Source organism: Medicago sativa, chromosome 1, assembly GCF_051527215.1.
Source record: "Medicago sativa cultivar Bolivia chromosome 1, Bolivia_mono, whole genome shotgun sequence".
Lineage (NCBI taxonomy): Eukaryota > Viridiplantae > Streptophyta > Magnoliopsida > Fabales > Fabaceae > Medicago > Medicago sativa.
The window spans coordinates 50,680,730-50,824,908 of NC_140749.1; the positions used below are offsets into that span (position 1 = coordinate 50,680,730).

General features: G+C 36.7%; 3 protein-coding genes, 1 long non-coding RNA gene and 1 pseudogene across 4 annotated transcripts; 3 read left to right on the plus strand and 2 right to left on the minus strand.

Moving 5' to 3' along the window:
* The first annotated feature begins 9,580 nt into the window (after positions 1–9,580).
* Positions 9,581–13,030, plus strand: LOC146955145 (ras-related protein RABA4d). The gene is made up of 2 exons (XM_085720296.1): positions 9,581–10,165; positions 12,189–13,030. The coding sequence occupies exons 1-2, from the start codon at positions 9,939–9,941 to the stop codon at positions 12,631–12,633; spliced, it is 672 nt and encodes a 223-aa protein (XP_085576422.1). The 5' UTR covers positions 9,581–9,938; the 3' UTR covers positions 12,634–13,030.
* Positions 13,031–14,102: 1,072 nt separating this feature from the next.
* Positions 14,103–15,431, minus strand: LOC146955146 (cell division cycle 20.1, cofactor of APC complex pseudogene; annotated as a pseudogene).
* Positions 15,432–35,317: 19,886 nt separating this feature from the next.
* Positions 35,318–57,146, minus strand: LOC146955147 (uncharacterized). The gene is made up of 3 exons (XM_085747831.1): positions 56,577–57,146; positions 56,098–56,476; positions 35,318–35,637 (listed from the first exon to the last, which is right to left on the minus strand). Exons 1-3 carry the CDS (start codon positions 57,144–57,146, stop codon positions 35,318–35,320), a joined length of 1,269 nt encoding a protein of 422 aa, XP_085603957.1.
* A 24,472-nt stretch (positions 57,147–81,618) lies between these two features.
* Positions 81,619–86,219, plus strand: LOC146955148 (uncharacterized). The gene is made up of 2 exons (XR_015008018.1): positions 81,619–81,721; positions 85,897–86,219. It is a non-coding gene; the product is annotated as an uncharacterized LOC146955148 (long non-coding RNA).
* A 27,128-nt stretch (positions 86,220–113,347) lies between these two features.
* On the plus strand, positions 113,348–121,569 carry LOC146955149 (cytochrome P450 93A3-like). Its single transcript, XM_085720313.1, has 3 exons — positions 113,348–114,305; positions 115,482–115,576; positions 120,692–121,569. The coding sequence occupies exons 1-3, from the start codon at positions 113,400–113,402 to the stop codon at positions 121,236–121,238; spliced, it is 1,548 nt and encodes a 515-aa protein (XP_085576439.1). The 5' UTR covers positions 113,348–113,399; the 3' UTR covers positions 121,239–121,569.
* The last annotated feature ends 22,610 nt before the right edge of the window (positions 121,570–144,179 follow it).

A 144,179-nucleotide genomic window follows, 5' to 3' on the forward strand; every position in this document is an offset into this window, starting at 1 on the left:
GATGAGTGATTTGAAGAGTTTCAGTTGACAAAACTGGCCTAAGTAATAGAATCGTCTAGTAACAGTATAATAAGTGCAGTTTGGTTCGGTTCGTTCGGTCTGGTTCTTAAGTTATAAACCGAACCGGTCGGTTTTAATTTTTATGGCCTGAACACATCCAAAAAAAATCGGTTTTTTGGGATCGGTTGGCGTTTTTGTTTTGGATCGGTTCGGTTCTGAAAACCCCTAATTCTTTGTACCGAATTGGATTTAGGTCTCTTCATGAAAAATGTAGATATGAATGTTAGATTTATTTTTGTTTTAGTTTGGCTCATTTTAGACTTCTACAACTTGATTTATGATCAAATTACTGTACCTGAGTCATGTTGTGTTTTTCCTGGAACTTCAGCACAACCCATTCAATGGACCTTAAAACATCCTAGAAAATAATAGCGAGTTTAAGAAGGTGTTAATGTGAGAGGTAAGAGTAAGGGTCATAAACTATATAACTAAATGAGGGAGTGGGTTTACGTTAAATAGAAGTGATTACCCCACGATAATAACAAGCTTAAATATGAACTGAAGATAGTAGCCTGTGAGAAGGTTGCCTGGCAATAGAAAGTGAGAGATAATATGGAAGACATTATGAGTAATATTAATAGAGAGGTAAACACTTAAATTAGAATGGAGAATGGGGTATACTATTAGGATGAAAGATGTAGTAATGGAGAGAACGAATGACGATAGTAGATTCTAAAATGCAGTAATGAATAATGAAGGAATGTGATGTGTACATATGCTCGCATAAGATGTTGATTAATGATGAGAAGTTACTGTCGTACGATGAAGATCTATGTTGAGATCATAATTTTTCAATGGTGATGATGAATGATGTAATAAATGATGTTTATGAATGACGAGTAATAAAAATGACTTATCTTATTTAGGGTGACGAGTAAATGATGAAGTGGGTTATGTTGTGAGTAGGAGTTAAAGCATTGGGTAAGGTTCGGGATGATAATAACAGTGAGAAAAGATATCAAGTTAATTATGTTTAATAAGACGAGAATTTAACAGAGCAAATAGTGTGGGTACGTGGTGAGTCTAAAAACACACGATTTAGTAAAAGGGGTGTAAAACGATGATAATAGAGGATATGAAGTAGGTGCTTTTCCGAGCAATTTAGAATGTTAATCATAATCTCCTTAAATCAGTAATGAGTTTAGGAATGCCGTTAAGGGAAAGAGTAAAAAATCCAAGGTAGTTAAAGAACTTAAGATGAATGTTAGACAATAACGTATAAGGTGTAAAAAAATGAATAAAGAATATAGAAGTCTAATTTAGATGATCCTAAACGATGAGAGGGTCGTTAAGACGAAATGTAAGGGAAGATAAGGAGTTGTATATTAAGCAATGAAAGATAGTAGGAATGATGATAACGATGAATAAAACAGGGATCGATTAGAAGAGAGCAAGACACATAGGAAATAGGATAAGAAGTAATAGTTATAATGGTTGACGATAATAATAACGACCGGTATCGAGAGAATAAAACCTCGAATTATAATGAAGTCTTAGTGAGGAAAGTTGCTGAAGTCAAATTTAATGATAATGTGAGATAATAACTTTAGATTAGAACGAAGTTAAGATTAGGGGAATGGACGATGCATAAGTGACGACACACGTGAGAACAAATTAATAAGATATTAGATCGTTTTATTGAGGAGAATAAGTATGAAAGAGTTAATGACAATGGTGAGGAAGAACCTAGTTATGTAGGGAGGGGAAGTTGTATGTAATGATAATGAATAAGAAAACATCTTGAGACTAGGAATAAGGAATAGGATATGATATCAAGGATAAAGTTTATTGAGAGCCTAGAATAGAGGAGAGAATAGAGCATGCTCATAAAATGAATAATAAAATAAAATAGAGGGATGTTGATGTAGAAATGAGTCACCCGTAAGGGTTGGATCAATGAAGAGATAAGAGTGATATAAACGGTTGATAAAGAGTAATGACGAGGAATCCACAATGTGACGAAGAGTGATGATGATTGATATTATATATATATATATATATGTATATGTAAATAAATATGATGAGAAATGATAATGTTTATAATTTAGTGATGATGAGGATGGCGATAACTAAATCATTATGATGATGAGAGTGATGATGTTTATCTATGATGATGATGATGAGAGTGATATATGATGATGAGTATGATGATGATTTGTGTGCTTGCATTAGAGTCGTGCATTTTAGTGGTGTTTTGCATTAATATGTGAATTATTTGAATATGTGTATACTTGTGTTACTTTTTGAATTTATTTCTATGCATTCATATAGAGTCTAAGACTGATGGAGAATTCCAGTAACATACCTCTGACAAACTATGATGAGAAAAGTCCAGTAACATAACTCTAGCAAAATGATGAGTAGGAGTGGTACGACATTCATATAGGTCGTTAGGAGAGTCCATATGCATATATATGATGATGTTGTATTAGGTGTTTGAATGTGAAGATGATGTGCTGCTGTGATATGTGAAATGAAGTGATTATACATAGCAACTGCTGAGAGTGATGAGATGGTGGAGACTATTCTTTTGATATTTATTTAATGTGCATGTTTTTCCCTATTATTATGTTATGGCAGGATTTCTCACCCCTTTATTTAGTTGTGTTGTTTTCTGTATGGTGGTTGTACCATGAGTACATATACTCAGGTTGAAGAGGAGTAGTTTGTTGAAGCAAAAATCTTTTTGATGAATGTTTTAATGATAACAAACCTCGTGGAATAAATAATAAGTTTTATGAATGGTGTTCTACTGATGATTGCACTTGAGTTTTTGTGATAAGAACAGGAATCACATAAGTGGATAAGCTAGAAGCCACCCACATCAATAAGTGCATTATATCTACTCAACAATGAAAGAATGAGTATATCATCAGTTGAAACAACAATATCATATCTGCATGAAGATTCATAGCTCAAGAATCATGATGGAAGAACTTGAATCATGATGGAAGAACTTACATCACAAGCTACACAAGAATGTGCTTAAATTTATGTGACAAAACTCACATTGAGTTTTGTGCTATATGATTTGAAGATCCTCCATGGGTAAACAAGATAAAAGGAAATATGCATACAAGTTAGGAAGATTCTCAGAACCTCCTCAAAGTATCACACTTCCAAAGCTTCTAAGGATAAGAAGTTCAAAGTTCAAAATATTCATATGAATAGAGTTCAGAATGTTCATATGAATGGAGTTCATAATGATCATGAACATAAACCAGAATATTTCCAAAAATCATAAAGGATTATTTCATGGATAAACAAGAATATTTAAAGTCATCGGTTACAAGCGATATTGAACTAGATGCAAAGAAATATTTTGTTGGACTTCAAAGAAAGAATCATATTGTTTGTCAAAACAAATGATCTCTCCTTTATATGCTTCAAGAAGTTTTTGAAGGGAATAAAGAAACAACCTTCATAAGGTTCAAAGTGTTGAAGAACACTAGTATGTTTATGAACATCAGAAAGTTCAGCACAAAGTACAACCGTAAAAAAGGAAGGAACCCAGAAGAAACACTCTGAAGTTCATATGTATGAACCCAGAAGGAGTTCAGAAGGTTGTTTAGAAGGTTGCTCAGAAGGTTCATTAGAGCAAACTCATAAATCAATATCCACACCAAGAACATGCAAGAACAGATGTGACATGAACATATCTTATGCCTACAATGATTTTAACTTTGGATCAAGAAATCATTAAAGGCATCTATGGTGATTAAAGGACTTGGATAGTTCTTGATATTTGTGTGTTCATGAGTGATTAACTAAGACACAAACAAATTATAAATCAAACCAAGAATCAAGTTATCAAAGAACATGAAAACTTATGAACTCAGTCAGAGTTCAGAAGGTTAGTCAGAGTTCAGAAAGTTAAAAGAGTTCAGAAGGTTGGACAGAGTTCAGAAGGTTGTTCATGATGAACATCAAGAACCAAGCCCAGATATTCATGAACAAAATAAAGAACATGCAAGGTCTACGTGACTTAAATAAAAGCCCAGTAAAGTACAATGACTAATATCAATCAAGGAATAAAGGCATTTAATTGATTAAAGTCAAAGAGGGCATCTTCAATGTTCATTCAAGACTATGAACGTTTGAAGTACAAAACATTAGGAATATTCCATCAAGAATATCAACCTAGATGTTTTCCAAGCTGCACTTCATAAATGTTTCACTATTAGGATTTGATTACATCAAATGAAAGTCTTACAAATCATTCTAAGTGAAACAAAAAGGAACATTCTGAAGTCCCCTGAGTTCAAAAAGTTCGATCCTGCTCCATGCTTTTTCTGACATGAACAGTATAGTTGTTGGAAAGAAAAAGGCAAAGACAAAAGCAAGATCAAATCTTTTTCAACAAGATTTCGACACATAAGGGAGTTGGTACTGTACAAAGCAAACCAAATCCCCTAAAGCATGGAATGAAAGTGACAGCTCCACTTTATGAGATCCTGCACTTGTTCCAAGGCAGATTGCAAAGAAAATCTGACCAAGGAACATTCTGAAGTCGTACAAAGCAAATCTTCAAGTACAACCCAGAAATTCATGTGACATTCATCTGCAAAAAGCCCAGATGCACATCTGACCGTCAATTCACATGAACCTAGATGAAGATCATCAAGAACACAACAATATTCTGGAAAATTCTCAAGAACACAACAACATTCTGAAGTATTCTCAAGAACACAACAACATTCTGAAGTATATCAGTTTTGCCCAGAATTCAAGTGTAAGTTGGTGGGTCCCAGGACACGTGGCACAAGACTAGTGGACACTCTCCAACGGCTACAAAGGTTCAAGAAACTCTATAAATAGAGATCAAGACCTCAGCATAATATGCACCATTGCAAAGCAACAAGAAAAACAACATGAACATTGTTGTGAAGCTTTAGCAAAAAATTGATCATCACAAAGATTCCAAGAAGTCTTTTTAAGTGTAAATCAATTCTCTTTCTCTTATCTTTTCAAAGATAAGTTCTTTTTCTTCTTCTGTTTGTTTCACAAACATTCAAACTCCAAACATCTTGTAAAGTCTCATCTAGCTTTAGGGGTACTAAAATGTTAGTTTGAGCTGAAGGTGTAAAAGTCTAAGTGGGTAACTTAGCAAGAAGAAAAGAAAGTCTCATCTAGCTTTAGGGGTACTAAAGTGTTAGTTTGAGCTGAAGGTGTAAAAGTCTAAGTGGGTAACTTAGCAAGAAGAAAAGAAAGTCTCATCTAGCTTTAGGGGTACTAAAGTGTTAGTTTGAGCAGAAGGTGTAAAAGTCTAAGTGGGTAACTTAGCAAGAAGATGCAAGCCTGCTGAGGCTTAGAGAATACAGGGTTGCAACTGTTCATGTGAACAAAGATTGTAAGGTGCAGGATTTGAGAGGTTATCTCAAGCATCATAGTGGAAACTCTCACAAGATTGTGAGGAGTGGACTAACCCACATTGGGGGAACCACTATAAATCTCTGTGTGTTGATTCTCTCTTCCCTACACTCTTTATTTACAGTATACACAACACACACAAACACATTTATTTATTTAAACTGTTTTTGCACTAACACTTCAGAACGTTCTGAAGTCAGTCTCCTAACTTAACCATTCCAAGTTCACAACTTGAGAATTAATTTTAAGTTACAGGTTTAATTTTTTAAAAGGGTCACAATTCAAACCCACCCTTCCTTGTGACTATTATATCCACTTCATAGTTGTGGGACGTTTTAGAAGGCGGAGATGAGGGGATGTCATCCGTTTAGTTTTGTTATCCAGTAGTTGGATATTCATGTAGTCGCTACGAGCTCTGATATTGTAACACTAGGGTTAGGGTTAACAATTTAATTTTTAATTACATTTTGAGCTAAATCATGAAAACTTTGTTATTTTCTATTTACGATTGTTGAACGACAAGTATGAATTTATTAAGGTAATTAGTGAATGATTTTCTTCTTCTTCAATCGATTTATTTTAAAAGAAAACATTTCATCGTTAATTTGTGATATAATGTCGAGTCTTGTAACATCCTTACTATTAAATATATTCCTATTATTTAATATTTATCGTCGGGAAAATAGGGTGTTACATCCGATGCCAAAACGACTTGGTTGTGGTTCTCCATATCCGGCATGTTAGAGGTGAGGACAAATGACGAAAACGACATGGTGGTGGTGTGTTAGTTCTCCAAATTTAGTGAGATGAGAGAGTTGTGGACGTAGAGGAGAAAAAAGATACTCCCTCCGTCCCGGAATATCTGAGCTAGTTTGGTTTTTCACACAGATTAAGAGAAATGTATAAATAAAGGGGAAAGTGGAATATATTGAATTGGGAATGATGAAAGTAGTATTAATTAGAGTTATATTGTATTGGGAATGATGAAAGTTGTATTGAAAATTGAAATGACTCAGTTATTTTGGGACACTTTTTTTTAGTAAATGGGTCAGATATTCCGGGACGGAGGGAGTAATTGATATCAGATAGAGACAATGGGAGGGACGGGGAGGAAGATGACGGAGGGTGGGATAAAGGGTGGATGGTGTGGCCGGTAAGGAGAGAGAAAGTGCGAGATGAGGACATCGGTAAGATGTGAGGCTGAGTACAGGGGCGATGGTGGTGGTGACAGAGGGTTAAGGTTGCTGGTGGGGATAGACAGAAGGGGAAGGTGATGAATGTTGTATTTTTTTTTGGATTATTAAAATAAAAAAAAATAAAAACAAATGTCAAATAAGGGTGTATAGTGGGGTGACGGAAAAAAAATGTGTACATAGTACATTACTGGTTAGTCAAAAATCATAAAGTGTTTGTTATCAGACAAACAAAATAGTGGACCCATCCCATTCCGTGAGAAAACTTTTGCCCCAATCACTTACCTTTCCTTTTATGCTTTAACAAATCAGATGAGTCGTGCTTAAATTCAATAAGACTAAAAATGAAAAGAATGAATCACCGAACAACCTAATACATAAATTAATATTCCTTAAAAAAAAAATTAATAGAACAGTACGACAAAATGCTTACAAATAATATGATCGTGATTTTAGATAAACAATGACGGCGTTATTGGTTGAATAAAAAATTGATTAAAGTTGATTTATCAAATTAAATGAAACACCGCAGCAAAATGATAAATTAAGCAGAAAAAATGACCTTCCTCTTCTAATATTATAAATACTAGCGTCAAAATGAGCACATTTTTCCATTTTATTGCGCTTAATTGTTTGTTTATAAATGCTTTGAAATATAGAATAGCGAAATAAATATTTTACTTATACTATTTCTTTGTTTTTGACTAACTTATATTATTTCTATTACAATGGAAATTGTTTTTATTTTTAAATTAAAAATTTAAATAATATTATGCAAAAGATAAAACTGTAATCTACTTCCTCCGATCCTATTTATAAGAAACATTTGACTTTTTTGATTCATTGCATAAATAATATATTTGGTCTGTATTCTATACCAAATACATTAATTACTCAATGAATCTAAAAAGTTAAATTTTTCTTATAAATAGGACCGGAGGAAGTATACTATATATAAAGAAATAAACTTCTTTTCAGCTCTTTTGGGCTGACTATTTCTCTTTCTAAAAAAGTGTTCAATTTTCAATACAAATAACACATGTAACAGATAGATAAAAATAAATTTAATAGTAAAATAAACGTGTAACAAACACAAATGTTCAGTTCTTTTCTTTATCATTTAAAAAGTGTAACAACAATTATTTCAATTATACCCTTAAACAACAATTTTTTCTATAATAAAGATTGTTGTTGGTGTCATTAAAAAATTTGCAAGAGACGATATAACGGCAAAAAATTATCCAGTGAAAGGTTAATTGGAATAAAAATGTTATAATAAAATACAATATTTTGTTATATAAGATGAAAATAAGGTTTTTTTTTTTGTCTTATATTGCCTATTATTGTTATTCTTAATTGTCTTTCTTAGGCCAAATACCACGGTTGGTCATTTTAGTTTGACAGTATTCACAAGTTAGTCATTTAAGTTTCGGAAGTTTTAAATAGATCCTTTTAGTTTAATAGAATTCCCAACTAAGTCCTTTAAGTTTCAAAAGTTTTAAATATGTTATTTTAGTTGATAAAATATTTCAGCGTTACCCCTGCTGTCAGTTAATAATTAACTAATGATGATGTAGCTTTTAAGTTGTTAACTTGGATCAAAACGTTACGTTTAATGGTCACAAATGATCATTCTAGCACTATAAATGTTGTTTAATAGTGCGAGAAAGACATTTGTTGTTGTAAATTGCCTTTTTAACACTATAAATGATCTTTTGTGACCATTAAATGTAGCGTTTTGACACCATGAAGCTTTTAAAAAGGCAGCATTTTGATCAAAGTCAACAACTTAACAACTACATCAGCATCAGTTAAACGGAGACTGACAGCAGGGGTAACAGTGAAATAGTTTATCAACTAAAATTACCTATTTGAAACTTTTGAAATTTAAAGGATTAACTTGGAAATTATGTCAAACTAAAAGGAAATAATTGAAACTTTCGAAACTTGAAAGACTAACTTAAATGACTAACTTGAAAATTCTGTCAAACTAAAATTACAAAAAATTGTATTTGGCCTATTTCTTATTGTCGTGGATTATTCTTATTTTAATAAGATTCAACAAATTTTTACTTAATAATTTAAATAATATTTTTTTTTGGTGGTGACCGAGGTTCGAACCCCGGACTTTGCATATTTTATGCATTGTCATACCGACTGAGTTAAGCTCACATTGACTAATAATTTAAATAATATAATAGGAATGATAAAATAGTAGTTGAAGTAAAAAATAAAATAAAGAAAAAACGAGTATTGGACTTTGTATCTTTCATTCAAAGGAGACTTTTCTCTTAAAAAAACGAACAAACCCAGTTACAAATAACACCAAATAACAAAGAAAAATAGGAAAAAAAACTGAATTACAAATCCGTCGTCATCATCATCATCCCTAAGGGTCTGTTTGTTTCCAAGGAAAGATTGTGGGGAGGACAGAAAGTTGAGGGAAAGAAACATTTTCTGCAGTTTGGAACTCAATAAAATGGCTAAGGAAAGAAAGAATCTTATGGGACCCACCATGGAAATCTTTCCACGCCAGTATGGGCAGAAAGGGTGAGGAACAATCACATTTTGTATGAAAAGTCCAAAGCACCCCTGCTTTTATTACATTAATTTATGTTACTATTCATTTGTTGTTTCTCTCTTTTTATTTTTGCACTTTGCTGTTTCAATTTTTTTCTTCCTATCCTAATTTGTACAATTCAACTTAGCCACATTTTCTTTTTTCACGAAGCATGTAATTTTATATATATATATATATATGTAATTTTATATATATATATATTAAAGGGGTGTATATATGAGGGTATTTATGTCAATTAATAAATATATATCTTTCTTTCCTTCAACTTTCTATTCCACTTTCTTTTATACCAAACAACCAAAACAATCCTCTCACTTTCTATTCTTTTTCTTTCCTCATATAATCTTTCCTTATTCTTTCTTTCCTTTCACTTTCTTTGATCATCCAAACAGACCCTAAAAAAAAACCGTCATCATCATAACATAACATAAGAGAAGCAAATTTACCATAGGTTATATCGAAAATCGAAATTATCATATTTTCTGCAACCAAAAAAAAATACAAAAAGAAAAAAAACCGATCGAGTTTTTCACCATCCCCAACAACGAAACTGCACCTTTGACCCATACAGAAAGAAACGTCGTCGTTTTCATCCCAAACCAAAACCCAAACCTCAACCTCAACACCAAACACAAACCTTTTCATTCTCTTCATGATTAAAATGATGACCTTATCATTAACATAGCAATTATTCTAAATCGTAACGTTGAATTTGTTCAATTTTTAATCATAGGATGTCGAATTTATACGGTGATTATAATCAGAAGATCGATTACGTTTTCAAAGTGGTGTTGATTGGTGATTCTGCCGTTGGAAAAACACAACTTCTTGCTCGTTTTTCGAGGAATCAATTTAACGTCGATTCTAAAGCTACAATTGGTGTTGAGTTTCAAACCAAAACTCTTGTTATTGATAATAAAACTGTTAAGGCTCAAATATGGGACACTGCTGGTCAAGAAAGGTGCAATTTCTTTTTTGTTTTTTATTTTGTTTTAATTTGTGTTTTGTATTTAATTTCATGTCGTTTTGGTTTTGTTATGTTTTTTGTGTTCAATGATAATGATGATTATGGTGGGACCCTCCAAACACATCATAAACACATCATAAATTATTCAAGTATATTGTTTTTTATTTTATTTTTAGAATTAGTGTTGGAATATAGATATCATAGTAATCTACATAGCATCGATACTTTGAATTGAAGGCGTGTCCGATGGTTTATGTGGTTATATTCAATTACTTGTTGAAGTATTACTTGTGTCAAATGGCAAGGGATTTGGGTGTTTAAGCAAGTGGTATGGGGTACCGAGGGTAAAGGGAGGACCCATCTTGTGTGTCCAATGGATTTCTCGTTGGAGATTAGTCACCGCTAAAAAACAGTAGAAACTTCGTATCTATAAAATCAAACTTGTGGACCAAAGAGGTTTTTCGATGGAGATTAGTCACCACTAAACATTGGTGGAAACTTCATACTTATAACTTATAATATGGTAATAAAAAATGTAGTACTGGTGTCTATGCGTAAGGGTTGTGTTTGATGACCGTGTCTATGTAATGTATTATGTTTGATGCCCGTGTCGGTGTCGGCTCCATAGATAGTAATTCAATGAGGTGGTGGAAGAAAAGTTGTGCTGAAAAGTAATTTACAATTTGGGATTGAGTAATGTATCATATGTTTGAGGGTCAAATTTTAATACAATTTGTGGTTTTATTTCCTTTATTAATTGTTGCATGTTGTTGATATAGTTGTGGGTGCTTTGGGTAAAGGGTGGGTGGGTGAATGTTCAATGGTTTCACCTTGTGGGTTTTGGGGAGGGTAGATGTATGAATCTATACCTGCACAAGCCGAGACTGTGTCATGCATGTCCTAAATCTCACAAGGAAGCAATCTTATCATTGAGCCAAGACTCATCTGTTAGGATTGGTATTTGGTATAACATAATTAATAATATCATTGAAAAATGATTCTTCTATCAATGAGTTACAAGGAACGAACACTAGCAGTAAATATAAAACAGAGTGTCCTCTTTTTAGGAAAGAAGTGAAATTGGGAATAGAATCTACGGCTGATTTTTACAGTATTTAGAATACAACATATTAGGAAATAAAACTAACTAAGGAAAGAGATAGTCTACTTGTTTGAACTTTATAGACAGTTTTTCAAGAAATTCAAGAGTCATAGTCTCTCCCTTCTAAGAATTAGTTGGTTTGGTCTCTTCATCCCATAATCATTCAATAACTATCCCATTATCACTTTCCCTTTCCTTTCTCTGTTTATTCCTAAAATTAAGCATTACTGACATAATAAAAACATAACTGCGCATAACTTTTATAATTAATTTCGTCCATTGCCGCTTATATTGTTTTCTAATAAGAGGTCTATCATCATCTTAGCGGGTTCTTGAGGTTTTATTTGGAGGAATGATATTTAGGATGATTTTAATTTGTAAAGATAGTTTCTATCAAAACTGAATTTGAACTTTGAATTGATTTAAATGAAAGAAATATTGTTTGGATTCCGATATGGTGAACAAATCATTTTTAGATATGGAAATACTTTTAGAAGGAAATATTACAATACTAAATTATGATAATATTTTTGTTAATAAATATGCAACTGGATTTTTCTCAACTACAAAAGCAACAAATGCCAAATCAATTCTTCACATTTTCGCCATACATATTGGTTTGCATGTTCTAAACAATTTCTAGTGGTGCAATTGGTTTTAACACAGTCATAGTTGTTTCTGCATTTAAGTTCATCTAAGTAACCTACATCGTTCGGTCAAAAATAAAAAAGTAACCTACATCGTATGTTGCCTTCTTTTCATTTATCTTTGGCTTGCCTTCTTCTGCATTAGCTTAGGTTTCAGATTGACTGATTACAGCTTAAATTGTTGTTTCTTTTCAAATTTTTATTGAATGTTTGAGACTTTTATTTGGTACTCTGGATCTGAATGCTATCTCTTCTCTCATTCTCTCAGGTACAGAGCAGTAACTAGTGCGTATTACCGTGGAGCTGTTGGAGCGATGTTAGTTTACGACATGACTAAGCGTCAATCATTTGATCACATGGCAAGGTGGTTAGAGGAACTGAGGGGTCATGCAGACACAAATATTGTCATAATGCTAATTGGCAACAAGTGTGATTTGGGAACTCTAAAGGCAGTACCTACTGAAGATGCTCAGGAGTTTGCACAAAGAGAGAACCTATTCTTTATGGAGACATCAGCACTAGAGTCCACTAATGTCGAAACCGCCTTTCTGACTATTCTAACAGAAATTTACCGACTTATCAGCAAAAAAACACTTACTGCCAATGATGAGGCAGATCCTGGTGGTGGTTCAGGGCTTCTGAAGGGAACCAGGATCATTGTTCCTAACCAAGATGTGAGTGCTTTTGAAAAGAAGGATGGTTGCTGTGGATAATCCTACTCTTGCTTGTTGTGATCTTCTTGAGAAGCTTATTGCTCACTCTGGCTCTGCCTACATGTGGGTTGGGGTTTTTGGAGAGGGTAGTTCAATCTCATCAGCAAAATGTAGGCTTTATTTTTATTTAAAACTGCTTGTTTGTTGCAAAACATACCATTTCCTTATTTTCTGGCACTTTCTGGTTATAGGATTTAAACTTGTTTATACAAATTCTGGTTCAGTTCAGATAGAGGAATGGAAACAGTGTAACTTACTGGATGTATTTAATTTGTAGCAACTAGTTTAGGAAAAAAACTAATGTTATGTGTGAGAAAGAATCTAAAGTGCAGGTCTTTAAAGTGCATGAGTAAGGTTGCATTACATTTCATTTCAATTAAAATTGAAGTTTCCAAAATATATGTTGAATCAGCCGAAAGATCCCGAGATCTTTTATTGTGATTAAGTGTATGTTTGAATGTGTAGTGAGTTTGGCAAAATGACGGTAGCATCGTGATTCTATCAAGCTTACCATCAAACCAAAGATGCACTAACATGATTCTCAAGTGTACTTTAGAACGGAACAAAAATTGTGGTTTTGTCCCTATGTACATATTCACAGCAAAAAAGCTGTGTAGAATTAATTTTTGGGATTATAAAAAGTTTTTTTTTAATCTTTATTCTCAATTAGTATTGAGGATTTTTTTTCTGAGGGATAGTCTTGAGGACTGAAAGTGCAACCTTCAGATTTGTATTAACCAAAACTATGATATTTTGTTGTTTTAAAATTTGCATAAAATTTGCATATATTTCAAGAGTGCGCATGAAAATCAAAGGATGTTTATTGTATCACATCAAAAAATTTGATCCCAAATACCATTTATCTTAAGTTTTACATAAATTGATTAAGAATTTTGTAATACATTCAATAACTTAAAATATTCATTTAGAATGTACATTATAATTAAGATCCACAAGTGATGAACCCTAGTCACCAGCATCTACTCAATGCCCTTCAAACAAAAGCTACTTACAAGTATTGAGGAGATATCTCTGATGTTGTGATCATAATTATTTGGAATTATAGAGCGAGCTATCTCTAAATATGCTTACAAGTATCAAGGCTACAAGAATAGCATAATACAATGAAGCTGCATCAGCTATGGCTTTTGAACTTAATAAGATTAAGGTTCCTTTTCTTTAGCTGAAAGCAGACATGATGAATACCACTTCTTGATCAAAGAGAGAAATATTTATCTGAGAGAGTGAAATGGGAATATGACTCAAAGGACACTGCCACTTCGGGTTATTCCAACCATTTTCAGACAGCGATCAAACCAGTTCCATCTCCGGTGAAGAAGTGTCCACCAGGACCTATCTTAATCGATCCGACTTCCCGTGTAGCTGAAAAACTTTAAATTGTAAAAGCAGAAAATGTCACAGATAACAAGATGATTGCAAAATTAAGTTTACCCAGAAGTCACAAACAACGAGATGGTTGCAAGTTTACTAAAAAGGTAATTCATAGAGACAAACTGAATTGTATCGGCTGGAGATTAATAGTGCTGTCCGCTGAACCCGATAACAAGTAATTGTCCCAACAAATAAGGGATGTGTCATTGTACATTCAAATGTTTCAAGATACCAAAAATTACTATCTAAAACAATACGAAGATAAAAGCAACAATCAATCGTGTGGCTTGCATAGAACACCAAAGATTCATAATGACAAAAAATGTAACAAAATACCTACAATAATGTCAAATCAGTATTCAATTTCAGCATTAGACAAGAGAAAGTCAACAACAGTATAAAGAACTAGACATTAGACAACTCTATATTGAAGAAAAATACATAAATTTGAACGAAGGGGATGTGTTACTGATCAAAGAGGTAACGACTTCAGCACCAAGGTTCGTGAAATTGAATACATAACAAAAGGTAGAACTAGCAATAAAAATATTGCAAATCGGGATTGCGCAAGTTACACACACGACTTAGGACTTCATCTTCAGCGGATATGATTGAAACTAGTGAAGGGCTTATCATTTTTCTTTGGTGGTGGAGCTGGTGCTGCTGAGGTTCCAAAGAAATTCCAAAATCTCAGACTCCAATCAGCAGATGCAGATGCCACTGTACACCCATCTGGACTCGGTGTCACGTACAGAACTCTCGAGGTGTGACCTTTGTGAATCTCGGCCATATTCGCCATGGAAGGATACTTCCAAAGGGTGAAGTGGTTGTGGGTGAGACCGTGTGAGCTAAGAAGCTCGCGCTCGTATTTGTTCCAAAGCAAAGCGCATACCTCTGATCCTGTGTCAACAGATTTCAAGCGTGCACCCGTGCTGGTGTCCCACAGTTTAATACATTGATCGCCTTGACCTCCACCGGAAGCTAGTAAATTGGACCGAAAAGGACACCAAGCCAGCGCCTTGACAGGAGCAGTGTGTTCTTGGAACTTATGAAGCCAACAACGGGTAGTAGGTGAATTAGAAGAAAGCACAGACCTATTATCCCATATGTGAACGACATTATCATTTCCCCCACTGGCTAATTGTTGCCCATCGAGAGACCACTTGAGGCCACACACCTCTTGTTGGTGTCCGGTGTAAGTATGAACAACATGAGATCGGAGTCTAACATCATTGTTTACTATTTTACCATCCATTCCTCCTGTTGTGAGGATAATGTCATTGTTCCAAGCAAGTGAACCGACTCCTGCTCGGTGTCCAGCCCTCAATGTTTTAAGGTGTGTCATAGTAGATGTATCCCAGAGGTGGACAAGGGAATTGTTGAAACCAACGGCTAGTCTGGTTCCATCGGGGTGTTGGAACAAAATGTGTTTAACAATGAACCTCAAAGAGTTTTGATGATAACAAGGTATTAAAAATTGTAAATTGGACTAGCTAATATTTGTTCAAGTGTACAGGACCACAGTTAAAAAGTTACATCATTAATTGGTTCTGAATGAGCAAATAAAGAGCAAAAGAAAATGAAGCTTAGACGATTCTGAAGGCAATACGCTCCTGAAAGTTGAAAGCGCTCCTGAAGTCAAGCTGCTCCTGAAGATAGTAAAAGCGCTCTTTAAGAAATAGTGCTCCTGAAGAATAGTGCTCCTGAAGACAAGAGGTCCAGAAGCCACATTATCAGAAGCTGCATCATCAGAAGCTGCATCATCAGAAGCTGAAGAAGCTGCACCATCAGAAGCTGCATCATCAGAAGCTGCATCATCAGAAGCTGAAGAAGCTGCACCATCAGAAGCTGCAGAAGCTGCTTCATCAGAAGCTGCATCATCAGAAGCTGCCTCATCAGAAGTCATTTCACCAGAAGCTGAAGATCAACTGGATTTGCAGAAGATTCAAAGATTGAAGAATCTACATTGCAAAAGCTGTCTATTGGACTCGAAAACATAGCAGAAAATTAGTGGAACATTGCAACGGTCATTTCAAAGGTGTTTGGAGGCATGTGCTTGCAATTTGGACGAAAGCGTTGACATTGTACTATTGTACGAACTGTACAACCACCTTCTCCACTACTCTGTTTTGTGTCCACGCTACAAGACAAGAAAACAGCTTCAGAATACGGCTTCTCTTGCAGTTGTGCTTGAGCAGGAAGTCTCTTGATTGTGTTCTTGAGCAAAGGAAGTCTCTAGCTTGTGTGCTTGAGCAAAGGAAGTCTCTTGCTTGTGTGCTTGAGCAATTGTAATCAGATATTACTCATAGTGAAATCTCCTTGGAAGTGCAAGGGGGACTGGACTACTTCCGGATTGTGGAAGGAACCAGTATAATTGCTTTGTGTCATTCTTCTTCTCTCTCTCTGTTTTATTCCGCTGCATTTAGATTCTGACCATCACTTTAGAAGCTGTCTCACTTAGCTTCTGATCAGTGTGTTCAGTTTTTAGGAGAAACGAAGAATTTTTCAAAACACAATTCAACCCCCCTTCTTGTGTTTTTCTCACCTTCAATTGGTATCTAGAGCCTTGGTCTGTTGTGTAACACTTAACCGTGCAACAGTCAAAGATCTGAGAAAAACATGTCTACTCCTCCTCCTACTGGTTCTGGTGATACTATCTATAAAAATGTCTCACATGATTATAGTGATAGTAAGAAATCCAGTGTTGGGAAGATTCCAAAATTCAATGGAGATGCTGAAGAATTTTCTTGGTGGAAGACCAACTTTTACAGTTACATTATGAGCCTAGATGAAGAATTATGGGATATTCTGGAAGATGGTGTTGGTGATTTAGTCCTTGATGAAGAAGGAGCTGCTGTGGATAGAAAGAAACATACTCCAGAACTGTGGAAACTCTACAAGAAGCATCATATTATCAGAGGAGCTCTTGTCACTGCCATACCAAAAGCAGAATACATGAAGATGAGTGACAAGTCCACTGCCAAAGCTATGTTTGCTTCTCTCTGTTCAAACTATGAAGGGAGCAAAAAGGTCAAAGAAGCAAAGGCTCTCCTGCTTGTACATCAGTATGAGTTATTCAAGATGAAGGATGATGAAACTATTGAGGAGATGTACTCAAGGTTTCAAACCTTAGTCTCTGGGCTACAGATTCTGAAGAAGAGCTATGTTGCTTCTGATCATGTAAGCAAGATACTCAGAAGCTTACCTGCCAGATGGAGACCAAAGGTGACTGCCATTGAGGAAGCTAAAGATTTAAACACTTTAAGTGTCGAAGATCTTGTTAGTTCTCTCAAAGTTCATAAGTTAAGTCTTAATGAACATGAGTCTACTAAGAAGAGTAAATCAATAGCTCTTCCATCCAAAGGCAAGTCATCAAAAGCTCTCAAAGTGGTTGAATCTGAAGAGGAAGAACAGTCAAGTTCAGATTCTGAACCAGATGCTGCTGAAATGGCCATGCTCTCAAACAGACTTCAGTATCTAGCCAAGAAGAACAGAAAGTTTCTCGCCAGAAGGGGTAACTCCAGAAGCTCAAGGAAAGAAGATCAGAAGGGATGCTTCAACTATAAGAAGCCGGGACACTTCATTGCTGAATGCCCTGATCTTCAAAGAGAAAAGTCAAAGGACAAGTCAAAGAGGTCTACATTCAAACCAAGCAAATTCAAGAAGCAGATTAAGCAGAGTTTAATGGCAACCTGGGATGATTTGGGTAGTGAATCTGGATCTGATAAAGAGGAAGCTGATGAAGATGCAAAGGTAGCTGTTGGGTTGGTAGCAACAGCAACTTCAGAAGCTGGATCAGATTCAGACTCAGAAGATGAAAACGAGGTATATTCCAAAATTCCCAGAGATGAACTTGTTGAGTCACTTAAAGAACTTCTTACACATTTTGAAGTAAGAACCAATGAGTTGAAGGATTTAAAAGAAAAATATGCTGATTTGGTACAACAGCAAAAATCAACTCTATTGGATCTGAAAGCTTCTGAACAAGGACTTAGGGGCTTTGACTTCATGTGTAAAACATATGAAGATCAGCTCAGGTTCTTATGTCAGAAGCTACAAGAAAAGTGTAATAAAAAACCTTTAAGTAACCATGAAATTGCACTTGAAGATTTTATTATATCTGGCATTGACAGAAGCAGAGTAGCTTCTATGATTTATTGCATTTACAAGAACAATGGCAGAGGAATTAGTTTTCCAGAAGTGAAACTTGAGAAAACCAACCTAAAATCTTGTTGTGAATGCATCAATGAAGGTCTGAAAACCTTCTTTGTACCAGAAGGGGCTAAGTTGGAAACTGTTGTTCAATCAGAACCTGAAGCTTCTAGTTCTAAGGCTAAGATTACTTCAAAGCCAAAGAACTCTAAGTCAAAGGCTATGATCAAATCTGATTCCAAGACTTCAAAGGTTAGGATCCTGAAAAGATCAGAACCTATTCCTCAGAGTCTGGTGAAACCAAAATCTAAGGCTCTGAAATCTAAGTTTCAGAAGAAGACAGTTACTGCTTCTGAAGTACCAAAACCTAAGGTGATGGTTAATCAGAAGCAACCCAACTCACAGCACAAGGTACAAGAAGTGAAAAGTAAAGCCTTAAGTACTAACCTTCCAGGACCCATAGGACAATGGGTACCTAAATCTAAAAATGTCAATGATGCAGGTATGTCTAAGAGCAGTGCCAAAGCAAAGATCATGGTACCTAGACAACGGTTGCTCAAGACACATGACAGGAGACAAGTCCATGTTCCTCAGCCTAACAATGAAAGAGGGAGGAAATGTGAAGTTTGGAGGCAACCAGATAGGCAAGATCATAGGTACAGGAACTATTGGTAATTCCTCTACCTCAATTAATAATGTATGGTTGGTAGATGGTCTTGAACATAACCTTTTGAGCATTAGTCAATTTTGTGATAATGGTTATGATGTGATTTTTGAAAAACCCAACTGTACAGTAATCAACAAGGAAGACAAATCCATTGTGTTCAAGGGAAAGAGAGTTGACAATGTCTATAAAATCAATTTTTCTGAACTGGCTGATCAGAAGGTGATTTGCCTTCTATCAGTGAATGATAAGAAGTGGATGTGGCACAGAAGGTTGGGACATGCTAACTGGAGATTAATTTCTAAGCTTAGTAAGTTACAACTTGTCAAAGGGCTACCAGACATTGACTATCATTCAGATGCACTCTGTGGTGCATGTCAGAGAGGGAAAATTGTGAAATCATCGTTTAAAACCAAAGACATTGTTTCAACCTCCAGACCCTTAGAACTACTCCATATTGATTTATTTGGACCAGTTAGTACTGCATCCTTATATGGAAGTAAATATGGATTAGTCATTGTTGATGATTACAGCAGATGGACTTGGGTGAAATTCATAAAGAGTAAAGATGTTGCTTGTGATGTATTCAGTAGTTTCTGCACTCAAATTCAATCTGAAAAAGAATCAAAGATTTTGAAAGTCAGAAGTGATCATGGTGGAGAATTTGAAAATGAGCCATTTGAAGTTTTTTGTGAAAAACATGGAATCATCCATGAATTCTCTTCTCCTAGAACTCCACAACAAAATGGGGTTGTAGAGAGAAAGAATAGAACGTTACAAGAAATGGCCAGAACCATGATCCATGAAAACAATTTGGCTAAACATTTTTGGGCAGAAGCAGTGAATACAGCATGTTATGTTCAAAACAGGATCTATATTAGACCTATTTTGGAGAAAACAGCATATGAACTCTTTAAAGGAAGAAAACCCAATATCTCCTACTTTCATCAATTTGGATGTACATGTTACATTCTGAACAACAAGCTCTACCTAAAGAAATTTGATGCCAAGGCCCAAAGAGGAATCTTTTTAGGTTACTCTGAAAGGTCAAAGGCATACAGAGTGTATAATTCAGAGACACTCTGTGTTGAAGAATCTATGCACGTTAGATTTGATGACAAAGAGCTTGAAGATAAAACTTCAAAGCAAGATGAAAGTTTTGCAGAGATATAGGTTCCTAAAGTTACTCCAGAACCTGATCAGATAGCTGAATCTGAAGATAGTCCAGAAGCTGAACCTACATCAGAAGCGCAAGATGAAGCTGCTTCTGATGAAGCACAAGATAACTCACATCAAGCAGATCCTCCCAGAAACACATTCAAACACAAGTTTTCACATCCTGAGGAGCTAATCATTGGAAACAAAGATAGTCCAAGAAGAACAAGATCACATTTCAGACAAGTAGAGTCAATGATTGGACTAATCTCAATGATTGAACCTACAACAGTTGATGAAGCACTCTCAGATGATGGATGGATCCTAGCTATGCAAGAAGAGTTGAATCAATTTCAAAGAAATGATGTGTGGGATCTGGTACCCAAACCTCAGCACAAGAACATTATTGGAACAAAATGGGTATTCAGAAACAAGCTGAATGAGCAAGGTGAAGTAACAAGAAACAAAGCCAGGCTTGTTGCACAATGGTATAGTCAACAAGAAGGCATTGATTACACTGAAACATTTGCTCCAGTTGCAAGATTGGAAGCAATCAGGTTACTTCTTTCCTATGCAGTTAATCATGGCATAATATTATATCAGATGGATGTCAAGAGTGCATTTCTAAATGGTGTCATAGAAGAAGAAGTGTATGTCAAGCAATCTCCTGGATTTGAGGATATCAAATATCCTGACCATGTTTTTAAACTGAAGAAATCACTATATGGCTTGAAACAAGCTCCCAGAGCTTGGTATGATAGACTAAGTAATTTCTTAATCAAGAATGATTTTAAAAGAGGACAGGTTGATACAACACTTTTCAGAAGGACCCTTGGGAAAGATATTCTTGTTGTGCAAATATATGTTGATGATATAATATTTGGTTCTACTAATGCATCTCTTTGCAAGGAATTCTCTAAGTTAATGCAGGATGAATTTGAAATGAGCATGATGGGAGAGCTGAAGTTCTTCCTTGGCATTCAAATCAATCAATGTAAAGATGGAGTCTATGTTCATCAATCAAAGTACACAAAGGAGCTTCTGAAGAAGTTCAAACTTGAAGATTGTAAAGTGATGAACACTCCAATGCACCCTACGTGCACCTTAAGCAAAGAAGATGAAGGAGCTAAAGTAGATCAGAAGCTGTATAGAGGTATGATTTGTTCTTTGTTATACCTTACTACATCTAGGCCAGATATTTTATTCAGTGTATGCTTGTGTGCAAGATTCCAATCAGATCCTAGAGAATCTCATATGACTGCTGTCAAGAGAATCTTCAGGTATTTGAAAGGAACAACTAATCTTGGACTCCTTTATAGGAAATCCTTAGATTATAAGCTAATTGGATTCTGTGATGCTGATTATGCTGGTGATAGGATTGAAAGAAAGTCAACCAGTGGCAATTGTCAATTTCTGGGTGATAATCTTATATCCTGGGCTAGCAAAAGACAAACAACTATTGCTATGTCTACAACAGAAGCAGAATACATTTCGGCTGCAAGTTGTTGTACACAACTACTTTGGATGAAACATCAGTTGGAAGACTATCAGATAATTGCTAACAGTATTCCCATTTATTGTGATAATACTGCTGCTATTTGTTTGTCTAAAAATCCAATTTTGCATTCAAGAGCTAAGCACATTGAAATCAAACACCATCAAATGGCATCATCAAATCCAATTTTGCATTCAAGAGCTAATCACACATTTTGCTCTCAAACCTCTTGCGAAGTAAGCGAAAAAACCTTAGAACCCTATATTCTCTAAATCTTCTTCAATCATCATCAAATGGCATCATCAAGTTCGCAACGAGAAGGTTCAGTATCTACTTCACGAATGGTCCCTGAATATGACTACAGAGGAAGAAGCATGAAATTGGAAGAATGGGATTTACAAGTTCAGATAGAGAATCCAGTGGATTTTGATTCTCTGGCTTTTCATAAGTGTTGGATCAGAAGCTACTATGAAGCGCAAGGACTCATGCATTACTTCAAAATGTTGAATGGACCAACTTATGAAGCTCTGGTTAGACACTTCTGGGTAAGAGCAAAATTTAACAACAGAGCGGCATCCCTTGCCGAGGAAAGTCAGATGGTGTTAATGTATCCTGAATTAGAAGGGAAGACAAGAGAAGAAATGGGTCTTGCGCCGTTTGTTGAAGATGAAATCAGATCAAGTATCTGCGGTATTCCAGTAAGAATTACTCAATGGCAGATAGAAGCTGTTCTTAAGGTTGAAGCGTCTGGATACTATTATGGAATTGATCTTTCAGATGCTGCTGAAAAACGCATTTGGAAAAAGCAAGCTAACTTGGTAATATACAATTCTGAGAAGGAGAAGAAATATGCTGAATTGAGCATGGAAACTAAGATGCTTCTGAAGATTCAGAATGAGAACCTGTTTCCATGTGGTGACAGTGTGAAACCAAATTTAGCTCAGAAGGTCCTTCTCCAGCACTTCATCAAAAAGGAAAAAGTGAACGTGCCCAAATATATGTTCAAGTACCTCATAGAGTGTCTGAAACAGAGTCAGCTACTGGATAAACCCTGGGTTCCTTATGGAAGACTCTTATCGGAGATATTCTATCAAGGAGGTGTCTTGGACAGTCTCAGTAGATCTCAAGGTTACACAGATCAGCTACTTGACACTAAGACTGGAAAGTTCATTAATGCTCATACTCTCTTAAATATGAAGCTAATCAGTAAAGTCACCCAACTTCAAACTGATTTAAGTGAATCCCATGTGTTGTCTGATCTTATGAGAGATTTTCCACGCATTTGCAAACGGGATCCTATTGAAGTGCAGATGAGGTACATCAAGGATCACTATGAGACAACCAACAAGATCATCAGGTTGGATGAAGTACCTGAAGAAATGTTTGGTGGTGCAGTGCCTCTAGCAAAAGGCAGAAGGTCTAAAAGAAATATGATTGCAGAAGATTATCTGGAGGTTGAAAAAACTGTTAAGAAGGCAAGAGTTGCTGCTGACAAGCTCAAGATTGGTGGTTCATCAGTACCATCAATTGAAGAAGCTATTGAAGACATGGATTCTAGGTTGATCATGGATGTTGGCATTACTGGTAATCAACCTGTAGTACCAAAGAAGAAGAGGAAGCCAGCAGTAAGGAGGACCAAGGACTTTCCTCATGTGTCTGAGAAGGGTGAAGCTCCTACTAATGTGTTAGAAGCTATTGGAAAAGCTATGGAGATCGCTTCTGAACTTCAAGAGAGGGTAATGACAGAAGCATCACAACTTCTTAAAATTTCTGGCATTGCTGAAGACGATCAAATGAAGTCAGCTGATTGTTCAGAACCTTCTACAACAGGTAATATCTTCACACACTCAGAACCAGTAGTACATGAGATATCCAGTGACTCTTCTTCACCTTCTTCAAAATCCTCATCATCATCTTCAGATTCTGATGATGATATACCCATAGCTCAACTTTTTCGAAAACCAGTAAAACGCCAGTCAACATCAACCAATACCAACACAAAGCCGTCTCAGTCAAGCATTTATGAACCAGTTGGTCATATAATCAATGAGAAGTTGACTGAATTGGCTGTGCAGAGAGATAGAGTCATTAATAATATCTTTCGTCTTAACCCTCAACCTCTTAACATTCAACCCCTCAACATGATTGTACCAAAAAATGTTGAGTCAACCTCAGAGAAAGCCTCTGAAACAACCCCAGAAGCAGCTGCTTCTGATAAAGTTGTTTCAGAAGACCCCCCACAACAAAAACCTTCACCAGAAAAAGCCTTTTCACCCCCTACAACTTCATCACCCCCAACCATTCCTGAACCATCTGTTCCTGAATAAGTCACTCCTCAAAAGACCGTTCCTGAACATATTGTTCCTGAACAACCAGTTACTCAACCCATTCCTGAACCTGAACCTGAAACTGCTGCTCCTGAACACATTGTTCCTGAGCCAACCCCTGCTTCCATAACTCCTTCACCAGTACAAGTTATCAAGATCACCCATTATACTGGTGTATGTGATATGGACACAGACTCTGAGGATGATCAAAATGATCATGCCTCTGATATGGTAGTTGACCCCACTCCTGACCAACCATCAACTAGCCAATCCTTAACTACAAATGACCAATCATCATCATCAAACCTACCCATTATACACTTAGCCCCTCCAAAACCCTCTAAACAACCTTCACCTCCCACCATTTACCTGGATTCTCAAGTACTAAAAGATGTGTGGGAAGATATTGCTTCTGAAGTTCTCAGACTGATAGCAGGAAGAAATGACTTGGGTCATCAAGTTAGCTATCAGAAGCAATGGAGAAGGATAAAAGAAAGGGTCGTCAACCTGATTTCAGCTTTGCATGATTCCTGCATTGAGGCTCAAGAGCAAGCCAAGCAGAAGCTGGAAGATTGGTTGAATGGAATAGAAGAGAATACTGGAGATGTTGAAGTTCTTGGTACTTGGGTGAAGAATCCACCAGTATCAGAGGCAAAGAACCTGATGAATTCATGCCTAAGGAGCTGCATCTGATTATTCCTTCTGAGATCCTGGAGAAGATTGACGCACCTAACCTGGCTCTAGCTCAGGAGAACAAGGTGCTCAAAGAAGAAAATGACAGGCTTGAAACAGAGCTACTAGAGCAGAAGCTGAAGATATCAAAATTGGAAGCTGATATGCAAGAAGCCAAGATCAGAGAAGACAACTACAGAAAAGATATGGACAAGGAGTCTGCTGATGTTCAAGAGCTTCTGAAGAAGATTTTAGAGAAATAAGCCAAACCCATAGTTGCACACTTCTAGCTTATTTTTTTTTTGTCTCTTTAGGCTTTTAATATTCTTTGATCATCTCTGCTTCTGATTTAGTTCTTTTCGCTTCTGATATTATAAGCTTCTGAATTCTTCTTGCTTCTTAAAATCTTTAACTGTTTATACCTTGTGTGTTAGTATTTGCTTTGATAATAATGCTTGCTATGCTTGTTTATTTAATCTTTGAAGATGGTTAATATGCTTTAAAATGATTTGAATTATGGTCTGAACCTTTATCTTATGTTTTTCTCATCTCTTCTTTTTGTTTATGTCTTTTTGCTAATGACAAAAGGGGGAGTATATGTGATAGTATTTAAAGGCTCTGAGCCCCATTAATAATATTTGAAAATTTTGAAAAAATTTCTATCTTTTTATTTTACCTTTAAAAGGGTGTATCAAAAAGGGTGAAGTATCAAATTTCAAATAAAATTAATTGAACCATTCTTCTTATCCATAAGTCAATTCTTTCAATTTTTTTTAGCTCTGATATTATTGTGCGAAAAATGAATTTAATTAACCTGGATAGAACATAGGAGGAGCTTACAAACCTCACCTTAAAGACTATCAGACTCAGGGGGAGTTAGAGCTTACAAACCTCAGACTCTGAGCTTACAAACCTCAGAAACCCCAAATTCAACTCGTTAATTAGATTAACAACAATTGACCAATTTTAAATACTATTGTTTGTCATCATCAAAAAGGGGGAGATTGTTGGAACAAAATGTGTTTAACAATGAACCTCAAAGAGTTTTGATGATAACAAGGTATTAAAAATTGTAAATTGGACTAGCTAATATTTGTTCAAGTGTACAGGACCACAGTTAAAAAGTTACATCATTAATTGGTTCTGAATGAGCAAATAAAGAGCAAAAGAAAATGAAGCTTAGACGATTCTGAAGGCAATACGCTCCTGAAAGTTGAAAGCGTTCCTGAAGTCAAGCTGCTCCTGAAGATAGTAAAAGCGCTCCTGAAGAAATAGTGCTCCTGAAGAATAGTGCTCCTGAAGACAAGAGGTCCAGAAGCCACATTATCAGAAGCTGCATCATCAGAAGCTGAAGAAGCTGCACCATCAGAAGCTGCAGAAGCTGCTTCATCAGAAGCTGCATCATCAGAAGCTGCCTCATCAGAAGTCATTTCACCAGAAGCTGAAGATCAACTGGATTTGCAGAAGATTCAAAGATTGAAGAATCTACATTGCAAAAGCTGTCTATTGGACTCGAAAACATAGCAGAAAATTAGTGGAACATTGCAACGGTCATTTCAAAGGTGTTTGAAGGCATGTGCTTGCAATTTGGACGAAAGCGTTGACATTGTACTATTGTACGAACTGTACAACCACCTTCTCCACTACTCTGTTTTGTGTCCACGCTACAAGACAAGAAAACAGCTTCAGAATACGGCTTCGCCTGCAAAGATGTTCCTTTCGATAAGGAATGGATTTCAAATTTGTTCTTCATAGGACAACAACCAAATCAGGAAAAATATCATTGGTGAAAGATCAAGCTTCAACAACGACTCTTTGGTGTGCTGGCAATTTCACAACGTCTCTTTCACACCTCTTTATAAAGGAGTGAAGACTTAGAGTTTTGGCAATGCAAGAACGCTGAACGAAAGACTCACAACATTTTTACAAGTGCCAAACGTCTGCTGAAATTGTTCTGCATTCACTTAGAATTTCTGTGTCTCAAAGTCATATCTTAGAAATTCTTAAGTCCATTGAGTCTGTATCTGATTTATATTGTGAGCACCTCTGATTGTATATCAAGTGTTCAACCTTAAACAATTTTCTGTGTAATTTTGTTTAGTTAGGAAGTCTCTTGCAGTTGTGCTTGAGCAGGAAGTCTCTTGATTGTGTTCTTGAGCAAAGGAAGTCTCTAGCTTATGTGCTTGAGCAAAGGAAGTCTCTTGCTTGTGTGCTTGAGCAATTGTAATCAGATATTACTCTTAGTGAAATCTCCTTGGAAGTGCAAGGGGGACTGGACTACTTCCGGATTGTGGAAGGAACCAGTATAATTGCTTTGTGTCGTTCTTCTTCTCTCTCTTTGTTTTATTCCGCTGCATTTAGATTCTGATCATCACTTCAGAAGCTGTCTCACTTAGCTTCTGATCAGTGTGTTCAGTTTTTAGGAGAAACGAAGAATTTTTCAAAACACAATTCAACCCCCCTTCTTGTGTTTTTCTCACCTTCACGGGGGCCCAGCTAACGCTCGTGACAGGACCATCCTCTTCGTCCACAGTGAGGAGTCGTGAATGGGAACGAGCTGAAGGATTGTAAAGATAGACAACATGTTCATGTCCAAGAGCGAGGAGATTACTTGTACCCCAATCTAATAAATTGAAGGAGAAATCGTCCAAAATACCAGGGATAATCAGAGTCCTATCACAATTCTGCAAAATCATTCATGTAGTGAGCGTGAGCGAAATCCTTCGAAATTTGAATGATTATGAATACCATGAGACTTTTTTTAAGTGATGAAAAGTCTTGATTGAATACCTCAAGACTTTTTTAAAATGACAAAGAGTCTTGATTGAATACCACAAGACTTTTTTTAAGTTGCAAAAAGTCTTGATTGAATACCACAAGACTTTTTCATAATTAAAAAGTCTTTTAAAATCCCATAAAATCCTAATCCAATACATCCCCGTAAAAGTGAAATAAATAAATAAATAAATAAATAGATAAAATGAAATTAAAGAACTCACTTGAGGAATATTTGGTCGTTTAAAGGGTTTAACAGGAGGTTTGGATCGAGGAGAATTAGGGTTAGGGTTAGGGTTTGAGGAGGAGGAGGGTTTGTTGCGGAATGACAAGATTCTATTTGGGATGTTAGCGGCTTCGAGGTAGAGTTCATCCCAAAATAACATATGTAATGAGCGTAACCAAAATCAATGGCTGATCTATTTGGGATAAATCTATCCAGGCTTTGATTTTTACAAGGATTAGAATCACTGCGGAGGAATCGTTGTCGTTGAAGGTGGTGACTCATCGTATCGTATCGTAACCCACAAACGGATTCGACGGAAATAATAATGAAAGAAAAACACAAAACGATATATGATTGAATCGAATGGATCCGTGTTGTCAGAAAGAAAAGAAAAGAAGATAAATAAATTTGCAGTCAATCAGTCTCAGATTAGAATTCTCAGAATTTAGAACAAGGCTCAGAATCGATCGATGAATATGATAATTTTTAGCGTGAGGTTTTCTTAGTTTGTACGCAGAAAGAGTATTTATATATATGAAAATTGCTTTTCTCACATTAAAAAGTTCATATTGACACAAAAGTAAATGACCAAATTACCCCCGACGGCAGTTATAGTTAACTTCCTCTGACTTTGTTGCACTTAAGTGCAGTTCCAGTTGTAATTTTACGCGTTTCGATCTAAAAATCAAAATAAATCGAATCTTATTTAGAATTCTACGAAACTTTACAAATATATGATTGAATGGAATGGATCCGTGTTGTCAACCTCTAGGACACTTTTTCGGACTCGCACTTGGAAACAAATTGCGATTTTGTATGGTTCGGTCGAAAAATTAAAATAAATCGAGACTTAGTTGAAATAATACGAAACTTTTCACATCATCTATATGTATTTTTATAGAGGTGTCTGTAAAGTTTCGTAGAATTCTGAATAAGTGTCGATTTATTTTGATTTTTTGACCGAAACGCGTAAACTCACAACTGGAATTGCACTTAAGTGCAGCAAAGCCAGATGCAGTTAACTACCTCTGGGGCCAGCGTCACTTAACTGCTGCCGAATATGCCAGAGACAGTTAACTACCGCTGGGGGTAATTTGATCATTTACTTGTGTCAATATGAACTTTTTGATGTCAATTATATATATATATATATATATATATATATATATATATATATATATATATATTCCTGCCGAAACAAAGGAGTGGCCTTCTTTCTAAGGCCCAACATAATAAAAAAATATTGCTCTTTATCACCCCAAAAAAAACCCCCAATCACCAATTTTACAAGCAAAATCTTGATCTCAAATCATTTGACAAGGTTCGCTTTATAATGTTATGTTTCTACACTCAACAAACATGTACTACATTTTTTTTAACCCATTTACATTGTTCAGAAGAAGACAAACAATACGATCAGAACTTGAAAGCGATGTTTATTCATAAGAAGACAAAATCCATCAATGTGACGTGTCCGTCAAAACTTACTTCCATCATAATCTTTCTCCATCATGTTCTACTTCCATCTCCACACTTTGTTAGTACAATCTTGGTTTGAGATGTCTTTTCCTAATTTGAACCTCATTTGCTTGGAGGAGATGGACTCACCATCCTCCATGTGAAAGAGTTCATATTGTTGAATGAGAATATTGATCTTTGATTGCTTGACGTGTCAGTTCTCTCATGAAGAGTTTCCAACGCGTCCCACATTGCCTTAGCGGTTTTACAATTAGAAACCGAATGATACTCATCCACTCCAAAAGAGGAAATAAGTATGTTTTTGGCCTTCAAATCGTATTCAACCTTCTTTTTGTCATCGTCACTCCAATCGGAGTTGAAAAAGATTCCAACTTGCCCAAATTCAAAGGGGAGTTGAAGAATGTAAGACCATTAAAAAGATGCCAACTTGCCTAAATCTCAAAGGGAGTTGAAAATTTAAAAGTGTATATTTGAATCATGAGCAAACAAATGTAGTCCTAAATTACAAATATTAATACATTCATGGACTAGGTTAACGGTGTGTTTACCTTGGTTTTTGGTAAATAACCGCTGGTTTAAAAATAGTTACTTGCAAGATCAACCAGTAAATCTTAAGACATATTGTGTTTGTTGTAACGCCCTCCTTTTATTTAATTATTTTTATTAAGTTAGAATCTATTTATGTGATTTATTTATATATATGAGGTGTCAGTATTTTATTTTGTGGCATTATTCTATTAATTATTAGAATATGAGAATTATTAGTGCAAGTAGAATTGGAGGTTAGAATAGAAAGAAGAATAAGTTATTGGGCCTAAATAGATTTAGGAAGAGTGGTTAGTATTATAAATAAGGAAGTTTAGGTTAGTTAAACCGCTTTTTGGAGAAAGAGGAGAAAGAGGAGAACTCAGAGAGAGAGAACCCTAGGAACGAAGAACGCTGCTTTTGATTTCATAAAAACAATCTAAGGTAAGGGTGAGACTATCTTGCAGTAATAATAAGTCTGTGAATCATTAGATTACAATTAACATGATTTAGGATGAGTTTGTAAGGGGGGAGTCTTTAAGGGATGTATGAACATATGAGTAGTGAATGGATTTTGTTTTTCATTATTTTTATGTGCTAAATCCGTAGTTAACCTCGTGTTTTGGAATATATAAGCAAAAGTGAGTAAAAGCTATAGAATTAGAGTCCTTCGTTTTTGATTAAATTGCTATATTTAAATCTGCATGTTTTCTGTCATGTGAATTGCAATCTGCCATTGTTTCTAATTTCAAAAGTAGCGTGTTTTTTTTTTGAGAAATATGTTTTGATAATATGATTTTCTATATGACTTAATCCTAATTTTGTATATGCTTCGTATATGGATATAGCAAAAGGAATGAATTATTTGATTGTTTCAAATAAGTATTTTTATACACACATACCACATACACACATGTATATATAAACTACTGCTTCTGCCATTTAATTAAGTTACTTTGCGTGGCTAATTCCTAAAGATTATATGTTATTGCATTGTCCTATTGTTAGTCCTCATTCCAATTCAATTAAATTTCTTGCTGCTAGTAGTATTTCAATCCAAATACCTTGCTGTTGCTGTACAAGTCCATTATCATAGAGAATTGCTATTGCTGCACGTTGTTGTTGTTCCTTCTGATTGGATTCAATTTTATTGTTAAAGACGTGTTTTACTTTTCCACCACGGATTAAATTTGAACTAAGAGATTATTAGTTCCAGGCAACTTTACTTTCTTTCCAGAAACTAATTGATTTAATTTGACCAAATAGATAGTCATGATATTATATGTATTTGGCACCTTCACCATCATTGGAAAACCTTTATTTTCTTTGTTTTTATGTCCCTGAGATAGAAACCAAAGCCTTATAGCATAATAATTAGGCGAGAGAAAAAATTTGGGTGACTTCTAGGGAGATACCTATTCGTTCAATTATTGGGTGTGTCGTTATAATTATTTATATGATTTTGATGAAATATTTGATGAGGTATAATTGATAAGTTAGTTAACGAAGTGTAATTTGACGAATTATTTAATGAAGTGTAAATCTGTGAATTATCTGAAGATGTGTTATATATAGATGTGTTATTTGAAGATGTGTGATTTAAAGATGTGCTATATAAAGATGTGCTATTTTAAGATGTGTGCTTTTAAGATGTGATATTTGATATTGTGTAATTGATGAGTTATTTATCGAAGAGTAATTGATGAATTATTTGATTAAGTGTAATTTGTGATTGATTTGATAATGAGAAACTGATGTGTTATTTAATGATGTGCAATTTATGAATTATGCAATGATTGTAAAATTGATGTGATAATTGAAGATGATTATATAGTGATGTTACTAAATGACGATGTGTTATATAAGAGTTGTTATATGCTGCACTTGTTGCTGTTTGCTGTTGTTGACCATTAATGTCATAAAGTTGTAAGTGTCGGTCTAAGTTAAGGGGTTATAAGATGTTCATGAAGTTCTAAGACGTAAGATGTTGAGTCCATGCATACTCATTTAAAGATGAGGGCTCATGCCCTGGAGCTTTTGCTCAACCACGACGATGGAGCTTTTGCTCAACCAGAGACGAGGGCTCATGCCCTAGGAGCTTTTGCTCAATAGCGACGAGGGCTTATGCCCTAGGAGTATATTTATGTTCATAAGCGACGAGGGCTTATGCCCTAGATTGGTACCACATGCATTTGCATTTTCATGATGATTCAAGATGGTTTAAGACGTTAAGAGTTGCATAGTCAAGTCTAGATGCATTGTCAAGTCAAGTTGTTAAGTTGTGATGTTTTAACGAATTACTTTGTGATGCCTTTTAGTATGATGATATGCGACGATGATTGTGACTGCTATATGATGATATATTGCTAAGATGAAATGATGATGTCTATGTATTTGATTATAATTGTTAAATTATAAGATGTTTATATTGTTAAATGTAATTTATGATTTATGAGCTTAATATTATTGTTTGAGAAATCTCACCCTTCTGCTTGAAAATGTTGCTCTTCGTATGGGTAACTTGCAGGTAATCAAGATTAGGCGTGGTCGTGAGTGGACTCCTCACAGTGTGTCTTTAGGTGCTCTGATACGTAACGGGATGAGAGTTTTGACATTGTTTCTATTCCTTACGTATTGTTTTAAGAGATTTATAATGAAATTGTTGGATTTGAACTAATTATTATGTTTAAGACTATTTATGAGACTTTTATGATGAGGCCTTCGTGCCAAAGACTATTTATGATGTTGAAATATTTCCGCTGCGAGATTTAAAAGATTATGTTGTTATATTTTTGAAGGATAAATTATTATTTATTCCATTTACGATTTTTAAGAAATGTGACATTCCGTTTTATGATGAAAAACTCTGATTTTATTTAAGAAATTTTTACGTTGGGAAAACGGGGTGTTACATTTGTTATTTTCCAGGATGTGATGAATGTTCTTGGAGTTGTTATGCATAATTATGAATATACCCGTCGAAATCCAACAAAGGTTGAATCAGTCAAGACTAGCTTCAAAGAATAAGGTAAATTGCTTGAAAGGAATAAGTAAATTGCAAAGGAATCTAAAGAAACAAACGTAAATTGCATTGACTGAATGTAAATTGGTACATAAATTCATACACTGTGACTTGTTACTCGTTTCTCTCCGTATGCGGATAGTTTGAGTGTAAGTTTTTTGTATGATTGAATTGTGACTCGTTTTTCCTATGAAAAACTACTATTTATACTAATTAACTACCTACACAGGAACATTCGAACGTAACTGCTAATAACTACTATAGACATATTTGAATCTCAAATACCTTCGATGGTAACCGCTACATGACTTCTTCGTCTGATACCAACTTCTCTTCGACTCTTGTTTCCCCGTCGAATCACTTCTCTTCGACTCCTGCTTGTTTGTCGAACCAATCACCATAAATATAGCAACTCTCTCTAAGTCCATGAATTTGATCAAAATTAGTAAGTCGAAACTCATAGGATTCTTTTACTCTTAGGCATATCTGCAACATTAACAATTTCAGATTTAGGTACCCATATCTTTATGAGTCCTTTGGGGTTAGTACTGAAAGTTTTACTCTTATTCTTTTGTGCCTTGTGCTGAAAGTTTAGTGGCTTATGTTCACTCAATACCTTAGGTTTGCCACCTATTGGTTTTGGTTCCCAAGAAGCAACAACTATTTTACTCAGGCTTTAAGATACCAGACTCTGAGTTCATCAGACTCTTAGGTATAAGTTCGGTTCTCTTTGATTGAAACAAAAAAAAGAAAATGAGTGAAGGAGGAAAGCTGCCGCCAACCAAAGGTTTTCTTGTCCTCCTCCCTCTGAAACTGTGTTTAGGTTTAGTTTTATAGCATTAGGGTTTTGGCAGAAAAGGAAAAGCCTTAGGGAGAAAGAAAACGTTTTATTGGATATGGAAACAAAGTGTTGACCTTTGTGACTTGTGCCTAAGAAAGTGGCATAGAGAAGATGAAAGTGGCTCTTCTTCATCTATGTCATCGGCTTGTGGTATAATATTTAGAAACTAGGAAGCTGACTTTATGCTTTGTATTTCTGAAAATCTTGGAATGGTTTCTGCTTTCCATGCTGAGCTTGTTGGAGCAATGAGGGCTATAGAAACAACATTTAAAAGAAAGTGGATAAATTCTTAGCTGGAATCAGACTCAATGTTAGTGATTATAACTTTTTCTAATGACTCCTTGGTTCCTTAGCAGTTAAAAAACAAGTGGATCAATTATAAGAGACCTTTGACTGGCATGAATTTCATAGTTTCTCATATTTTCAGGGAAGGAAATCAATCTGTTGATTCCCTTGCACACTTTGGCTTGAATCTGCAAGGATTGTGTTCTTGGGAATCAGTTCCAAATTTCATATATAGTTTTTTGTTCAGAACAAGCTTGGTATGCCAAGCTTTAGATTTGTCAATTTTTAGAGTTTTGGCCTAATCCATCCCCCCTGTGTATGTTTCCTTCTGGTTGATGATATGTTTGGTTTTCAGTCCTTTGCTGCAACCATTTTTGAAAGAAAAATAATAATTATGAGTATGTGTTTAAGGTCACTCTGAATTTATCAAAAACAAACAATTCTTCCATGTATGAATTGTACCTTCCAACGGTACTTTTCAGTGTAAAGATAATTTAGTGACATAACAAAAAAGAACGTTATTTTGTGCAAATGACGTAAAACAACGCGATAACGTAAAAACAACTAAGTGACATACCAAAAAGAAAACAAAATTAATAAATGACATCTTGTCACTTTTTATAATTAATAAAAATATTTAATATTTTCTTATACAAAAAAGGATTTCTTTAAAAAATTACATGTATGAAAGAATTAAGAGGGATTATTTTTGTCATTTTGCTAGTCTTTTGTTTTCTTGAGTCAACAGTTGATCCATTGCAAAAAAGGTAATCGAGTATGGTCGTGCTTCATTTGTTTTTATTTTAATTTTAAAGTAAGCTAGTAACCAAAATATCTTTGAAAATTGCTTTTCTGACATAAGAAACTTCCTAAAAACACAAGTAAAATATCAATTTACCCTCAGAGGTAGTTAACTACCATTGGGAGACACGCCAACAGTTATCTACCACTGAGGCCAGCGGTAGTTAACTACCGCTACAACCAATGGTAGTTAACTGCTGTTGCGTTCTTGGTTCAATTTCCAGCAGATTTCTCCTTCCCTTTTTCCCCACATTTGAACATGTTATACATACTATTTTTGAAAACATTTTTTCAATCATTTTCATCCAATTTCACATTCATCAATTCTAAAACATATACGCAAGAAATAATATAAAAGGTACGAAAATGTTATAGAAATATCAGAAGGTATGAAATGTCATAAGCATACATCACCATCACCATAGTCCAAATGTACATGAAAAACCTAATGCTAATCAACCCTGTTGCCTACGATGCATATGCCCCCTGCGCTGCCTGGCAATTTGATACATAAGGGCAGGGCTACCAGTACTTCCAATCCAGATCATCTCATGCATCAGCTCCACTTTAGTCATCTCGGCACTCATGGCCACAACATTACCAGCTATCTGCACGCCATCCCTGATGATCGTCAGTGTGTCAGGCAGCTCTCTGACATGCTCCTCCTCTATAAGTTGCTCCAGGTTCGCCGACCTGGGAGAAGATCCTTAATCAGGTGGGATAATCCAAGGGTGAGAGAATTTGGCATACTTGCCATGTAGCTAGGCTGACGCTCCCACACTCTCTGACACCTATGTCCTCAATTAGTGTAGAACCACCGATTGGGGTCTATCAACAAAGTAGCCGACATCTCCTTATGCATCTCAGGGACATCTAACGGATGTCTGGGGATGTCCTGTATAAAGCAAACTGCCTTTTAACCCGCTCAGGTAAATGACGGTAAACCCTCTCCTTCTCGCACACAAGCCATCCCGAGTAAGTGACAATAAGCTGAAAAGGGCGCATCTCTCTGTGACCATCATATGTAGACCGCCTCACATCATCCACCTCTAAGCGATCCAGGAGTAGGCGGTAATGGGGCACAGCTGTATGCCATCTGCTAGTAAGCCATCTCCGCGCACATGGTCTATCTAGCTTCCAGCTCTTGTTTTTCTCCCTGAGTACGGACCTGGCAAATGCTCCAAAATCCATCCCTGCAAGAAAAAAATAATACACAAAAATAAATATTCGAATTAAATATTAAATAAATATAACAAAATGATAAATAAATTATAAAAACTTAACAAAAATATTAAAATAAAATCCTAAATAAATGTAGTCGTAGTCGAACTTAAGAAAATAATAATCTAACATGATGATAAAAATTATAAAATAAATTCATAAATAAATGAAGATAAATAGTGAATTATTACCATAAAAAGGGTCACACAACCAGCCATCGTCTTGTTACGCAGACGAACAGAATCACCAAGAAAATCATATAGGTAAGCTAAGGTCATCCCTCCCCATGACCACTTCCTAATCGCATGCAAGTCCACCATACAATCAAGATATACCAAGTCGATGTGTCTGTTCATTTTGTTAGTGAACAACGCACTACCGACAAGATATAAAAGAAAACTCCTCACACGCCAACTCCTCCTCCTATCTCTCTCCAGCATCTCCTCCCTCGTCTGTGGGTGCTCCAGCCGTCTAGCCTCTATCAGGTGGGATTCATAAAGCCGCTTCAGTGCGGTATAACTAATATGAGCACTGTTTTATCTTGGTTTTCGGGTGTCAAACATTGATTACGTTTGAACCTTTTAAACCGGTGATATCTTATTTTTTCTTGGGAAGGGAAAAAGTAAGCAAAACCCTTGAGAATCGAGGTCCGGGAGTTGTTTTCGCTACGGGAAGGTGTTAGGCACCCATAACGACTATAGTAACCTATAGGAACCGTCTTTAATTTCTACGCGCGCGCTTTATTTTTAAATGCTATTTGAAAATGTTATTTACACCTAAAATTTGCTAAGTGAAGAATTGGAGGGAGAAGAATGTTTTTGGATTTTTATTTTAGTTGAATTGAAGGAATTTTGTTCCTTGCCTACGTACCCGTTTAAGGGATCAAATCCACCGTAGTTCTCTTCCAAAAAATGTTTTTGTTTTTGTTGGTTGATTTTAAGTTTGAAAATGGATTTTGGAAGAATAGAAAGAGGCCTCAAGGGCATGAGATTAGGAAATAGTGAGGTTGGATTAGTGAATTGCAAAAGAAGTCAAAGTTTGATTATTTTCATTGAAATTTGATTAAGAAAATGGAAAAGAAAATACAATGGGATGTTGGACCCCAAGGTTTATTTGGGAAAAGCTTTGAGTGAAGTTGTTCACATTTGTTTGGAAAATTGGTTTTTTCCTAAGTATAAGTCCTAGGCATTCATCTAAACATACAATCCTAAACATACATCTAAACATGCATATTCTAGCTATATAGTGATGTGTGTGCGTGTGTTGGTGCTTGTGTCGGTGTACATCATTAGAGTCCATTGTCCTTTACACCATACCCTAGATACATTCTATGGCCTCTTTGCCAAGAAATTAAAATGACATGAAAGTAAAATATTACAAAACCTCTAAGTATTTACATTTTGAACTTGGCATGGAATTGAAACCTAAAATGCAAGAAACTAGATGAAGAAGAAGATGAAGTGGGAATGCTTATGATGAATATGAAACATGAAATGGAAAGGTTAGTAGCATAGAGCAATATTAAAGGAAATAAAGCAAGAGAAACACTAGGACATAAAGGATAGAAAATAAAGGCTAAGGAGTGCAAATATAGCTAAAATTTGTTCATAAAAAATGCAAGAACCAAGTGACCTATAATTCTCACATTCCAATTCCATTTCAAAAGGTTTATAATAAAGTCTTGGAATGGGAATTAAGACCATATGATTTACTTGGCATTTAAAACAAACTTTACCATACTTGCATTATCTATTCACACAAGTAACTTGTAAGCTAAGTAACTAACTAAAATTCACATACAAGTATCAAAACCCTGTTCAAACAGTGGCTAAACGATTATAGGCGCTCATATTATGTATCACAAACATACATCAAGGACAAGAAACAAAGTTGGACCAATTTTCACCACTTTTTAACATAAAATTCAAGAAAATAACACTAAAATTGTCTATATACTTTTTATCAAAATTTCCAGTGGAAAAGTATTAGAAAAACACCAAGAAAATATCAAGAAAGCATGGAAAAATGGTTTGGAATTTTTAACTAAATTTTTAAAGCATGAAGAAGTGCAAATAGCAAGAGACAGTGACAAGAATAGCAAAAAACAAAGAAACACACAGTAAGACTAGGCCCAAACCCAAGCCCAAGAGAGGAACGGATCCTGGATCCTTCAGGAATCACAGAAGGCCGTTGGATTGATCCAACTGGATCAACCCTCAGATCTAACGGCCAGGACGCAAAGCCAGTGGTCCAAGACTGAACCAAACCGGTTCAGTCTGTTTATAAAAAGTCTTGAAGACCGGTTCATTTCATTTTCCCATTCGTTTCTCTCTCTTCTCTCAGATTTCTCTCGTTCTCTCTTCTTCTCACCCTAACCCTAGCGGCGCCGTTCATGGCATTCACACATCGAACATGATTTTGGACTATGAACTATGAATCAACACTCAAATTAAACATAGAATGGACACGAAACACTTCGATCTTGCTACTTTTCTGAAGAAAGTTGTTTGAACCGTTCGATTTTGACTTTTTGGAGAACAAGAGTTCGAAACGTTTCGATCTACAAGTTCTTTGAAGACGAGCGTTCAAAACGTTTCGATCTACATGTTTCTACAGGTTTGATTTTGGATCCTTACGTTTTTAGGGTTTCAACTTTCTTTTCGAATTTTTCTGAATCAAAACCCTAATTCGAACTACTTTCTTCATTAATCATGGATTTGAATCTCAATTGATGAAATAAACGGTGAATTTTGGATGATTCATATTTCCAGGGTTTCGTTCGAACTTCTTCGAATCTTTTTCAAAATCTTTCTTCAATTCACCGTTTATTCTTGATTTCAAACCTTCGATGATGATTTCGAAGCAAAAACGAGAAGGTTTTTATGAATATACCTGGATTTGTTTGGAGATTCGAACGTAAGATCCTTGAGCGAGCTTCGGGACCGAAAATAAATCGGTGTTTTGATCTTTCTCTTCTTCGAACTGTGATCTTGCTTCAATTTCCCCTTTCTTCTCTCTCTGACCTTCGTCTTGTGATCGCCTACGGGCTTGAATTGCAAGAGGAAGAAGGAAAACGTTCGATGATGATGATTTTCGTAGAAAATCTCTGAGAACGAACCAAACTCAAAAGAACTTTGTTGAATTTTTATGCCTCCGTTTTGATTTTTCAAAAGTTCATACTGATTCTGTGTGTTTGATGATGAATGTGGTGGAACTGGTATGAAACTGAGAATTTTTGCGGTGGTTTTGATTCTGTTACGGTGGTTTTGGATTCTGTTACGGTGGTGATGGAATTCTGTTACGGTGGTGATTGGAGAGAGAAATTCTGTTAGAGTTTTCTGATGGTGATGTGTCACTGAGTAATTGGGAAAGTTCTGTGTAATTGGTGATGTGGCCTCAATTTATAGGCCAAGTGTAGTGTTCTGGACCAATAGCCTTGTGACACCTGGAACTGAACTTGAAATAATTCGGCCTTGGACTATTTTTGGACTTGGAGACCTGTTTGCAATTTTGAGAAATAAAAGGACTGACCTGCAAAAAATAAGAACTTAAAAAGAGATGACCTGGACACAAAAAGGACTATCTTGCAATATTTGGGACTTTGGGAACAAAGTGCAATTTTGACCAAAAAGACTTAAACGAAATTTGACCTAATATAAACATAAAAATAATAAAAAAAAAAGGGTCTTAAAATAAGGGAAAATAACATGAAGGACCAAAGTGCAATTTTTAGGAACTTTAGGACTTAGAAAAAAAACTAAAATAAAATTGGAATAAAAGGGTAATTTGACTAAACGTAAAGTGAAACGTTTAAAATTTGACAAAACGGACTAAAACGAACCAATGGCCTAAATGAGGTACTTTAAAGTACCTCTCTGCCGAAATTTCGTGTGAAATGACCAAAATGCCCCTGGGGGCTAAAACGACTAAAAATGACTCAGATGCAATTGGAAAAAAAATGGATTTTTAACAGAAATTGAATCAGAGACTCATACAAGCAAAATTAAAAGACTCAGAGACAATTTTTAGGATTTAAACAGTGACTTGACACTTGAAATGACCAAAATGCCCCTAGGGGCAAAACTGACTCAAAATGACTTCAAATGCAAATTTTGGAATGGATTTTGACATAGAATGAAACAAAGACTTATTCAACCTATTTGAAAGGACTCAAACAAAATTTTGAAAGACTGAGAGAAATTTGACATAGGAAATGACTAAAATACCCTTGCATGTACATTTTGCAAATATCATTGAAATAACATGCAGAGAAAGGTGCAATTGATCAGAGCCAGTTCAAGTGGCTTATAATGCAAGAAAAGAAAAATTGACTAGTATTTTTAGGTCCAAAATTAGGGTATAACAGCTGCCCCTATTAAGTTTCTTTGTCCGGAGAGTCAAGAGACGAAGTCTTAGAGTTGACGGGACGAAGATACTTAAATATTAACATTTGCACTGTTTTTGGACATAAAAATACGCTTTCAGAGTTTCAAAAACATGAATGTTATGTAATGTTTGATTATGAATGCAAGACAAACAACTGGAGTCTATGGAACCTATCATGTCACTGGGGATTCAGGTGGACATTGACAGGGTAGACAAACCAGGGAGTAGAAAATAAGGTGCAAGTTGTTCTTTGGGTCGAACTAGTCACTTGACCAAGAAAGACAAAACAAGAGATAGGTGCAAGCTGTTCTTGGGATTGAACTTGGCGCTTGACCGGAAACATAGACACATAGGCAGATACGAGCTGTTCTTTGGATCGAACTTGACACTTGGTTGAAGATACAAACAGATAGGCAGACACAAACTGTTCTTTTGGATTGAACTGGCTGTTTGGCCGGAAACATAGACAAAAGGATTGATACAAGCTGTTTCTTTGGATCGAACTTGCTTGTTGGATTATCACCACATCATGTGGGAAAGTGCAGACTGTTCCCTTAGAATGAACTTGTCGTTTGACCGATAACAAAGCATAAGCTGGGTACAAACTGTTCTTCAGATTGAACTTGTCGTCTGACTGATAACGAAGCATGAGCTGGGTACAAACTGTTCTTCAAATCGAACTTGCCGTTTGACCGGAGGTATAGGTATATAAGCAGGTACAAGTGGTTCTTTTTTGGATCGAACCTGGCACTTGACCAGTAACAAGATACAAATTGAAAGTCTGGTTTAACAAGATACCAATTGAGGGTAAATTGTCATTGACCTGATTTGCAAATAGACATGACCATTTTTGTTGGCCCAAGAGTAAATTGAGAGTGAATTGACATTGGTTTGAATTGAAGATTGACATTGGAAGAGGGATTGAAAGTTGAGGTTGAACGGAGACATAGACATAGACATTGGATTGGAAAGTTGCAATTGACATTGGAATTGAATTGAAAATTGACATTGACATTGACACTGACATTTGACATCGACATTGGAGATTGTCATTGGAGATTGTCATTGGAGATTGACCTTGAAATTGGAATTGAAATTGGAGATTGACATTGACATTGACATTGGAGATTGTCATTGAAATTGGAATTGGAATTGGAGATTGGAAATTTGGCATTGTCATTGGATACTGACATTGGAATTGGAAATGAGATTGCTTCAAATTTGACAGTTGAAATTGAAATTGAGATTGGAAATTGCTTCGAATTTGACAGGTTGAAATTGAATTGAATTTGGAATTGGAATTGAAGTTGAAATTTGAAATTGAATTTGACAGTTGGAATTTGGATTGAATTTGACAGTTGACAGTTGAAAGTTGGATATGCAACATGTATGTATGGTATAGCAAGATTATTGGATGTATGAGCACATAGAACGTATGATTATGCATGTATGAATGCTTGAAATGCATGATTGGCTGGCAGTTGGACAGAGAAAGTTTCACAGAGATGGACAAGACATTGGAAGATTGGGCACGTAGTGGCTCGTGCTGCAACATATTCACAGGGGAAAACCTCTTTTGGAGAGACCGTCGTTGAGACGTATTGAATCCATGGCTGAGGGCAATAAAATTTGTAGAGGAGGGACCCTTGGAAGGTCCTTGGATACAGGTCGCCGCTGCTAGGCGTGTCAGTGCTGAGTAAACATCGGATGTTTGCATCTGTGGTCAATGCTTTTCAATATTCTTTTCATTTTTCATTTTCAAACCCCACTTTTGCCTGAACCGCCCTTTCGGGTTTTCGATTCACCGGGGAATAGGTTCTTTTCATTGCCCCATTTTTGCCTGAATTGCCTTCATAGGTTGTCAATCAGCGGGGTGCTCATTTTTGCCTAAGCCGCCCTTTCGGGTTTTCAACTTAGCGAGCTTTTTATTTTCATTTTTCATTTTTTCATTTTCATTTTCATTCTGTTTTTCATTCTTGCCATTGACCACAGATCATCCTGGGGAGTAACCTGCTTGTAACATGTATTGAGATAGACATTGATAGACATTTAGTCATGCATGTTTCATTGAAATGTACCCTATTGCTCGGGTTTGCTTTCAAAATAGACAGAAAAAGGTTTTTCAATTTTCAAAGATGTTTGTTTCAGACATTGACGTTATCAAATAGAAAGAAAATGTTTTGTATATAACATTGAAAGTGGAAAGAAAAATAGAGTTTCAAACAATAGAAAGGCTCAAATTGATGTAGAAGAGTAAAAGTCAGCCAAAGGCGTGACTTCACGGATTTACAAAGCTTGGAAGATGGTAATTTTATTGGTTGGTGGTACATTGAACACGATGACCGCTACATTTCATAGAAATTTTGAATTCACAAGTACAGAAGCCTCTGATGAAGACGATCATTGACAGTTGCAGATGCCCCAAGGGGTGATGGTGGTTTGCCAGATATAGTTACTTATCTTTTATTGTCAACCTCATTTTTGCATGAACCGCCCTTTCGGGTTTTCGGCTCATCGAGGCGCTCATTCTTGCCTGAGTTGCGTACAATCTCAGCGAGCTTTTTCATATTCATTTTTTTTGTCCCTAACTTTTGCCTGGATCGCCCTTTCGGGTTTTCGATCCGCCGGGAAGCGCATTTTTGCCTAGGCCGCCCTTTCGGGTTTTCGACCTACCACGCTGTTCTTTTCTTTTTAGACAAAGTATTTCTTGACTATATCGGCATTGACAGGATTTGGGAGTTCAACACCATCCATATGTGTAAGAATCAAAGCACCACCAGAGAAAGCCTTCTTGACAACATAAGGACCTTCATAGTTAGGTGTCCACTTGCCCCTTGGGTCGGGTTGCTGACTTATTCTTCTTTTCAATACAAGTTCGCCTTCCTTGAATTCTCGAGGTCGGACTTTCTTGTCAAAAGCATTCTTCATACGTACTTGATACAACTGTCCATGAGTCATAGCATCCATACGTTTCTCTTCAATCAGATTCAATTGATCGTACCGACTTTGACACCATTCAGCCTCAGTTAACTTTGCTTCCATGATCACTCGAAGGGATGGAATCTCCACTTCCAGAGGGAGAACTGCTTCCATACCATATACCAGAGAGAAAGGGGTTGCCCCGGTTGAACTGCGCACTGTAGTACGGTAACCATGCAAGGCAAAAGGTAACATTTCATGCCAGTCTTTGTAAGTAGTGACCATCTTCTGAACAATCTTCTTGATGTTCTTGTTAGCGGCCTCGACTGCACCATTCATCTGAGGTCTATAAGGGGAAGAGTTGTGATGTTCAATCTTGAATTCTTCACATAAAGCCTGCATCATGCTATTGTTCAGATTGGAACCATTGTCAGTAATAATTTTGTTGGGAACACCATATCGACAGATGATGTTATTCTTGATAAACTTGACAACCACTTGCTTGGTCACATTTGCATAGGAAGCAGCTTCAACCCACTTGGTGAAGTAGTCAATTGCCACCAGAATGAAACGATGTCCATTGGAAGCCTTTGGTTCGATTCTTCCAATCATGTCAATGCCCCACATAGAGAAAGGCCACGGGGAAGAGATAACATTGAGAGCATGTGGAGGCACATGAACCTTGTCAGCATAAACTTGACATTTGTGGCATCTTTTGGCATGTCTGTTGCAGTCACGTTCCATGGTTATCCAGTAATAGCCGGCTCTTAACAGCTTTCTTGACATGGCGTGACCCGAAGCATGGGTCCCAAAAGTACCGTCATGTACATCATGCATTAACTTCTCAGCTTCTTGTTTATCAACACACCTCAACAAGACCATATCGTAGTTCCTCTTGTATAGGATTTCTCCGTCCAGAAGGAATTTGCTAGCCCATCTTCTCAAAGTCTTTTTATCCCTGTTGGAAGCACCAGATGGATATTCGCGATTCTGCAAGAATTGTTTGATGTTGTGATACCAAGGCTTTTTATCATTCACATCTCTATCAGCTTGATCTGGCATGTTTTCAATAGTAAACACATGAGCGGGTCTATCAAGACGCTGCACTTTGATTACAGGCACATCATTCCAGTGATTGACACGAAACATAGAAGACAAAGTAGCGAGAGCATCAGCCATCTGGTTTTCATCCCGAGGGATGTGGTGCAGCTCAACTTTTGTAAAATATGTCAACAGACGTCTTGCATAGTCACGGTAAGGGATCAGCTTCTCATGATGAGTCTCCCATTCACCCTTTATCTGATTAATAACAAGTGCAGAATCTCCATAGATGTCAAGGTGCTTAATTCTCAGATCAAGGGCTTCTTCAATGCCCAAGATGCATGCTTCATATTCAGCTATGTTATTCGTGCATTCAAAGGTTATTCGAGCGGTGAAAGGAATGTGGTGCCCCTGCGGAGTCACAATGATGGCTCCAATTCCTTTACCGTAAGCATTAACAGCACCATCAAACACCAATCCCCACTTGCTATTGGGATCTGGCCCTTCATTGATCAGTGGCTCTTCACAGTCTTTTGCTTTCAGATACATAATCTCTTCATCAGGGAAATCAAACTTAATTGGCTGGTAATCATCAAGAGGTTGGCAAGCAAGATGCTCAGCAAGGACACTTCCTTTGATTGCTTTCTGAGCTTTGTACACAATATCATATTCAGACAATAACATTTGCCAACGCGCAATCTTTCCAGTAACAGCAGGCTTTTCAAAAATGTACTTGATTGGATCCATTCGGGATATCAACCAAGTTGTATGATTCACCATGTAATGACGCAGGCGTTTGGCAGCCCAGGCTAAAGCACAACAAGTCTTTTCAAGCATCGTATACCGAGTCTCACAGTTGGTGAATTTCTTGCTCAGATAGTAGATAGCATGCTCTTTCTTACCAGTCTCGTCTTGCTGACCGAGAACACAACCCACTGAATCATCTAACACTGACAAGTACATAATCAAAGGCCTTCCTTCCACTGGTGGGACAAGGATAGGTGGTTCCAACAGGTATTCTTTAATGCTATCAAAAGCTTCCTGACATTCATCATTCCATACAACAGGCTGATTCTTTCTGAGCAATTTGAAGATGGGACCACAAGTAGTAGTCATGTGAGATATGAATCTTGAAATGTAATTCAGACGCCCGAGGAAACCTCTGACTTGCTTTTCAGTTTGAGGGGCCGGCATCTCTCTGATGGCTCGGACTTTGTCAGGATCAACTTCAATGCCTCTCTGGCTGACAATGAAGCCTAGCAACTTTCCAGATCTTACACCAAATGTGCACTTGTTAGGATTCAACCGCAGCTTGTACTTTCTCAGTCTTTCAAACATCTTTTTCAAATACACAACATGCTGCTCTTCATCACTGGACTTCACAATCATATCATCAACATATACTTCAATCTCTTTGTGAATCATATCATGAAACAGAGTGGTCATACCTCTTTGGTAGGTAGCACCCGCATTTATCAAGCCAAACGGCATCACTTTATAACAGAAGGTTCCCCACGGAGTGATGAAGGACGTCTTTTCTCTATCTTCAGGTGACATTCGTATCTGGTTATAGCCAGAGAAACCATCCATGAAGGAGAATACTTTGGATTGAGCAGTACTGTCAACAAGCACATCAATATGAGGCAATGGGAAGTTATCCTTTGGACTGGCTTTATTCAGATCTCTGTAGTCAACACACATTCGAACTTTCCCATCTTTCTTTGGTACTGGTACGATGTTGGCAATCCACTCAGGGTATTCAGCCGTCATGAGGAAACCCGCATCAATTTGTTTTTGTACTTCAGCCTTGATTTTAAGAGCCATGTCTGGGCGAGACCTTCTCAATTTCTGTTTGACAGGAGGACATTCAGGTCTTGTCGGTATCCGATGTTCCACAATCTTGGGATCTAGTCCCGGCATATCTTCATAGGACCATGCAAAGACATCTGGATAATCATGGAGAAGCTGAATGATTTTCTTTTTCACCTTTGGCTCAAGTGCTGCACCAATCTTGATCTCTCGCTTGTTTTCTTCAGTACCCAGGTTGACGAGTTCAATCTCCTCCTGGTGAGGCTGAATGGCTCTTCTTTCTTGCTCAAGCAGTCGAGTGATCTCATACGGTATCTCTTCATCATTATCATCCTCATCTTCAGCTTCATATACAGGGAATTCAAAATTTAGAGGAACCATAGGGTCACTGTGTTCAACGGGTTTATTATGGTTCAATCTGCATAATATGATTGGGATGATTTTAGAAAAAGTTTTTCATGCAGATTTTTGAAATTAATAAGAAAATAACAAATGTTTTGGTTTTTTCTGGCATTACCATTATTTCCAAGAAAAAAGGCACTAAAAAAGTAAAAACAAAGAGTCGTGAGAAAAACGACAACTTTTATTGACAACGGCAATGCCGAAACAAACACGCCCTTACAAAGATATCACTTTCGCCTTGGGCAGAGCGAAAGGATTGTTATTTTGAAAACAAGAAACATGAGCAACAAAACACATTACATGGAAGCATGCATGACTAAAGGAACATCAATGGCTTCCCAATTTCTCACAGTGCCTCCTGGTATAACAAATGCAGGTACGTGGCTTCCTTCAGCAGCATCTTCAGTAATAGCATTGATGAACCCAGCACTGTAGAAGGTTCCCTTTGAAACAGCAGATGTCGGGGAGAATCCAAGGCCCTCTTTACGCTTGTTTTCCAGAATCTGAATCACTTTGCCACAGCCAGCAGCTTGCCCTGCTTGAACAGCCTTCTGGGCATCTTTCAGTGAAGCCATGCTAGCACCAGCCCTCCGGGGTTCTGCACCCTCCACGATCAAGCCTTGAAACGACGTCCCTTCAGCGGACCCTGCTTCAACACAAGAGAAAGATGACACTTGGCTAACCAGATATGCCTCTTCACCATGCACCGTGACAATCTTACCATTCCTCATGAACTTGAGCTTCTGATGCAACGTAGAAGTTACTGCTCCAGCGTCGTGGATCCACGGTCTTCCGAGGAGACAGCTGTAAGAGGCATTGATATCCATGACTTGGAAGGTTATTTGGAATGTCTCGGGTCCAACGGTAATTGGCAAGTCCACTTCCCCGAGAACATCCTTGCGGGATCCATCAAAAGCTTTAACCAGATAACTGCTACCCCTCAGAGAAATTCCATGATGGCTCAATTGCCTTAGCGTGGATTCGGGCATTACATTCAGAGACGATCCAGTGTCTACCAATACGTTGGATATCAGGTCAGATCCACAATGTACTGAAATATGTAGAGCCAAGTTGTGGCGTTTCCCTGCTTCGGGGAGCTCATCGTCACTGAACCCCAAGTTGTTGCAGGCAGTAATATTACTCACTATCCCATCAAACTGATCCACAGAGACCTCGTGGTCAACATAAGCTTGCTCGAGTATCTTCATTAACACTTTCCTATGAGCCTCAGAGCTCATGAGCAGAGACAGGATGGATATCTTTGAAGGAGTCTGTAGCAGCTGGTCAACAATCTTATAGTCACTTTTCTTGATAAGTCTCAGGATTTCGTCCAGATTGGACTCTTCAATAGATTGGCCTGCTGGGCCGGTGTTCTTGTCAACAGGAGGAGCAACTGGTGGAGTTACCGTGGCAATAGGTGTCACCACCTTCTTTTGAAACAAGGGTGGACGGACTTTTCCACTTCTCAGAGTTGTAACTTCACTAGCAACATTATCAACTGTAGCTGGGGATACGAGAGGCACCTCCACTCCGTTCTCAATCATGGTTGCATTGTATTTGTAGGGAATTGCTTTGGTAGAGGTATAAGATACCGGACCAGGTAACCTGATCACCAAAGGCTCAACATTTCTTGTATGAGATGCAGTTTCAACAGGAGAATCATGGAACACTGGCACAATCACACATACATCACTGACGATCAAGTATTTATCATCCATCAGACTCTGGATATCGTTTTGCACAACACAACAGCCCATAGGATTCCGAAGACATTCTGAACAGGAAGCATGATCATGTTTGAACAGAGAAGCCTGGCACAGCTTGACATGTAATGGCACCAAGGGAGTTACGACATTGCGGACATCTAACATGGGATCCTCTTGAGGAACGGGAACCCTTTCAAAGGCCTCAATCATATTGACGGCAGCATGGTTTGGAAGTGGGTTGTCAAGGACGTGAGGAACGCTATTCTCAAAAGTCAACCGTCCTTTTTCTATCAGATCTTTCACAATATATTTCAGGGCAAAGCAACCTTCGACATCATGGCCTTGAGCACCCTGATGGAACTCACATGTCAGATCCTGTCGGAACCTGGGAGGCAATGGATTAGGCGGAGGCTTGCCTGGTCTGGTGACGCAGTGTCCCTTGGCCAGTAGAGTTGGGAGTAGCTCACCGTACCGCATTGGTATTGTTGGAAAAGAGGGTTTGGGTCGGGGACCCTGTTGTTGCTGCCGTTGCTGTTGAGCAGGAGGCTGTTGTTGTGTTTGCTGAGGGATAGCATTGACGGGCATTGGTGGTTGACCCGGTGGCAGAGGATATTGTTGGTAGAATGGTGGGAAGAAGGGATGTTGAGAGTACTGCATGTAGTGATAGGGCAAAGGTAGTTGCATGGCTGCTGCAGACGGGTTACCAGACACCATCCCTACATCAGATTCTTTCCTCTTGTGGTGACCATTGCCATACTTCTTTGGCGCACTGTTTGAAGATTCACCTTTCTCTAGGACAATAATACCATCTCGGACGGCCTCTTCTAGACGGGTTCCCATTGTAACCATATCAGAGAAGTTGTTAGGAGCAGAGACTATCATTCTCTCCTTATATTCCTTCTTCAGAGTCTTCAGGAATGTCTGCGTTAATTCTTCCTCATCAAGTCGAGGAGAAACACGGGCAGCTGCCCCTCTCCACCTTTGAGCATATTCACGGAAGGTCTCATCTGATTTCTGAGATAGGGCTTTGAGAGAGTCCCTGTTTGGTCTCAAACGGGTATTGAATTCATATTGACTTTCAAAAGCAGCAGCGAGTTCCTCAAAAGTATGGATGTTATCTTTGCTCAGACTAGTGTACCAATCTGCTGCATCATCCGTCAAGCTACTCTGAAAGCAGTGGATCATCAGTGCATCATTGTCGGCATAGTTAGCCATCTTTCGGACATACCGGATAACATGGTTATGTGGGCAAGAAGTCCCATTGTATTTGTCAAATTCTGGCTCTTTGAATTTCTTAGGAACCTCAAATCGGGATACCAAGCACAGATCACGAGCTTTGGCAGGGGCACCATTGTTTCCTCGGCTAGCCTTGACCTCACGGAGTTCTCCAGCCAACTCCCTTAACTGTCTCTTCATAGTTTCCATTGCGGGATCTTGTCCACGTGGAGCGTCAACATCAATCACCTGTTGCACAGTGTGTACAATAGGGTCGGTAACAACGGTAGTCACCTGAGGCATAGCAGTAGACACAGGAATCTGTCCTTGCCCAGCAAAACCAGAGACACCAGCGGCAGTATTAGGAGAGTAGTAAGCTGAGAGGCCATAAGGACGGCAGTTGGGCATAACAAAACGAGCATCAGTAGCCACAGTAGACAGTGGGATAGAGGGAATCACCTCAGCAGTAACTGGAACAGAAGTGGCTGGTTGTTCCTGTGCAGCCATCATAGCGGACATAGCATCATGAGCCTTGGCCAAGTCTTCTTTCATAGCAGCCAATTCGGCACGGAGCTGAGCATTCTCTTCTTCAAAGTTAGCCATTATCCTTCTCTTGTGAAATCTTGTCTGATGAATTCTATCTGGTTGGTAGACTTTGCGAACACGAGCCACTTTTCAGACTGCGGCGAACAAAACCAGGAGGCAATGAGCACGAGAGAAGTTTTTTTGTGGCCAATGAATGCATATGATGCATGAAATGCGTTAATGCATATGCAAAAAAGACTCTTTTTAGGTTATCGAAGGGTTTTAGACAAATTATAAACTCGTAAACATTACTAAACAACAATTAACAAAAACGGGGATCAAACAACTAACATATAGTTTTACAAGACAATTTTAACATAAACAAAAGGAAATAACAACAGGAAATGGAAATCCTCAAGCATAGGAAATGGAAGCGTCGTCCTCAGAGTCGGACTCATAGCTGCAGTATCGTGCGTAGAAGTCACGGGCACCTCTAGCTCTCTTGGAGTCCCTCATAAGCAACCTGTCTTTCTCCTCGATCTCTCTCTTAGCCTTAGCTAACTCTTTCTTCAGTGTCAAGACCTCATGAGTCTGCTGCTCACCTTTTCCATCCAAAGTCATGATCAAGTTCTCAGCCTCATAGTATCTAGCCCTCCACTGATGCTTCTCCCGACTCTCCATAGCTAGATGCTCCTGATACATCTCCTGGGTAGGTGGGAGTAGAGGCAAAGGCATGGTAGGGACAGATGCAGACACATATCTCATAGAGGGGTAAAGCGTACCAGCCTCCTCAGCTCGGTTTATCACCCACTGTGTATAGGCCTCATGAGCGATACCGGACCTCACACCCATATGCTTTACCTCTTTCTTCCGAAGTTTGGTCCAAGCTTGCATGAAATCTTCTCTAATGCCTGTGGGAGCATTGGAGTAGTGAAAGAAGTAATGGAGCTGTAGCAAGATTGATGGGTTTATCCTTCATCGGGAAACCGAATTGTCGCAAAGCAAGCTCCGGGTTATAGTTGATTCCACCCCGGGTACCAAGAAGAGGTACATTAAGAAACTTTCCACCACCAAAGATAATTTCCTTGACCCTAGAAGCGGGAGTGAGCCAAACCACTTCATTAGGAGTGAGAGCCATAATCCTCTGTGAAATAGACCAATTCCTCGGATTGTCGTGGAAAGACTGCGGAAGGTGCGAAATAAACCACCTATAGAGGAGAGGCACACAACAAAGAATGTATCCACGACCTTTGCTGGAACGATCGTGAATAGCATGGTATGTGTCAGCTAGCAAAGTAGGAACCGGATTCTTGGAGTGGAAGATCATAATAGCATTCATGTCCACGAAGCCATCAAGATTTGGAAAGAGAATAAGCCCATAGATGAGAAGTGCAAGAATAGCCTCAAGAGTGTCCTGACAAGTGGTATTGAGGTTGGCTTTCCCAAGAAGATACTCTGAAGTGAACCCTCGGATGCGTGCCTTAGTGACGAGATTCTTGGAGACATCGGTGGTCTTGAGATGGAGATCTTTAGCAATAACCAATGGAGGAGGAGGATCTTCAGGTCCCGAGAAAGGTATCCCCTTAGCAATAGATAGACCTGTCAAGGAAGAATAAGCCTCTAGAGTAGGCACCAACTGAAAGTCTGGGAAAGTGAAGCACCGATACCCTGGATCATAGAATTGCACCAGAGTGTGCACCAGCTTCTCATCCACATTAGTATGGAGAATAGGAAGTAAAGCCCCGTAACGACGTCGGAACCCAGTCGGATCCTCAATCTTGAGTGCCAAATCTCTCAAACTAGCCAAATCCACTTCCTTGAACTTGTAGGACTTAGTCATCTTCATCCCTACAATGTTTACAAATTCAACTTGTCTAAGCCCTTCGATAACGATGCATGACAAAAAGTTTATGCATGTATGCATGTATGCATGAATGCATGATTATGTTCAAGTTCGGAGAAAACATGGTGGGTTTGAAGTTCAAAGTCGAGGAGTCATGGGTGGACACGGTGTCCGGTGAAACTAGGGTTTTAGGACAATAGTAACCGGGTTCTAAAAAGGTTCCCAAGTTGCAACCTCTCCGACGTATCTCATGGTGTCACGAGTCAACACTCGCTCCATGATTATACGTGGAAGGTCTAACTTGAGTGTAGTATCGCGTGACGACTAAAACTCGAGACGACACCCGGTTTAGCCTCCGCACTACATCCTAGAAAATGGCCATGGATGGGTTTGGTTATCTATGGTTCATAGCGTCATAGAACAATTAGAAGCAAAGTGCCTAAACGCGACAACTCGCGCCGACAACATCACCCCCAAAATGCCTCAGCTATGTGGGATTGATCGCATAATCCAAAACACGAGGCAACCCCCGGAATGAATTGTCGATTATATCCCCCCTAAATCCTAAGTTCACTCAGCCCGGGTGCAGGACTTTTGATATTCTCACCCCACACGTTTGCAAGAAATTAAACATTTATTCACATAAGAAAGCAAGTAAAAGAAGCAAGTAAAAATACAAGCGCAAACGTGGAAATAAAAACTAGGCGTAACTCTCGAATCTCCCCAGTGAAGTCGCCAGCTGTTTTATCTTGGTTTTCGGGTGTCAAACATTGATTACGTTTGAACCTTTTAAACCGGTGATATCTTATTTTTTCTTGGGAAGGGAAAAAGTAAGCAAAACCCTTGAGAATCGAGGTCCGGGAGTTGTTTTCGCTACGGGAAGGTGTTAGGCACCCATAACGACTATAGTAACCTATAGGAACCGTCTTTAATTTCTACGCGCGCGCTTTATTTTTAAATGCTATTTGAAAATGTTATTTACACCTAAAATTTGCTAAGTGAAGAATTGGAGGGAGAAGAATGTTTTTGGATTTTTATTTTAGTTGAATTGAAGGAATTTTGTTCCTTGCCTACGTACCCGTTTAAGGGATCAAATCCACCGTAGTTCTCTTCCAAAAAATGTTTTTGTTTTTGTTGGTTGATTTTAAGTTTGAAAATGGATTTTGGAAGAATAGAAAGAGGCCTCAAGGGCATGAGATTAGGAAATAGTGAGGTTGGATTAGTGAATTGCAAAAGAAGTCAAAGTTTGATTATTTTCATTGAAATTTGATTAAGAAAATGGAAAAGAAAATACAATGGGATGTTGGACCCCAAGGTTTATTTGGGAAAAGCTTTGAGTGAAGTTGTTCACATTTGTTTGGAAAATTGGTTTTTTCCTAAGTATAAGTCCTAGGCATTCATCTAAACATACAATCCTAAACATACATCTAAACATGCATATTCTAGCTATATAGTGATGTGTGTGCGTGTGTCGGTGCTTGTGTCGGTGTACATCATTAGAGTCCATTGTCCTTTACACCATACCCTAGATACATTCTATGGCCTCTTTGCCAAGAAATTAAAATGACATGAAAGTAAAATATTACAAAACCTCTAAGTATTTACATTTTGAACTTGGCATGGAATTGAAACCTAAAATGCAAGAAACTAGATGAAGAAGAAGATGAAGTGGGAATGCTTATGATGAATATGAAACATGAAATGGAAAGGTTAGTAGCATAGAGCAATATTAAAGGAAATAAAGCAAGAGAAACACTAGGACATAAAGGATAGAAAATAAAGGCTAAGGAGTGCAAATATAGCTAAAATTTGTTCATAAAAAATGCAAGAACCAAGTGACCTATAATTCTCACATTCCAATTCCATTTCAAAAGGTTTATAATAAAGTCTTGGAATGGGAATTAAGACCATATGATTTACTTGGCATTTAAAACAAACTTTACCATACTTGCATTATCTATTCACACAAGTAACTTGTAAGCTAAGTAACTAACTAAAATTCACATACAAGTATCAAAACCCTGTTCAAACAGTGGCTAAACGATTATAGGCGCTCATATTATGTATCACAAACATACATCAAGGACAAGAAACAAAGTTGGACCAATTTTCACCACTTTTTAACATAAAATTCAAGAAAATAACACTAAAATTGTCTATATACTTTTTATCAAAATTTCCAGTGGAAAAGTATTAGAAAAACACCAAGAAAATATCAAGAAAGCATGGAAAAATGGTTTGGAATTTTTAACTAAATTTTTAAAGCATGAAGAAGTGCAAATAGCAAGAGACAGTGACAAGAATAGCAAAAAACAAAGAAACACGCAGTAAGACTAGGCCCAAACCCAAGCCCAAGAGAGGAACGGATCCTGGATCCTTCAGGAATCACAGAAGGCCGTTGGATTGATCCAACTGGATCAACCCTCAGATCTAACGGCCAGGACGCAAAGCCAGTGGTCCAAGACTGAACCAAACCGGTTCAGTCTGTTTATAAAAAGTCTTGAAGACCGGTTCATTTCATTTTCCCATTCGTTTCTCTCTCTTCTCTCAGATTTCTCTCGTTCTCTCTTCTTCTCACCCTAACCCTAGCGGCGCCGTTCATGGCATTCACACATCGAACATGATTTTGGACTATGAACTATGAATCAACACTCAAATTAAACATAGAATGGACACGAAACACTTCGATCTTGCTACTTTTCTGAAGAAAGTTGTTTGAACCGTTCGATTTTGACTTTTTGGAGAACAAGAGTTCGAAACGTTTCGATCTACAAGTTCTTTGAAGACGAGCGTTCAAAACGTTTCGATCTACATGTTTCTACAGGTTTGATTTTGGATCCTTACGTTTTTAGGGTTTCAACTTTCTTTTCGAATTTTTCTGAATCAAAACCCTAATTCGAACTACTTTCTTCATTAATCATGGATTTGAATCTCAATTGATGAAATAAACGGTGAATTTTGGACGATTCATATTTCCAGGGTTTCGTTCGAACTTCTTCGAATCTTTTTCAAAATCTTTCTTCAATTCACCGTTTATTCTTGATTTCAAACCTTCGATGATGATTTCGAAGCAAAAACGAGAAGGTTTTTATGAATATACCTGGATTTGTTTGGAGATTCGAACGTAAGATCCTTGAGCGAGCTTCGGGACCGAAAATAAATCGGTGTTTTGATCTTTCTCTTCTTCGAACTGTGATCTTGCTTCAATTTCCCCTTTCTTCTCTCTCTGACCTTCGTCTTGTGATCGCCTACGGGCTTGAATTGCAAGAGGAAGAAGGAAAACGTTCGATGATGATGATTTTCGTAGAAAATCTCTGAGAACGAACCAAACTCAAAAGAACTTCGTTGAATTTTTATGCCTCCGTTTTGATTTTTCAAAAGTTCATACTGATTCTGTGTGTTTGATGATGAATGTGGTGGAACTGGTATGAAACTGAGAATTTTTGCGGTGGTTTTGATTCTGTTACGGTGGTTTTGGATTCTGTTACGGTGGTGATGGAATTCTGTTACGGTGGTGATTGGAGAGAGAAATTCTGTTAGAGTTTTCTGATGGTGATGTGTCACTGAGTAATTGGGAAAGTTCTGTGTAATTGGTGATGTGGCCTCAATTTATAGGCCAAGTGTAGTGTTCTGGACCAATAGCCTTGTGACACCTGGAACTGAACTTGAAATAATTCGGCCTTGGACTATTTTTGGACTTGGGGACCTGTTTGCAATTTTGAGAAATAAAGGACTGACCTGCAAAAAATAAGAACTTAAAAAGAGATGACCTGGACACAAAAAGGACTATCTTGCAATATTTGGGACTTTAGGACTAAAGTGCAATTTTGACCAAAAAGACTTAAACGAAATTTGACCTAATATAAACATAAAAATAATAAAAAAAAAAGGGTCTTAAAATAAGGGAAAATAACATGAAGGACCAAAGTGCAATTTTTAGGAACTTTAGGACTTAGAAAAAAAACTAAAATAAAATTGGAATAAAAGGGTAATTTGACTAAACGTAAAGTGAAACGTTTAAAATTTGACAAAACGGACTAAAACGAACCAATGGCCTAAATGAGGTACTTTAAAGTACCTCTCTGCCGAAATTTCGTGTGAAATGACCAAAATGCCCCTGGGGGCTAAAACGACTAAAAATGACTCAGATGCAATTGGAAAAAAAATGGATTTTTAACAGAAATTGAATCAGAGACTCATACAAGCAAAATTAAAAGACTCAGAGACAATTTTTAGGATTTAAACAGTGACTTGACACTTGAAATGACCAAAATGCCCCTAGGGGCAAAACTGACTCAAAATGACTTCAAATGCAAATTTTGGAATGGATTTTGACATAGAATGAAACAAAGACTTATTCAACCTATTTGAAAGGACTCAAACAAAATTTTGAAAGACTGAGAGAAATTTGACATAGGAAATGACTAAAATACCCTTGCATGTACATTTTGCAAATATCATTGAAATAACATGCAGAGAAAGGTGCAATTGATCAGAGCCAGTTCAAGTGGCTTATAATGCAAGAAAAGAAAAATTGACTAGTATTTTTAGGTCCAAAATTAGGGTATAACAAGCACCATACTCACTCTTTGACTCAGCACGAGCAGCAGCATTTGACATGCCCAACAACCTGGTCATCTGTGTAATCCCATGTGCCCGATCCACTACAGCGTCATGGTCCAGCATGCGGCTCTGAATAGGAAAGTGGAGGAGATTAGACACATCGTCCAAAGTGAACGTCATCTCCCCCACATGTAGATGAAAACTAATGGTCTGCGTGTGCCACCTCTTGCATAGAGCACGTATCATGGCATGGGTCACACTCGAATACCCGATGTATATCAGATCATGTAAGCCAGACGCCTCCACAGGATCCCAAAACCACCTCAAACCCTCCTCCGGCTTAGAAATCACTCTCACCTTTCTCCCTGAATTTATACACTTATACTCCTGATCATACCACTTCTGAAAATCAAATTAATTAAGACATTATCATTACAAATTTTAATCACTTTAAAGAATTTAAACACTTACACTAAATTTTTTTAAGAATTTAAACACTTACATCATTATGGTTCACCCAAAGAGGTATCCCCACATGCTTCGCGTAGTCTGACAACAATAGCGTGGTCTCAGGACCTCCAGGAAAGGGAGGCGCTACAATAGGCACGACAGGTGCCACCTCAGCGCGACGACGTTGCCTAGGCTCGGGCTCAGGCTCAGGCGCAGTCGCATGCACATGACCGTCGTCATCCTCTGCGTCAAGATTCTCAGCCTCTGCCATATCCTCGCCCTCTTCCACCTCCTCTGTCCTAAAATAATGAGATGCCTCCTCCTCCTCCAGCTGATAAAACATAGCCTCCTCCCCCATCCGATCATATCCCTCAAATCCCTCCGCATACCCGGCATACTCATGCGCTTGTGTCGGATCAACCACCTGGGAGTAATCCATCTGTGACTGTGAACCCGACCCCTCTTCTCCACCTATCCTTAAGTCCCTAGGTCTCCAGGCCTTTGGAACATACGAGTTTTCAACCTCCAGCTCCTTCCGATGGCTATTTGTCATAGCAAATTTACCTCTGTGCACCCTACCCTCTTTAATACGCCGCTTCCGTGCGTCCTCCTCCCCAGCCATATCTATACAAAAACAAATTAAAAATAACATAAATAAGTGGACAATGTATTTACGCATTTCCTAAAAACTATACACTTTTACGGTGACACAACCTAAGGCATGGAACAATGGATCTAACCCTCACATTATACACAACACCAAAATGCAGGTAACATATCACCAAAACAAACTTATGCATTCATCAAACTTAATATAACATATATACATTCATCATACTTTATGTAAAGTATAACATTATGTAATTCTTCAAACTTGCCAAAAAAATTAAAAATCCAAGCTTAGAATCATTATAACATATATACATTATAAAATTTAACATATTTGCAAAAAAATTACACAAAAAAAGTATGATTATCTCACGTAGGCATTTCATCAAACACCTTAAGTGCATTCTAAATTAGTAGCATAATTAGTGAAATTTCAACTTCTAAACAACTACATTCTACCTATACTTACTCTAATCAACAATTCCAGCAAAAACAATACATTAAAACATCTAAACCATCCTTAATTTGCAATTTTCTAACCTAACCTAAACACTAAAATTTTGCTAAAATTATAAAAACTAACACCCTAAACAACCTACATTACATGTAAATAGGGAGAAAAGAACTTACTAGTGATTTACTTGAAGAAATTAGGTTCAAATTCGTGCAATTGAAGTTTGGAGAAATTTGGAAGAAAGAGTTGAGTAGTGTTGTGTTTCTGGAAAATGGAATATTGATACTTCTGTTCCTGTTTATTCGCAGAACGCAACGGTAGTTAACTACCACTGGCCTCAGCGGTAGTTAACTGCTGCCGGTTAGCAGAACAGTAGTTAACTACCGCTAGGGGCATTTTGGAATTTTTCATGTGTTAATAGGACATTTTTGAAGTCAAAACAACAATTTTCAATATCTTTAAGATCAGTAACATGCCCAACCCTAAGCATTGGTCTGGGGTGTGGCGGCCTCCAGGTCCACAGAGTGCCCAATTTTTTTATAGCGAGTGATGATGACAAGAAATAATATAGGTTTTGAGTCATCAATTATTATCATTTTAACAATAGAATAGGAAATTTATGTTAGTTTTGTTCTAATTTTATTAATGAATTCATTCAAAAAGACATGAACGATCGAAATACTGAAACTTAAATATGATTGTGGTCCTTGAGCGGTCTTTCTCTTTTATTTTTTATTTTTTTGTTTTTTCTCTCCCCAAAATAGAAGAAAGAGATAATTAATGGGAGCTTCTTGATGTTGTTGCTTTGTGCAAAAATAAACATGTGCATAATGTTATTGAAAAACTTGATATGTGAATAGTAGAGATATGGAAAAAAATGGATGGTGGTGGGAGGGCATTACGGTAGAAAACGAGTCTGGTATTAAGTAGAAGTCGTTGTGTGATGAACGACGGTGATGGGTGAACGACAGGGTGGAGTAGAACGGCAATATAGAGAACGAGGTGTGATGTGACAAGTGTGATGATGACGGCGTCACTACAAGAAATTTGCCATATAGCAACGGACACCTTTAGCAACTGTCAACAGAACCGTCGGTATAGATGAGTATTGCCGTTGCTATAGGGTCTCTCGATAAACGCGCCCAACTTTCACCAAAATTTCTTTTCCTCCAAAACAACCCGCTCTTTTTTCACTCTCTCTTATAACTTTTTCACCTTTTTCTTTCTCACAACAAAATAACAAAAATCACCTTCTCTCCAAACCTTAATCGATCCTCAAAACCAAATTCTTCTCCATCCTTGTCCTCATAATCCATCCTTCCTAACCACCGCTTTTCTTCGTTAGCACCGCCGCTTCCGCTCTTCTCTCTGAACCCGTGTTTCCTTTATAAGCACAACCGCTTCTCTGATCCTCTGAACCGGTGTTTCCTCAATCTCCTCCATCTTTCTTTTCTGATTCTCGGAATATGATATACGTCTCCCTCTTTGGCGATTGCAGTGACCTTATTTAAAAATTACAAACATGCCACTTAGTTTTCTTTTCTCAAACGGGATATGATATACGTCTCCCTCTTTGGCGATTGCAGTGACCTCCATCCATTTCCCCGTCAAGCCATGCCGCGACCGTTGCCTTCTCTAACTCTTCATCAAACTCGAAGCCCTCACTAATCTCACTTGTCTTATTCTCTTCTCCCTATATAGTTCTCTGACTCCTCTTCATTTGTCTCCATCTCTCCCACAAACCTAACCGAGTAAGTGTAAATTATTTTTGTTTTTGTTTGGTACTTACACAGCTCCGATATCCTATTGTTTGTTGATGAATTTGGTTTTTTATTTGGTTTTCAATTTCAATTTTCTTATAACCCTAATCAAATCAAAAGGGGAATAATTTCAATTTCTATCTTGCTTCTCAATTATTTCTATCTTGCTTCTCAATTGTAATGTTGATTTATAATAGTTTGAACTACTAACTTGCTTATTCTTACCCTTTAACATTGCCAAGAGCCTCACAAAAATGTCTTACTGATACAAAAGAAAGTGTAATACTATATTTGAATGAAACAATTTCTATCTTGCTTCTTCAATTGTAATTGATTTATAATAGTTTTGAAGTACTTGATTGCTTATTCCTACCATACCATACCAATACAGCCATACCAATACAGAGACATAGTTGATTTTGAAACTGAAATTCACTTCATTATGAGTCTTTTAACAATATATGATTATATCATTTTTGATAAGTGCATGTCTTGGTTCCGAGTCAGTTATTGATGATTTAATACGAATGGTGCTGGGATCCGACGGGGTGCCTAGCTATGAAGATGGAGAGATGACAGTAGTTTTGTGGGACTGTTATGTTGTTTCTGCGGCTGCTAACTGCTCTCTGCAACTTGTGTTTTGTTTCCTGCTCTTTGGATTTTACTGGAGCATGCTGATATTGGATTTTATTTTAAGCTTTGGTTTTAGAGTTTTTTTAGTGTATCAGGTGAGCATAGCAGTTGCTGGTGTTTTAAGTGGGTATGTTGGTGCCTTTGTGTGGCTTTTCGGTTTCCTTATGTACCAGTAGACTTGGTTTGGCTTCTTTATGTATTTGTACTCCTTATGTACCAGTGGACTTGGTTTAGCTTCTTTATGTATTTGTACAATTGGAAACAGTCCTATCCTTGTTCAGGTGGAGTGTATTAATAAATTTACAGTTTATAAAAACAATATATATATTTTAGTATATTTGATAGCGGCCATCCCAATTTTTTTTATCTGGCTCCGCCACTGTTTCTTTGTAGAACATTGAAATTTTGGATCTTAGTTTTCAGGCCCAAAGCTCAGACAAGTCTCTTTGTAGAGTTTCAGAAAGTTCCAATTTTTACGAACCAATTTTTGGTGGGTGAGGTTTGAATTTGATTGATCTACTTCATATTGAATTCAATGGTTTTCAGAAATTTCTAATTTTCAGGCGAGATTGTATGAAATCTAGTGATGGGTCATTTTTTTTTTTTATATTTCTATATAGTAAATGAGTGGTTTCATGTTAACTAAATGTGTCATAGATTGTGTTTCTTGGTTTTTAGAGAATGGAATTTTAATTGCCCTGAATATGGATATTTTTTCTGCTACATTTGCTTGAACCTTGAGATTTGGAGAATTGATTTTGTTCTTCTCTATTGCAGCTTTGAAGGGTTCATACTTGAAAATATGATAAGGTTATTCTAATGTTAAAATCTATCTTATTCATAATGAATTTAAGATAGGCGCAATTTATTTTTTATTTTTTTCATTTTGGTCATGGAACTTATATACAGGAGGAGTTTGTTGAGCCTGCTGATCTTGATGCTAAAGATAAGAGATTAATGTCAATGACTCTTGCAGGTACTACTTGAAATGCTTCAAAATTCCTCGTGAGTTTGAAATTCTTCTCTGCATATTTGTTTTTTACACATACAACAATTATAATACTTTTGACATGATTGTCAAACATTTGCAGCCGTGCATATTATTATGACCTTGTAAAAGGAAATTCAATAGTTGTTGGTATATTAGGTTTACATTTCTTTGATTTTTTTTGCATCTGTTGGATAGTAACTCAGGAACTGTTCTACACATTAGTTATTTGGTAACTGATGAGTTGAATTTTAACCAAAAAAATCTACGTTGTTATTACTTTTTTATTAGTAAAAGTGTCTCTTCACCCCGTAATGCATTTTTTTATGCTGTAGATAATTACTTTATCCCATAGTGATTATCTCTAAACTCCATTCGTTGGATAATGTTTGAAAACTTTGAGTTGTGCTTTTAGCACTCTTAGGTTTCTGAGGTGATTTAAATATGAAGTTTCTTTTGATCTGAAGTCTTGTAAATTCATCTAACTGTTACGGTTATTGATTTGAAATTAGTTTTTTTTTTCCGATTTGAAACAGAGAAATGGCACTTGAAGGCCTTTGTTTGCTTAAAATTGAAAATCAAATTGATGGTTTGAAGTACCCCAAACTTGGTATGATGTTGGATTATATTCTTCGGCGTCGGCCAAAGTTATTGGAGTCCACTGAAATTAGAGACCAGCACCTTCTTTTTCCTTCAAGCACATATGTTGCCATGGTCAAATTTTTAATGAAGTGCTTTGAGTCAGAGTTGGAGAGAAATAAGTCCTTAGAAGGATCGACTAAACTTGTGTCATCAGTCAAGACATTATGTGGTTCCTAGAACACTCTATGTCATTTGAAGGCTCTGTTGAGTTGCATGTTACTTCTTCCAAAGCATTACTTATAATTGGTTCACATATGCCAGAGGTCAGATGTTATAGTTTCTTTATTGCTTTCTTTTTGTGTGGTGTGTTTGGTTTTGTTTCCTGTTGGGGTGTTGTGTTTGTGTTTAGGGGCTGCATTTTGCTCCTTAGCAATTGATATGTCTGAAATTGAAATTATTATTGCAGGTTTGCTACTAGGCTGATAGGGGTTAAGAGAATGCTAAATTTCAAAAGAATAAGAACGGAGAGCACATTTAATCGAGTGTGGTACAAGAGAATTCCATTATACAGCTAATGAAGGTCTTGTCAATCTTATGTTGCAGTTTCGTGTCAATGCTTCTTCATGTTATTTGGCAGATCTTCTATGATCCATCACCATCACTGTTATACCCTAATTTTGGACCTAAAAATACTAACTCAATTCTTCTTATCTTGCATTATAAATCATTTGAACTGTCTCTGATCAATTACATCTTTCTCTGCATTTTATTTCAATGTATTTGCAAAACTCACATAGAAGGGTATTTTAGTCATTTCTTGTATTTAACTCATTTTAACCCTTGAAATTTGTTTGAGTCTTTTAAATTGGTTTGTATAAGTCCTTGCTTCAATCTCATGTCAAAATTCATTTTAAAAATATCAGTTGAGTCATTTTTTAGTCAGTTTAGCCCCTAGGGGCATTTTAGTCATTTCCTATGTTAAAATTTCTTCCAGTCTTTTAAAAATTTGTTTGAGTCCTTTCAAATAGTTTGAATAAGTCTTCATTTCATTCTATGTCAAAACCCATTTCAAAAATTGCATTTGAAGTCATTTTGAGTCAGTTTTGCCCCTAGGGGCATTTTGGTCTTTTCATGTGTCAAAACTCTGTTTAAACTCTTAAATTTGTCTCTGAGTCTTTTAATTTTGTTTGTATAGGTTCTTGCTTTAATTTCCTGTTAAAAAACCATTTTAAAATTACATCTGAGTCATTTTTAGTCGTTTTAGTCCCTAGGGGCATTTTGGTCATTTCACGTAAAAATTATGATTCATTTTAATCTGCTTTGTTGCTTTTAATCGTCTCGCTTTACGTTAATTTTCAATTTACTTTTTTCAATTCAATTTTAGTTTTAATTTTCATTTTTGTCCTCGTACTTTTGTTATTTGCATTTTAATCCTTTTTTAAAGTTTGTTAGAGTCAAAGTTAAGGTTTGTTACAAGTCAAGTGCCACATGTCATTGTTTCATTGGTCCAAGCATTCCCACATCACCTATAAATAAGTCAAAGTCATGGTCAAGGTTCAACACTAATCATTTTTACACAAAAATTTCCCAAAAAATTCCAAAAAACCATTTTTTTTAATTATTTTCTCTCCCATTTTTCTCCTCCACCACAACTAACTTTTTCCACCACCTCTAACCACCCTAACTAACTTCCTCCACCACAATTTTTATCTCTAACAAACTTCCACCACCACCAAACTTCCATAACCACCACACCTCCACCATAATCCACCATTATCAATCCATTTTGTAATCATGTTCAACAACACAAAGCCTTCACACACACTCCTATAAGCAATTCGGTTGCAACCAACAACAAATTCATCAACACCATCGCAAATCAGCACCAAACACAGCAACCGTCAACAAAACGCCACCGAAAATGACGACGTCGCTTCCATCGCCGGCGAGTCCTCACCAAGAAGAGATGCCATGTCAAAATAAGGATGCACTTCAAGCAAGAAATTGAAAATTCACGGAGGTTGGGAATGGAACTTCCTCACGCGACGATAACGGCTCAACCGAACGTGGAACTGGAGTTGCCAAAACCGCTGATACGAAGAACAACAAGGAAGGAGTATCATCTTGTTTTCTTCCTTTAACATCTCCAGATCTTAACTGATCCGAGGAGGTAGCGTTTCTTGTTCCCTTTATTCACCTTTCTTTCAAAAAATTCGTAGTTAAAGTGCTAGATCCATGCCATGTCTTTGATGATCTTTGAAAATTGTTTTGAAAATCGAATAGAGGAGGAGAAGAGAATCATTTTGATGTAAAAAGTTTGGGAAACGGCGGGGTTTTCGAACTCCGGCACGGTGGTGCATCACCGGCCACCGTGCCGGAAAACTCAAACTCAACGGAGAAGAAGGAGGAGTAAGGTGGCGCTGTTTCTTTTAACATGGGGAGAAGTTTCTCACGTTTTTGAAAGAAAGAAAAGGGGAACAAACAAGATGTCTTTTTACCATCAATTTTCCTTTTATATTATAACCCTTTTTCTTAACCCATGTCCATAACCCATGGTTTTGACCCATACCCACCAACCCATGTCCATGATCCATGAAACCTAAGCCCAATGATTGCCTTGTGCCATGCCTGGACACGTTTTGCTACATACACCCCCCATTCCTGTGCCTTTTAATTGTTTTCTTGCTGTTCATACCCCCAAGCATGTGTTTTGTTGCCGAAAAATTCCAAATTAATTCATACGCTTTTCTTCTATCTTTTGTGGTCTTTTATGATATTGGTTGTGTTGAAAATTGATAAAAAAATTAGTGTGGTGTTTTCTTTCTTTAATTGTGAGATTTTATGTTAAAAACTTGTGGTTTTTTGCCTAATTTCGATTCCAATTCTTGGTGGATATTCTTGATTCATGATATATAATTTTTTGCGAAGGTTTTGCTGCTATTTGAATGTGTTTTTGCTGTATGTGTGTGTATTGTGCCTAGTTGCTTGCTTTGCAAGATTTGTTTGTGAATAAATAATGTAAAATATGCTTAAATTCACTATTAAAATGCATGGTCTATCACGTCCCTTTGGTCCCCATTTTACAATCTGAGTTCATGTCTTTAAAATGTGTTAAAAGGTGAGGATCATAAGTCATGTGAACCTTGCATTTTGTAGTAGGATTTTAGCTCTATTTTGCATCATTTTCGCTATGTTTTTGTGGTAATTTCTTTGCATTTGTTATAGTAATTTTTACTTGCTTTTACTTCTTGATGTTGTCATGTGCTACTAACCCTTTTGTTTCATGTTTCTTAAGCATCCTATCCTCCATTTCCACTTTATTTCTTGCACTTTAAAATTTCATGCAAAAATTAGAATGTAAAGATTTAGGAATTCTTGTACAATTTTACTTTCATGCTTTTAATTTCTTGGCAAAGAGGCCATAGAATGTATCTAGGGTATGATGTAAAGGACAATGGACTCTAATAATGTACACCGACACAAGCACCGACACATGCACACACTTCACTTTAGATATGTAGCTAGAATATGCATGTTTAGATGTATGTTTAGGATTGTATGTTTAGATGAATGTTTAGGCTTTTACACTTAAAAAAAATCATCAATTTCCAAAAAAATATGAACAAACATCATTCAAACAATTTTCAAAATAAACCTTGGGATCAAAATCCCATTGTATTTTCCTTTTTCATTTTCTTAATCAAATTTCAATGAAAATAATCATGTTTAGACCATATTTTGCAAATGACTAATTCAACCTCACAATTTCCTAATCTCATGCCCTTGAGGCCTCTTCCTATTCTTCAAACTCCAATTTTCAAACTTAAAATCAACCAACAAAAACAAAAACATTTTTGGAAGAGAACTACGGTGGATTTGATCCCTTAAACGGGTACGTAGGCAAGGAACAAAATTCCTTCAATTCAACTAAAATAAAAATCCAAAAACATTCTTCTCCCTCCAATTCTTCACTTAGAAACTCTTAGGTTTAAATAGCATCTTTCAAAATAGCATTTAAAAATAAAGCGCGCGCGTAGAAATTAAAGACGGTTCCTATAGGATACTATAGTCGTTATGGGTGCCTAACACCTTCCCGTAGCGAAAACAACTCCCGGACCTCGATTCTCAAGGGTTTTGCTTACTTTTTCCCTTCCCAAGAAAAAATAAGATATCACCGGTTAAAAGGTTCAAACGTAATCAATGTTTGACACCCGAAAACCAAGATAAAACAGCTGGCGACTTCACTGGGGAGATTCGAGAGTTACGCCTAGTCTTTATTTCCACGCTTGCGCTCTTTTTACTTGTTTCTTTTACTTGCCTTCCTATGTGAATAAATGTTTAAATTCTTGCAAACGTGTGGGGTGAGAATATCAAAAGTCCTGCACCCGGGCTGAGTGAACTTAGGATTTAGGAGGGATATAATCGACAATTCATTCCGGGGGTTGCCTCGTGCTTTGAATTATGCGATCAATCCCACATAGCTGAGGCATTTTGGGGGTGATGTTGTCGGCGCGTGTTGTCGCGTTTAGGCACTTTACTTCTAATTGTTCTATGACGCTATGAACCGTAGATAACTAAACCGAGTGTTGTCTCGAGTTTTAGTCGTCACGCGATACTACACTCAAGTTAGACCTTCCACGGATAATCATGGAGCGAGTGTTGTCTCGTGACACCATGATATACGTCGGAGAGGTTGCAACTTGGGAACCTTTTTAGAACCCGGTTACTATATCCTAAAGCCCTAGTTTCACCGGACACCGTGTCCACCCATGACTCCTCGACTTTGAACTTCAACCCACCATGTTTTCTCCGAACTTGAACATAATCATGCATTCATGCATACATGCATACATGCATAAACTTTTGTCATGCATTGTTACCGAAGGGCTTAGACAAGTTGAATTTGTAAACATTATAGGAATGAAGAGGACTAATTCCTACAAGTTCAAGGAAGTGGATTTGGCTAGTTTGAGAGATTTGGCACTCAGGATTGAGGATCCGACTGGTTTCCGACGTCGTTACGGGGCTTTACTTACTATTCTCCAGACCAATGTGGACGAGAAGCTTGTGCACACTCTAGTGCAATTCTATGATCGGGACTATCGGTGCTTTACTTTTCCGGACTTTCAGTTGGTGCCTACTCTAGAGGCTTATTCTTCCTTGATGGGTTTATCTATTGCTAAGGGGATACCTTTCTCAGGACCTGAAAATCCTCCTACTCCATTGGTTATTGCTAAAGATCTCTATCTCAAGACCACCGATGTCTCCAAGAATCTTGTTACTAAGGCACGTATCCGAGGGTTCACTTCAGAGTATCTTCTTGGGAAAGCCAACCTCAACACCACTTGTCAGGACACTCTTGAGGCTATTCTTGCACTCCTCATCTATGGGCTTATTCTCTTTCCAAACCTTGATGACTTCGTGGACATGAATGCTATTATGATCTTCCACTCCAAGAATCCGGTTCCTACCTTGCTAGCTGACACATACCATGCTATTCACGATCGTTCCGGCAAGGGTCGTGGATATATTCTTTGTTGTGTGCCTCTCCTCTATAGGTGGTTTATTTCGCACCTTCCGAAGTCTTTCCATGACAATCCGGGGAATTGGTCTATTTCACAGAGGATTATGGCTCTCACTCCTAATGAAGTGGTTTGGCTCACTCCCGCTTCTAGGGTTAAGGAAATTATCTTTTGTGGTGGAAAGTTTCTTAATGTACCTCTTCTTGGTACCCGGGGTGGAATCAACTATAACCCGGAGCTCGCTTTGCGACAATTTGGTTTCCCGATGAAAGATAAACCCATCAATCTTGCTACAGCTCCTTACTTCTTCCACTACTCCAATGCTCCCACGGGTATAAAAGAGGATTTCATGGATGCTTGGTCTAAACTTCGGAAGAAAGAGGTGAAGCATATGGGTGTAAGGTCCGGTATCGCTCATGAGGCCTATACACAATGGGTGATAAACCAAGCTGAGGAGATTGGTATGCCTTACCCCTCTATGAGATATGTGTCTGCAACTGTTCCTACCATGCCTTTGCCTCTACTCCCACCTACCCAGGAGATGTATCAGGAGCATCTAGCTATGGAGAGTCGGGAGAAGCGTCAGTGGAGAGCTAGATACTATGAGGCTGAGAACTTGATCATGACTTTGGATGGAAAGGATGAGCAGCAGACTCATGAGGTCTTGACACTGAAGAAAGAGTTAGCTAAGGCTAGGAGAGAGATTGAGGAGAAAGATAGATTGCTTATGAGAGACTCCAAAAGGGCTAGTAGTGCCCATGACTTCTATGCACGATACTGCGACTATGAGTCTGAGTCTGAGGATGATGCTTCCACTTCTTATGCTTGAGGACTTCCATTTCCTGTTTTATTTCCATTTGCTTATGTTGAAATTGTTTCGTAAAACTATATGTTGGTTGTTTGTTTCCCGTTTATGTTAATTGCTGTTTAGTAATGTTTACAAGTTTATAATTTGTCTAAAACCCTTCGATAACACAAAAAGAGTCTTTTTGCATACGCATTAACACATTTCATGCATCATATGCATTCATTGGCCACAAAAAACTTCCCTCCTGCTCATCGCCTCCTGGTTTTGTCCGCCGCAGTCTGAAAAGTGGCTCGTGTTCGCAAAGTCTACCAACCAGACAGAATTCATCAAACAAGATTTCACAAGAGAAGAATGATGGCTAACTTTGAAGAGGAAAATGCTCAGCTCCGTGCCGAATTGGCTGCTATGAAAGAAGATTTGGCCAAGGCACATGACGCTATGTCTGCTATGATGGTTGCACAGGAACAACCAGCCACTTCTGTTCCAGTTACTGCTGAGGTGATTCCCTCTATCCCACTGTCCACTGTGGCTACTGATGCTCGCTTTGTTATGCCCAACGGCCGTCCTTATGGCCTCTCAGCTTACTACACTCCTAATACTGCTGCTGGTGTCTCTGGTGTTGCTGGTCAAGGACAGATTCCTGTGTCCACTGCTATGCCTCAGGTGACTACTGTTGTTACCGACCCTATTGTACACACTGTGCAACAGGTGATTGATGTTGATACTCCGCGTGGACAAGATCCCGCAATGGAATCTATGAAAAGACAGTTGAGGGAGTTGGCTGGAGAACTCCGTGAGGTCAAGGCTAGCCGAGGAAACAATGGTGCTCCTGCTAAAGCTCGTGATCTATGCCTGGTATCCCGATTTGAGGTTCCTAAGAAATTCAAAGAGCCAGAATTTGACAAATACAATGGAACTTCTTGTCCACACAACCATGTCATCCGGTATGTCCGAAAGATGGCTAATTATGCAGATAATGATGCACTGATGATCCATTGCTTCCAGAGTAGCTTGACAGACGATGCAGCAGATTGGTACACTAGTTTGAGCAAAGATAACATCCATACTTTTGAGGAACTCGCTGCTGCTTTTGAAGGTCAATATGAATTCGACACCCGTCTGAAGCCAAATAGGGACTCTCTTAAAGCCCTATCTCAGAAATCAGATGAAACCTTCCGTGAGTACGCTCAGAGATGGAGAGGGGCAGCTGCCCGTGTTTCTCCTCGACTTGATGAGGAAGAGTTAACACAAACATTCCTGAAGACTCTGAAGAAGGAATATAAGGAGAGAATGATAGTCTCTGCCCCAAACAACTTCTCTGATATGGTTACAATGGGAACTCGTCTAGAGGAGGCTGTCCGAGATGGTATTATTGTCCTTGAGAAAGGTGAATCTTCAAACAATGCGCCAAAGAAGTATGATAATGGTCACCATAAGAGGAAAGAATCTGACGTAGGGATGGTATCTGGTAACCCATCTGCAGCTGCTACACAATTGCCCTTGCCCTATCACTACATGCAGTACTCTCAACATCCTTTCTTTCCACCATTTTACCAGCAATATCCTCTGCCACCGGGTCAACCACCAATGCCCGTCAATGCCATTCCTCAGCAAGCACAACAACAGCCTCCTGCTCAACAGCAACGGCAGCAACAACAGGGTCCCCGACCCAAACCTTCTTTTCCACCAATACCAATGCGGTATGGTGAGCTGCTCCCCACTCTACTGGCCAAGGGACACTGTGTTACTAGACCAGGCAAGCCTCCGCCTAATCCATTGCCTCCCAGGTTCCGACAGGATCTGACATGTGAATTCCATCAGGGTGCTCAAGGCCACGATGTTGAAGGTTGCTTTGCTCTGAAATATATTGTGAAAGACCTGATAGAAAAGGGACGGTTGACTTTTGAGAATAGCGTTCCTCATGTCCTTGACAATCCGCTCCCAAACCATGCTGCTGTTAACATGATTGAGGCCTTTGAAAGGGTTCCCGTTCCTCAAGAGGGTCCCATGTTGGATGTCCGCAATGTCGTTACTCCCTTGGTGCCATTACATGTCAAACTTTGCCAGGCTTCTCTGTTCAAACATGATCATGCTTCCTGTTCAGAATGTCTTCGGGATCCTATGGGCTGTTGTGTTGTGCAAAATGATATCCAGAGTCTGATGGATGACAAATACTTGATCGTCAGTGATGTATGTGTGATTGTGCCAGTGTTCCATGATTCTCCTGTTGAAACTGCATCTCATACAAGAAATGTTGAACCTTTGGTGATCAGGTTACCTGGTCCGGTATCATATACTTCTACAAAAGCAATTCCTTACAAATACAATGCAACCATGGTCGAGAATGGAGTGGAAGTACCTCTGGTATCCCTAGCTGCAGTTGACAATGTTGCCGGTGAAATCACAACTCTGAGAAGCGGAAAAGTTCGTCCACCCTTGTTTCAAAAGAAGGTGGTGACAAGAACACCGGCCCAGCAGGCCAGTCCATTGAAGAGTCCAATCTGGACGAAATCCTGAGGCTTATCAAGAAAAGTGACTATAAGATTGTTGACCAGCTGCTGCAAACCCCGTCAAAGATATCCATCCTGTCTCTGCTCATGAGCTCAGAGGCTCATAGGAAAGTGTTAATGAAGATACTGGAGCAAGCTTACGTTGATCACGAAGTCTCTGTGGAGCAATTCAATGGAATAGTGGGTAATATCACTGCTTGCAACAATTTGGGATTCGGTGATGATGAACTCCCCGAAGTAGGGAAGTATCACAACTTGGCTCTACATATCTCAGTACATTGTGGATCTGATATGATATCCAACGTTTTGGTGGACACTGGATCATCGTTGAATGTAATGCCTGAGTCCACACTAAGGCAATTGAGCCATCACGGAATTTCTCTGAGGGGTAGCAGTTATCTGGTTAAGGCTTTCGATGGATCCCGCAAAGATGTTCTCGGGGAAGTGGACTTGCCAATTACCATTGGTCCTGAGACATTTCAGATTACTTTCCAAGTCATGGATATCAATGCTTCCTACAGTTGCCTCCTCGGAAGACCATGGATTCATGACGCTGGAGCAGTTACTTCCACTTTGCATCAGAAGCTCAAGTTCATGAGGAACGGTAAGGTCGTCACTGTGCATGGTGAAGAAGCATTTCTGGTTAGCCAAGTATCATCTTTCTCTTGTGTTGAAGCAGGGTCCGCTGAGGGGACGTCGTTTCAGGGCTTGACTGTTGAAGGAGCAGAGCTCCGAAGGGCTGGTGCTAGCATGGCTTCATTGAAAGACGCCCAGAAGGCTGTTCAAGCAGGACAAGCTGCTGGCTGGGGCAAGGTAATTCAGATCTTGGAAAACAAGCGTAAAGAGGGCCTTGGATTCTCCCCGACATCTGCTGTTTCAAAGGGAACCTTTTACAGTGCTGGGTTCATCAACGCTATTACTGAAGATGCTGCTGAAGGAAGTCACGTGCCTATATTTGTTATACCAGGAGGCACTGTGAGAAATTGGGAAGCCATTGATGTTCCTTTAGTCATGCATGCTTCCATGTAATGTGTTTTGTTGCTCATGTTTTCTTCGTTTTCAAAATAACAATCCTTTCGCTCTGCCCAAGGCGAAAGTGATATCATTGTAAGGGCTGTTTGTTTCGGCATTGCCGTTTTCAATAAAAGTTGTCGTTTTTTTTCACGACTCTTTGTTTTTTACTTTTTAGTGCCTTTTTCTTGGAAATAATGGTAATGCTAGAAAAAACCAAAACATCTGTATTTTCTTATTAATTTCAAAAATCTGCATAAAAAACATTTTTTAAAATCATCCCAATCATATTATGCAGATCGAACCACAATAAACCCGTTGAACACAATGACCCTATGGTTCATCCAAATTTTGAATTCCCTGTATATGAAGCTGAAGATGAGGATGAAGATGATGAAGAGATACCGTATGAGATCACTCGACTGCTTGAACAAGAAAGAAGAGCCATTCAGCCTCACCAGGAAGAAATTGAGCTTATCAACCTGGGTACTGAAGAAAACAAGAGAGAGATCAAGATCGGTACTGCACTTGAGCCAGAAGTGAAAAGGAAGATTATTCAGCTCCTCCATGATTATCCAGATGTCTTTGCATGGTCCTATGAAGATATGCCGGGTCTAGATCCCAAGATCGTGGAACATCGGATACCGACAAGACCTGAATGTCCTCCTGTCAAGCAGAAATTGAGAAGGTCTCGTCCAGACATGGCTCTTAAGATCAAGGCTGAGGTACAAAAGCAAATTGATGCGGGTTTCCTCATGACAGCTGAATATCCTGAGTGGATTGCCAACATCGTGCCAGTGCCAAAGAAAGATGGGAAAGTTCGAATGTGCGTTGATTACAGTGATTTGAATAAAGCCAGTCCAAAGGATAACTTCCCATTGCCTCATATTGATGTGCTTGTTGACAGTACTGCTCAATCCAAAGTGTTCTCCTTCATGGATGGTTTCTCTGGCTACAACCAGATACGAATGTCCCCTGAAGATAGGGAAAAGACGTCCTTCATCACTCCGTGGGGAACGTTCTGTTATAAAGTGATGCCGTTTGGCTTGATAAATGCTGGTGCTACCTATCAAAGGGGTATGACTACTCTGTTTCATGATATGATTCACAAAGAGATTGAAGTATATGTTGATGATATGATTGTGAAGTCAAGTGATGAAGAGCAGCATGTTGTGTATCTGAAAAAGATGTTTGAAAGATTGAGAAAGTACAAGCTGCGGTTGAATCCTAATAAATGCACATTCGGTGTACGATCTGGAAAGTTGCTTGGCTTCATTGTCAATCAAAGAGGCATTGAAGTTGATCCTGATAAAGTCCGAGCCATCAGAGAGATGCCGGCCCCTCAAACTGAAAAGCAAGTCAGAGGTTTCCTCGGACGTCTGAACTATATTTCAAGATTCATATCTCACATGACTACTACTTGTGGTCCAATTTTCAAATTGCTCAGAAAGAATCAGCCCGTTGTATGGAATGATGAATGTCAGGAAGCTTTTGATAGCATTAAAGAATATCTGTTAGAGTCACCTATCCTGGTCCCACCAGTGGAAGGAAGGCCTTTGATTATGTATCTGTCAGTGTTAGATGACTCAGTGGGTTGTGTTCTCGGTCAACAAGACGAGACTGGTAAGAAAGAGCATGCTATCTACTATCTGAGCAAGAAGTTCACCGACTGTGAGACTCGGTACACAATGCCTGAAAAGACTTGTTGTGCTTTAGCGTAGGCTGCCAAACGCCTGCGTCATTATATGGTGAATCATACAACTTGGTTGATATCCCGAATGGATCCAATCAAATACATCTTTGAAAAGCCTGCTGTTACTGGAAAGATTGCACGTTGGCAAATGTTGTTGTCTGAATATGATATTGTGTACAAAGCTCAGAAAGCAATCAAAGGAAGTGTCCTTGCTGAGCATCTTGCTTGTCAGCCTCTTGATGATTACCAGCCAATTAAGTTTGATTTCCCTGATGAAGAGATTATGTATCTGAAAGCAAAAGACTGTGAAGAACCACTGATCAATGAAGGGCCGGACCCCAATAGCAAATGGGGATTGGTGTTTGATGGTGCTGTTAATGCTTAGGGTAAAGGAATTGGAGCCATCATTGTAACTCCGCAAGGGCACCACATTCCTTTCACCGCTCGAATAACTTTTGAATGCACAAACAACATAGCTGAATATGAAGCATGCATCTTGGGCATTGAAGAAGCTCTTGACCTGAGAATCAAACGCCTTGACATCTATGGAGATTCTGCACTTGTTATTAATCAGATAAAAGGTGAATGGGAGACTCATCATGAGAAGCTGATCCCATACCGTGACTATGCAAGACGTCTGTTGACATATTTTACCAAGGTTGAGCTGCACCATATCCCTCGGGATGAAAATCAAATGGCTGATGCTCTTGCTACTCTGTCTTCCATGTTTCGTGTCAATCACTGGAATGATGTGCCCGTAATCAAAGTGCAGCGGCTTGATAGACCCGCTCATGTGTTTACTATTGAAAATATGCCAGATCAAGCTGATGAGGTTGTGAATAATAAAAAGCCTTGGTATTACAACATCAAGCAATTCTTGCAGAATCGTGAACATCCACCTGGTGCTTCCGACAGGGATAAAAAGACTCTGAGACGATGGGCTAGCAAATTCCTTCTGGACGGAGAAATCCTATACAAGAGGAACTATGACATGGTCTTGTTGAGATGTGTTGACAAACAAGAAGCTGAGAAATTGATGCATGATGTACATGACGGTACCTTTGGGACCCATGCTTCGGGTCACACCATGTCAAGAAAGCTGTTAAGAGCCGGCTATTACTGGATAACTATGGAGCGTGATTGCCACAAACACGCCAAAAGATGTCACAAGTGTCAAATTTATGCTGACAAGATTCATGTGCCTCCACACGCTCTCAATGTTATATCTTCCCCATGGCCTTTCTCTATGTGGGGCATTGACATGATCGGAAGAATTGAACCAAAGGCTTCCAATGGACATCGTTTCATTCTAGTGGCAATTGACTATTTCACCAAGTGGGTTGAAGCTGCTTCCTATGCAAATGTAACCAAGCAAGTGGTTGTCAAGTTTATCAAGAATAACATCATTTGTCGATATGGTGTTCCCAACAAGATCATCACTGACAATGGTTCCAATCTGAACAATAGCATGATGCAAGCTTTATGTGAAGAATTCAAAATTGAACATCACAACTCTTCTCCTTATAGACCTCAGATGAATGGTGCAGTTGAGGCCGCTAACAAGAACATCAAGAAGATTGTTCAGAAGATGGTCACTACTTACAAAGACTGGCATGAAATGCTACCTTTTGCCTTGCATGGTTACCGTACTACAGTGCGCAGTTCAACCGGGGCAACTCCCTTCTCTCTGGTATATGGTATGGAAGCAGTTCTCCCTCTGGAAGTGGAGATTCCATCTCTTCGAGTGATCATGGAAGCAAAATTAACTGAGGCTGAATGGTGTCAAAGTCGGTATGATCAATTGAACCTGATTGAAGAGAAACGTATGGATGCTATGGCTCATGGACAGTTGTATCAAGTGCGAATGAAGAATGCTTTTGACAAGAAAGTCCGACCTCGAGAATTGAAGGAAGGCGAACTTGTATTGAAAAGAAGGATAAGTCAGCAACCCGACCCAAGGGGCAAGTGGACACCTAACTATGAAGGTCCTTATGTTGTCAAGAAGGCTTTCTCTGGTGGTGCTTTGATTCTTACACACATGGATGGTGTTGAGCTTCCAAATCCTGTTAATGCCGATATAGTCAAGAAATACTTTGTCTAGAAAGAAAAGAACAGCGTGGTAGGTCGAAAACCCGAAAGGGCGGCCTAGGCAAAAATGCGCTTCCCGGTGGATCGAAAACCCGAAAGGGCGATCCAGGCAAAAGTTAGGGACAAAAAAATGAATATGAAAAAGCTCGCTGAGATTGTACGCAACTCAGGCAAAAATGAGCGCCTCGATGGGCCGAAAACCCGAAAGGGCGGTTCATGCAAAAATGAGGTTGATAAAAGACAAGTAACTATATCTGGCAAATCACCATCACCCCTTGGGGCATCTGTAACTGTCAATGATCGTCTTCATCAGAAGCTTCCATACTTGTGGATTCAAAATTTCTATGAAATGTAGCGGTCATCGTGTTCAATGTATCACCAACCAATAAAATTACCATTTTCCAAGCTTTGTAAATCCGTGAAGTCATGCCTCTGGCTGACTCTCACTCTTCTACATCAATTTGAGCCTTTCTATTGTTTGAAATTCTATTTTCTTTCTACTTTCAATGCTTTATACAGAATATTTTCTTTCTATTTGATAATGTCAATGTCTGAAACAAACATCTTTGAAAATTGAAAAATCTTTTCCTGTCTATTTTTGAAAGCAAACCTGAGCAATAGGGTACATTTCAATGAAACATGCATGAATAAATGAGTGTCAATGTCTATTTCAATACACGTTACAAGCAGGTTACTCCCCAGGATGATCTATGGTCAATGGCAAGAATGAAAAAACAGAATGAAAATGAAAAAATGAAAAATGAAAATAAAAAGCTCGCTAAGTTGAAAACCCGAAAGGGCGGCTTAGGCAAAAATGAGCACCCCACTGATTGACAACCTGTGAAGGCAAATCAGGCAAAAATGGGGCAATGAAAAGAATATTTACTCCCCGGTGAATCGAAAACCCGAAAGGGCGGTTCAGGCAAAAGTGGGATTGAAAAGTGAAAAGAATGAAAAGAATATAAAAGCATTGATCACAGATGCGAACATCCAATGTTTACCCAGCACTGACACGCCTAGCAACGGCGACCTGTATCCAAGAACCTTCCAAGGGTCCTCCTTTACAAGTTTTATTGCCCTCAGCCATGGTTTTGATACGTCTCGCAACGACGGTCTCTCCAAAGAGGTTTTTCCCCTGTGAATATGTCGCAGCACGAGCCACTACGTGCCCAATCTTCCAATGTCTTGTCTGCCTTTGTGAAACCTCTCTGCCAAATTGCCAATCAATCATGCATTTCAAGTATTCATACATGCATAATCATGCATTTTATGTGCTCATACATCCAATAATCTTGCTATACCATACATACATGTTGCATATCCAACTGTCAACTGTCAAATTCAATGCCAATTTCAATTTCAATTCCAAATGTCAAACTCAATTTCAATTTCAATTGCAACTGTCAAGTTCAATTCAATTTCAACTGTCAAATTCGAAGCAATCTCAATATCAATTTCAATGTCAATATTCAATGTCAATGTCAAATGTCAATATCCAATGTCAATGTCAATGTCAAATGTCAATGTCAATATCCAATGTCAATGTCAATGTCAATGTCAATATCCAATGTCAATGTCAATCTCAATGTCAATGTCAATGTCAATATCAATGCCAATGTCAATGTCAATGCCAATGTCAATGTCAATGTCCAATGTCAATGTCAATGTCAATGTCAATTTTCAATTCAATTCCCATCCAATCTCAAAGTCAATTGCAACTCTCCAATTCAATGTCTATGTCTCAATTCAATTCCAATTTCAATGTCAATTGCAACTCTCCAATCCAATGTCTATGTCTATGTCTCTGCTCAATCTCAATTCTCAACCCCTCTTTCAATGTCAACTTTCAATTCAAATCAATGTCAATTTACTTTCAATTTACTCTTGGGCCAACAAAAATGGTCATGTCTATTTGCAAATCAGGTCAATGACAGTTTACCCTCAATTGGTACCTTGTTAAACCAGACATTCAATTTGTATCTTGTAATGGTCAAGTGCCAGGTTCGATCCAAAAAAGAACCACTTGTACCTGCTTATATACCCATGCTTCCGGACAAACGGCAAGTTCGATCTAAAAGAACAGTTTGTACCCAGCTTATGCTTTGTTATCAGTCAAACGGCAAGTTCGATCAAAAAGAACAGTTTGCACCTTCCCACATGACGTGGTGATAATCCCACAAGCAAGTTCGATCCAAAGAAACAGCTTGTATCAACCCTCTTGTCTATGTCTCCAGCCAAAAAGCCAGTTCAATCCAAAGAACAGTTTGTGTCTATCTATCTGTTTGTATTTTCAATCAAGTGTCAAGTTCGATCCAAAGAACAGCTTGTATCTGCCTATGTGTCTGTGTTTCCGGTCAAGTGCCAAGTTCGATCCCAAGAACAGCTTGCACCTATCTCTTGTTTTGTATTCCTTGGTCAAGTGACTAGTTCGATCCAAAGAACAGCTTGTACCCTTTTTCTATCCCCTGGTTTGTCCACCCTGTCAATGTCCATCTGAATCCCCAGTGACATGACATGTTCCATGGACTCCAGTTGTTTGTCTTGCATTCATAATCAAAGTATTGCATGGCATTCATGTTTCTGAAAATCTGAAAACGTATTTTTACGTCCAAAAGCAGTGCAAATGTTAATATTTAAGTATCTTCGTCCCGTCAACTCTAAGACTTCGTCTCTTGACTCTCCGGACAAAGAAACTTAAATAGGGGCAGCTGTTATACCCTAATTTTGGACCTAAAAATACTAACTCAATTCTTCTTATCTTGCATTATAAATCATTTGAACTGTCTCTGATCAATTACATCTTTCTCTGCATTTTATTTCAATGTATTTGCAAAACTCACATAGAAGGGTATTTTAGTCATTTCTTGTATTTAACTCATTTTAACCCTTGAAATTTGTTTGAGTCTTTTAAATTGGTTTGTATAAGTCCTTGCTTCAATCTCATGTCAAAATTCATTTTAAAAATATCAGTTGAGTCATTTTTTAGTCAGTTTAGCCCCTAGGGGCATTTTAGTCATTTCCTATGTTAAAATTTCTTCCAGTCTTTTAAAAATTTGTTTGAGTCCTTTCAAATAGTTTGAATAAGTCTTCATTTCATTCTATGTCAAAACCCATTTCAAAAATTGCATTTGAAGTCATTTTGAGTTAGTTTTGCCCCTAGGGGCATTTTGGTCTTTTCATGTGTCAAAACTCTGTTTAAACTCTTAAATTTGTCTCTGAGTCTTTTAATTTTGTTTGTATAGGTTCTTGCTTTAATTTCCTGTTAAAAAACCATTTTAAAATTACATCTGAGTCATTTTTAGTCGTTTTAGTCCCTAGGGGCATTTTGGTCATTTCACATAAAAATTCTGATTCATTTTAATCTGCTTTGTTGCTTTTAATCGTCTCGCTTTACGTTAATTTTCAATTTACTTTTTTCAATTCAATTTTAGTTTTAATTTTCATTTTTGTCCTCGTACTTTTGTTATTTGCATTTTAATCCTTTTTTAAAGTTTGTTAGAGTCAAAGTTAAGGTTTGTTACAAGTCAAGTGCCACATGTCATTGTTTCATTGGTCCAAGCATTCTCACATCACCTATAAATAAGTCAAAGTCATGGTCAAGGTTCAACACTAATCATTTTTACACAAAAATTTCCCAAAAAATTCCAAAAAACCATTTTTTTTTTAATTATTTTCTCTCCGATTTTTCTCCTCCACCACAACTAACTTTTTCCACCACCTCTAACCACCCTAACTAACTTCCTCCACCACAATTTTCATCTCTAACAAACTTCCACCACCACCAAACTTCCATAACCACCACACCTCCACCATAATCCACCATTATCAATCCATTTTGTCATCATGTTCAACAACACAAAGCCTTCACACACACTCCTATAAGCAATTCAGTTGCAACCAACAACAAATTCATCAACACCATCGCAAATCAGCACCAAACACAGCAACCGTCAACAAAACGCCACCGAAAATGACGACGTCGCTTCCATCGCCGGCGAGTCCTCACCAAGAAGAGATGCCATGTCAAAATAAGGATGCACTTCAAGCAAGAAATTGAAAATTCACGGAGGTTGGGAATGGAACTTCCTCACGCGACGATAACGGCTCAACCGAACGTGGAACTGGAGTTGCCAAAACCGCTGATACGAAGAACAACAAGGAAGGAGTATCATCTTGTTTTCTTCCTTTAACATCTCCAGATCTTAACTGATCCGAGGAGGTAGCGTTTCTTGTTCCCTTTATTCACCTTTCTTTCAAAAAATTCGTAGTTAAAGTGCTAGATCCATGCCATGTCTTTGATGATCTTTGAAAATTGTTTTGAAAATCGAATAGAGGAGGAGAAGGGAATCATTTTGATGTAAAAAGTTTGGGAAACGGCGGGGTTTTCGAACTCCGGCACGGTGGTGCATCACCGGCCACCGTGCCGGAAAACTCAAACTCAACGGAGAAGAAGGAGGAGTAAGGTGGCGCTGTTTCTTTTAACATGGGGAGAAGTTTCTCACGTTTTTGAAAGAAAGAAAAGGGGAACAAACAAGATGTCTTTTTACCATCAATTTTCCTTTTATATTATAACCCTTTTTCTTAACCCATGTCCATAACCCATGGTTTTGACCCATACCCACCAACCCATGTCCATGATCCATGAAACCTAAGCCCAATGATTGCCTTGTGCCATGCCTGGACACGTTTTGCTACATACACCCCCCATTCCTGTGCCTTTTAATTGTTTTCTTGCTGTTCATACCCCCAAGCATGTGTTTTGTTGCCGAAAAATTCCAAATTAATTCATACGCTTTTCTTCTATCTTTTGTGGTCTTTTATGATATTGGTTGTGTTGAAAATTGATAAAAAAATTAGTGTGGTGTTTTCTTGCTTTAACTGTGAGATTTTATGTTAAAAACTTGTGGTTTTTTGCCTAATTTCGATTCCAATTCTTGGTGGATATTCTTGATTCATGATATATAATTTTTTGCGAAGGTTTTGCTGCTGTTTGAATGTGTTTTTGCTGTATGTGTGTGTATTGTGCCTAGTTGCTTGCTTTGCAAGATTTGTTTGTGAATAAATAATGTAAAATATGCTTAAATTCACTATTAAAATGCATGGTCTATCACGTCCCTTTGGTCCCCATTTTACAATCTGAGTTCATGTCTTTAAAATGTGTTAAAAGGTGAGGATCATAAGTCATGTGAACCTTGCATTTTGTAGTAGGATTTTAGCTCTATTTTGCATCATTTTCGCTATGTTTTTGTGGTAATTTCTTTGCATTTGTTATAGTAATTTTTACTTGCTTTTACTTCTTGATGTTGTCATGTGCTACTAACCCTTTTGTTTCATGTTTCTTAAGCATCCTATCCTCCATTTCCACTTTATTTCTTGCACTTTAAAATTTCATGCAAAAATTAGAATGTAAAGATTTAGGAATTCTTGTACAATTTTACTTTCATGCTTTTAATTTCTTGGCAAAGAGGCCATAGAATGTATCTAGGGTATGATGTAAAGGACAATGGACTCTAATAATGTACACCGACACAAGCACCGACACATGCACACACTTCACTTTAGATATGTAGCTAGAATATGCATGTTTAGATGTATGTTTAGGATTGTATGTTTAGATGAATGTTTAGGCTTTTACACTTAAAAAAAATCATCAATTTCCAAAAAAATATGAACAAACATCATTCAAACCATTTTCAAAATAAACCTTGGGATCAAAATCCCATTGTATTTTCCTTTTTCATTTTCTTAATCAAATTTCAATGAAAATAATCATGTTTAGACCATATTTTGCAAATGACTAATTCAACCTCACAATTTCCTAATCTCATGCCCTTGAGGCCTCTTCCTATTCTTCAAACTCCAATTTTCAAACTTAAAATCAACCAACAAAAACAAAAACATTTTTGGAAGAGAACTACGGTGGATTTGATCCCTTAAACGGGTACGTAGGCAAGGAACAAAATTCCTTCAATTCAACTAAAATAAAAATCCAAAAACATTCTTCTCCCTCCAATTCTTCACTTAGAAACTCTTAGGTTTAAATAGCATCTTTCAAAATAGCATTTAAAAATAAAGCGCGCGCGTAGAAATTAAAGACGGTTCCTATAGGATACTATAGTCGTTATGGGTGCCTAACACCTTCCCGTAGCGAAAACAACTCCCGGACCTCGATTCTCAAGGGTTTTGCTTACTTTTTCCCTTCCCAAGAAAAAATAAGATATCACCGGTTAAAAGGTTCAAACGTAATCAATGTTTGACACCCGAAAACCAAGATAAAACAATCACCGTCCAAAGAGAGGTTTTCACCTGAATATCTATTCCAAAGAGGTATTTAAAATACAAATTGGTTTATGAATGATGTTGTTAATTGAGTCATTAGCAGGAAGGGAAATATGTGTTAAAGAAAACTTGTTTAATACTTTTTTTTTGATTACATGACTGCAGTTTGAAAGTTCCTTGAAGAATAAAACTACTAAGTTTCAAGCACTACATGTGAATTTTTACAAAGAGAAAGCCTCTTCCTCTTCAGACCTTGCAAGGTACTTCCTATACCATTATCATACGAGTTACTAATTAACATTATTTTTTGTGAGAGTTGAACTTTTAATACACTGAAGTTACTGGTAGTATGATATTTTGTCAGCCACTGAAATATGTATTTGTGATTGCTATGAAATTCGGTGCTAAGGATTGTTTTATCTTGGTTTTCGGGTGTCAAACATTGATTACGTTTGAACCTTTTTAACCGGTGATATCTCATTTTTTCTTGGGAAGGGAAAAAGTAAGCAAAACCCTTGAGAATCGAGGTCCGGGAGTTGTTTTCGCTACGGGAAGGTGTTAGGCACCCATAACGACTATAGTATCCTATAGGAATCGTCTTTACTTTCTACGCGCGTGCTTTACTTTTAAATGCTATTTTGAAAGATGATATTAAGCCTAAAGGTTTTCTAAGTGAAGAATTGGAGGGAGAAGAATGTGTGAATTTTTATTTTATTTGAATTGAAGGAATTTTGTCCTTGCCTACGTACCCGTTTAAGGGATCAAATCCACCGTAGTTCTCTTCCAAAAATATTTTTGTTTTTGTTGGTTGATTTTAAGTTTGGAAATGGGATTTTGAAGAATAAGAGAGAGGCCTCAAGGGCATAAGATTGTGAAAAAGGTGAGGTGGAATTAGTTATTTTGCAAAAAAAAAGTCTAAGTATGGTTAAAATTCATTAAAATTTTGATTAAGAAAATGAAAGGAAAATCAATGGGATTTTGATCCCAAGGTTTATTATGAAAAAAGAATTTGAGTGATATTGTTCATATTTTTTTGAAAAGAGATTTTTCTAAGTGTAAAGCATAAGCGTTCATCTAAACATGCAATCCTAAACATACATCTAAACATGCATATCCTAGCCATACATCTAAAGTGAGGTGTGTGCATGTGTCGGTGCTTGTGTCGGTGTACATCATTAGAGTCCATTGTCCTTATTACATCATACCCTAGATACATTCTATGGTCTTGCAAGAATTTAAAGGCATAGGAAAAATATTACAAGATTCCTAAGTTTTACATTCTAATTTTTGGTGAAACTTAAAATGCAAGAAATAAGATGGAGGAGGGGATGAAGTATGGAATGCTTATGAATGAATGACACATGAAAAGAGATAGTTAGTGACATAAGGAATAATAGGAATTGAAAATTATAAGCAAGGGAAATGCTAAAACTTGGCAAAAGTTAATGAAATTCCTAACCTAAAAGTGGCAAGATATTCCTAAAACTTATCATAATGTTAAGACAAGTGCATGACCTATAATCCTCACATCATGTCAACTTTTCTAAAGGTCTTATCACACTAAATAATATGAGGATTAGAAGTACATACTCAAGTCAAGAATTATGATAGGTCTTAGGCATATTTAGCACTTTATTCATACACTAAAGTAATTACATAACTTGCAAAGCAAGAAATCCACAAACCATCTCACAAGACAGTAAAACAACCACAAATTCAGGGGCATATCTACCACAAAATCACATATTAAGTACCCATGTCATGCACCAATGTATCATGATCAAAATCATAGCAAAGTTCCTCAAAAATTAACAAGAAAAGTAAACAAGTAACAAGAATTAATACTCATATTTTTATCAAATTTTATTATGCAAAAATATTATAAAAACATCAAGAAAAATATCAAGAACTCATGGAAATTTATTTGGAATTTTTGCACAAAAATTTGACATGCAGGAGGTGTAAAAAGCAAGGTCCAGTGGTGCACATAGCAGGAAACCCAAAACGAACGAAGGAGTTAAGCCCAACCCAAACCTGCATGGGTCTTGGATTCTCATGGGATTCAGGGGCCGTTGGATTGATCCAGATGGATCAACCCTAGATCCAACGGCCAGGAAACGAAAGGAAGCGAACCAAATGAACCAGACCGGTCCAATGGCTTATATAAATGCCTAGTGACCGGTCTAATTCATTTCTCACTTCTCATTCTCTCTCTTCACTCGTTCTTCTCTCTTCTCTCTCTAAACCTTAACCTTGCCTGAAACTGGAGAGGACGGCGGAGGACGGCGATGGAAGATGAAGATTCATCGGAATCTTCATCTTCTCCGAAGAACTGATGCTAACTTTTTAAATTGAACACCCAGAAACGTTCGTCTTCCTCTCCAGTTTACAGATCCAAGGTTATTTTTAAGAAATTGTGGCTGAAACAACGTAGATCGGAACTTGAACCTTCGGTTTCTAGGGTTTCAAACTTTTTCCAATCTTCTTGAAACTAAACCCTAATCTAACCTATTTTCTATGCTGATTATGGATTTGAACTCTAATTTGGAAAATAAACGGTGAATCTTTGAGGATTAACATCTTTAGGGTTTCGTATCGAACTTTTTCAATTCTTTTCGAACTTTTTCGTACGAACAAGTTTCGAACTTGTTAATCCACGTTGTTTCACCGTTTATTTTGGCCTATGAACCTTCGATGAAGATTTAAAGTAAAAATGAGAAGGTTTTTCACGTGTTTACCTGAATTTGTTTGGAGATTCGAACGAACAGATCCTGCGAAAGCTTCTGGTAAGATGAACCGAAAATAAATCGGTGTTCTTCGTTCTTTTCCTCTTCACTAGTTCAGGATTTGCTTCAGTTCTCTTCTTCTCACTTCTTCCAAACCCTTCGTGATCGCAAATTCGTCTTCGACGAAACTTTGCTCGAATTGCGAAGGTGAAGACTCAGTGATGAACACTTTTCTGAGAGTCTTCCATGAATCCGAATCAATCTTGTGTAGAAATTGTTGAATTGAGTCTTTGTGGTGAAATTGATATGAATGTGTGATGAATTGTGGTGGTTGAAATTGCTTCTGACTCTGTTACGGTGGTTTCTGTGATGGTTGAGAGTTTGTTACGGTGGATTCTGTGGTGGTTGAGAGAGAAAGTTTGTTAGGGCTTTTTTGATGATGTGTCGTTTCTGGAATGGTGATTCTTCTGTTGCATTGATGAGTTGGCCTCTATTTATAGGCCAGGTGTGACATTCTGGACCAATGGGTTTGTGACACCTTTTCTGGACTTTGTTTAATTCGAACTTGGACCAATTGAGGCTTAGGGCCTCTTTGCAATTTCTGGAAAATTTGGGACCAACCTGCAATTTTTAGAAAAAGGACTGGAAAACACATTTTAAAATGATAAAGGACTGGACTGCAATTGACCTAAAAGTTTGACCTAAAATTAAAAGGACCTAAAATAAAATGACACTAAGGGGCTAAAATGCAATTTTAGAATTTTTTAGGACTAAAATGAAATTAAAATAAAATTGAATTAAAATTGGCAAAATGGAAAATAACGTAAAGTGAAACGATAAAAATGGACAAAACGGACTAAAATGAACAAATTACCTAAATGAGGTACTTTAAAGTAACCTCTCTCTGCCGAAATTTCGTGTGAAATGACCAAAATGCCCCTGGGGACTAAAACGACTAAAAATGACTCAAATGCAATTTAAAATGGTTTTTTAACAAGAAATTAGAGCAAGAGCTTATTCAAGTAAAATTAAAAGACTCAGAGACAATTTTTAGAATTTAAACAGAGTTTTAATACATGAAAAGACTAAAATGCCCCTAGGGGCTAAACTGACTCAAAATGACTTCAAATACAATCCTTGAAATGGATTTTGACATAGAATTAAAATTAAGACTTATTCAAACTATTTGAAAGAACTCAAACAATTTTTAAAAGATTGAAAGAAATTTTAACATAGGAAATGACTAAAATGCCCTTTTTATGTGAAGTTTGCAAGTAATATTGAAATAGGAAGCAGAGAAAGATGCAATTGCTCAGAGACATATCAAATGACTTGAAATGCAAGAAAAGAAGAATTGAGTTAGTATTTTTAGGTCCAAAATTAGGGTATGACAAGGATACAATAGACCAAGTTATTTTTCCTAATTCTCTTTTTAGCTTTTTAATAATTGTGATTTGGAGATTTTGATTTTTGTCATTCTGATTGTGATTTGTTGTGCTGAGTTAATATTGATATTAAAATATGACTGATATGATAGTGGGAAAAATGTTAAACCTACTTTTACATGGCATAGGTGTTTTTTTGTTAATGAGATTTCTTTTAGGATTGAGTGTATTTTCTCCTTGTTGTGTTTTGTTATCGTAGGATGTAGGCTTTGTGTTGTGTGTTTTTTGTTGGATTCTAATAATTCTCTCTCTCCCATGTTGCAGACGAGTGAATTTGTTAAGGTGAGAGGCAGTGGCAAGTTTGAAGTTTACTTCCTTGCAGCATCCTCTGAAGTGTGTGTCGGCTTCAAATATGATTCAACGACTGTGTTTATAACATTCTCCGTTCCAGTTCCTTAAGAGGAGATGCTTAAATGGTTAATAGAAATCCGAGCTTAAGTCATAAATATGTTGTATTAAGTTAATTCTATAAGGATAAGAGCTTGGTACCATCTAGCTTTGTTAGTTTGTAAGATTTTAGTTTCACATGTTTGTAAGACTTGTTAATTTGACAATATAATTGAAATTTTCTTTTATGTTGCTTTAAATATTTTGTGGTGCATATAATAAAACAGTGTAAAACTTTTGTTATTAAAAAAATATTTGGTTTAGACAAAAATATTTATTTGTAAAAAAAAAATCAGACTTATAGCAACGGGCAATCTGGTCCTATACCAACGGATACACAGGTTGGCTAAAGCAATTAAACAGGTGTAAAATGTCGTTGCTATAGCTCTGAAATTTTTAGCAACAAGCTAGTTATTCGTTGGTATAAGCTATTGGGATGACACTTCTGCCGTTGGTATAAGCATAGTATCCTAGACGGTGTTATACCCTAATTTTGGACCTAAAAATACTTGTTCAAAATTTTCTTTCATCTTTGATATATGTCTATTATTCTTGAAGAATTGCCAATTTGCTATTGTTTACACTGACATTTTACTCTGCTTTATCTCTCAATTTAGCTTTAAAAATCTTTTCAACTGTGTATTTGTCTATGATTCTTTGCATTTCAAGTCATCCAAAAACATTTTTCTTGCATTTCAAGTCATTTGAATTTGTCTCTGATCAATTGCATATTTCTCTGCATTTTATTTCAATGTTACTTGCAAAATTCATGAAAAAGGGTATTTTAGTCATTTCCTGCATTCAAACTCGTTTTAGTCCTTGAAATTGTTTGAGTCTTTTCAATTGGTTTGAATGAGTTTTTGTTTAATTCCATGTCAAAATCCATTTCAAAAATTACATTTGAGTCATTTTGGGTCAGTTTAGCCCCTAGGGGCATTTTAGCCATTTCCTATGTTAAAATTTCTTTCAATCTTTGAAAAATTGTCCCTGAGTCCTTTCAATTGGTTTGAATATGTTTTTGTTTAATTCCATGTCAAAATCCATTTTAAAAAATTGCATTTGAGTCATTTTGAGTCAGTTTAGCCCCTAGGGGCATTTTAGTCATTTCCTGTGTCAAAACTCCTTTTAATCCCTAAAAATTGTCTCTGAGTCTTTTCAATTTGCTTGAATAAATTCTTGCCTTAATTCCCTGTTAAAAACCATTTTAAAATTGCATTAGAGTCATTTTCAAGTCATTTTAGTCCCTAGGGGCATTTTGGTCTTTTCACATGAAATTTTGACAGAGAGAGGTTACTTTAAAGTACCTCATTTAGTAGTTGGTTCATTTTAGTCCGTTTTATTATTTTTAATCGTTTCACTTTACGTTAATTTTCAAATTACTTTTTTTTTAATGCAACTTTAGTTAATTTTGCATTTTAGTCCTCAAGTTGTTAAAATTGCATTTTAGTTCATTTTTTGCCCAAGAAGTTAGTTACGCCACATGTCCCACTCCTATTGGTCCAAAAATTCACACATCACCTATATAATGGGTCCCATGGTCAAAGAGTCAACACACTAATCATTTTTCACAAATACACAAAAATCAATTTTCTTTCCCTCTTTCTTCTCCAAAGCTGCAACCACCTTCATCACCACCATAACCAACTTTTTCCACCACAACAACCTCCATAACAAACTCTTTCCACCACCTCTAACCACCCTAACTAACTTCTACCACCACAACTTCATCTTCAACCTCTCTCTAACCACCACAATCTTCTTCCTCCACCATCATCATCAACAACATCCACCATTAAAACTCACCACAAAACCTCCATAACCACCACAATCTTCATCTCTAACAAACTTCAACCACCACAATTAACTTCAAACCTCCACAAATTCATTACCAAATTCACGGATTCATCAAAAACACTCATCATCACAAACCTTCAACTCCACAAAAATCACATCCATAAACAACAACCTTCAATCAATTCCATTAACGACGAACCGGAATCGGACGAAGGAAAGGAATCCAATCGAAGCAAAGGAAGAAGAGAAACAACACCAAATTCGAATACATAAGAAGAATCCGGAGCCATTCAAAGCTTCATCAAGCATCACGGTATTGTTCTTGATCCAAGCTTTTTATTCCACTCTTTTTCTTCAAATTTGCGCGGCTGTTGGCTTTAGATTTAGGTGGATTGGTTGTGTTTTGAATGTTTTCGAGTTCATATTCGAAAAGAGGATAACGATCCGATTTTAAAAGTGTAAAAAAAAAATTCGAATCGGAGCTCGCCGGAATCCAGAAGTGTCGCCGGAGTTATGAATTTTCCGGCGAACCTTTGAAGATTCCGGCGAGTTTGTTGAACTTTCCGGTGACATTCATGAGGTTGAAGATGAACATTAAGAGAGAGAAGAGAGAGTTTATGTAGGCTTTGGCTTTAGAGAGAGAAAATTTTGGTGTTGTGTTTGTTGTTTCACGTGAAAAGCTTCAAGTAGTTACTACTTGTTGTGTTGTTTTATCCTATGCGCGCATGACCACATTCATTCCATGTTCCTTTGCCTTCTTGATCGTTGGATCAAGGGTTGATCCAATTGGATCAATCCTACGGTCCCTGATGCTTTCTGTTTGGATGTGGATCTTGTGTGTTTGGGTCTGGACTTTTGTTACTACTTTCTCCTTATTTTCTTGCTATATGCACACTATTTCTTGCTGAATACACCTTTGCATGCCTAAAATCTCTTTGAAAAATTCTAAGAAAATTCCTATAATTTTTCTAGTATATTTTGATCAATTTTGATATATTGCATGTCAAGATTGATCAAGAAATACTAGAAAATTATTTTGCCTTGGTTTAATGCTTTTTCTTTTACTTTTTGTTGGAAAATCTTGATGAAAAGCTTGTAAAATTTGGTGAGTTCTTTTTGCATTTGTGTTGATTGATTTAGGATTGTTCCATGTGAATTTTTGTATGCTGAAATTTGTTAGGAAAATATACTTGTAGGATTGGTTGTGATTTTGTGTTGTTTTGTCCAAATTTTATGAAGTTTTTTTGCACTTTCTAATTCCAATCTTTTGGCTCATAATGATTGTGTTTTGTTGAATGATCTTGGAGTGTTGTTTGATGCTTGATAAGTAGTGTTTGGGGCTGTTTTGAATATGGGATAATTGGTTACTTACATAGCAAGTTACTTGATGTTTAAATGTGTGAATTAATGCAAAAATAGGCTTAATATCATACCATAGTTTCTTGACTTGTAATTTTCTCATAACTCTCACATTGGGGCTGAACCTAAACCCTTTGAAAAATGCCAAAATGGAGAGTTATGAGTCTCTTGCATTTGCCTTGGAATTTAGGTGTTTTATTAAGTACATTTTTGCTACTTTTTCTTGCATTTTTACCATGTTTTATGCTTTATTTCCTTGCCAATTTTTCTGCTATCCTATGCCTATTATTACTAACCATTTGTTCATTGTTTCATAAGCATCTTCCATCACTTTCATCTTCATCTCAATTCTTCATTTCTTTCCCTTTACACTTTTATGTTGCTTTAAATTTAATTTATGTGGGATTAAGTTCCCACAAGGAAGTAGTGTGTATGTAGGGAAATGATGTAATATGGACTATGGACTATGGACACTAAAAACTCACACATGCACACACCTCACTTTAGATGTATGGCTAGGATATGCATGTTTAGATGTATGGTTAGGTAATTGCATGTTTAGATGTATGCTTAGGTTCTACACTTAGAGAAAATTCCAATTTTCCAAACAAAAAAACTTGAACCATCTCACTCAAATTTTTTTTCAAATAAACTCTTGGAACACATTCCAAGTGAATTTTTCTCTTTATTTTCTTAATAAAAGCATCAATGAAACTAATTCCAACTTTGACTTGTTTTTGCAAATAACTAATTCCAACTTCACTTTTTCCTTAATCTCATGCCCTTGGAGGCCTCCTATCTCTTCTTTCAAATTCCATTTTCCAAAACTTAAAATCAACCAACAAAAACAAAAAATATTTTTGGAAGAGAACTACGGTGGATTTGATCCCTTAAAAGGGTACGTAGGCAAGGAAACAATATTCCTTCAATTCAAATCAAATAAAAATTCAAACACTTTCTTCTCCCTCCAATTCTTGACTTAGTAAGCTCTTAGGTGTAAATATCACTTTTCAAATAGCATTTAAAAATAAAGCGCGCGCGTAGAAAGTAAAGACGGTTCCTATAGGTTACTATAGTCGTTATGGGTGCCTAACACCTTCCCGTAGCGAAAACAACTCCCGGACCTCGATTCTCAAGGGTTTTGCTTATTTTTTCCCTTCCCAAGAAAAAATGAGATATCAAAGGTTAAAAGGTTCAAACGTAATCAATGTTTGACACCCGAAAACCAAGATAAAACAGCTGGCGACTTCACTGGGGAAATTCGAGAGTTACGCCTAGTCTCTATTTTCACGCTTGCGCTTGTATTCTTACTTGCTTCTTTTTTGCTTTCCTATGTGAATAAATGTTTAAATTCTTACAAACGTGTGGGGTGAGAATATCAAAAGTTTTACACCCGGGCTGAGTGAACTTAGGATTTAGGAGGGATATAATCGACAATTCATTCCGAGGGTTGCCTCGTGTTTTGGATTATGCGATCAATCCCACATAGCTGAGGCATTTTGGGGGTGATGTTGTCGGCGTGTGTTGTCGCGTTTAGGCACTTTACTTCTAATTGTTCTATGACGCTATGAACCGTAGATAACCGAACCCATCCATGACCATTTTCTAGGATGTAGTGCAGAAGCTAAACCGAGTGTTGTCTCGAGTTTTAGTCGTCACGCGATACTACACTCAAGTTAGACCTTCTTACGGATAATCATGGAGCGAGTGTTTGTCTCGTGACACCATGATATACGTTGGAGAGGTTGCAACTTGGGAACTTTTTAGAACCCGGTTACTATTATCCAAAGCCCTAGATTCACCGGACACCGTGTCCACCCATGACTCCTTGACTTTGAATTTCAACCCACCATGTTTTCTCCGTACTTGAATATAATCATGCATACATGCATACATGCATAAACTTTTTCCAAGCATTTATCGAAGGGCTTAGACCAATTGAATTTGTAAACATTGTAGGAATGGGGAAGACTAAGTCCTACAAGTTCAAGGAAGTGGATTTGGCTAGTTTGAGAGATTTGGCACTCAAGATCGAGGATCCGACTGGTTTCCGACATCGTTGCGGGGCTTTACTTACTCTTCTCCAGACTAATGTGGATGAGAAGCTTATGCACACTCTAGTGCAATTCTATGATCGGGACTATCGGTGCTTCACTTTTCCCGACTTTCAGTTGGTGCCCACACTCGAGGCTTATTCTTGCTTAATGGATCTATCTATTGCTAAGGGGGTACCCTTCGCGGGACTTGAGAATCCTCCTACTCCATTGGTTATTGCTAAAGATCTCTATCTCAAGACCACCGATGTCTCCAAGAATCTTGTCACTAAGGCTCACATCCGAGGGTCCACTTCGAAGTATCTACTTGAGAAAGCCAACCTCAAGACCACTTGTCAAGACACTCTTGAAGCTATTCTTGCACTCCTCATCTATGGGCTTATTCTCTTTCCAAATCTTGATGACTTCGTGGATATGAATGCTATTATGATCTTCCACTCCAAGAATCCGGTTCCTACTTTGCTAGCTGACACATACCATGCTATTCACGATAGATCCGGCAAGGGTCGTGGATACATTCTTTGTTGTGTACCTCTTCTCTATAGGTGATTTTTTTTGCACCTTCCGAAGTCTTTCCGTGATAATCCAGAGAATTGGTCTATTTCACAGAGGATCATGGCTCTCACCCCGAATGAAGTGGTTTGGCTCACTCCCGCTGCTAGAGTCAAAGAAATTGTTCTTGGTGGTGGAAAGTTTCTTAATGTACCTCTTCTTGGTACCCGGGGTGGAATCAACTATAACCCGGAGCTCGCCTTGCAACAATTTGGGTTCCCGATGAAAGAAAAGCCCATCAATCTTGCTACATCTCCTTACTTCTTCCACTACTCCAATGCACCCACAGGAATAAGAGAGGATTTCATAGAGGCTTGGTCCAAACTTCGGAAGAAAGAGGTGAAGCATATGGGTGTAAGGTCCGGTGTTGCTCATGAGGCCTATACACAGTGGGTGATAAACCAAGCTGAGAAGATTGGTATGCCTTACCCCGCCATGAGGTATGTGTCTACATCTATTCCAACCATGCCTTTGACTCTACTCCCACCTACTCAGGAGATGTATCAGGAGCATCTAGCTATGGAGAGTTGAGAGAAACACGAATGGAGGACTAGATACTATGAGGCTGAGAACTTGATCATGACTTTGGATGGAAAGGATGAGCAGAAGACTCATGAGGTCTTGACACTAAAGAAAGAGTTGGCTAAAGCTAGGAAGGAAATTGAAGAAAAGGATAAGTTGCTTATGAGGGACTCCAAGAGGGCTAGGGGGGGCCCGTAACTTCTATGCCCGATACTGCAGCTATGAGTCTGGGTCTGAGTCTGAGGATGATACTTCCACTTCCTATACTTGAGGATTTCTGTTTCCTGTTGTTATTTCCAGTTGTTATTGCTGTTTTACATTTCAAAGTCTATCCCTTGGCTTAGTATTTCAGAGGGAATTATCTTGTAAGACTCTGTGATGTTTGATTGTTTTGTCTGGTTTTGATGTTTCAATTGTTTAGTAATGTTTACAAATTTCTAATTTGTCTAAAACCCTTCGATGACATAAAAAGACTCTTTTTGCATATGCATTAACACATCTCATGCATCATATGAATTCATCGGTCACAAAAGACTTTTCTTGTGCTCATTGCCTCCTGGTTCTTCTGCCGCAGTCTGAAAAGTGGCTCGTGCTCGTATGGTTTACCAGCCAGATAGAGTTCATCAAACAAGATTTTATAGGAGAAGAAACATGGCTAACTTTGAAGAAGAAAATGCTCAGCTCCGTGCCGAATTGGCTGCTATGAAAGAAGATTTGGCTAAAGCTCATGACGCTATGTTTACCATGATGGCTGCACAAGAACAACCAGCCACATCTGTCCCAGCTTCTACTGAAGTGATTCCATCTATCCCACTGTCTACTGTGATGTCTGATGCCCGGTTTGTTATGCCCAATGGACGCCCTTATGGACTCTCAGCTTTCTATGCTCCTAATACTGCGGCTGGTATTTCTGGTATTGGCAATCAAGGACAGATTCATGTGACAACTTTTGCTTCTACATCTACCTCTATGCCTCAAGTAACTGCTGTCCTTACCGATCCTATTGTACACACTGTGCAATAGGTAATTGATGTTGACACTCCACGTGGACAAGACCCTATAATGGAAGCTATGAGAAAACAGTTAAGAGAGTTGGCTTGAGAACTCCGTGAGGTCAAGGCTAGCCGTGGGAACGGCGTTTCTGCTAAGGCTCGTGATCTATGCCTGGTATCCCGATTTGAGGTTCCTAAGAAATTCAAAGTGCTAGATTTTGACAAATACAATGGAACTTCTTGCCCACATAGCCATGTCATTCGGTACGTCCGAAAGATGGCCAACTACGTAGATAATGATGCGCTGATGATCCACTGCTTCCAAGATAGCTTGATGGAAGATGCGGCAGACTGGTACACTGGTTTGAGCAAAGACAATATCCACACTTTTGAGGAACTCGCTGCTGCTTTTGAATATCATTATGAGTTTAACACCCGCTTGAAGCCGAATAGGGATTCTCTTAAGTCTTTGTCTCAGAAGTCAGATGAAACCTTCCGTGAATATGCTCAGAGATGGAGAGGAGCAGCTGCCCGTGTTTCTCCTCGGCTTGATGAGGAAGAACTGACCCAGACATTCTTGAAAACTCTGAAGAAGGAATATGTTGTAAGAATGATAGTCTCTGCTTCGAATAATTTCTCCGACATGGTTACTATGGGAACTCGTCTAGAGGAGGCCGTCAGAGAGGGTATCATTGTTCTTGAAAAGGGGGAATCTTCAGCTAGTGCACCTAAGAAATACGGTAATGGCCACCATAAGAAGAAAGAATCCGAAGTAGGGATGGTATCTGGTAATCAGTCTACACCTGCTAATGCTACTCAGTTACCTCTGCCCTATCAATACATGCAGTACTCTCAACATCCTTTCTTCCCACCATTTTACCAGCAATATCCTCTGCCACCGGGTCAACCACCAGTGCCCGTTAATGCCATTGCTCAGCAAGTACAACAGCAGCCTCCTGCTCAACAGCAACAGCAGCAACAACAGGGTCCTCGGCCCAAGACTTATTTCCCACCAATACCAATGCGGTATGCTGATCTACTCTCGACTCTACTCACTAAGGGCCATTGCGTCACCAGACCAGGCAAGCCTCCGCCTACGCCATTGCCCCCTAGGTTCCGGCAGGACCTTACTTGTGATTTCCATCAAGGCGCTCAAGGCCATGACGTCGAGGGTTGCTATGCTTTGAAATATGTTGTAAAGGATCTGATAGACAGAGGACGGTTGACTTTTGAAAATATTGTTCCTCATGTTCTCGACAATCCACTTCCAAACCATGCTGCTGTTAACATGATTGAGGCTTTCGAAGGAGTTTGTGTTCCTAGAGAGGCTCCCGCTTTAGATGTCCGTAATGTTGCTACTCCTTTGGTGCCACTACATGTCAAACTTTGCCAGGCTTCTTTGTTTAATCACGATCATGCTTCTTGTTCAAAATGTCTTCAAAATCCCATGGGTTGTTGTGTGGTGCAAGATGATATACAGAGCCTAATGGATGATAAACACTTGATTGCCAGTGACGTTTGTGTGATTGTGCCAGTGTTTCATGATTCTCCTGCTGGGAGTGTGCCTCAGACAAGGAATGTTGAACCCTTAGTGATCAGGCTACCTGGCCCAGTATCTTATGCCTCCACTAAGGCAATCCCTTACAAGTATGATGCAACTATGATTGAGAATGGGGTGGAAGTGCCTCTGGTATCCCCAGCTACGGTTGATAATGTTACTGGTGAAGTTACAGCTCTGAGAAGTGGAAAGGTCCGTCCACCTTTGTTCCAAAAGAAGGTGGTTACACCTGTTGCTACAATAACTCTACCAGTTGCTCCTCCTGTTGACAAGAACGCCGGCCCATCAGGCCAGTCTATTGAAGAGTCTAATCTGGACGAAATTCTGAGGCTTATCAAAAAGAGCGATTATAAGATTGTGGACCAGCTGCTGCAAACTCCGTCAAAAATATCCATCTTGTCTCTGCTCTTGAGCTCGGAAGCTCACAGGAAAGTGTTAATGAAGGTATTGGAGCAAGCCTATGTTGATCATGAAGTCTCCATGGATCAGTTCGATGGAATAGTGGGTAACATTACTGCTTGCAATAATTTGGGGTTTGGTGACGATGAGCTCCCCAGAGCAGGGAAACACCACAACTTGGCTCTGCATATCTCGGTGCACTGTAAGTCTGACATGATATCCAATGTATTGATGGACACTGGATCATCCTTAAATGTAATGCCTGAGTCTACACTGAGACAGTTGAGTCATCATGGACTCTCCCTAAGGGGAAGTAGCTATTTGGTTAAGGCTTTCGATGGATGTCGTAAAGATGTTCTCGGGGAGGTAGATCTGCCAATTACCATTGGTCCTGAGACATTCTAGATCACTTTCCAGGTCATGGACATCAATGCTTCTTACAGTTGTCTCCTCGAAAGACCATGGATTCACGATGCTGGGGCAGTAACTTCTACTCTGCACCAGAAGCTCAAGTTTGTGAGGAATGGTAAGCTTGTCACTGTACATGGTGAAGAAGCATATCTGGTTAGCCAAGTATCATCTTTCTCTTGTGTTGAAACAGGGTCCGCGGAAGGGACGTCATTTCAAGGCTTGACTGTTGAAGGTGCGGAACCCCGGAGAACTAGTGCTAGTATGGCTTCATTGAAAGACGCCCAGAAAGCTGTTCAAGAAGGACAAGCTGCTGGCTGGGGCAAAGTGATACAGATTTTGGAGAACAAGCGTAAAGAGGGCCTTGGGTTCTCCCCGACCTCAGGCGTTTCAATAGGAGCTTTCTATAGTGTTGGGTTCATTAATGCTATTGCTGAAGATGCTGCTGAAAGTAGTTATGTGCCTACATTTGTTGTACCAGGAGGCACTGTGAGAAATTGGGAGGTCATTGATGTTCCTTTAGTCATGCATGCTTCCATGTAATGTGTCTTGTTGCTCATGTTTTTCTTTGTTTTCAAAATAACAATCCTTTCGCTCTGCCCAAGGCGAAGGTGATATCATTGTAAGGGCATGTTTGTTTCGGCATTGCCGTTATCAATAAAAGTTGTCGTCTTTTCCGCGACTCTTTGTTTTTTTACTTTTTAGTGCTTTTTTCTTGGAAATAATGGTAATGCCAGAAAAAAAAACCAAAACATCTGTATTTCCTTATTAATTTCAAAAATCTGCATGAAAAACATTTTTCTAAAATCATCCCAATCATATTATGCAGATTGAACCATAATAAACCCGTTGAACACAGTGACCCCACGGTTCCTCCAAATTTTGAATTCCCTGTATATGAAGCTGAAGATGAGGATGATGATGAAGAGATACCGTATGAGATCACTCGACTGCTTGAGCAAGAAAGAAGAGCCATTCAGCCCCACCAGGAAGAGATTGAGCTCATCAACCTGGGTACTGAAGAGAACAAGCGAGAGATCAAGATCGGTGCTGCACTTGAGCCAGAGGTGAAAAAGAAAATTACTCAGCTTCTCCATGATTATCCAGATGTCTTTGCATGGTCCTATGAAGATATGCCGGGTCTAGATCCCAAGATTGTGGAACATCGGATACCGACAAGACCTGAGTGCCCTCCTGTCAAACAGAAATTGAGAAGGTCTCGTCCAGACATGGCTCTTAAGATCAAGGCTGAGGTGCAAAAGCAGATTGACGCGGGTTTCAACGGGTTTATTGTGGTTCAATCTGCATAATATGATTGAGATGATTTTTTAGAAAAAGTTTTTCATGCAGATTTTTGAAATTAATAAGAAAATAACAAATGTTTTGGCTTTTTCTGGCATTACCATTATTTCCAAGAAAAAGGCACTAAAAATTAAAAAACAAAGAGTCGTGAGAAAGACGACAACTTTTATAGATAACGGCAATGCCGAAACAAACATGCCCTTACAATGATATCACTTTCGCCTTGGGCAGAGCGAAAGGATTGTTATTTTGAAAACAAAGAAAAACATGAGCAACAAGACACATTACATGGAAGCATGCATGACTAAAGGAACATCAATGGCCTCCCAATTTCTCACAGTGCCTCCTGCTACAACAAATGTAGGCACGTAACTACTTTCAGCAGCATCTTCAACAATAGTATTGATAAACCTAGCACTGTAGAAAGTTCCTGTTGAAACGCTTGAGGTCGGGGAGAATCCAAGGCCCTCTTTGCGCTTGTTTTCCAAAATCTGAATCATTTTGCCCCAGCCGGCAGCTCGCCCTTCTTGAACAGCTTTCTGGGCGTCTTTCAGTGAAGCCATGCTAGCACTAGCTCTCCGGGGTTCTGTACCCTCAACAATTAAGCCTTGAAATGACGTCCCTTCAGCGGACCCTGCTTCAACAAGAGAAAGATGACACTTGGCTAACCAGATATGCTTCTTCACCATGTACAGTGACAAGCTTACCATTCCTCACAAACTTGAGCTTCTGGTGCAGAGTAGAAGTTACTGCCCCAGCATCCTGAATCCACGGCCTTCCGAGGAGACAACTGTAAGAAGCATTGATGTCCATGACCTGGAAAGTGATCTGGAATGTCTCAGGACCAATAGTAATTGGCAACTCTACTTCCCCAAGAACATCTTTGCGAGATCCGTCGAAAGCCTTAACCAAATAGCTACTTCCCCTCAGAGAAATTCCATGATGACTCAACTGTCTTAGTGTAGACTCGGGCATTACATTTAAAGACGATCCAGTGTCCACCAACACATTGGATATCATGTCAGACTTGCAGTGTACTGAGATATGCAGAGCCAAGTTGTGGTATTTCCCTACTTCGGGGAGTTCATCGTCACCAAAGCCCAAGTTATTGCAAGCAGTAATGTTACCCACTATTCCATCTAACTGATCCACAGAGACTTCATGATCAACATAGGCCTATTCCAGTACCTTCATCAACACTTTCCTGTGAGCTTCTGAGCTCAAGAGCAGAGACAAGATGGATATCTTTGATGGAGTTTGCAGCAGCTGGTCGACAATCTTATAGTCACTCTTTTTAATAAGCCTCAGAATTTCGTCCAGATTAGACTCTTCAAGAGATTGGCCTGTTGGGCCGGGGTTCTTGTCAATAGGCGGAGCAACTGGCGGAGTTATTGTAGCAACAGGTGTAACCACCTTCTTTGGGAACAAGGGTGGACGGACTTTTCCGCTTCTCAGAGCTGTAATTTCACCGGCAACATTATCAACCATGGCTGGGGGTACCAGAGGCACTTCCACTCCATTCTCAATCATGGTTGCATCGTACTTGTAAGGGATTGCTTTGGTAGAGGCATAAGATACTGGACCAGGTAACCTGATCACCATAGGTTCAACATTCCTTGTCTGAGGTGTTCTTTCAGCCGGAGAATCATGAAACACTGGCACAATCACACAAACATCACTGACAACCAAATGTTTGTCATCCATCAGGCTTTGTATATCATCTTGTACCACACCACAACCCATAGGATTTTGAAGACATTTTGAACAAGAAGCATGATCGTGATTAAACAAAGAAGCCTGACAAAGTTTGACATGCAATGGCACCAAGGGAGTGACAACATTATGGACATCTAAAATGGGATCCTTTTGAGGAACGGGGATTCTTTCGAAAGCCTCGATCATGTTAACTGCAGCATGGTTTGGAAGTGGATTGTCAAGAACATGAGGAACACTATTTTCAAAAGTCAACCGTCCTTTTTCTATCAGGTCTTTTACAATATACTTCAGAGCATAGAAACCTTCAACATCGTGGCCTTGAGCGCCCTGATGGAATTCACATGTGAGATCCTGTCGAAACCTGGGAGGCAATGGTGTAGGCGAAGGCTTGCCTGGCCTCGTGACACAATGTCCCTTAGCAAGTAAAGTTGGGAGCAGCTCAGCATACCGCATAGGTATTGGTGGAAAATAAGTCTTGGGCCGAGGACCCTGTTGTTGCTGCTGCTGTTGTTGAGCAGGAGGCTGGTGTTGTACTTGCTGGGCAATGACATTAACGGGCACTGGTGGTTGACCTGGTGGCAGAGGATATTGCTGATAGAATGATAGGGCAAAGGTAATTGAGTAGCATTAACAGGTGTAGACTGATTGCCAGATACCATCCCTACTTCGGATTCTTTCTTCTTATGGTGGCCATTACCATACTTCTTTGGTGCACTGGCTGAAGATTCGCCCTTTTCAAGAACAATGATACCCTCTCTGACAGCCTCCTCTAGACGAGTTCCCATGGTAACCATGTCGGAGAAGTTGTTTGGAGCAGAGACTATCATTCTTTCCTTATATTCCTTTTTCAGAGTTTTCAAGAATGTATGTGTTAATTCTTCCTCATCAAGCCGAGGAGAAACACGGGCAGCTGCCCCTCTCCATCTCTGAGCATATTCACGGAAAGTTTCATCTGACTTCTGAGACAAAGATTTAAGAGAATCCCTATTCGGCTTCAAGCGGGTATTGAACTCATAGTGACTTTCAAAAGCAGCATCAAGTTCCTCAAAAGTATGGATATTGTCTTTGCTCAAACCAGTGTACCAATCTGCCGCATCTTCTGCTAGGCTGTCTTGGAAGCAGTGTATCATCAGTGCATCATTATATGCATAATTGGCCATCTTCCGGACGTACCGAATGACATGGCTATGTGGACAGGAAGATCCATTGTATTTGTCAAAATCTGGCACCTTGAACTTCTTAGGAACCTCAAATCGGGATACCAAGCATAGATCACGAGCCTTAGCAGAAACACCATTCCCACGGCTAGCCTTGACCTCACGGAGTTCTCCAGCCAACTCTCTTAAATGTTGTCTCATAGCCTCCATTGCAGGGTTTTGTCCACGCGGAGTATCGACATTAATTACCTGTTGCACAGTGTGGACAATAGGATCGGTAACAACAGTAGTCACTTGAGGCATAGAGGTGGATACAGGAATCTGTCCTTGACCAGCAAAACCAGAGACACCAGCAGCAGTATTAGGAGAATAGAAAGCTGAGAGTCCATAAGGATGCCCATTGGGCATAACAAACCGAGCATCAGACACCACAGTATATAGTGGGATAGATGGAATCACTTCAGTAGAAACTGGAACAGATGTGGCTGGTTGTTCTTGTGCAGCCATCATAGTGGACATAGCGTCATGAGCCTTAGCCAAGTCTTCTTTCATAGCAGCCAATTCGGCACGGAGCTGAGCATTTTCTTCTTCAAAGTTAGCCATGTTTCTTCTCTTGTGCAATCTTGTTTGATGAACTCTATCTGGTTGGTAGACTTTTCGAGCACGAGCCACTTTTCAGACTGCGGCGGACAAAACCAGGAGGCAATGAGCACGAGAGAAGTCTTTTGTGACCAATGAATGCATATGATGCATGCAATGTGTTAATGCATATGCAAAAAGACTCTTTTTATGTTATCGAAGGGTTTTAGGCAAATTAGAAACTTGCAAACATTACTTAAACAAATGAAACATCAAGGAACAATCAAACATCATAGAGTCTTACAAGATGATTCCCTTTGAAATACTAAGCCAAGGGATAGACTTTGAAATGTAAAACAACATAAACAACTGAAAATAACAACAGGAGAAAGAAATCCTCAAGCATAGGAAGTGGAAGCATCATCCTCAGACTCAGACCCAGACTCATAGCTGCAGTATCGGGCATAGAAGTTATGGGCACCCCTAGCCCTCTTGGAGTCCCTCATAAGCAACCTATCTTTCTCTTCAATCTCTCTCCTAGCCTTAGCTAACTCCTTCTTCAGTGTCATCACCTCATGAGTCTGTTGTTCATCCTTTCCATCCAAAGTCATAATCAAGTTCTCAGCCTCATAGTATCTAGTCCTCCACTGATGCTTCTCTCGACTCTCCACAGCTAGATGCTCCTGATACATCTCCTGAGTAGGTGGAAGTAGAGGCAAAGGCATGGTAGGAATAGATGCAGACACATATCTCATAGAGGGGGTAAGGCATACCAATCTCCTCAGCTTGGTTTATCACCCACTGTGTATAGGCCTCATGAGCAACACCGGACCTTACACCCATATGCTTCACCTCTTTCTTTCGAAGTTTAGACCAAGCTTCCATGAAATCTTCCCTTATTCCCGTGGGTGCATTGGAGTAATGGAAGAAGTAAGGAGATGTAGAAAGATTGATGGGCTTTTCTTTCATCGGGAAACCAAATTGTCGCAAGGCGAGCTCTGGGTTATAGTTGATTCCACCCCGGGTACCAAGAAGAGGTACATTAAGAAACTTCCCACCACCAAAGAAGATTTCCTTAACTCTAGAAGCTGGAGTGAGCCAAACCACTTCATTAGGAGTGAGAGCCATAATCCGCTGTGAAATAGACCAATTCTCCGGATTATCATGGAAAGACTTCGGAAGGTGCAAAATAAACCACCTATAGAGGAGAGGCACACAACAAAGAATGTATCCACGACCCTTGCCGGATCGATCATGAATAGCATGGTATGTGTCAGCTAACAAAGTAGGAACCGGATTCTTGGAGTGGAAGATCATAATAGCATTCATGTCCACGAAGTCATCAAGATTTGGAAAGAGAATAAGCCCATAGATGAGGAGTGCAAGGATAGCCTCAAGAGTGTCCTGACAAGTGGTCTTGAGGTTGGCTTTCTCAAGTAGATACTTCGAAGTGAACCCTCGGATACGAGCCTTAGTGACAAGATTCTTGGAGACATCGGTGGTCCTGAGATAGAGATCTTTAGCAATAACCAATGGAGTAGGAGGATGCTCAGGTCCTGAGAAAGGTACCCCCTTAGCAATAGACAGACCCATCAAGCAAGAATAAGCCTCTAGAGTAGGTACCAACTGGAAGTCGGGAAAAGTAAAGCACCGATACTCCCGATCATAGAATTGCACTAGAGTGTGCACAAGCTTCTCATCCACATTAGTCTGGAGAATAGTAAGCAAAGCCCCATAACGGTGTCAGAAACCAGCCGGATCCTCAATCTTGAGTGCTAAATCTCTCAAACTAGCCAAATCCACTTCTTTGAACTTGTAGGACTTAGTTTTCCCCATTCCTACAATGTTTACAAATTCAATCTGTCTAAGCCCTTCGATAACAATGCATGGAAAAAAAGTTTATGCATGTATGCATGTATGCATGATTATGTTAAAGTTCGGAGAAAACATGGTGGGTTGAAGTTCAAAGTCGAGGAGTTATGGGTGGACACGGTGTCCGGTGAAACTAGGGCTTTAGGAAATAGTAACCGGGTTCTAAAAGGTTCCCAAGTTGCAACCTCTCCGACGAATATCACGGTGTCACGAGACAACACTCGCTCCATGATTATCCGTAGGAAGGTCTAACTTGAGTGTAGTATCGTGTGACGACTAAAACTCGAGACAACACTCGGTTTAGCCTCCGCACTACGTCCTAGAAAATGGCCATGGATGGGTTTGGTTATCTATGGTTCATAGCGTCATAGAACAATTAGAAGTAAAGTGCCTAAACGCGACAACACGCGCCGACAACATCACCCCCAAAATGCCTCAACTATGTGGGATTGATCGCATAATCCAAAACACGAGGCAACCCCCGGAATGAATTGTCGATTATATCCCTCCTAAATCCTAAGTTCACTCAGCCCGGGTGCAGGACTTTTGATATTCTCACCCCACACGTTTGCAAGAAATTAAACATTTATTCACATAGGAAAGCAAGTAAAAGAAACAAGTAAAAACGAAGCGCAAGCGTGGAAATAAAGACTAGGCGTAACTCTCGAATCTCCCCAGTGAAGTCGCCAGCTGTTTTATCTTGGTTTTCGGGTGTCAAACATTTATTACGTTTGAACCTTTTTAACCGGTGATATCTTATTTTTTCTTGGGAAGGGAAAAAGTAAGCAAAACCCTTGAGAATCGAGGTCCGGGAGTTGTTTTCGCTACGGGAAGGTGTTAGGCACCCATAACGACTATAGTATCCTATAGGAACCGTCTTTACTTTCTACGCGCGCGCTTTATTTTTAAATGCTATTTGAAAGTGATATTAAGCTTAAAGGTTTTCTAAATGAAGAATTGGAGGGAGAAGAAAGTGTTTGAATTTTTATTTTATTTGAATTGAAGGAATTTTGTCCTTGCCTACGTACCCGTTTAAGGGATCAAATCCACCGTAGTTCTCTTCCAAAAAAGGTTTTTGTTTTTGTTGGTTGATTTTAAGTTTGAAAATTGGAGTTTTGAAGAATGGAGATTGAGAGGCCTTAAAGGCATAAGATTGAAAAAAAAGTGAGGTTTGATTAGTTATCTTGCAAAAGGGTCTAAGTATGGTTAAGGTTCATTAAAATTTGATTAAGAAAATAAAAGAGAAAATCAATGGGGTTTTGGACCCCAAGGTTTATTAAGAAAATGGTTTGAGTGATATTGTTCATGTTTAGTTGGAGAATGATTTTTTTTCTAAGTATAAATCCTAGGCATTCATCTAAACATACAATCCTAAACATACATCTAAACATGCATATCCTAGCCATACATCTAAAGTGAGGTGTGTGCATGTGTTGGTGCTTGTGTCGGTGTACATCATTAGAGTCCATTGTCCTTTACATCATGCCCTAGTTTACATTCTATGGTCTTGCAAGAATTAAAAACATAAAGGAAATTACAAAACTCCTAGGTCTTTACATACTAGGTTTTGCATGAATCTTAAAGTGCAAGAAATAAAAGGATGAGAATGAGAGATGGAGGATGGAATACTTATGAATGAATGAAACATGAAATGAAATAGTTAGTGGCATAAGGAATAATAGGAATTGAAAATTATGAGCAAAAGAAATGCTAAAAAACTTGGCAAAAGGTAATGAAATTTTTAACCTAAAAGTAACTAAAATCACCTAACATTTACCATAATATCAAGACGAGTATATGACCTATAATCCTCACATCATGACAAGGTTTCAAAGGCTTTATTGTAATCAATAAAGTGAGAATTATGAGGACACATTCAAGTCAAGAATTATGATGTATCTAGGCACATTGGCATCATTTATTCACAAACATAACTTGCAAACCAAGCAATTAAACCTAATTCACACACATGCAACAAAAAACACATACAAACAGTAGCTAAAGCTTCAGAAAATCATATGGTATAGGTCACAAACTTTCAAAAAAATAAATAATTGGAACTAAAATCAAGCAATTGTCACAAATTTTTTTTTATACCAAATATCACAAAATAACAAGAAAATTATCACATTATCTTTTATCAATATTTTTTTTATATGTGAAATCATCACAAAAATACCACGAAATTATCAAGACATGTGTATGAAAATTTTTAGAATTTTTTAAAGAATTTTTAGACACAAGAACATGTAAAACTTTACAAATTTTAACAAACATAGTAAACAATTAACTAGAAAAATACCACATATTTTTTAATCAAGATCTACACATAACAAAATCACAAAAATGTCAAGAAAATGATCAAGAACACATAGAAAATTTTTAGGAATTTTAAAGTGCAAAAATAAGCATGCAGGGGTTCAAACAGCAAGCAAGCAAGTGTATATAGCAAAAAAAAAACAACAAAAAAACGAAAAAAGAAAGGAGGCCTAGGCCCAACCCAAACCTGCATGGATCCTGGATCATCCAAACACACCAGGGACGTTGGATTGCATTTTTAGGGTTCGGTTTCGAAGTTTTTCAAAATCTTTTCAAGGTTTTCACTTCGATTCACCGTTTATTTCTCACTACGAACCTTCGATGATGATCATACGTGAAAACGAGAGGGTTCTTATGTGTTTACCTGAATTTGATTGGAGATTCGAACTGGATTCTTCGGAAAACTTGGATCCTGGATGTATTCTTGATGCTTCTGGTAAGTTTTTGCACAGAAACTGAAAATAAATCAGTTCTTCATCCTCTTCTTCTTCACTGGTTCAAATTCTCTTTGATCTTTCTTCTTCTCTTCCCAAAAATCCTTCGTGATCGCACTTGTGCTTGAATTGCGAAGGTACGAATTCAATGATGAAGATTCTTGATGAATCTCTGAGAATTCGTGTCAATTCGAATTGATTTCGTACAATCTGTTGGATTTTAGCTTCGGGTGATGAATTTGATGTGTATTTTGTGATGAATTGATATGAAATGGTGTTTGTTACGGTGGCTAGGGTTCTGTTACGGTTGTTTTTGTGGTGGTTGAGAGTTTGTTACGGTGGCTAGGGTTTTGAGGAGAGAGAGAAAGTTTGTTAGGGCTTTTTTTGATGATGTGTCAGTGATTGAATGGTAATTATTCTGTGCATTGATGAGTTGGCCTCTATTTATAGGCCAGGTGTGATGTTCTGGACCAATGTGGGACTGCCACGTGTTTTTGGACTTCTTTTGGACTTGTGAAATTCGGCCTTGCTGAGTTTCTTGCTTTGGGGACCTTTTTGCAATATTAGGAACCTGAAGGACCATTCTGCAATTTGACAAAGGACTGGACTGTAAAAAAAGAATTTAAGACTGAAGGACTTAATTGCAATTGACTTAAAAGGACCTATAATAAAAGTTTGACCTAAAATGACTAAAACATAAATTAAAAAAGACTTTAAAAGAAATAAAATGAAAAAGGACTAAAGTGCAAATTTTAGAAAGTTTTAGGACTAAAAATGAAAATAAAATTGAATTAAAATTTGGTAAATGGAAAATAACGTAAAGTGAAACCAATAAAAGACACAAAATGGACTAAAACGAACCAACTACCTAAATGAGGTACTTTAAAGTAACCTCTCTCTGCCAAAATTTCGTGTGAAATGACCAAAATGCCCCTAGGGACTAAAACGACTCAAAATGACTCAGATGCAATTTAAAAAATGGATTTCTAACAGGAAATTGAAGCAAGAGTTATTCAAACCAATTTGAAAGACTAAGAGACAATTTTTAGAATTTAAACAGAGTTTTAATACATGAAAAGACCAAAATGCCCCTAGGGGCTAAACTGACTTGAAATGACTTCAAATGCGATTTTTGAAATGGATTTTGACATGAGATTGAAACAAAGACTTATTCAAACTATTTGAAAGGATTCAAACAATTTTCAAGGACTAAAATGAGTTTGGATACAGGAAATGACTAAAATACCTTTTTTGCATGAATTTTGCAAGTAATATTGAAATAAAATGCAGAGAAAGGTGTAATTGATCAGAGACAGTTCAAATGACTTGAAATGCAAGAAAAGAAGAATGGAGCTAGTATTTTTAGGTCCAAAATTAGGGTATAACACATCTCACTCAAATTTTTTTTCAAATAAACTCTTGGAACACATTCCAAGTGAATTTTTCTCTTTATTTTCTTAATAAAAGCATCAATGAAACTAATTCCAACTTTGACTTGTTTTTGCAAATAACTAATTCCAACTTCACTTTTTCCTTAATCTCATGCCCTTGGAGGCCTCCTATCTCTTCTTTCAAATTCCATTTTCCAAAACTTAAAATCAACCAACAAAAACAAAAAATATTTTTGGAAGAGAACTACGGTGGATTTGATCCCTTAAAAGGGTACGTAGGCAAGGAAACAATATTCCTTCAATTCAAATCAAATAAAAATTCAAACACTTTCTTCTCCCTCCAATTCTTGACTTAGTAAGCTCTTAGGTGTAAATATCACTTTTCAAATAGCATTTAAAAATAAAGCGCGCGCGTAGAAAGTAAAGACGGTTCCTATAGGTTACTATAGTCGTTATGGGTGCCTAACACCTTCCCGTAGCGAAAACAACTCCCGGACCTCGATTCTCAAGGGTTTTGCTTATTTTTTCCCTTCCCAAGAAAAAATGAGATATCAAAGGTTAAAAGGTTCAAACGTAATCAATGTTTGACACCCGAAAACCAAGATAAAACAGACGGTAGCAGGTGGGCGTTGGTATAGGTTTTATTACCTATACCAACGGTTTTTTGGACTTTTACCAACGGCTTCTGCCGTTGCTAAATGGCAAATTTCTTGTAGTGCGTCGTGGACGGTAGTGAAGATAGAGGATGGTGAACGGAGTTGCAGTGCACCCGAATATGAGGTCGGCGGAGACTATGAGGATGAGGTCGGAGAGAAAGAGGGAAGGCGGAGGAGAACGAGAGATCCAGTGGTGGTGGTGGGATGGGGGAGGGAGGTCCGGTGGTGACTGGGGAGGAGAGAGCATTCAATTTATTGAAATGGACAAAATTGCCCTTCTAATAATTAATAAAAGTTGCCACATGGGGAGTGGTACAATGGTAGTATGCTACCTAAGGATGTTAGTGCATCACCTTAAAAGAAAAATGATTAAGTGTAAAAAGGCACCATATATAAACATAGGGTTGGGAATAGGCCAGACCAGCCTATAGGGGCCTACGGCTTGGCCTGTTTAAGCCTGACCTAGTCTGTTTATGAAAAATGTCAGGCTTAGGCTTTTGAAAAGCCTATTTAAGTAAATAGGCAGTCTTAGGCCATCAAAAAAAGCCTACGAAGCCTGATAGGTCGGCCTATTTATGCATATTATTAAAATTTATTTTTTATTTATATTAAAATATAATATATATTAGAATAAAAATCAAGAAAAAAACTCAAATAATGGACTTTTTAAATAGACTTTGAGGCCTTACAGTGAACTAGGCTTTTAAGGCCTTATAGCAATAGACAGACCTTACGATGAAATAGGCTTTAAGGCCAATTTGGTCTATTTAGAAGTAGATAAAATTGAATATTTAATGACTTTAATATGAAGTAGGCCTGTAAATAGACTTCTAGGCAGACCAAGCTTTTAATTAGGCTAGGTCAAGCCAAAAAAATAGGCTTATGAAAGTTCATTGTTCAGACTCAGACTTGCAAAATATTTTGTAGGCCAGGCTCAGACCTATTAAAGTCTAGTCTGACCTGGCCTATTCCCATCCCTGTATAAACATATATACAATTAATTCTTTTAATTTTAATATTAAACAATGATAATAAATGCATTTATGTATGCTACACTAAGATCAAGCCTTGTGTAGGCTAAACGTCACCTCAAATGAATTCAAACTTGTGTATAACTTCCATACATTAAAATCTTAAGAAAACCATCAAAATCAAATGTGACAACCATAATTTTGAGGAATAATGATTGATTAATTTTTGCAGGCAAAACCGAATATTCAACGGCAAATGAAAGTGATAGATAGATAGCTATCTATGCATATAGTATCGTTGAGATGAGGCAATGAGCAAGCATATTCGAATTTCAGAGAACTGGATTATACCAATCCGAATATAATATAATTTAGAATCATAAACCAAAAATGAGAAAACATACAGAATAGATACAATATTGTACTAGCATTGCATTTTCAAATATGAGAAAACCTCAAATTTAAATAAACCAAAAATGAGAAAACTTCAAATTTTCTCTTATAGTTTTCCTAAGTCTTCATCTATCTCTATTGACTTGACTCTCCCTCGTTTGATCTACTCTTCTTACTACAACATCTATATGTCTTCTCAGTACATAGCCAACCACATAAGCTTATTTTCTACCATCTTTTCTATGATAAGTGTTACTCCAACGTTCTCTAATGATGTTATTTCTAATCCTATCTTGTCTAGTCATATCACTCATCCAACAAAACATTCATCTCTTATATGCTTACTTTATTATCGTGTTGTTTCTTAACCGGCAAACACTCCGTATCATACAACATCGTTGGTCTCACAATTGTTTGATAAAATATTCCTTCCAACTTAAGCGGTTACTTTCTTATCACATAAAACACTTGAGACACTTCTTCATTTCAATCACATAACTTGAATACATTTTCCCTAAAAAAAAAAAAAACCGCGAATACATTTATGGCTTAATAGCAGTTTTAACCCCCTAACTTTCCCAAAGTTGCGATTTTGGCCCCCTAAGCAAAAAAAAAAACTACAAAACCGCCCCCTAAGTTTTGCACCTGTGGCAGTTTTGGCCCCCAAGGCCAATTTTGACTCGGTCTACACTGACGTGGCACCCTAAGTGAGGTGCCACATGTTATTTTTTTTAATTATTGTTTTGCCTTGGGGGGCCAAAACTGCTACAATTGCAAAACTTAGGGGGCGGTTTTGTAATTTTTTTCTTAGGGGCCAAAATCGCAACTTCGTGAAAGTTAGGGGACGAAAACTGTTATTAAGCCTACATTTATTTAGACAGGCTTATAATTTTTTGTCATTTTATACTACAGATCCAAATTATTTAAATCGTGTAACTTGAGGTATGATGTGATCTTCAATTTTCACCACTAAGGTAGAACCACTTCGCATTTTACTGAAGTTAGATTCCATGTATGTTGTCTTACTTCTACTCAGGCAGAAGCCACACTTCTAAAGCTTGTCTTCATGTCTCTAACCTTATCTCATTCAATTTTTCAATCGACTCTCCAAGAGGGACTACATCATATGCAAAAAGCATACATCTCGATGCTAACTCGATAATGTGTTTCATAAGTATATCTAAAACTAATGTAAAAAGATAAGAGCTTAGGGTTGACCTTTAATGCAATTATATTGTCAAGGGAAAATTTCCAATAGCCCTATGGTACGTTTTCGCACTAGTCTGTTATACATATATCATTTGGTAGAGTGTCTAAAGAGATTTAGATTAAATATATAAAAATGCAACAAGTCGTTTAGGTTGAACTCTCTACCAAAGGCAGCAGAACATAGATTCTTACCAATAAAAGTTGAAATAGAACCTTCACCAAGAATATAGCCAGGTTTGTAGCCTTCCGGCATTTATTTTTTATACCACCGTAAGCATCTCTATATAGTTCATAAAAAACAACATATTGACGAAGCTAGTGTTTGGCTCAACTCTTAACATTAAGTTATTTGACATAATGCCTTCTTCGGTTAAACATTATCATATAAATATAATACTATCTTTATCATTAAATATAAGTTTCTTTTTAAAAAAATATATTTATAAATATAAGTTCTGTTAGGGATGAGTAGCTCATCTGATTGAGAAAATGAATTGAAAAAGTTGTTCAGGTTCAAATTCTACCGGATGGAGAAAAATTAACATACCAAAATTTTTCATTTAAAAAAAAATTATATATACGTTCTATTTCAAATCACTTATCAATACTACAAATACATATGAAAATGTCAGAATTAGATACATGATCACACATTTACATATAAACGACAATTTAATAATATTAATATTGTTTTGTGTCAAAAATAATATTAATATTGCACAAGAATTACAACATTAATTTTTCTTAATATGATGGACCTGTTAGGCAAGTCTCATTTTTGAACTAGCTTATACTCCCCCGTTTCAAAATAGATGAAAGAACATGCCAATACACAACTTTGACCATTAATATTTTTAATTATATATAATAAAAAATGATAAAAATTTGATATTTTGAATATATTTATCGAGATAAATCAAACAACATCTTACATGCTAGCATTTGTATTTATATATTAGTTAAAAAAATATGGTCAAAGTAAGCTATATGAATAGTGCACATTGTAAAATTGCGACATGTATTTTGAAACGGACGGAGTATCTTTTAAACTCATTTGACTAAAAAAGATCCGCATAATAATCATCATTTTCTCATGAGTTTATAACTTATTTTTACTAGTCTATAGCATTTTTTATAGCTAATTTAAGTAGCTTAAAGCTTGTTCCATACTGACCTAAGGCCCGATCCGACTCAGCTCGGATCTGCCCGGAGTCCGTCAAGTAGGCGACACTACATGGTGTAGATGCCCTATAACCTAATGGATTACGGTGTGGTCCGAGAGTTTCTCACGTCTATGTAGGCCGAAAGTTGCTCACCATTAGATCGACAATCGCTCACGTCTGTACCCCGCAGACACAGCTGTCAAGATAAGGGTTGACAACCAAGCCCTACTTGGCCACTATTTATACCCAGAGTTAACCTTTGGGTCAGGTATGACACTTCTTACCCATATTATAGTTGCATGTTCTTGAACCCTTCACTGACTTGGGTGTTTGAGCGCATGCAGGTACGCCACCCCCTTCAATGGAGAAGTATCATCAATGGACGTCTCAACAGAACAAGGTTCGAAACGGATAGATCAAAGCTCAATTCTCCTCACAGTGGATCACAATCAACCAACCATCTTCTGAGGTCCAAACTGATCAAAACTCATCACTATTTATTCCAATTTTACCAATATAATCTTAATTGAAAAAAAATTCAATACTAATTAGATATGCTATTTTTATGTCATTTCATATTTATAAGTCAACCACTTATTTTACTTAGAAATCCAATCAGTTAACTTATTCGCTATCAACTATAAATTAACTCATCAATTATCCGCAATAAAATCATCCGCTGTAAACTAGTTTATACTATTCACTATTTTTACCAAAACAAAGTCCATATGTGAAAAGTGACAAATAAGTTATACAGAAGCTTAGTTAGTAGACAACTATCCATTATTATTGTAGGAAGTTGGATAACTTAACAGATTTAAGCTAAAGATAAAAGGAACCGAATTAGTTAAAATAGTAGGAGTTTAAAATCTTGTCAGGTAAAAAGAAGGCTTAAATGCACTTTTCACCCCCTAACTTTGCATAAGTTGCAATTTTGGCCCCCTATTAAAAAAAATGGCAAAAGTTACCCCCCATGTCTACCCCCTTTTGCAAAAAGCCAATTTTGACTCAGTCAACCTTATGCGGCACGCCACATGTGTATTTATTTTTATTTTGTATTTTTTTTAATTCCACATGTATAATTAGCTAATAAAAAAAAACAAAAAATCACCAAAAAGATAGTCTGGCACGTGAGCTTCAAAGAACCCAGATTTCCTCTTCATCTTCTCTCCAGAAATTTGCATAGATAGCCCTGACGATTGGAAGAACAGCAACAAGAGCAATCTGAAGTTGTTCCGAGCTACTTGTTCTCACAGAGATTTGTCCACTACGTTTGTTGTTCAATCCAGCACGAACAGCCATCTTATAACTTCGTCCGATAGAAAATTGAGACTGCAAATTCGCGTAAAGCCAATTCGCCTCTCCACTTCACCAGAGAAAGACTCAATGAAGATTGATCCCGACCTATTGGAAAATCCGCCTCTTTAAACCGCACTTCTACGTTCGTGCCATAAGCATAATCACCTTGAGACCTCATAAGCCCAACCATTCGCATCCAACACCGGCCTCGTAAGAAACTGTGAAGTTGATTCTAAGAAACGATATCTAAAGACCGGGTTTTCACCCTAACAGCTAGCATAACAGCTAGCATTCCTTCACTCTTCTTCTCTCAACAAAACACAAAAATACCATTTTTTTTTGTGAAAATACACATAAACAACACAACACAAGGAGCCACAAATCTGAAACGCGTTTAACAGATCCGATTGACAAAACAGAACTGATTTCGCACATAGTGTTATGACTGTTACGAAGAAAGAATTTGGGGATTTCTCAGTTTTGAAGGAGATCATCTGGATTTCTTAACATGGTAACATTGTCGCTGTAGAAGTCGACGACGTGGCCTTCGACGACGCAGGAATCAGCGCCGGTGGGAATGAAAGACCGAGGAGGAGGAGAGAGGCTCGTTTTAGGATGCAGAATCGAGTTTCAGAATCACTTTTGAGGAACAACGCGTTTCAGAAGCCTTCTACATCATGGTGCTGGGTTTGAACAAGAGAAACAAATGGAAGTTGTTGTTTAATCGCTTCTGTTTAATCCAGTTTGGTTCCAAATCAATTCAAGTAATCCAGTTTTTTTCACACCCGTAAACATTCAGAAATGAAACTGAAACAAGCAAGAAAGAATTAAGAGGTTATTGGAATGATGAATTGTAAAATAAGAGAGTTCCAAAAAAAACTGAAGAGGTTTTTGGATTGTTATGTTGTCGGGCATTTTGTGAAGATCATGTTGAAATCAAACCTACTCACGTGCTTCTTCTTGGGTTGCTTTAATTTTTAATTTTTTTAATTTAACAATTATACACGTGGCAAATTTATTTATTTTTTAAAAAAAATTATACAAGCTGGCGTGACACATATGCTTGACCAGGTCAAAATTAGTGTTTTGCAAAAGGGGGTAAACATGGGGGGTCATTTTTGCCATTTTTTTTAATAGGGGACCAAAATTGCAACTTATGCAAAGTTAAGGGGTGAAAAGTGCGTTTAAGCCTAAAAAGAAATAACATAAAGTCTATAAATAGTCCTTTTTGAGGCATATATAATATATCCTGCATCCAAAACACAGACAAAAAAAAAAAAAATGGAGATCATTCTACAATACGTACCAATCTTCCTGATTTTGCTAGCCTCTACAATATTACTCAAAGCCATATCCACCAAATTATCAGGACCAAACTTCCACCTTCCACCTAGTCCATTGTCCTTACCAATAATTGGACACTTTCACTTAATATTAAAACAACCTCTTCACAGAGCCACTCACAACCTCTCAAACCGCTTTGGACCCATAATTCACATATATCTTGGATCCACTCTTATGGTATTTGTTTCTTCATCCGAAATAGCCAAAGAAATCTTCAAAACACATGAATCTTCATTCTCTAACCGGCCTGCAAATATAGCTATAAGCTATCTTACTTACAATGCATCTGATTTGGGATTTGCACCTTATGGAACCTACTGGAAGTTCATGAAGAAACTTTGCATGTCAGAACTTCTTAATGGAAAGATGCTTGATCAACTCCTTCCCATAAGAGAAGAGGAGATAAACAGATTCTTGCAGATGATGATGAAAAAAGGTGAAGCAAATGAGTCTGTAAATGTTACTGACGAGCTTTTGAAACTAACAAACAGCATAGTTATGAGAATGGCAATTGGAAAAAGCTGTTTCAAAGAAGAGGATGAAGCACATAAGGTGACAGAAAGGGTTAGAGAGTCTGCTATGTTGAGTGGAATGTTTAATTTGGCTGATTATTTTTGGTTGTGTAAGAGATTCGATGTTCAAGGAATGAAGAAACGATTAAAGGATGTTCGTGACAGGTTTGATGCCATGATGGAAAGTATTATCAAGGAGCATGAAGAGACCAGAAGTAAATTACAAAGAAAGGATGCTGCAAAGGATGTTTTAGATGCTCTTTTGAGTATTTACGAAGATCATAGCTCAGAGGTCAAAATAACAAGAGATAACATCAAAGCCTTCTTGGTGGTAATAATCTTCTCTCTATGTAAAGATATAACTTAGATCAAAATTCTACTATATAATATGATAGTCAATAGAAAGGTTTTAAATTGGGGTCGCAATCACGATTCTTGGTTTTACAGAGAATCATGGTCTATTGCTTCTAACATGGTTTTAAATTATAGTTGCGATTGTGTTGTGAACTTTTATATTGTGGCAAAACACGGCCTATGCGGCCAAAATTTCTAATGCGATGGCATATCAGAGACCAAAAAATCCTTCACACAATTGTGGTTGCGAATCTCAACTTAAAACCATAGAATCTTATTTGGCCTCAATCATAGTCATTTTGCTATTGTGAAGAGATCTGAAACCTAGATGTCATGGTCAAATCACAGCCACAAACCTTCTTATGGATTCCTGGTCATAGTCACATAATTCTTGTAATCAAGGGAGAATTGCGAATTGGTACGTGAGTACTGAATTCGGGTACTTCGGCGTATTGGTACGCACAAACCAGCGAACCAAGCGTACCAAAGCATGGTTACCGCTGATTGGTTGAAAAAAGGTTTAGACTACAAAGTAAATATAAAATGAATCACCATGAGTTGAGGACTGAGTGAGAAGAACATGAACAAAGAGTGGAGAGTGAGAAACTTGGTAGAAGAAATTAGGTAAAAAAAATACTTTTTTTTTATAGCTCACTATATTTATTTAGGTATTATTACTACTACGAACCGGAGCGTACCGAAGTTGTATACCCCTATACGTACCGAATTATTCTCCTGTCGCGTACCGCAAACCCGTACCCGTACCGCGTACCGGAACAAACCGCGAATTATGTGACTATGTTCCTGGTTAATAGTTTTACAACAATTTGGTGTACACGTTAATCAAGCAACAAGGATGCATTGTTGCGTAAATTTTTACTATTTTTTTTATAAAAAAATTCCAAAGATCTTAGCGGCGAAACTCACATACTTTATGTGCTTAGAAGAGGATATTGCAAGTTTGAACCCTCATCCCGACAACTAAAATTTCCCCATGGCCTTTTACCATCTCAGAAACAATTACGGGACACATTTTTACTATCTTTTGTTTCGAAAAGAAAATTGTTTCACCTATTCTTGGACACCAATTTTTTTTAGAATATGTGATTATAAAGGCCTCGCAGAAACTGATTATAAACATGTATTTTTTCAGGATATGTTCACAGGTGGGACAGATACAACTGCAGTTACTCTAGAATGGTCATTGGCAGAACTAATTAACAATCCAACAGTAATGGAGAAAGCAAGGTGTTGAGTAACCAAGAACATTGAAGAAAAGAGAAAGCTAGAGAAGAAAATCAGAGTGAAATGTAAACTTTTTCATTGAATAAGAGTTTGTTACAATGATCTCTTATATAGGTTGTTATTGTAGGCACATACTATGCTACTGTGTATCAACCCTATTACATTGGACCCTAACATCCCTATAAACTAGGAAGTTAGTTATTTCTGTAACCAACTCTGAACTAGTGCCAGCTCATGTAACTTGCAGTGCAAGTAACTAAGGTGTAGTGTTAGCCTGTGGCACAAGTAATTGAGGAGTATTGTGTTCCTGCTGCTCATCATTCAATAATGATTCTTCTATCCTTTTTGTACTGTGTTTCAACATCCTCCCACAAGCTTGACCATGATAAATATTTATCATTCCAAGCTTGGATATAAATTGGTTGAACTTTGGAGGTGCTAAAGGCTTTGTTAGAAAATCTGCCAATTGCTCATGTGTTGATATAGGAAGAAGTCTGAGGATTCCTTTTTGAATCTTTTCTCTGACAAGGTGACAGTCTATTTCCAAATGTTTTGTCCTTTCATGGAAAACTGGATTGGATGCAATGTGAATTGCACTTTGACTGTCACAATACATGACTGGTTGTTTGCTGCTGTTGACTTTCAAGTCCTTTAAAAGGTAGAGCAGCCACTGAAGCTCACATGTAGCAGTGGAAAGAGCTCTGTACTCAGCTTCAGAGGAAGATCTGGAAATGGTTACTTGCTTTTTAGCTCTCCAAGATATGAGTGAAGAACCTAAAAAGAAGCAGAATCCAGTTGTTGATCTTCTGGAATCCACACACCCTGCCCAGTCTGCATCAACATAGCCCAGTAGTTGCTTCTCTGAACTTCTAGGGAAGAAAAGACCAAGACCAGGATTGTTCTTAAGGTATCTTAGTACTCTACAAGCAGCTTTGTAATGTGTGATTGTTGGGGAATTCAGAAACTGGCTCAGCTGCTGTGTAGCTAAAGAGATGTCAGGTCTAGTAGTGTTCAGGTATAACAGTCTGCCAATGAGCCTCCTGTAGCAAGACACATCTTCAAAAGGTGCACTTGTGTCTTGATGCAACTTGAGAGAAGTATCTAAAGGTGTTGATGCAGGCTTGGAACCTAAAAGACCAGAAGAATCGAGTAAATCCAAGCAATATTTCCTTTGAGAGACTGAAATGCCTGCTTTAGAGTGAGCAACTTCCAATCCTAAGAAATATTTGAGGATCCCCAAATCCTTAATCTTGAATTTAGCATCTAGAATGGACTTGATTCTTTGAAACTCAATCAGAGAAGTACCAGCCAATATGATGTCATCAACATAAATCAAAATTGCTGTAAAATCAGTGTTATGTTGAAGAGTGAATAAGGAGTAATCAGATGTGGACTGAGAGTAACCTTCATGAAGCAACAAAGCAGTCAATTTTTCATACCATTTTCTGCTTGCTTGTTTCAAACCATAAAGACTTTTCTGCAGTTTGCAGACTTTGCCAGGGAAACTAGAAACCCCTTCTGGTATACTCATGAATACATCCTCTTGCAAATCACCATGAAGAAATGCATTGTTAACATCTAATTGGTGTAAATGCCAGTTTTGAATAGAGGCAATAGCAAGAAGGGTTCTAACTGTAGTGAGCTTAGCAACAGGAGAGAAAGTATCAAAAAAATCCAGGCCCTCAACTTGATTGTAACCCTTAGCTACCAATCTGGCTTTGTACCTTTCAATAGAGCCATCTGCCTTATGTTTCACTCTATATACCCATTTACTGCCAATTGGCTTCACATTGGGTGGTAAATCCACAATGGACCAGGTACCATTAGCAGTCAATGCCTTTAATTCATCATTCATAGCCTTTAACCAATGTTCAGACTGACATGCCTCTTTATAGGTTTTAGGCTCAGTACTTTGAGTAATAGAAATGGAAAAGACTCTATGTGATGAAGAAAGATGATCAAAAGAGTGAAAATCAGTAATGGGATAAGAAATACCTGAGTTGACTGATTTTGATGATGAAATGGAAGAGTTATTGCAGATGTAATCTTTCAAATAGCTGGGGGCAGATTTGACTCTTGTAGATTTATGTATAACAGGTGGTGAGGGAAGAGGAGGGTTAGGGATGGAAGTGGAAGATGATGGTTCATTGGTGGAATTTGAAGTTGAATTGAAAGGGTCTGACACAGTTTCAGAAGGAGGAGTTTCAATAACAGGAGCAATATCATAATCTTGTGCTAGATGTGTATGATATTCCCATGAGACATTTGAAGGATTATTTTTATAAGGAAAAATACTTTCATGGTGAGTGACATTCCTAGAAACAAAAATTTCTTTGGAATGAGTGTCAAGAAGAATGACTCCTTTCATACCACTTTTATAACCAAGAAAAATACACTTTCTTGCTCTAGAAGCAAGTTTGACTCTGTGTGCCTGAAGAGTTGATGCATAAGCTAAAGAGCCAAAAACTTTCAATTGATGCATATCAGCATTTTGATTGTGTAATAGAAAATAAGGTGTTTGATTGTTTAAAATGGGGCTGGGCACCCTATTCATGATGAAGACTGCATGAACTGCAGCATATGACCAAAAAGTTTTAGGTAAGTGGGACTGAAAAAGAAGTGCTCTAGTGATGTTTAAAATGTGCTGATGTTTTCTTTCCACCCTTGCATTTTGTTGGGGTGTTTCAACACAGCTAGTTTGATGCAGAATGCCTTTAGAAGCATAAAACTGAGGCATATTGAATTCAGGGCCATTATCACTTCTAACAATTTTAACATGACAGTCATGTTGATTTTCAATTAAAGTGATGAAATCTATTACATGTTGTCTAGTTTCACCTTTAGATTTCATTAAGGTTATCCAAGTGAATCTACTAAAATCATCAACAGCAGTTAAAAAGTAAGAATGATTATGAACAGAAGAAATTGAAATAGGACCCCAAATGTCAAAATGCATCAATTCAAAGGGCTTTTCAGCTTTATTACAACTTTCAGGAAATGGTAATTTCCTGTGTTTAGCAAAGTGACACACATCACAAGTTGCTTTAGAATCTACATAGACAAAAGGAAACTGAGACTGTAAGGACTTCATTCTAGAAAAGGAAAGATGACCTAGTCTAAAATGCCAAAGGGCACTATCTGGTAAAGGAGCAAAGTGGGGAACAATCTTGCTTGCAGAACAAGTCAGCTTATTTGAAAGATTCAAGTAGTATAACTCCTCCCTTTTATCACCAGAACCAATCATCTTCTTGGTTTTCTTGTCCTGAATAAAACACTGGAAACCATTAAAACTCACAATACAATTTAAAAAATTTGTTAATTTGGACACAGAAATGAGATTAAAGTGAAATTCAGGGACATAGAGAACATCATGAATGATAAAATCATCAGAAAATTTAATGGTTCCAGATTGATTTGCCATAGTTAAATGACCATTAGGAAGTTTTATGTTAGTAGGAATGATTTCATTGTAAGAATGAAACCATTTTAGATTTCCACAAATGTGATCACTAGCTCCTGAATCAATGATCCAAGAACTTAGAGTAAAATTGTGACAAGTTAAAGAAGAACAGAAACTAGTACCTTGCCTGTCAGTTGGTGAATGACCAAGAGACATGGAAGAAGAAACCTGATTAGAAGCATGTGCAGTTTTTGAACCTTGGTTAAGAGATGAATTCTGAAGTAGAGACATTAACTTCTCATATTGCTCATGTGTAATAGCTGGAGCAGTAGTTTTGCTATCACCACATGATGAAGGCTTCTCATCATTAGTAACATCCTCCTTTGCAATATGATTAGCAGATGAAGAACCAAAAGTCTTTTGAAGGTGAGGTGGAACTCCATGTTTCTGCCAACAAGTTTCCACAGTGTGATTCTTTCTACCACAAAAAGTACACACACGTACACCATGTTTAGAATTGGTTCCTTGAGATTGTGATTTGCCAGAAGAATCTCCCTTGTACTTTCTGGAATCAGCATAGTTAATCAAAACTGAATCTTCACTAGGTGAAGCAAAATTTCCTTGTCTTTCATGTTGTAAAACCATGGAAAAGATTTTGTTCATGGAAGGTAATGGATCCATTAACAAAATTTGAGACTTAACCATAGCAAAATTCTCATTCAAACCAGTGAGAAATCTAATTGCATAAAGCAGATTATGATTGTGTCTAGCATTGCGCATGAATTCACAAGAACACCGTACTCTGCACACACAGTTTGGTACAGGCATATAGATCTCAAGCTCCTCCCACAAAATCTTCAACTCAGAGTAAAAGGCAGTTACAGACTTGGAATCTTGTTGCAAAGCATAGATTTCTTGCATAAGTTCAGAAATTCGTACCAAATCTCCTTGAGAAAATCTTTCTTTCAGATCGTTCCAAACATCACATGCATTTTCCATGAAAATTATGGATTGTGCAATTGAAGAAGATACAGAATTTACAATCCAGGAATGCACTAAGTTGTTGCAACGATTCCAAGGTCGAAACAGAGGATCAAAATCATCAGTGATAGGTTCAATTGTACCGTCAACGAATTCAAACTTCATTTTGCCTCCTAAAGCTCTTCGCATTGATCGAGCCCAGGAATGATAGTTTGAACCGTCCAAAACTGGAGAAACAGTGACAGATGAAGGTCCATCACTAGGATGAACGAAGAAAGGACTAGATTGATCGGTGAGAACATCGTTGTTACGAGGCGCCATTGATGGAGCTTGAGAAAGCTTGCGGAAGACGAATCAAAAGGCTCTAGATACCATGTTGAGTAACCAAGAACATTGAAGAAAAGAGAAAGCTAGAGAAGAAAATCAGAGTGAAATGTAAACTTTTTCATTGAATAAGAGTTTGTTACAATGATCTCTTATATAGGTTGTTATTGTAGGCACATACTATGCTACTGTGTATCAACCCTATTACATTGGACCCTAACATCCCTATAAACTAGGAAGTTAGTTATTTCTGTAACCAACTCTGAACTAGTGCCAGCTCATGTAACTTGCAGTGCAAGTAACTAAGGTGTAGTGTTAGCCTGTGGCACAAGTAATTGAGGAGTATTGTGTTCCTGCTGCTCATCATTCAATAATGATTCTTCTATCCTTTTTGTACTGTGTTTCAACACAAGGAAAGAAATTGACTCAATGATTGGAAAAGATAGAATTGTAAGAGAATCAGATATATCTCATCTTCCTTACCTTCAAGCCATAGTGAAGGAGACACTAAGACTTCACCCTCCCTCTCCATTTATATTGAGAGAATCAACTGAAGACAGCACCATTGGTGGATATGATATCCCATCAAAAACTCAGATTTTCACTAATGTGTGGGCTATTGGAAGGGATCCAAAGAATTGGGATAACCCTCTTGAGTTTATGCCAGAAAGGTTCCTTAATAATGATGAAAATGGAAAAGAGAGTCATGTTGAGGTTAGGGGACAACATTATGAGCTTTTACCTTTTGGAAGTGGAAGAAGAATGTGTCCTGGAATTTCACTAGCACTAAATGTTGCTTACACTACCCTTGCAAATATGATTCATTGCTTTGAATGGAAACTTGAAGATGGAGGGAATGTTTGTGTTGACATGAAAGAGGGTCCTTCTTTTATTCTTTCAAGGGCTCAGCCCTTGATTTGTTTCCCAAAACCAAGACTAATGCCATATCCTTCTATGTGATGCATATTCTTGTTATTAAAAATAGAAGTGACTGAATTCAAGTGGTTAATGAGTTTCAATTAAGGACAAATCATATGGAAGAACCTGTGTTCGAGTTCTCTATGGAACAATCATTTGTCACGCTTTAGTTACCTCCCTCGGATTCCCTTCCTGTTAGAATCATCAGAGAGTTAAGAGAAAAAGTAGAGTAAAAACAAAAAGAAGAAATGGTGGTGGAACAATTATGAATTTGTTGCAGCAAGTTCTGATGTACACTTTCTTTTTATGATGTGTGGTTCTAAATTATGTTTTAGTTAGTTTCTGAATAACGTTTACAATGTGTAATTTTATATCATGTACGCTAGCAATTTGGCCAAAAAATGTCATTTTCAACTAGAAAACATGAAGGAGAAAATTAGTTTTTAAAAAATCTAAGCATTCTTTGGAGACTGACGTCATGCTAATTATTATTTTCAAAGAATGGTCTTTTCAATTTTCTTTTCACTGCACAACTTCAAGATTTAGTGGGCCACCACTATGCAGTTGAAAAGTTAGTGGGGTCTTTCCATTTGCCCTAAGGCACCAAGTGTCACTTGTTAACCCTTCATCTCTGTTTCCTTCACATTTCCCCATTTCTCATCATTATAGCGCCTCCATTCTGAAGATTTTGTAGATTTATTTTCCTCAAAACTTTCAACTTCACACCAACTCAAAAAACTACCACTTCTCATAAACCACATGGCGGTTACCGAATAGGGGAAAAATGAAAGGCTGTGCACTACTTCCATTGCCAATAAAAACTCAGTTTTATGTTCCTTCCTTAGCCCATCTTCCATTTCTAAAAAAGAAAATCTGCACTTTTCTTCTTCCTGTTAAAGAAAGAAAAAATTATGCAACAATGGAACGACTTCTAGAAGACGTTTTACTCAATTTTGTCAAGAAAGTGACGGCCTACGGGACTCAGAATCTCTTCAGGTTCAAAGCTACTTATGTTTACCATCAGAAGCTTCCCAGCACGAAAGAAGTGCTTAAGGCTCTACCAAGAGACTGCTTGTGGAACATTTTTTTACCACTGGCCCTGCGTAGGAAAATGCAAGTTCATGCAGCAAATCTCTCGTAGTGGACATGAAACATACTGCGTGGTGGTGGTGGTAGCCCAACTTCTTCAAGAGAGACGCCCCAATCTTGAAGAAATAATACTCATCCTCAAAAAGGCAGGAGCTCGTGGGTCTGATGGGCCCAAGTACTTTTCACTAATACTTAAAGTGTTGGCCAAAGATGGTTTTTCAATGAGTGAGGTCATCCCTGTCTTCAGGGACATTTCAAACGAAAACAAGTTGCTGATTGCAAAAGGGCCATCATGAATGTCGAAGGCCCTCCTTGTAACACCCTATTTCTATTAAAGCGATAAAACACGCGAATATAATGAATATTCAAGAAATGGATGCTATGTCTAACACAAAATCCAAAATCCAAACATACATGTATGTGTGTGTGTGTGTGTGTGTGTGTATATATATATATATATATATATATATATATATATATATATATATAGGGTTTTGTTACAAGCCACCCTTTGGTGGTGTCTTTTAACAAGTCACACCTTAAGGTGTGATTTTCACTTTTTAGTTATAACTTTGCTAAAAGACACCTTCATAAAAGTAAGTTGGTGTCTTTTCGCAAATGCTCATAGAGTAACTTGATAAAAGACACCTTCATAAAATGTGTCTTCTATCATAACCCATATATATATTTATATATATATATATATATATAATATCTCAACAGTCGCAGCGGATACAAATCAAATAACTCCAACATATACATGTCATGGTCAAATACAACCTCAACTAAAAATCCTCCAAGTCCGACAAGTGGACAACATCAACAAGATAAAACAGAAATCAACAAGACATAAAAGACTCTACGACCTAATCAGAGCCTAAAACTACGACTCCAGACGATAACGAAGAAAGCTCCCGCTATCAAGCACTCACCACAAAGCAACTACTCCTGCACAGCGTCTACCCATCCATACAGACAGGTAGGCGGTCAAAACCACTGGGGGTAAGCTTTACATTAATCATAATCAATAAATAAAAACATATCATTCAAGGATTCATACATATCACATATACTTAACCATCCCTCCTAGAATACTAGCAACACATGATTATTATTCCCCATTACCTGCACCTCAAGCTATCACATTATTATCATAGCATAACAGACATATTTGATCTTTAATCAAGTCATCGACAAGAGTTCGTCATTTATTAACATCAATCAATGAAAATATTTCTCACCTCATTACTCATCTAGAATTCTTAACTCAACAAGTACAATTCATCATTTCAAAGTTATGAGCAAACAATCATTATTATCAAGAAATTACCACATCATATGTATATACAATTCTCACCTCATCCTTATTATCAAAATAGTTATCATCAAATTGATTCACCATGTGTATAAGCACAAACAAGTAAAACATGAAATTAGAGCATAGTCCAATTATTCACAACCATCAACAAAATTCACTAATGTACATATACACCAATCTACACAATCAGAACATTCACCGAATTTCACCAGTGCACAAATTCAACAAGTCACATATTTAATTATGACACAATTCATCAACCAATCAATTTCAAATGTCACAAGTATGTATTCATCAAACACACTTATCATCAACAATCATCATTCACATGAAACAACAAGATAACATTTCAATATGCAATGCGCCTATACTCGACACATATATGCATGTGGTGCCAAATCTCCTCAAGGTCGTCACCCATGATGCAACAAAAACGTCATATGTAAGAGTCCATCTCCTCTTACAATTCACTTATGTAAAAGTCCATCTCCTTTTACATTTCAACATATGACTCGATATGATCATGATGCATGGACATACAACAACGACCTGATAATGCACAACTTCAACACAACAACTATCAATGACAATGTAAAAGTACACCTCCAATTACATTGACTAGCTCAACAACTTTTGCATTATCAAGTATACATGTCCACACATTCAACAATCACAATTCACATAAGAGTCATCATCACACACATCAACATTAACTTACCAAATATCATAACAATTCCATATACTCTTCGTAAACCAAGTAAAATGGATCAACACATCATTTCATGATAAACATCATATTCAATTGTCCACAATCATCCACATATCATCAATTAATCATATAAAACCATTCATGAAAGATTTATAAGGTAATCGGTTCAAAAGAACCATTTTCAACAAGGTTCGTCTTTCAAATCAGAACATTCAAAATAATTGAAACGATTGAACCAAAATCAAGTAAACAAGATCCAATGCCTCAACTAAGTATACCTCTAGGTCACATATAAGTGCAGTAGAGCATACGGTTACGTTTCACTGACTAAATACGACGAAATCATAAAAATCACGAAGTTCGTCTCTCTTTATCATTTTTCAAGAAATTTCCATTTTCAAATCAAAACAAGTTAGATCCATCACATCATAGTTTAAATACCATTAAACACCTTAATTGAACTCATAGAAACCAAGTTTCAAGTTAGGAAACAATCCATAAGGTTTGGGTCGACTTAGAAATAGTTATGCGGATTTTTCGTAAAATTTCTCTAAGACCTCCTTGGAGTATTTTCATCATAACTCAAAAACCAAAAATTATTTACAAGTCAAACCAAAGCCTCTGGAAAGCTAACAAAATTATCTACAACTTTCATGTTTACACCGAAAGCCAATTCAAAATAGAAACGTGTGAAAAAGACACAAGAACGTGAAACAGGGGATGCTGCCACTGTGCAGCTCGCCCCAGCGAGTAAACTTACTCGCGAGGCGAGTAAGCTCACAGGGAGCCCCTCCTGCTCGCCTCCAACTCGTCTCCACCTCGCTGCAGCGAGTTGGGACAGTCCTGTTATGGGAAAAACCCATTTTTTCACCCCAAAACCCCAATTTTGACTTCCCAAAGCTCAAATTTGATCCCAAAGTTTGTTTAAACGTTTCTAAACATGAAAAGACACTCAAAATCATGTATAACTTGCCCCAAAACATCCTCTTATCAAAAATCACCATTTGACCCATTTTTATGAAAACCTTCAAGAACAACACAAATTCATGGCAAGCTCAAAGATTATGATACCCAAGGTTTGAAACATCAACAACAACACCTCACAACAACAAGAGCAACAACCAATCATGAATTCATCTCAATTCATCAACAACAACATCTCATATCATCAATTTTGGGCAAAAATACAAAGCACACATATATACATAACTTGAGCATGTAATTTCATCATCAACAACTTAATTAACATTCAATTTACATACCCAAACATTGCATCACAACATAGCACGAATTTCACAATTAATTCCACCATAATCAATTATAACAATAAGCACTTATGTAAAGAAATTAGGGTAGAAGCTACAACTAAGTGTTTATGATTAAAGTCTAACCCCCTTTACCTTAATTCTTCACAAAATCAACTAGGGCTTCACTTTAGCTCCCAAAGCTTGAATCTCTAGATCTTCCTCTTCAAACCCTTATCTTCTCTCTATCTCTATCTCTTCTCAATTGTGAAAATGTTGGTAAAACCCTATTTCTCTACAAACTAGAGTTTATATAGGTTCTATCTAATTGGGCTCAACTCACAATGCCTTAATGGGCCTAACCCATTACTAATCTAACTCCAAAATGTTATTACTCACTTAACGGTAAAATGTAATAATAACGGTCACCTACTGGTAATAAAACAATTCACTACAACTTTCTAGCACTTAGTAAAATAATACCAGCTCTCACTAAACACTAAAAATAATCCTCATCAAAATTACTAAATTACCCTTACTCACAAAATGACCAAAAATACCCTTCTAACACCGAATTCTACAATTCCCGACCAAAATACACACAGAGGCAAATAATCACATATGAGCACACACAAACACACATAAATAAATAATAAAATAAATCTAGCAAAAAATCAGGCTGTTACAGTCCTTCCTTAGGGGCTATTACTGGTCAAAGCCTTTACTCATAGATTTGGAGTATAGGTTCACTTGCACCTTGAACGGGACTTGTGTTTCTCCAAGGTGAATCAATGGTAATTCAATCCAAACCCTAGTGTTTGTTGCCAAGAAAATTCTCTACAAACACTAGTTTTAGTGTTGGCTTCTAATCCTTGTTTTTTCTACTCTCTCATATTTCATCTGATACAGGATCTGTTTTTATGGAGAAATATAAATCGTAAATTTGGATCGAACGGATATCACGCTGAAGATACGTTTCCTTTTTTTTTCTCCTTCAACGCAAAATAAATTTGCATCAAAAATTCCTTTTAAAATATATATTTGCATCAAATCTTCCTTCATACAGTATAAAAATATATTTATTGTCCATAAATATAATTTCAGCATCAATTTTCTGGAAGCACAAAATATATTTAAAACAAATATTTTATATTTTTAGCAACAATCTTCTTCATCCATCAAATTTTGGGTCTATTTCAACAAGCACAAACCGTTATTGAAATAAACACAAACTACTTGTTTGTTATATGAATGGAATTGGAATCCGAGGGATTGCCTTTTTGAGGTGAATACTGGAAGTTTGGAGTAGTTGAAATCCTATATTATTGGGTTGAGGTATTGGCTTCTATTTTGGGAAGTTTTGACAGATTGGTGTTCTGTGCTTGTAGCTGCCTGCTGGTTTTTCTGTGTAGTTTCTTTCTTTTCCCTTTTCTAGATTTGCGGCTTGGTATAGGCAGCAGTTTTAAGTGTTGGCAGGGTGAATTATAGGTGCCCAGTGGCGAGCCTTAGGGAGTCTTTTAGGGTGTGTTTGGAACTGCTGATTGTTCAAGGATGGAAAGCTTGCATCAAGGAAAGATTCTAGATTTTCGTGCTTCCACATTTTGGTTTGGTCAAATACAAGCAAGGAAAAAAACTTTTTGGTGGGTCCCATATGCAAAATGTTTCCTCTCTGTTTTGGACTGAAAGCCTTGAAAAGCATGAAATGACATAAATGTCTCCACTCTATTTTTTTTAAGCAACTTCTCTTATCAATAAAATATAATAAAAAAATGTGTATATATTTTTTTAGTCTTATTGCATTTGTATATTAAAAAAAGTGTGGTTTATTGAATTAATATATATCATTTTTATGTAAGGACAATAATGTCATTCACTAAACATAACTCTTTCTTTCCTTTCACTTTCTACTCACTGTCACTTATACCAAACACTCAAACAATCATCTCACTTTCTATTCACTTTCTTCTCACTTTCTATTCACTTTCACTTGTACAGGGTAAATATAATAAATTTGCTAAGTAAAACAAACAATCTTTTTTTGGTTACAAGTAAAACAAACAATCAATGTTACATAATTTTCACCTGGCTGACTCACTATTATTGGATTCTTATTCTTTAAGGCTTTGTTTGGATGAAGAAGGGAAAGAAAGTGAAAGGTAAGAATGATAAAGGAATGAAAGTGGATAGAAAATAAATGGAAAGTGAGATGATTATTTAGTTGTTTGGTATGGATGAAAGTGATAAGAAAGTGAAAGAAAAGAAAGATGTGTATTTTCTAAAATGACATATATAGCCTCACATTTAAATGAAATAATATATAATATATAGTAATAACAAGTGACTATATATTTCTAAATAAAACAAATAACAGTGCAAAGTAAAAGGTATATATAAGAAATAAAAATGAATTAGAATAAATTGGAATAAACATGCATAAATCCATGTAGTATTGTAGAAAATTAATTGGAATAAACAAAACAAAGCACTTGACATGAAGCAAAGAAATATGCATCAAAAAGTAAGGGTTATTTGGTCATTTTGTTCAATTGAATGTCTTTTTTCAACTTTCTTCAACCTTTCGGTCCATTTGAGTGTGGAAAGGTTTCTTAAGGTGGGCCCCCCTAAAATCTTTCTTTCCTTAACCTTTCTATAGTGTTCCAAACAAGGGAAGATGCTTCTTTCCCCAAATTTTCTCTCCTCCCCACTATCTTTCCCTAAAAACAAACATACCCTAAGTCATAAGAGTTTACTATATTGTCATCTTGTACTCGCCTTCGCATCAATATTGCAAATATTGTCTTTTTTTTTTTTTCTTCTTCTTCTTCTTCTTCTTCTTCTTCTTCTTCTAATCATTGTCTTATTCATATGCCTTCTTGGAACTTGCTAATCGTTGTCTTTTTTTCCTTACCAGCCAACAAATTTAGAATCAACAAAAGATTGTACATCTGAGTCTAGTTATCATCATGAGGATCATGGAGAAACTTCACTAAGAGATACATAGATATTTTTATGGAGTTTTAATTCTGATACAATTGTTTTGAATGTCCAGCCACTAGGGTTTTGGTTTTTGAACGTTGAAACTACATACTTTATCTATTTCAATTGTTTTGAATGTCCACCCGCTAGTGTTTTGGTAGTGTTTTGGTTTTTTAATGTTTAAACTATGTATTTTATCTATTGTTTTGATTGTTACTCTTGAAAGAATTATTGAATGAGATTTAGATATTGTTAGTTATTATATATATATATATATATATATATATATATATTTGTATTTTAAGAATTTATTAATATATTTATTTAAATTGTCAACAAAATTGCCCCATTCAATTTTTGTCTTATAAAAATAACTAAACATTTGCGACTTTTGTGAGGGTTCGCAAACCCATTTAAATTATATTAAAGCGTCTACTTTGTGACTGTTGTGAAGGGTCTCATATATAGTATAGAAGCGGTTAGCAACCGTCGCAATATCCTCTGCGACGGTTGTAACGATCGTTCCATGAACCGTCACATAATGTAGTTGCAACCCCAATTTCTATGATTATTGGGGAACAATCGCAAATGGACATGTGTGACCCTTCTAACAGTCGCAGTCCATCATTTTGATTTTTGAATGTCGCAAAATGCATTTTTCTTGTACTGAAGGCTAGTTATTGGTAACATATACTCCCTCTGTACCTATATCTAAGCACTCTTTTATTGGATGCAAAGGGTGCTTACAAATAGGGACGCAGGGAGTATGTAATTGCTGTTGACATTAATTATTGTTTAAGAACTATACCAAAAGGTCATTCTTATCATGGGAAAAGTTTAATTGTAAGAATTTCAAGACTTAGATTTAATCCAATTGTATCAATTTTTTAAACTCGACTTAATGCCATCAGTATTGATGCCACATCAGATCATTGGTATTGGGAAAGATTTGAGGTAACTATTTTCATATTTTTACTTTATAGGGTGTACAAATCGGAGTTAATTATTCTCATACTTCTATATTGGAACAATAGTGTATTTCTGACCAACTTTTTTTAATCAATATATACTAATGAATTATTGAACTCTGTTAGGATTCTAAAATGAGCAAGAGGTGTTGTTTGAGCTGAAATTTATTCTACAAACGAATAATTTATTATTATTATTAGTAGTAGTAGACTATTACTCTCTCTGATTCACTTTTATTATAAGAGACTTATTATTGTTATAAAACTAGTAAATAGAAACAATAATAGAGATAAGAAGAGTTTGAGAGAATAGAGAGAAATATTATTATTCTCTGGTGTCATTGAAAATGTTACAAAGGAGCTCTATTTATAGGGAAATAGAATAGCTTATGGACTAAGCTCAACAATCTAGTAGTATAGCCCATTAACCAATTTGCTATTTGGACATCCACTATTAATATTTATAACACTCCCCCTTGGATGTCCATCGAGGATATGCCTCATTAAAACCTTACTAAAATAAAACCCAATGGGAAAAAAAATTCTAGTGAAGGAAAAAGAGTACAATATCCTTTTGAGTGTGAACTGCCTCGTTAAAAACCTTACCAGGAAAACCCAATGGGATAAAACCATGGTGAAGGGAAAAAGAGTGCAGAACACATTTATTTATCCCCCTCATGAGGACAAATATCTCTTAGATGGCGAAGATCAATTCTTGATACAAGTTTCTCAAATACTTTACTTGGGAGTGACTTTGTAAAAACATCTGCAAGATTATCACACGAACGAATTTGTTGAATGTTGACATCACCATTCTTCTGAAGATCATGAGTGAAAATGAATTTTGGAGAAATATGTTTTGTTCGGTCTCCTTTAATGTATCCTTCTTTCAACTGAGAAATGCATGCTGTATTATCTTCATAAATGGTTGTTGCGTCCATTCTTCCAGAAGATAAACTACAATTATTTTGTATATGTTGAATCAATGACCTTAACCAAACATATTCTCTACTTGCCTCGTGGAGTGCTAAAAGTTCTGCATGATTTGATGATGTTGTTGTTATGGTCTGCTTTACAGATCTCCCTGAAATGGCTGTTTCTCCACTTGTAAACAAGTAACCTGTTTGTGATCTACCATGATGGGAATCTGACAAATAACCTGCATCTGCATAACCAATTAATTCTAATTTGAATACTTAGGGATAAAACAATCCCATATCCATTGTACCTCGAAGGTAATGAAGTACATGCTTAACCTCGTTCCAATGTCTTCGTGCGGGTGAAGAACTATATCTTGATAATAGATTGACATAAAATGATATACCGGGACATGTATTATTAGCAAGATACATCAACGCTCCTATTGCACTGAGATATGGTACTTCAGAACCAAGAAGTTCTTCACCTTCTTCTCGAGGTCTGAAAGGATCTTTCTCCACATCCAGGGATCTAACAACCATTGGAGTAGATAATGGATGAGATTTGTCCATGTAAAAATGCTCTAACACTCTTGTTATGTAAACTTCTTGATGCACAAGAATCCCACCATTTAGGTGCTCAATTTGTAATCCAAGACAAAACGTTGTCTTTCCTAAGACTTTCATCTCGAACTCTTTCTTTAAGCAATCTATGGCTTTTGGAAGCTCTTCAGGAGTTCCGATAATGTTTATGTCATCAACATAGACAACAATTATAGCAAATTCATTTCCAGATCTTTTCATAAAAATACATGGACAAATGGAGTCATTTTTATATCCTTTCCTCAACAAATATTCACTGAGGCGATTGTACCACATGCGTCCTGATTGTTTTAGTCCATATAGAGACTTATTTAATTTTATGGAGTAGTCTTCCTGAGTTCCTGAACTATTTGCTTCAGGCAAATTAAATCCTTCAGGGAGTTTCAGGTAAATGTCACTATCAAGTGAGCCATACAAGTAGGCTGTAACGACATCCAACATGTGCAAATTGAGCTCTTCATGAGCTATAAGACTAATTAGGTGTCTAAAAGTAGTTGCATCAACTTACATCAACTACAGGTGAGTATGTCTCATCAAAGTCAATTTCGGGTCTTTGGGAAAACCCTTGAGCAACAAGTCTTGCTTTGTATCTTGCAACTTCACCATTCTCATTGTGTTTTCGCACAAAAACCCATTTATATCCAACTGGCTTCAGGCCTTTAGGTGTTCGGACGACAGGTCCAATACCTTTCTCTTATTAAGAGAGTTTAATTTTGCTTCAATTGCATCTTTCCATTTTGGCCAATTTTCGCTTTGTCTACATTCTTTAATAGACCTTGGTTCTTGATCCTCGTTATCATTTATCACATTTAGCGCTATGTTATATGCAAAAAAATTATCAACGTTGATTTTATATCGGTTCCATTGGATTTCAGTAGTGACATAATTTACTGAGATCTCTTTATTTTCGGGAATTTCAGGTACCTGATCAGTTTCTTCTGGAACTGAAATATCAATTATGTCAGAACAATCTTTTAGAGTTTCTATATCCTCGTTTGGGTTATCTTTCCTTTAAGCTCCTTTTCTTATTCGAGGTTTTTTTTTTTATATTTGGAACCGATTGGTCTACCATGCTCCAGGCACAGTTGAGACTCATTTGCAATATTAGAATATCCTACAGGGATATCTATTTTGTTTGGAGCATTAGCAGCTAATTAATATTTAATTTGTTTAACTTTGCAAATGAGTTATATCTTGAGGATCATGATGAGACAATAATATTTCCTTTCAAATAATTATTTGAACTTCAGGTTCACATTTATTTAGCTGCTTATCATCTCCCCCTAATATTGGGAAAACTAATCCATCAATCGATAATCAACCTACTGGGTTGTAAACAAGTTGACTTAATAAAACTTATGATAGATGGAGATTCATATCAAAAATGTTTTCCCAATATTCTTTCAAGATTTATCCTAGTGTATTATATTGGAGCAATTGTGATATACACAACACATCCAAAAATTTACTAAGATGAGAAATATTAGATTGTTAACCTAAAACAAATGATGAATTAGAGGGAGGACTTACATATAGTAATAAGTTGGCTTGATGCAAATCAATATATCAACATAAAAGATTGTTGATTCCCAAAATATAGTCTATAATGTATGGTTTCATAAGTATCAAACATACAATTAACTTTAGACGTCTAAAGAATGGATCTTCAAGTCCATTTTTTTTATGAGCATATGCTAGCAGTTGTTGAATATCAATTTCAATTGACAAATGATACTTATCAAATTCTTTCTGAAAAATTCAGAAAATAAACCCTCTGTCATTTGTTGACAAAATAATATCACAAACTTCTGGGTTATGTGCTAACAATAATCATACATTGTTGGCCGAATAATCTCACAAACTTCTGGTTTGTGAGTTAACAATAACCACACATGTCATTTAGTTGATCCATATTTTCGGTGTATTTATTCACAAATATAACCTTTTTTTTGAGAGACTCAAATTCTCAAATTTTCTACTTCCTTGAAAAGTATTAAGACACAAAAGTTATTTGATTGAAGAATCTACTGGATCTTCAATACAAATCTATTAAAAAATATAGTATGTAAACTTTATCTATTTTGCATCATAATAGATCCGGGATAACCCAACCGGTCTTGCCAACGACAAACTTAATATAGTATGTAAACTTCTGGTTTACATAATATGTGCTTCCATTGCACTAATATAAGCGTATTACAAATCATAGACAACATCACTTTTCCATTACGCTTATTTTCACCAGAGTATATCTCGTAATAGAGATATTTAACATATATTTTTCAATATGATATCCATTTGGATGGATATTTTATAACTCAATAAAATCATATTAGAATGCAATCTCAACGTGTAACTTTGTTACTTTATGTAACAATATATTAGCTCTTCAGGAGCTTCGAGTAATCTTGTAGTTCTTCGGGAATTATATCACAAATAATCAAGAAAAACAATTTTGAGCAATTCTTCTGGAATTGTTATATATTTTTAAGAATTACCATTTGAAAGATGATTTATAAACTTCTTGTTTACAATAATATTCGCTTCATTTGTTTTTATCAATTTGAAACAATAATAATAAACAACAACAAAATTCTACCCAAATAAAATTATATAAGGAATATTCTTAAAACCTTGATTTATCTTTTGCATAACCATCATTTTATCAATTATAAAATAAACTAAACACGAAATTTCTCGAAGAAGTAAAAGTTTATAAATCATAAAGCTTTTCTTTCAAGGTATATTAAATATCTTTTTCAAGTTTGATATCTCCATAATGTAAATCACATGTGAGATCAAGATCAAATAAATGTATTTCATAAGAAAATATACATATCTAACATGTATTGTTTATGAGGTAATAATATTTAGAAGTAAATAAGAGAACGATAATTCATAGAATATATTTTCAAGAATTATGTAGAGAAAAATGTGTGCTTACCTTGTAATTCAAGCCATCTAGAAGTCTTATGCAATAAGAAAAGAAAAAAAAATCATAACCAAAGGAATGCATACTAAATATGATTAGATCTTTCAAGATTTGATAATGCAATAAGAAAACAATCTTTCAAGATTCAATCCATATGATATAAATATGATCGTATCAAGAAAATATTTGATCAAATAGTAATTTTCTATCTAATCTAAGTTCATACTAAAGGAATTGTATGACCTTGGCATGTATCATATCAATACTAATCTTTAGTAAATCAATTACCATAACCATGATATTAGTTATATAAAACAAATAGTATGAACCATTCACTTCTGGGAATGACATTCAATGTGACTTTTCACTATTTTGATCAAAAACCACTCATTATTCAATTACAAATGTGAGTAACCTTTCAAAAATATTCTTCAAGATATTCACTCATTTTGCTACTTCAGGAGCATATTCGAGTGGTATAAAAACATCTATTGTCTCATATTTTCCTCCTTTTTTTTTATGATAAAATAGATCTTATAAATTTGTGTTCTGTTATGATTTAAATGTGTAGTTCTTCAAGAACTCAACATCAAATTTACATAAACGGTGACCAAGAAAAATCACCGTTTTTTACGGCCCATAAGGGTGTTTATTAAAGCATTAGTTCTTCAGGAACTGTGCCACAAATCTTCATGAACAATGATTGAGATAATTCATTCCTTAAGTAGTCCTTCAGGGATGCTTTCAATAATATGTTTATTTTAGTTCTTCAAGAACTATATCACAGATGTTCATAACCAATAATCTTTGAAAATTATTCTTCAAGTAATCCTTCAAGGATGCATCACTATTGAATTTTTCAAGAATTCATTGAAAATAAAAATTTGCCTTTTAAATTTTCAGAAACCAACATATTTAAACAAAATTTGAGACTTTTGAGTTCTTCTGAAACTCATAGAGAATAAACTCTAGACTTTTGAATTCTTGTGAAATTCATATAAAATCTGGTTTTTAAGTTCTTCAAGAACTATATAACCGATCCAATCAGTTAATTGTAGGATCCTTCTAGGATGTATCATTACCGAATTCTTCATGAATTCATAGAAAATAAAACCAAGTTTTTAAGTTCTTCAAGAACTATGCAATATATTTAAACAATGAAATCAATTCTCTAAGCAATCCTTTAGAGATTAACACTTTTGAATTCTTCAAAAAAGAGTATCTTTATTATATATATTTGCCTTAATTTTTTTGAAGAGTACATGTGGCATCTTCACATTCTTCATCTCATTTAATGCTTTCTTATCATCCAATCAAATTGAATTATGACTCATTCATCTTTTTATTTGCCAATCAAGATGAACCATGACTAATTTAGTTTTCATCAACCAATCAAAATTGATCATGCCTTGATTTTTTCCCCTATATATAGACAATTTGTTTTTCATTATTTTCATGTGTCTCTTCCCCCATAATTTTTATTTTGTAATAACAAGTATTTTATGTGTTTTAAAAGATAGAAGTTTAACCATTTGTTTGTAGATTATAGGGTTGATTTTCTTTTTTATTTGTATCTAATTGTTAATTGTTGATGCTACTTTCTCAGGGTCCCATTGGAGAGCATGTGTCTACATTCTACGACTTCAAGACGTTCAACATCAACAATATAATTTTTAGTCAAGACAATGTTTTGTATTTGATATAGAATCAAGATGTTAGAGTTTAGATACCTTAGGGTGATTGAATATTTTTAATGAATTGATATGTCGAAAAACTAATCTCAATAAATTGATTTAGTCTTTATCTATATTTATTTTATGAACTTTTGTCTTACACAAATGATATATTACACATGAACTCTTATTTGATGAATCATAATTGATGCTTTTAAACACATCTCCAGACATGTCCAGATATGTTAAACATCATCCTAAAGGTTGCATACAATTGGTTCACATCATCTAATTTGGACAAACCTTTTCTTTTAAGAAGACATCTATAAACTTCATCATGTTTTACTATGACGGATTTTCACTTAACATAGTTTCTTCAATAGAATGTATCAAAAGCTTCAATCAACCATTGATCAATAATCATGGTTTATTTTTTATTTTTTTGACAAAGTGTCATTTCATCTCATTTATTTGACAATCAATATATGACTTTTTTTCTCCTTTGATTTGTCAATTAGATAGTTATTATTAAATAAATTTTTTCAGGGACTATTAAAAATATTGTTAATTTTGCTATCTACATTGTATTATAAATAACCTCCATTTGCAAGCAATTCCATGCACAATTTTAATAAAAAAAATGTATTCTTTTCAATCTTTTGTCTCAACGTCGTGTCTTTTTTCTTTTTGTTTTCTTTTTTTCTTTCTAAGTTTCACGTATTTGGTATTATTAACAAGCCAAAATGAATTATATTAACACGAAAGTTTCATATATTTGTATACTTAATAATTTTATATAGTTCACAAATATTCTTTTTTTTCCTTTTATTAAGGATAATAATGATAAAACAATTTAAGAGTAATTAATATGTAATTTAATTTAAATTAGAATGATTTCATAAAGGTTAAGATGTCTCATTTAATTATTAAGAATGAAAATACCTCATTTGGTGGATGAGAAGGAAAAAGAAAACAAATTAAATAACAACGTTAATTATAACCCTTAATTAAAGGAAACAAATAAACCAAAAAAAGATGGAAACAAACAAATATTGAAGTATATTACATCAAATAAATGAAAGATATTTAAAATTCAAAAAGTTCAATTTTTCTATTCGTATAAAAAAAACTGAATTATTTGAATTTTTTACCTTTTTTTATTAATGTTTTACCTTCATTTCTTTTGTGGTACTATTTAATTTACAAACAAAAAAATTTGTAATTAATTTTGAAATGTTATATTTTTATAATTTATAATAATTATATTTTATGCGTCATTTTAATTTGGTTGATCCTATAAATATTAAATTGTATCGTTTAATAGGACAGACATTTTTTTTAAAGAGGTCAACCAAAAAATTAAAATGTTCTTTAAATAATATCCTTAATTGTATCCATTAATTAAACAAAATAAAAAATTTAAATTATATTGCAAAGAAAGAGTGATGTGCTATCGAAATTCAAATAATTGAGATTACTTGGAAAAAAACTATTGAATATTTTAAGTTTTTTTAAATAAACAAAAAACAAAAATATTTTTTGTCTTTTGGGAATATTTCATGTATTTGAAAAAATTATCGTTAAATTTTCAAAAAAAACAAATCTCTAAATTTCAAATACTATAATTTGAATAATTTGACATATTTAATATTTTCTTTTTGTGATTTTTTTCATTTTATTAAATATAATCATGATAAAATAAATTAAGAGTCATTAATGTGGTCATTTAAATTAAAATGATTCTATTAAATGTCTCATTTATTGGATCAGATTAAAAAAAATGTTATTTAAATGATATCATTATATGGTAACATCTTTTGATTCACTATTTTTGCTATTAGTACTAATAATAGTATTCATAATCAAGGTTGACTCAACTAATAATGAGTTGACTCATTCTTATGGGCGTGCATTCAATCCCCGCTACTAGCGTAATAATCTCTTTGACAGGGGATCTCTAGGTAATTTTGTAAGTGTTCATTGAGTCATGAGACATGTCCTGCCCTTGATGTGTTCTCCAGAGTCTAACTCACCTAAATATTTTATAATAAAAAAAAAACACAATTTTGTTTAAATTGTAAATTGTAGATTCCGATAGTAGTCGTTGAAAAGCCTCAATCTTTTTATGAAAAATTAAAGTCTGTTGGGCGTATTGTAAATGAACTTTTTTTAAAGAAATAACAATAACAAACACAATATAAAAGGAGAATTGAATGATATCCAAAATTAAATTTTAGCTATAATTCAGTGATTTTTCAAATTCAATTTTACGAATTTTCGACAATGTTTATCTTGATTTTTTTTTAAATTATGTCATGTCTTTTAATGACAAATGCACGTAAATGTGTTTTAATACAAAAAAAAACTATTTAATACATTTACGGCTAATTTTAAAAAAGAAAAATGTACACGAGATATCACTAATGATTATTGCACCATGATGATTCTTGGGGTATAACATTTATGGTGCGAGAGTGTTCATTATGTCCAATGTAGGAAAGACCTTAGACCATCCACATGGAGCACCTATTTTAGGTGCTTAAGTGGGTCATATATATACACATCATCAATTTTACAATTTTTAAATATTAAAACTGAATAAGCACTCAATCTCGCCAACCGAGCACCCCACAAAAAAATGACCAAATTAGTCCCACCAATAACTCTAAATCGTTAAATTTCAACAATTTTTTTATACAATTTATTTAGGTAGGGCCTCAAAAAAGTGAAGAGAGAGAGAGGGTGCTTCCATAGCCACCCTTCTCTACAAGCATCATATTTATTTGCTCCATAATTTGGTGCTTATTTAGTATGGTGCTAAATAGATTAAGTATCCACCATTGTGGATAGTCTTAGAGATAAAAGAGCGCTCAAAAATATATTTACCTATCTCCAAGGATACTAACAGAGTTCGAAACTCTGAATCTCGAAATTCAAAGTTTGTCCTTCTACTGCTAGGTTAAACCCTTAAGTTGGAAAATTGCCGTGAACTTGAAAATGAATTTTTATTTCAAATTAATCATGAAAAATGAAATATCCCTTATACTTAAACCATCTCTAATCATAATTTTTTTTTACTGAAAGAATGTGTTGGTTTAATCATTCGTGCTAATTGGGATTGGTCGGTCAAACATATTGTCCGAAAGTTGTTGGTAATTTTATGGTTTTTTTAAGGAGTTAAAAAAATGACACCACATAATGAACCAAAATCTAAGCGTGTTTGTTTCAAAGTAAGAAATTACATTCCTTGAAATGATATTCCTAGGAATGATATTTCTAGCAATAGCATTCCAACTCATGTGTTTGTTAAAAATTTAGATTTCATGGAAATGTTTTAGAAATTATTTAGTTAAAAAGATAAAAATGAAAATAAACGTGAGTGGTAGTGGGAAGTTATGGCAAGCTGAGTTCTATTCTCATGAGAATGTTAGATTCTCATCCTTTAAGCATGGGAATAACAATAGAAGAAATTATGTGCAAATAACATTCCTGGGAACAAATTTTCAAAACTTGAAACAAACATGGGAATGTTGCATTTCCAATGTCACATTCCCGGGAATCATATTACAAACCTTGGAACAAACACACCCTAAGTCATCAGGTATATTGGTCATCTCACTTATATGTTGTTTAACATCTACTTTTTCATCCAATGTGGAACTTTAACTCACATTTGATATATTAACATCTCTCCCTTAACTATGAGACTCTTTGCGACCCTGATATAGAGACATAACAATATAATGTTAGACGGATGCACGGCATGCTAAAAAAGGTAGGTTGATGTCGGTTTCATGCAAATGGTTTTTTTCCCTTTCTTTCATGAGAAACAATGGATTAAGCAAATGAAATCCAAAAAGGAAGAAAACAGTTCATCATAATGTAACGAATTTCGCGGGAGCGTAAACTGAGTTGCATAATCACATTAGACTAAGAGAAACTACTCAAGCGAGATTAACATCACATCTTCATTCAAATCCTAAAGGAATTGGATTTATGGATCATCTCACTTATATGTTTGTCACTATATTCTCTTGCATCCAATCTGAAAGTTTAACTCATATAAGACATATTAACATCTTTCCCTTTAAGTGTGAGACTCTTCCCTTCTGTGATTTGGTAACAAAGCGAAATAAAATTAGATGAAGACATATCATGGTAAAGAAGGTGGGTTGGTGGTGATTTGATGGAGGTAGGTTTATGTTCCTTTCTTTCATGAGAAGTTACGAAATAAATTAGAAAAGGAGTGAAGATAAAAAAAAAATTGAACATGAGAGAAACGATAAGGAAAATAAGGAGTGTGTGCTTTTCTATGAGCGTGTAAGGAATAGAGTGAATTGCCTATAATTTTACTGGTATGATTAAGGAGTTGGAGATTTTTTAGTAAATATTTAACCAAAAAATTAGACTAACTAAAAAAACGCAACATTATTTTAAAATTTCTAATAAGCATTTATTTTGTCAATTCAACAACACACATATGCTTATTTCCTTTGTCAAATTTCACCAAAGAATAAAAGTGAAGGAATTTGAAGTAGTTGAGGTTGAATAAAAAATATAGCATGAAAGAGAATAACATCCAATAACTAAATTTTAAGATAATAAAAAATAAGCAATTGACAACCGAAAACTAACAAAATAAATTATCATAATGTTGGGATTTCCAGGTGATTTTTTACCGGGTTGGATGATTGTATTAGGTCAATAGCAACCATACAAATGAGATTGACACCACAACTTCACATGAAACCTTAAGACATTAGGTATTTTGGTCATCTGACTTATATGTTGCTGAAAATCTACTCTTCCATCCAATGTTAACGTTAACTCACATTTGACACATAAACATATCCTAATCAATTGTGCATCTATCTACGTCCATAATTATGTTACGTAATCAAATAAGGTCAAAATTAGACACAACATGTTCAAACAAGTTGAATGATGATGATTTCATGAAGGAAGGTTTATATTCCTTTCATCTACTAGAATAGAGAAAGGAAACTAGAAAGAAAAATAAAACAAATATCAAGAAAAAAAATTAACATGAGAGAAAAATTAAGGTGAAAAATATGTACTGTGTGTTTTATCCGTGAGAGTACATAAAATAGATTGAATTATCGGTAATTGGTTTTGTTGAAGGAGTTGAAAATTTTTGTGTAATTATTACCAAAAAATTAGACTTAATTAAAAAAATGTTGTATCATTTTAAAATTTCTAATAAACATGTATTTTGTAAACTCATCAAAACACATGTGCATTTTCCATTGTCACACCCCATCATAGACCATATGTGAAGGAGTTTGAAAAAATAGAGGTTGAATAGAAGAATAGAATGAAAGCGATTGACATCCACAAATGAAGTTTTATCGAAAAAAACGGTTAATTAAGTAAATGTTTCCTATAAATATAAAGATTTTTTTTAGTTTCTTGAAAAAAAAATTGCATATTTTTAATCGTTGTAACTTTTTTATTTGGCATTTTTAGGGACCAAAAACACGGAATGGAAATTTTACAGGGACTAAGAATGCTGATAAAAAAACTTGACAAAGACTAAAACTGCTGACGAATTTTTTTACAATAACTAAAAAGTGCGATTCATTTTTGTATGGACTAAAAATGAAATTCTGAATATTTATAGGGACCATTTACTTAATTAACTCTAAAAAAGAATAACAAATGAAATCAAAACACCAATAAATTAGTTTGTCATAATGTTGGGACTACGGAGGAAACCTACATTGGGTCGGAACATCATATTATGGTAAGAGCAATGACACAAGTGAGATTGACACCACATCTTCACCTGAAATGTCTAATAAGCATGTATTTTGCCAACTCAGCATAACACATCTACATTTTTCCATTTTCAGATCATACCAAAGACCAAAAGTGAAGTAATTTAAAATAATAAAGGTTGACTAAAAAAATTGCGTCAAACCAAATGACATTCGAAAACTAAAATTTTAACATGATAAAAAATTAAACAAATGACATCTAAAACTAACAAAACAGTTCATCGTAATGTTGTGACTTTCAAGGAGAGCCTAAACTGAGTTGGATAATCACATTTGGGTAAAAGCACCCATAAAAGTGAAACTAACACCACATCCTCATCCAAAATTTTAAGGCATTAGTTATTTGTGTCATCTCACTTATATTTTTTTTGACCACCTACTCTTGCATCCAATATGAAACTTTAACTCACACACGACAAATTAACTTCTCTCTCCTAAATGTGAGACTTTCTACATTTGTAATCTGGTGACATAACCAAATAAAGTAATATTGAGACACAACATGGTAGAAAAGGTTGGTTGATGGGGGTTTCAAGAAGAGATGGTTATATTCATTTATTTCATGAGTATAGAGAAAATGAACGAGAAAAAGAAATAAATAAAAAAGGAATTTTAACATGAGGGAAATGATAAGGAAAAAAATGAGTGTGTGCTTTTACCGTGAGAGTATATGGAATAATGTGAGTTGCTAGTAATTTTGCGGGATTGTTGAAGAATTAGGAGTTTTGGGGTAATTATTTTACGACAAATTAGACTCAATTAAAGAATCGCAACATCAATTTAATTTTTTTAATAAGTATGTTTTTGTCAACTCAGTGGAACACATGCATTTTTCCATTGTTAGATTCTACAAAAGACCAAAAGTGAAGGAATTTGAAATAAGGGAGGTTGAATAAAAAAAAATAGCATGGAAGCGAATGTCGTTCAATAATCAAAATTTAGGATAATTTTTTTAAAAAAATGACATATAAAAGCTAACAAAACAATTCATCATAACTTTGAGACTTCCAAGGGATCTTACACTGAGTTTTATCACCATATTAGACTAAGAGATACCATACAAGTGAGATTGATATCACATATTCACACAAAACCTTAAGCCAGTAGTATGTATATGAGTCATCTTACTTATATGTTATTCAAAATCAACTCTTCTATATCCACTATAGAATTCTAACTCACACTTGACACATTAACATCTTTTATTCAAGTTTGTAACTCTCTGTGTCCATAATTACGTGACATAGTCAAATAATATCAAATGAAGACAACATATGTTTAAAAAGGTTGGTTAGTGATGGTTTCATTGAGGGAGGTTTATATTCATTTCTCACATGAGAAGAGAGAAAGGAAATTAGAAGTAAAAAAAAAGATACGAAAAAAGGATTTGAACATGAGAGAAGATAAGGGAAAAAACTAATCATTGTGTGTTTTGTTTGTAAAGGTATAGAAAACAGTGTGAGTTGTATGATAAATCTATGATTTTACTAAAGGAGTTGGTGATTTTTTGGACAACTATTTTACCAAAAATTTAGATTCAATTAAAAAAACACCGCATATTTTTAAATATCTAATAAGCATATAATTATCAACCCAACATAACACATTGACATTTTTTCATTATCATTTATCACAAACGGCCAAAAGTAAATAAATTTGAAATAATTGAGGTTGAATGAAAAATTCACAAGAAAGAGAATGACATTCAAAAACTAAATTTTAAGATTGAAAAGTTAAAGACTTAATTGCAGATTTAGTCCCATATTTTCCGCAACTCATGAATTGGTCCGTTCATTTTAAAATCACTCAGCTTCACTGCTAGGAAAAGCAAAATTAGGGAGGAAAATTAGTGACAGAAAAAATCAAATCCCTCATAAATTCCTTGGTCGCAAAATTTAGTAACAGAATCAGAGAGGGATTTCATGTTATCCCTCACTAATTTTTGTTTTTTTAGTTGTATTTTGGTCCCTTTCTGCTATTTTTAGACTAAAAAACAATGATGTGACATATTTTAGATGACCTTGCATTTAGTCTGATGATGTAGAATGATCAATACCCATGTAATTACATGAAAACTCCTTTAAAGTTTTAATTTAAATATGACATATCACCATTTTTAAGTTCAAAAATCTGAAAGAGGCACCAAGACCGTGTAATTTTGAAATGGAAGGACAATTTCCGTGAGTGAGTGAAAATAGAAGAACCAAAACTGTAATTAAGCCAAAATTAAACAAATGACATCCAAAAACTAAAAAAACAGTTCATCATATTGTTGTGAGTTTCGGGGGATCCTACATTGAGTTCGATCATCACGTTAGATTAAAAGAAACCAAACAAGTGATTAGACACCACATCTTCACCCTAAAGCTTAAAGTAGTAGGTATATGAGTCATATAACTTATATGTTGTTCAACATCTACTTCAATTTAATATTAAAATTAAATAAATGACATCCAAAAACTAACAAAACAGTTCATCATAATGTTCAGAGTTCAATAACAAAAGAAAAAGGTCCAGAGTTCTGATGGTGACTACAATGAGTTGGATCATCACATTAGGTTAAGGTTAACCATACAATTGACAGCACATCATCATCCAAAATCTTAGTGTATGAGGTATATCGATCATCTCACTTATATGTTTCTTAACATTTATTTTTGCATCTAATGTGGGACTTTAAGTCAAAATGGACACATTAACATATCTTCCTTAAGTGTAAGACTCTTTGTGTTTGTGATATGGTGACATAGTAAAGT

Bases quoted from the DNA above. Each gene is read 5' to 3' on its own strand.
- LOC146955147 (XM_085747831.1), bottom strand. From the start codon at position 57,146: ATGGCTGGGGAGGAGGACGCACGGAAGCGGCGTATTAAAGAGGGTAGG. The intron at 56,477-56,576 runs GTAAGTGTTTAA...TTTGATTTTCAG, and splicing joins TTTGGGTGAACCATAATGAT to AAGTGGTATGATCAGGAGTA. The intron at 35,638-56,097 runs GTGAGTATGGTG...TTTTTCTTGCAG, and splicing joins TGCTCGTGCTGAGTCAAAGA to GGATGGATTTTGGAGCATTT.
- LOC146955149 (XM_085720313.1), top strand. From the start codon at position 113,400: ATGGAGATCATTCTACAATACGTACCAATCTTCCTGATTTTGCTAGCC. The intron at 114,306-115,481 runs GTAATAATCTTC...GTATTTTTTCAG, and splicing joins ACATCAAAGCCTTCTTGGTG to GATATGTTCACAGGTGGGAC. The intron at 115,577-120,691 runs GTGTTGAGTAAC...TTTCAACACAAG, and splicing joins ACAGTAATGGAGAAAGCAAG to GAAAGAAATTGACTCAATGA.
- LOC146955145 (XM_085720296.1), top strand. From the start codon at position 9,939: ATGTCGAATTTATACGGTGATTATAATCAGAAGATCGATTACGTTTTC. The intron at 10,166-12,188 runs GTGCAATTTCTT...TCATTCTCTCAG, and splicing joins GACACTGCTGGTCAAGAAAG to GTACAGAGCAGTAACTAGTG.